Source organism: Leptodactylus fuscus, chromosome 7 (assembly GCF_031893055.1).
Source record: "Leptodactylus fuscus isolate aLepFus1 chromosome 7, aLepFus1.hap2, whole genome shotgun sequence".
In the NCBI taxonomy this organism is placed as follows: Eukaryota; Metazoa; Chordata; class Amphibia; order Anura; family Leptodactylidae; genus Leptodactylus; species Leptodactylus fuscus.
Window position 1 is genome coordinate 133,390,478 of NC_134271.1, and position 144,179 is coordinate 133,534,656.

Below are 144,179 nucleotides of genomic sequence, written 5' to 3' on the forward strand. Positions count from 1 at the left end.
TGGTTTGGAAAGAACTGGTTTCTTCTGAAACCAAAATGTTTTCAATTCCTATTGGAAGGATTTGCCATATAAAAGGTCAGCAGTCATGTGGAATGTAAATGTAAAAAATAGTGGGGAAAGCCACATGGTCTGGGTGATGTAGGTGGGCTTCTGGCATCACCTAACAGCCTCTCAGCCAACCGGGTTACAGTTCTGAGGTTATATCAGAATATAGTATACTACAGTGCCTTGCAAAAGTATTCACACTTTTTGCACATCAAATGTGCAAAACAAAATACAGACAAAAACAAAAACATGCAAAAAGAAAAAAACCCTGCTCGTCTGAGCAAATAACAGAACATAACTGATAAGCTAGCTCTACATGTGGCTTACTTCCAGCCTCACGAACAAAACCAGCGCACTATTGTCTCACCGGACTCAGGATCACAAGACAGAACCATGTACAGTACCTGCTTTCACTCCATGTAACTGCGCACAAGGCAGGATCTGCAGCCTTTTTCTGGCCCAGTAGTGAGCCAAGGACCTGGGCTGAGGCCTACTCCAGATCCGCCTTCCCCGTAGATATATTTGTAACAGAAAACTTTGCGAACTTTCTGTTGAAAGTGCTGCAGGAAGAACCGCGATGCGTTCCTGCCGCGTTTTTTCCCGCCGCACTTTATAGCTGTGGGTCGTCCCGTGGGGCCTTAGCCTTAGTGACCAAACTTTAGTATAGAACAGAATAGTACAACTATTAACTATAGTACTAAAATACTAACACATTTGGTTAAATTCTGACCGCTGTGGGTATCATGATTCAATTTCAGTAGATGGTTCCAATTGAAGAACCTTCCATGCAAGTCCATGCTGAAAATCTTGTAAGACAGAGTGTTATGAAATGAACAGTTCTCTACAATTTCATCTCCAGTATATATTACCTTCAAGTATCTCATCACTTCTATCTTCAGATGTATAATATTCCAATTTCTCTTCAATCTTGACTATAGAAAACAATTTACAAGCTCTTCAGATATTATATACTGTAAGACTATCAGTAATGTTAGAAACTATCTCAAAACATATTTTAGGCAAAGATTCCATCTGTAACCATTGGTAAAATTTGCGTAGTTTATGGCGAATGCTGCATTTTAGCTATGGATATTTTGTGGAGATTTGTGTCACATTTTGAATTGTAAACTTGAAATTTACCACAAGCCGTAAAATACATGAAGATTTGTGATTTCCCATTGTTCTGTACAGGACAACCTCACAATCACATCACCAAAAATCATTATAGTTATATGTCGCAGGGAAACGATGAAACTGGGGATTTGATCAAATCACGGAAGATGTTAAAATAACAACTCTGTGGGGTCATTTCCCTAAAGAAAGTCAGTGAGTAGATCAAATCCCTAAATTGTTTTAGCGAAAAGATGAAATAATATTGCTTTAGATATGAGAGGTTGGAGTATCCTCATAACTGAGGTGCACCTCCCACCAGTCACAACTTTATTAAGACTAGTGTGGTAGACGCCAGTCGTAAAGAGGTTGTCCAGGCTTTCATTTTATTTCTTAATTAGGCCATAGGAGGTAAAAAACAAAACAAAAAAAAAACAAACACATACTCATCTGTCCCCAATGTTCTGGTGTCCTCTCAGCGTGGTCTGGTCTTAGTGCTTGGCCGTCTTCTTCTATTGGAATTCCTCACCGGCTATGACATCCCATATCCCTTACTCTGAAGCCACTAATTGGCCTCGATGGTCATGTGCAGTGATGAAAACCATGGAAAAAGAGGAGCAGAACATGCTGGGAGACACCGGAACAGACGAGGATGGGGTTTTTTAAGTTTTTTAAGTTTTTTTTTTTATCACCTCCCCCGGCCTAACTAAAAAATACAATTTTAGCCTGAACAACCTCTTTAATAAATTCCCCCTATTTCTAATTTTAAAATTTTTCTACTAATGAATAAGTGAACTCTTGTTCCATATAGAGAACTTAAAGATCCTTAAAGGGGTTTTCCCATCTCAGTGTTTCAGTAGCTTTGCTTGCAGTCTGTTCTTCTCACTTCCTGTATTTCTCACCCCCTCCTCCCACTTGCTTAACAGGACACAGAACACTTATGCATACCAGATAATATGTAGATGCTTGTACAGAACGGATTCAGTGTTATCTGTGTGTTTACATAGAGAGATCACAGACTAAGCTTTATGCTTTATACTGCAATTAGCTGAATGATTGTCCTGCCGGTAAGAGCAGCATGTAAGTGACATCATTTGTCCTATAGGTCCGTGGTTATAGCAACACTATGTAAACAATGGGAGGAATAAGGTCACATAGCAGGCAAACAAAGCAGAATTTCTAAAGCAATATATTTAGGAAAAGTCTTCAATTTACATAAGTTACCAGTATAAATAGGATCCTTGAGATGGGACAACCCCTTTAAGTTGTGATATCCCTTCTTTATCTTTTCATTTGCACCTACTGTCACTGTAATGCCTCTACCGTGTAGCTTTTTGTACTCGTATTGTTCCACTTATAGCTACTTGTAAATCTATGGATCATAGATAAATCTATAGGAATGTATAATATATTTATAGTTATAATAGGAATCTGTATATCACACAGTGAGGCCTCACTATATATCACCCCAACAAGTAATAATAATTCTAGATACACATCCAGTGTTACATTTACTCAGTAACATACAGTAGGAGCCTGGATTTATCTTATAGATATTACTACATAGAATAATTACAATTTACTTACCAGATCTCTGGGACAAGCTCTGTCTCTTTACCATAATTCTTAATTCCACATCTTCATAGATCGGGTCATGGGATGGAGCTGAAGTGACGTTTCTGAGGACTGAGCAAAGAATTTATATGAAGAAATCTGCAGATCTCCATAAATAATGAAACATCTCACATCAGACACAATGTCCTCCAGTATTCCCATTCATCTTTATGCAGTATATGAGAAGGATTTATTGGACATATGTATAGGAACTAATGCTTGTACTTCTATATACTGTAAGTCATATATACAGAATAGATCAGACAGAATATACAGTCTGAAGAAAGAACACATCAAGAAAATAAAACATGACAAAGAGACGTCACTTTACCCTCCATGTACAATGAGATCATACATGGAAAGCAGGAACTTACTGAATAAAACTTAAAAAAGCTTATTAATAGAGATGAGCGAGTAGTGTTCGATCGAGTAGGTGTTCGATCAAATACTACGGTATTCGAAATACTCATACTCGATCCAACACTATTCGCTGTTCGAAGTTTAAGGTTCGATGCAGAACCAGCGTTGATTGGCAGAATGCTATACATTCTACCAATCAAAGCTGGTTCTTCTCTTACCTTTAGAAGTCTTCTCTGTGCAGCGTCCCCGCAGCGTCTTCCGGCTTCCGGCTGGAATTCACTCTGCCTAGGTATCCGGCCTAGGCAGAGCTGACTACGCATGCGCGGGCATGCCCTCGCATGCGCAGTCGGCTCTGCTCAGGCGTTGGGCCGGGCAGAGTCAACCGCGCATGCGCAGTCGGCTCTGCCTAGGCCCCGATCACTAGGCAGAGTGAATTCCAGCCGGAAGACACCACGGGGGCGCTGCATCGGGAGAAGGCTTCAAGGTGAATCCATCCCAACCGTCACTTGTGGACTTGGTAAGTATAATTGTATCGAATTTTGCGTACCCCTGAAACGAGCATTTCCCCCCATAGACTATAATGGGGTTCTAAATCCGTTCGAACAGTCGTACAGTGTGCAGCTATTCGAATCGGATTTCAAACCTCGGACATTTTAGTGTTCGCTCATCTCTACTTATTAACTTTTAACATAATAGCAGGAATATGTCACAATTTTTTAAAGTTTATTTATTAAAACCAGATATTGAAATATATCAATTTGTATAATCTGTTTCTATTTTCTGTACATTATCATTGGAGCAGGCATCTTGCTTGAGCGTCTCCTCTGCATTTAGTGATATGCTTGACAGCAGTCTCATGGCCATAGGCAGCAACAGACTGGAGTCCACTCATTGATGTCTATGAGAGAGCTTTCTAGACATTGTGCAGGGAGGGGGAGGATATAAGATGTGACATCATCTATTGTCATCTATATGATCATTATCATTATACTCACCTTTTTTATACCTCTTGAATTGTCTTATCAAATATATTATTATAATAACTGCAATACCAAGAAGGAGCAGGGACATAATTGAGACTGTAGGAAACACATCGGAAGTAGGGGGAGTTGTTTGCAGTAATGTATCTTGGGCTATAAGAAAATAGAAATACAATATTGACATCTATCCATTATGTATAGCAAAACATACAGTAGAAATATTATGAAACAACATATCAGCATATTATGTGTATTATTGTAGATCAGATGGATCATATCTATAGCAGATACCTGTGGTTACTGATATGTCCTCTCCTGTCCTTGTGGCTGAACATGCTCAGATACTGGAAGTGTCTCACAAGTTAAGCATCTTTTCTAAACACAACATGGTTTTGTGACAAGTTATCACAAAGTGATATGCTCACCAGTATTGAGAGATATTCCAAAGTTTGCAAGTTTTGATTCGGGAACCAGAAGTGCTATGATTATACTTGGGTCAAAGAGTATAAAAATAGGAGGCCCTTGATAGGGAGAGTAAAATAATAAACAGCTCATACTTTGATGCAAGCATCATGACATTGACAAGACCCACATGACCTCTGAGACCGAATCACAGGCCAAAGCAGTCCCCTGGGGGAGGCTAACGTCACCCAGGAGACCAGAAAAGTCCAGAAGACTCCAGCAAAGAAGACCTGAAGAGGTGAGGAAACATGAGTATGAGCTGTTCATTATTTTTCTGCACCTCCGTAGGGCCTCTGAAGAGTCCCCAGAATAGAATGTTATTTTGTGAATATCCTATCCTCCAAGTGGGAGGATGAATCGCAGCCTTTCAAGGCTTTTGTTAGCAATATCGATCTACCATATTGAATTGGATTCAGGACAAATTGGAATCTCTAACCTAATTGGAGATCAGGTAAGTGTGGAAGTAAGTCTGGTAATTCTGTGGTCTCTTCATATAAGATATCATGTTCTTTAGTATCAAGCATTTGTCTTATCATTTATGAAACAAGTATACAATTTCTATATTCTATAGTCAAGATAATACATTGAGAAGTATTATAGTATATGCTTTATAGAATGTATCAATAAGTGTCATTGCAATATTATAACCAGTTATTTCATTTCTATTGTAGAATGTTTCTGTGCCATTTCTTAGAGTCACACGGAGGAAAATGGTGAGGAAATTCATCACCATTTTTGTGTTTCGGAACGAAGTTCCTTCCTCAAGGCCTTGAGGAAGGAACTTCGTTCCGAAACGCATAGCGGGGGGTACACGCCCTGTCTGCACCATATTTCCCAGATAATATGGAGAGTGTTTTATAAAGAATTGAAGAATAAAGATTGAAGCTTTTATTTATCCATCACCTGGTGAATGCTGGATTTTCGCTTTTCTTTGATATAATTCATTTATATGTCCCTGATCAATCAATGGGTTGGCTACAGAGATGAGCAAATCAATTTGGCACAACTGAATTCGATCTGGATTACCCTAAATTTTTAGATTTAGGCGACTCCAAAGTTTTTGGGATTCGTTTCAGACTAATCATTCAAAATGGCAGTATTACTATAGCAGACTGAAAATGGGTCATTGTCCTAATTTTAATGACCTATGGTGATAGTTGTAAGAGGAGTGCAGCTGTCATTGGATGGTTTAGACCGTTTCGTCCACGAGATGGGGGAGAGCGATCGAGATCGGAAAAGATCGGATTTCGATCGGCGATCGAGTAAATTTCACGATCGCGATCGGAATTCCGATCCTGATCATTTCCAGCAGGATCGACATCGGAATTATATCAAGATCGGCTCAACCTTAAAAGTGACTTTTCCCATAGAAAAGCATTGATTAGGGTTGAGGATCAGGATCGGAAAAGATCGGATTCCAATCGGCGATCGAGCAAATTTCACGATCGCGATCAGGATCGAGATCGGCTGGAAAATGATCGGAAATCGGATTTTAAAATTCATCTTGAAATCCCAAGATCGGCTCAACCCTATCCACGAGGTTACTCTTAGTTACTTAGATGGGGCTCATTGATCATATCACAGTTTCTTTTTTTTTTTTTTAACTGTAATTTTTTATAGAATTTTCCAATGAAGAAGGAATTGAACAATGTACAAGAACCACAACAAAAACGATAAAAAAATGAACAAAACAAACAGTAAAATAAAGCTACAATATCAGCAACAAACCGAAAAATCCCAGAGACAGACAAACACGAGTGGAAGAGCAGAGACAAAAGACAAGGAGGAGGGGGGAGATAGGAATGAGAAGGGATCAGAGGCCATGGATGGTATAATACATGTCCCATGGTGCCCAGATAGACCAAAACTTCACCGTATTATTCAAAGTAGCAGTGAGAAATTCAATACACCGCACATCTTTAACAGGAGCCAGATAGGAAGGGCCTGTAGGCAGCTGGGTATTCTTCCAGTGAAGGGCTATAAGAGACTTAGCCGCAGTGCAGAGATATAAAAATAACATAGAAGACTTTTTACCCAGGAGCCTAGAAGGGAGGTTGAAAAGATAGACAAGAGAGTCCAAGGGGACACGGTAAAAGTTGACATCACAGTTTCAGTGAGAGCTACCTCCTAGACCACATGATGTAATTTATCCCATAAGAGCAGTATTCATCTTGTAGCTGTCATTGACTGATGACAAATCTGTGAACTGGCCATTTACTTTTGGTCATCGGAGCTATGTCGATTTAGTTTCAATGGCCAAGAGTAATCTTTCAGACTACATGATCTAAACCAGTAGATGATGGGTGTAAGTGGATTACAGTTGTCTTCAGCAGGATTACACAGGTTACGCTAGGTTCACACCAGCGTCCAGTCTCCATTGTTAGGTTTCCGTCTTCGGCTGGCAGAAGAAGGAAACCTGTCAGACCGGGTCCGGCAGTGAGCGCCAGGGAGCAGTTTGTGCTCCCCGCGGCGAAACTGTTTTTTTTTTTTAAACCAGACACAAAGTCCTGCATGTCCGACTTTGTTTCCAGTTAAAAAAAAAAAAAAAAAATGGTTTCGCCACAGAGAGCGCAAAATGCTCACCAGTAGGGTTGAGTGATCGTGTTCGGAAAAAAATCGGATTCCGATCGGCGATCGAGAAAATTTCACGATTGCGATCGGAATTCCGAACACGATCTTTTTAGGTGGGATCGGGATTGGTAGTATTTCCCACAATGCCTTTACACTGAGTATATAGTGTATACTCAGTGTGAAGGCTCCGCTGCGGTTCCATAGGAATGAATGGAAGCAGCCGACACACAGCCTTAACCCCCTGCGCGCCGGCTGCCTCCATTCATTCTAATGGGAGACTAAACTAACATGTATCATAGCTACTTACCTCCAGAGATGGCTGCTCCGCTGCTGTTCGCCTTGCTGCCGCTCCAGCTGCAGTCTTCTTCGCCTCGCGGCCCCCTCCCTGCCAGGTTAGGAGAGTGTGGGCGGGTTAGAATGTGGGCGGTTACAGGGCGGGGAGATGTCACGTCTCCCCTCCCAGTACCTGCCCACACTCTCCTAACCCGCACACACTCTCCTAACCTGGCAGGGATGGGGAAGCAAAGGGAGAAGAAGACTGAAGCTAGAGCGGCAGCAAGGCAAAGAACAGCGGAGCAGCGGAGCAGCCATCTCTGGAGGTTAGTGGACACCAGTGGGGACTAAGTAGCCAGAGGATTAAAAAAAAATCCTCTGGCTACTTAGTGATTCACTACACAGCGTGGATTCTAACAATTCTTAGATTCCACGCTGTATAGTGAATAGGATTGCTTTTAAAATCCGATCTCCGATTAATAAAAAAAATCCCATTGACTTGCATTGGGATTGGAATTGGGATCAAGATCGGGTTTGAATGAAAAATGATCGGAAATCGGATTTTAAAATCGATCCTGAAAAGTCAGGATCGGCTCAACCCTACTCATCGGCGATCACGGCCGGACACTTTTCAAACCCATTCATTTGAATAGGTTTGAAAAATTCCTGCAGGTTTCCGTTTCCTGCCCAGTTTTGGGCAGGAAATGTAACCCTCTATATACGGAGACCGGGTGCAGATGTGAACGAGCCCTTACTCTAATCAATGAAACAAAGGCAATGATGGAGAGTTTCTGTTGAACTTTTGAAAAAGAAAAAATTGATATAATGCTAATACCCAAAAAGTAAATCAAACATTTATTTTCAGGGCAATTTGGGTATATTTAATTCTCTTAATCCTGTGACCGAGGGGTCATGATGTGGCTGGAAACCCCTGGATCTATTATCAGCAATTCTCAGACCAGATAAGTCAGTCAATTTCAGCTCCCCAAACAGCCCCTTTATTTGTATTGTATATACATGATAATACACCTTATAAAGAATCCATACCGATACATATGACTCCGGCATCTTCCTTGTGGAGACAGCCACTTTGATTCCAGCGTTGAGACCAGCAATCCTGCAGAGCTTGCTCACATCCTTTACATTGCACCTCACTCAGCCATATAGGACCAGATCCTCTTCCAAACATGGCGGCCTCTGTAGTAGCATTCATAGCTGAGCCACATCCTATCTGTCTACAGACGACTTCTGCATCCTTGATATCCCAAGCATCATCACACACTGTTCCCCACTGTCCCTGGTAAAACACTTCCACTCGGCCTGAGCAGATGTTTTGTCCTCCGATGAGACGAATCCTGTCCTTATCTAGTATTATAGAGGGGGACAGAAAATAATAGAGATGTTATACAGATGACCCTGCTTTATATATAAGGAGTCACCTCCCCGTTGTATTCAGAGATAACCTAAAATAAATTATCTGATATCATCTATTAACTCTTGCCAGACTCCCAGATAGACTGAATCTGGGTATCCTTTTTGTAATTTCCCTGCATTTAGCTTACTTTTGCATTCAACACACAGTGGGTACGGAAAGTATTCAGACCCCTTAAAATTTTTCACGCTTTGTTTCATTGCAGCCACTTGCTAAAATTAATAAAGTTCATTTTAATTATCATTAATGTATACTCATCCCCCCATCTTGACAGAAAAAAAAACAGAAATGTAGATATTTTTGAAAATGTATTAAAAAAGAAAAACTGAAATATCCCATGGTCGTAAGTATTTAGACCCGACATTCATATTTAACTCACATGCTGCCCATTTCTTTCTGATCCTCCTTGAGATGGTTCTACTCCTTCACTCGAGTCCAGTTGTGTTTAATTAAACTGATTGGACTTGATTAGGATAGGCACAGACCTATCTATATAAGACCTCACAGCTCACAGTGCATTGCAGAGCAAATGAAAATCATGAGGTGAAAGGAACTGCCCAAGGATCTCAGAGACAGAATTGTGGCAACACACAGATCTGGGCAAGGTTACAAAAGAATTTCGGCAGCACTCAAGGTTCCTAAGAGCACTGTGGCCTCCATAATCCTTAAATGGAAGACATTTCTGAGGACCAGAACTCTTCCTAGACCTGGCCATCCAGCCAAACTGGGTAAAGAGCCTTCGTGAGAGAGGTTAAGAAGAACCCAAAGATTATTGTGGCTGAGCTCTAGATATGCAGTAGGGAGATGGGAGAGAGTTCCACAAAGTCAACTATCAATGCAGCCCTCCACCAGTTGAGACTTTATGGCAGAGTGGCCTGAAGGAAGCCTCTCCTCAGTGCAAGACATATGAAAGCCCGCATAGAGTTTTTGAAAAAAACACATAAAGGACTGCCCGACTATGAGAAATAAAATTCTCTGGTCTGATTAGATGAAGATAGAACTTTTTAGCATTAATTCTAAGCGGTATGTGTGGAGAAAACCAGGCACTGCTTATCACATGCCCAATACAATTCCAACAGTGAAAAATGGTGGTGGCAGCATCATACTATGGCAGGTGTCCTCAAACTTTTTAAACAGTGTGCCGGAGGCAGAGCAGGTCGCACAGACATCGGGAGCGGTGCCCTCCAATAGGTAAAGTGAAGTGTGCTCCATGGCCTGGCCCGAGCTCCCCAGGAGCTTCATTATAAATGCACGCCTGCCGGTGTTGTCGGTGGGGCCAGACAGAAGTGCTTGGCGGGACGCATGTGACCCGCGGGCCGCAGTTTGACGACCCCTGTACTATGGGGTTGTTATGTCAGCTGCAGGGACATGACGACTGGTTGCAATTGAAAGAAATATGATTGTGGCCAAGTACAGAGATATCCTGGAAGAAAAGTGCTATGGATCTCAGACTGGGCCAAATATTCACCTTCCAACAAGACAATGACCCTAAGCACACAGCTAAAATAACAAAGGAGTGGCTTTGGAACAACTGTGTGACTATTCTTGACTGACCAAGCTAGAGCCCTGACCTAAACCCAATTGAGCAGCTCTGGAGAGACCTGATAATGGCTGTCCACCAACATTCACCATCCAATCTGATGGAACTGCAGAGGATCTACAAGGAAGAATGGCAGAGGATCCCCAAATCCAGATGTGATAAACTTGTTGCATCATTCCCAAGAAGACTCCTGGCTGTACTAGCTCAAAAGGGGCAAATACTCAATACTGAGCAAAGGCTCTGAATACTTATGACCATGTGATATTTCAGTTTTTCTTCTTTAATAAATTTGCAAAAAGATGGGGTGCTGAGTGTACATTAATGAGAAATAAAATTAACTTTTTTGATTTTATCAAATGGCTACAATGAAACAAACAGTGACGAATTTAAAAGGGTTTGAATACTTCCTGTACCCACTGTAAAGTGGGGTGAATTTGTCAATCCCTCTATGCCAAAAACTGGCATAGAGGGACGATATTGTGGCACCCAGTACCTGTTGGGGCCTTTATTAAAGAGATTCTATCATTAAAAAAGCCCTTATCTAAAATAAAAGCATGTAGGCTTTATAAGGCTATTGATCTCTTATCTTTATTTTGCAGGTCTGTACAGCCATTTCATTTTTTTCTTCTTTTCTTCATGATGCTACTTGTGCTTAGAGAGCACAGGGGGCGTTGAGCACAACTTTGTCATTGCTTCCAGCGCCGCCTCTGTCTATTGTTCCTGACGCATCTCCTCCTCTTCGCTGTGTCAGCAGCCGCCAAGTGCCTTCTCGGGATCAAAATCAAACGCATACACAGTGGACTCTGCCACTTTGGGTTGGACAGACCCAACTGGCACTTTCCATTGGCCATTTTGCGGTGGTCTTTTATGCTCGTGTAAAAGACCACCGCAAAACGGCTGATGGAACATGGTCATTTGTGTATATCTAACCCGAAATGGCAGAGCCGACTACGCATGTACAGGATTTTGATCCCGAAGAGGCGCTCAGGAACTACTGATGCAGCGAAGACAGGAACAGAAGACAGAGGCGGCACTGGAAGCAATGACGAAGGTGTGCTCTGAGCTCATGGGAACGTCCCCTGTGCTCTCTTATTCCAATAAGTAATAAGGAGAAAAAAAGAAAAATTTGAAAACAGCTGCACGGACCTGCAAAATAATGAGAGGCTTTCTAGAGGCTATTCCTACCTACTTTTAGTTCATTTTTTTTATTTTTTTTTAAATGATAGAATCCCTTTAAAACTGATCTACAAAACATTAGTCTTAGTAAATTCTTCATAGTAAATCAACTTTACTGTCTAAAAGCAATACAGGCTGCACAGTAAAAATGACGGAAGCGAATATTCTCTGTTCTGAAATATTATTGCTTAACTTGTAAGGTTAATGATTAGTGATTAGGGTTGAGCTGATCTTGACTTTTCAGGATTGATTTTAAAATCCGATTTCCGATCATTTTTCATTCGAACCCGATCTCGATCCCAATTCCGATCCCAATGCAAGTCAATGGGATTTTTTTATTAATCGGAGATCGGATTTTAAAAGCAATCCTATTCACTATACAGCATGGAATCTAACAATTGTTAGAATCCACACTGTGTAGTGAATCACTAGAGTAGCCAGAGGATTTTTTTTTAATCCTCTGGCTACTTAGTCCCCCCTGGTGTCCACTTACCTCCAGAGATGGCTGGTCCTGTGCCCTGTGCCTTCATTCTTCGCCTCGCTGCTGCTCCACGCTGCTTTTCTTCCTTCGCTGCCCCCTCCCTGCCGAGTTAGGAGAGTGTGGGCGGGTACTGGGAGGGGAGAAGTCACGTCTCCCCGCCCTGTACCCGCCCACACTCTCCTAAGCCACAAGCCCCGCCTACCTAGCGCTTTAAACACTTAGCTGGGAGGCGGGGAAGCAAGGCAAGAAGAAGGAGGGTACTGGAGCAGCCATCTCTAGAGGTAAGTAGCTGCTAGAGATGTTTAGTTAGCCTTCCATTCGAATGAATGGAGGCAGCTGGCGCGCAGGGGGATAAGGCTGTGTGTCGGCTGCTTCCATTCATTCTTATGGAACTGCAGCGGAGCCTTCACACTGAATATACAGCGTATACTCAGTGTGAAGGCTAAGCAAAGCATTGTGGGAAAGATCACCGATCTCGATCCCACATAAAAAGATCATGTTCGGAATTCCGATGGCGATTGTGATATTTTCTCGATCGCCGATCGGAATCCGATCTTTTCCGAACACGATCGCTCAACCCTATTAGTGAGTGAAATCGGTACTAACCTGAACAAGACTGGGATTCAAAGCAGTTCTGAACAGTTTTTTCATTTCTTTGACCTAAATATCATAGACAGATGTAGAAGAATATATATATATTTTTATATAAGGAATTAAATTTGAAATCTACTGATATAATAAGAAATATACAACATCAAAAAAATAAATAAAAATTAAACCCTATGGTAAAAGTTGGAAAAAGATTAAAATGAAGGAGATCCATCATGGAATGTGAATAGTTTTCAAGCCTCCTATTGCCATGCTCAAAAAAAAAAAAAAAAAAAAAAAAAAATCTATGATCTTTGTAGACCAATCATCTCTTTTCAATTCCATATTCCAGTGTGGCTGTGACTATATTTTATGATTTTAAGATTGGTCCAACACCATGTACTTACAAGAAAGTTGCAATATGGAATCTAGGATCCTATAAAAGGGTAACACAATTCTGTGATAAAATTCCAAAACTAAAAAAAAAAAAAAAAATCAGTATTTAGCACTAAAAAGAATTCTGAGACAGAAGTCATAATATTCTCAAAATTAATTTCTAAATTTTGATATTTAATTTCTAAATTCTGATATTTCAGTATTCTGATCTTTTTTGGCAGAATTGTGTATATTTTTATTTTATTTTTGACATGCCACTAGTTTTTTTTTTTCTATAATCACAGAATTCTTCATTAAGAAATATAGCTTTAAGAGGCAACACGGTGGCACAGTGGTTAGCCTTGCAGCACTGGAGTCCTGGGTTCAAATCCTGCCAAGAACAACATCTATAAGGAGTTTGTATGTTCTCCCCGTGTTTGGAGTATGGGAGGAAATCCACGCAAAGACATACTGATAGAGGAAAAATCTAGATTGTGTGCCCTGTATAATAAATGTTGGGTAAAATGTGTTGCACAAAGATATATACTCACAAATTATATAAGCAAGATCTCTATCTCTGCAGGTGCCTGTATTCCACGGTGATGATGGACACTCCCATAACAGTTTACTATGCTTGGTACAGTTAATACCGTCCACCCAGGAGGATCTTTTTCTAACATCATATAATCTTACATCCAGTTCTCCTTTTGATCCACAGTTCAGATGTTTGCAGATAACAGAGAGAGATAGCTGTGGCATAACATTATTACACACTGATCCCCAGCCGCCATTATAATAAACTTCTAGCCAACCTTCACATACATGTGGTCCACCAGCCAAGCGGAGATCCAAAAATTCTGGAAGAAAATATATGTTTACATACTTGATGATATGTTGATGATATAGATTTATCTTAATCTATATGGGACATAGAATTTTTTTTTAAATTTTTTTTTATTTTTTGTTTGATACTCTCTGCATTCCAAAAGCCATACATTCTTCATTTTTCTACATAGTCATATGAGAGTGTGTTTTTTGTGAGACAAATTGAACTTCAAAATTGAACCTTTCAATATTCTATACAATGTACTGTGAAGCTAGAAAAAAAAAATGGGGTGGAATTTCAGGTTTTGTTTTTACAGCTTCCACTGTGTTATAAAAATGACATGTTAACTTTATTCTCGGGGTCAGTATAATCAGTAATACCAGAGTTATATTTTTTCAGGTTTCAAAGCAAAATTTTTTAATTTTGACAAAAAATAATTTTCTTTGAGTCAATATATTCTGCATTAAGTGTATTTTTTTGAAGGAAAATATGTAGCTTTATTGATGCTACTTTGGGGAACACATGATGTTTTTATCACTGTTTGTTACATTATGTTTGAAAGCCAAAGCGTAAAAAAATGGCAATTCAACCATTTTATTTTTCAGCATTTATTGTATGGATCCTATCCTATCCTATCCTATCCTTCCTACTAATATTATAAATGTGAAAGTTTGGATGTTTGTTCCTCGAACACGCAAAAACAACTAAACGGATTTGGATGAAATTTGGCACATCAATAGTTTGTAACCTTGATTAACACATAGGTTACTTTTTATCTCGGTAAATGACATGACTGTTATGAATTTATGTTCACATACTATATTACACTGCTCTTGGCAGCAGGCTGTTAAAGCCAGGTTTGTTATCTTTCTAGGTAAACACACAGCTAACTGAGCCAACTGCACATGCCCACGGCAATTTTCCTGTGTAAGAAGCCATTTTCGTGCGGCTGCTTAGACAGTAAGCTGGGGTAAGCGGCTATAAGAAAATGGCCGTGGGCATGCGCAGTCGGCTCTGCCATCGGCATAGCCAACTGCGCATGCCTAGAAGTTTGAAGCCAGCGCTGGAAGAAGATGCAAGAAGAGATATCGCTGGAGATTTCTCTCGTAGCATTGGGGACGCCCTCAGTGCAGCGAGAGAACTCATTTGCATACAGAAGAAAACCGGTATTTCTACCGAACGGCGGCGTAGAGAAGACATCTAAAGGTAGGAGAAGAATAGCCTTTCTTAAGGCTATTTTGACGTGTTATCGAGAGAAAAATGTCATTTTAATGATAGAATCCCTTTAAGTGAACTATATTTGAAAAGTGTATACCTATAATATTTGTCTCTCAATATTGATTTGTAATTGGTAATCCCTTTAAAGTATAGCTATAAGACATTTGTCTCCGACAAAGAATACAGGAACATTGTATGATCAGTCAATTGACAGAAACCCAGTCATGATTTCCTGGCTGGGTTTCTGAATAGTTCCAAACCATAGAAAGTTCTAGATTCATGGCTGTATCCATTAGCAACTGATCAATACACAAGACTGTCTCAACTAAGATGATTAGAGAAAATCTTTGAAACTCTGCAATTTTTTTAAATACTAAGTTTAAAAAAATGTTTCAGTTTTAATTGTCTAAACATTAGAGATGAGTGAACACTAAAATGTCCGAGGTTCGAAATCTGATTCGAACGGCCGCACACTGTTTGACTGTTCGAACGGATTTCGAACCCCATTATAGTCTATGGGGGGAAATGCTCGTTTCAGGGGTACGCAAAATTCGATAAAATCATACTTACCAAGTCCACGAGTGACGGTCGGGCTGGATTCTGCTTGAAGTCTTCTCCCGGCGCAGGGTCCCCGCGTCTTCTTCTGGGTGGAATTCACTCTGCCTAGGCATCCGGCCTAGGCAAAGCCGACTGCGCATGCGCGGGCATACACGCACATGCGCAGTCGGCTCTGCCCAGGCCCGACGCCTGAGCAGAGCCGACTGCGCATGCGCGGGCTTACTCGCGCATGCGCAGTCGGTTCTGCCTAGGCTGGATGCCTAGGCAGAGTGAATTCCACCCGGAAGAAGACATGGGGACGCAGCACGGAGAAGACTTCGGAAAGGTAAGAGAAGAACCAGCGTTGATTGGCAATGTATAGCATTCTGCCCATCAACGCTGGTTCTGCATCGAACCTTAAACTTCGAACAGCTAGTAGTGTTCGATCGAGTACGAGTATTTCGAATACCGTAGTATTCGATCGAACACTACTCGCTCATCTCTACTAAACATACAGTATATAAATGGTTATGTTCATGATAAAATCCCTATTCCTGTAAACGTTACTATATTTGCTTTAGGAATCTGTTTTTAGAATATTACTTGTACTATCATTAGAGTCTCTCATGTGGAATACTAACCATCAAGCTTTTTCACATTTATCATAACATCATTGTGTTCCTCATCTTTTTTTTTTTTTTTTTTTTTTTGGCGCCGCCCCCCTGAGGGGCTTGGCTGCCTTGATGCAGTGCTCCAAGCTGGGAGCAAACTTTTCTTTCCTTTTTCATTCTTTTTTCTCTGTATCTTCAAGAATCCGGTAACCAAGCAATCTAGCACTATGAATTAGCAACTATAAATCGAATGGAAGACCCTGTGGAGTATTTTGTTCCTTTGTTTTTCCATTGTAAAGCATGGACAATGACAAGCTAGTTTCCACATGTGCCTGTTACCATCCCCCCAGCTAGGACAGCATGGCTCACCATGCGGCATGGAGGAAAACCTACATGGAAGTGTGGACTTCTTCTTCAAGGAGATGATTTTTGGCGTCAATTGCTGATGCGTGAAAATGCTACAGCTGACTGGTATTTCTTTCTTTTTATTACTGTGGACACGTGGGACTCTGCTACAGCCTGGGAACCATCACCCACCTACCCCAGGAGTTATGGAAGCTTGGCAAGAGAACAGCACCATGTATACCTGGATGGCTTCAGACTTCTTTGGGGCAGTAGAACACAGTGGTAAGGAGGAGGAGGGCTTGTGATGAAGGACATTTGGGGCATTTTTTTTTTGTGGTTAAAAGGACAATAGTGCTGATACAAGATACCGAACTATCAGCTGTGAGCAGGAGATCTCACTACCTACCAAGAACTACTACATGTTATCATAATAGCTGACTATGTCCCCCACCTCTGCAAAAAGTTCTGCTTGTTATATCCACATGCTGTGACCCCCCCCCCTCCTCGTGTCCTACAACCAAGTCGGCTGTATTATTATTATTATTATTATTATTATTATTATTAACATCACTCCGCACAGAGAACTAAATGATCCTGCAGTGTGTCTGTGTTTCTTTCTTTTTTAGTTGCTATGATTCCTAGGATTTCTCTATCTGCCATGAGCTTGTATGTGTTTCTCTCCTGTTATATACTACTGTACCATCTATGAAACTGTATCACTGAAATTTCCCCATTGTGTCTATCTATCTATCTTTCTATCATATTCTCAAGTTGTCAAACTGATAGTAAGTCATATTTACACTATTGTTATGGGCTGTGGATATTTGTCCTGGGAAGGAGTAGTTCTTTATAGTGGCTCATAGAGATTGTGTAGTGAGCTTTATTTATGATGTCCATCTGGTCTAATAGGACATGTATAATTTAACGGGAGACAAGTCATTTAAAGAGTAGAGAGACTCACCTGAGCACGTTATCCCGGCATCTTCTTTATGACCACAGTTATGGTCACCATACTGCTTTTTAGGACAGTCCCAGATGTGCGTCTCATTCCCTACACATTGTACATCATCCAGCCAGATGTCTCCAGTTCCTCTCCCATAATAGGCTTCAGTTGTAGCATTGACAGCATAACCACAACCCAGCTGCTTACACACCACATCTGCATCTGCTTTATCCCAGAAGTCATCACAGATGGTCCCCCATCTTCCTTCATGATAAATCTCCACTCTGCCGGCACATCGGCCACGGCCATTTACCAGTCTCAGCTGTTTACTTTCTGTATTAGAAGAAACATGTATCATTATTGTCAGATGCATGAGAGTACTAGAGTATCCTGTGGTGGGCCCAAACTCTATTACAGTAGTGATCCAGTAGAAGACCTCCAAATATGAAAGATAATAAAGTTTTTGTCATAGGGGTTTTTAGAGGGTGGGTCCCTTGAATAATTTTATCTGGTGATCTCAAGGAAGCTCATTCGGAAAACTGAATATCATAATAGCTTTAAAATACTGTGGAAAAGTTTTTGCCCCTTACACAATTTATTCTATTTTTGCTATCTTGTTGTATTTACTGTAAATGTTTCAAATCAACCTAAATGCTAATATAACAATTATCTTGTTTCGTATGATAGCTAAAAATCTCAGCTTTTATGACACTAGAATGGTTTTAAGTTTTATAACACCAAACGGTAGATTTGTACTAGTTCTGGTTGAGCCAATCTTGAGATTTCAGGATCGGTTTTAAAATCCGATTTCCGATCATTTTCCATTTGAACTCCATCCTGATCCCAATTCTGATCCTAATGCAAGTCAATGGGATTTTTAAAATAATTGTAGATCGGATTTTAAAAACGATACTATTCACTACACAGCATGGAGTCCAAAAATTGAACGCTTTAATTTTTAGACTCCATGCTGTGTAGTGATTAAAAAAAATCCTCTGGCTACTTAGTCTCCCCTGATGTCCACTTACCTACACAGATCACTGCTGCTGCCACTCCACGTTCTTCTCGCTCCTCTTCTCTCTCATTTATATGCCTTCAGAGCACCGTGCGCGCCCTAGCCTCCCTAGGATAGTGTTAGAGATGCTGGGAGTAGGCGGGGCATGTTGTAGCTTAGGAGAGTGTGGGTGGGTACAGGGAGGGGAGACGTTAGTGAAGCACTCACGTCTCCCCTCCCAGTACCCGCCCACACTCTCCTAAGCCACAAGCACCACCTTCTTCCTAGGTCTGTAACACTAATCTGGAAGGCAGGGGCGCGCACAGCGCTCTGAAGACCTGTAAATGAGAGAGAACCGGACCGAGAAGAATGGGAGCGACAGCAGCAGTGGATCTGTGCAGGTAAGTTGAGCGATCAGGATCAGAATTCCGTTCCCGATCTATTTTAGGCAGGATCTGAATCAGATCGCGAATTTTACTCGATCGCCGATTGGGATCCAATCTTTTCCAATCCCGATCGCTCAACACTAGTACTAGTGCTTCCTCTACATTGTTCAGGTCCATCATGGGACCCAAAGGGTAAGTTCACATGGAGTTTTTTGGCCAGGATTTTGAGGCGAATCAATGGGAGCCACTCAGGAGTTTTTTCCGGGAGCCGACTTCCGGAAAAAGAAGCGAGGTGCTCTTTCTTCAGGCCATTTCGCCTCATGATTCATCCTGAAGACACACCCTCCTCCGGATTAGGCCCATTCATTGGCTTAATCTGGAGTGGGGTGCGTGGCTGGATGCCGATGCAGTGCATCGGCTTTCAATCACGGCTACCTGGCTTTTGGATCAGGACCTGAGGTGGCCTCCGCCTCACGTTCCAATCCAAAAAAAATTGTATCTGAACTTACCTAAACTATGGGTTTAGCAGTAACACACCCAACTGAATACAATTGACTGTCATTTTTAAACTTAATCTGATAGAAGAAAAAGTCCTCCATTCAATAATTTTTCCTCTGGCAATTTTCAGATTCTGGAGATGTTTTTGAGGTGCAGATGACATGATTATACAAGTGATTAGATATAGGGGGTAAAGAAAAGGTCAATGGCAGTGGGCATGCTGCCTCAGTATTACGGTAAGACCACAGTACAGAAACATCAGGGTTAGGTCAGTGGTTCAGTCTTTGAAAGATTTAGTTTCAGATAGAGGGAGATATTAGAGATGGCAGAGAGACAGTAACTGATGTTCTGTAGCAATGCAGGGTTAGTCATTGGGGGAGATATATAGTTGGTTGTCATCAGCATAAAGATGATATTGTTATCTGGATGGTTTGTCCAATATGGGCTATGTAAAGTGAAAATAGAAGGGAACCTAGGATCAAGTCAACAGCAAGGGGAAGAGGGAAGTGATAGAACCTGCAAATGATACTCTGAAAGTGCTTCTGAGAGAAAGCAGAAGATGTGCCTCGTGCTTTTACCATTTATTATACCGTTCAATGTACTGAGAAGCTGGAAAAAATGGAATTGGAGAAAAGGTGCGTTTGTTCGACTTTCTTACGTGCTTTGTTTTTTTTTTATGGCGTTCACTATAAAGCCAAAATGACATGTCACCTGTATTTTATGTTGCGGTAGTATTCCAGGAATAACAAAATTATATGGTATTATTTAGATTTTAACCCCTTAACAAAAATCTAAAACTTTGCAAAATTTTTTGTGTTTACTTCGGTTATTCTTGCCTAATATTTGATGGTATAAAACATTTAAGTCTGATAAATATGCACAAAAAGAAGAAAGTACGAAGCGGTGATTTATTTTTGACAGCATTTTATAGATCTACTAGAGGGAGGACCCGGCTTCGCACGGGTATATTACATTTTATGTTTGTGTAGTGGCCCCATAAGAAATGTCCAATTTTGCACTGGTGTATTTTGTATGTGGTTTGCATGTATGTCCATAAGCGTCATGTGATTATGTGTATCTCATTTTGGATATCAGTGAAAAACCTGTGATCAGTTGTTATGGATACCTGGAGTAAAGCTGTATCTAATCCTTCCCCGTGTAGTACTGTGTTTATACGCAAGTACCTAATCCTTGTTGGTGTGGTACTGTGTGCAGATGCACATATCTAATCCTCCGGCGTGTGGTACTGTGTGCAGATGTGTGTATCTAATCCTCCCCCGTATGGCATTGTGTGAATAGGCATGTATCTAATCCTCTGGTAAGTGAAACTGTGTGCAGACGTGCATATCTAATCTTACGGCATGTGGTACTATGTGCAGACATGCGTATCTAATCCTATGGCGTGTGGTACTGTGTGCAGACAGGTGTATCTAATCCTCTGGCATGAGGTACTGTGTGCAGATGCACGTATCTAATCCTCCCCCGTGTGGTACTGTGTGCTGAGACACGTATCTAATTATCTGGCATGTGGTACTGTGTGCAGGCGTGCGTATCTAATCCTCTGGAGTGTGGAACTGTGTGTAGACGCCTGTATCTAATCCTTCGGTATGTGGAACCGTGTGCAGATGCACGTATCAAATCCTTCAGTGTGTGGAACTGTGTGCAGAAGTGCGTATTTAATCCTCTGGTGTGTGGGACTGTGTGCAGACCCGTGTATCTAATCCTCTGGTGTGTGATACTGTGTGCTGATCTGTGTATCTAATCCTCTGATGCGTGTATCTCAGTTTGGATATCAGTGTTGTATTGTGCATGTGGAGTGACCATGTGTATTGCAGTTGGAATATGAGTGAAAGTCTTGCAGGTTTGTATTGGCTAAGGGGGGGGGGGGGCACTGTGTTTGGAATGCTGTATCTCAGCAACGGTACGTCCGAGCGAGTTGGAGTCTCATCTTAAACCTTCCCGGATATCTGAAGTATCTCTGTACCAAATTTGGTGAAGATCGGTCCAGTCGTTTGGTTCGCATTAGAGAACAGACAGACAGACAGGCGGACAGACAGACAGACAGACGGACAGACGGACAGACGGACAGACAGACAGAAATTCATTTTTCTCCCTATCTCCCTATCTTATAAAAATGAATTCTTGTCTGTCTGTCTGTCTGTCTGTCCGTCTGTCTGTCTGTCTGTACTCTAATGCGAACCAAACGACTGGACCGATCTTCACCAAATTTGGTACAGAGATACTTCAGGTATCCGGGAAGGTTTAAGACGAGACTCCAACTCGCTCGGACATACCGTTGCTGAGATACAGCATTCCAAACACAGTGCCCCCCCCCCCCCTTAGCCAATACAAACCTGCAAGTCTTTCACTCATATTCCAACTGCAATACACACGGTCACTCCACATGCACAATACAACACTGATATCCAAACTGAGATACACGCATCAGAGGATTAGATACACAGATCAGCACACAGTATCACACGCCAGAGGATTAGATACACGGGTCTGCACACAGTCCCACACACCAGAGGATTAAATACGCATTTCTGCACACAGTTCCACACACTGAAGGATTTGATACGTGCATCTGCACACGGTTTCACATGCCGAAGGATTAGATACAGGCGTCTACACACAGTTCCACACTCCAGAGGATTAGATACGTGCGTCTGCACACATTTGTACACGCCATAGGATTAGATACACACGTCTGCACACAGTTCCACATTCCAGAGGATTAGATATGCGCGTCTACACATAGTTCCACACGCCAAAGGATTAGATATGCGCCTCTTCACACAATACCACACAAGGGAGGATTAGATACGTGTGTGTGCACACAGTACCACACTTTGGAGGATTAGATACATGCCTCTGCACACAGTACCACAAGGCAGAGAATTAGATACGCGTCTCAGCACACAGTATCACACGGGGGAGGATTAGATATGCACGTCTGCACACAGTACCACACGGGGGAGGATTAGATATGCGCGTCTACACACAGTACCACATGCCATAGGATTAGATATGCGCATCTGCACACAGTACCACATGCCGGGGGATTGGATACACGCGTCTACACACAGTTCCACACGCCGTAGGATTAGATACGCGCCTCTTCACACAATACCACACAGGGGAGGATTAGATACACGTGTCTTCACACAGTTGTACATGCCATAGGATTAGATACACGCGTCTACACACAGTACCACATGCCATAGGATTAGATGCATGCGTCTGCACACAGTTCCACATTCAAGAGGATTAGATATGCGCATCTGCACACAGTTCCACATTCCAGAGGATTAGATACGCACGTCTGCACACAGTTGTACATGCCATAGGATTAGATACACGCGTCTGCACACAGTACCACATGCAGTAGGATTAGATACGCGCGTCTACACATAGTTCCACACGCCAAAGGATTAGATACGTGCCTCTTCACACAATACCACACAGGGGAGGATTAGATACATGTGTGTGCACACAGTACCACACTTTGGAGGATTAGATACATGCCTCTGCACACAGTACCACAAGCCAGAGAATTAGATACGCGTCTCAGCACACAGTATCACACGGGGGAGGATTAGATACGCGTGTTTGCACACAGTACCACACGGGGGAGGATTAGCTACGCGTGTCTACACACAGTACCACATGCCATAGGATTAGATATGCGCATCTGCACACAGTACCACATGCCGGGGGATTGGATACACGCGTCTACACACAGTTCCACACGCCGTAGGTTTAGATATGCGCCTCTTCACACAATACCACACAGGGGAGGATTAGATACACGTGTCTTCACACAGTTGTACACGCCATAGGATTAGATACACGCGTCTGCACACAGTACCACATGCCGTAGGATTAGATACACGCGTCTGCACACATTACCACATGCCGTAGGATTAGATACGCGCGTCTACACACAGTACCACATGCCGTAGGATTAGATACACGTGTCTGCACACCATAGCACATGCCGTAGGATTAGATACGTGCCTCTTCACACAATACCACACAGGGGAGGATTAAATACGTGCGTCTGCAAACAGTACCACACGCCAGAGGATTAGATAAGCGTGTCTGCACACAGTACCAAATTCCGTAGGATTAGATACGCACGTCTGCACACAGTACCACATGCCGTAGGATTAGATACCCACGTCTACACACAGTTCCACATGCCGTAGGATTAGATACGCACCTCTTCACACAATACCGCACAGGGGAGGATTAGATACGTGCAACTGCACACAGTACCACACGCCAGAGTATTAGATACGCGCATCTGCACACAGTACCGCAAGCCAGAGTCATTAGATATGCGCGTCTGCACACAGTTTCACTTACTGGAGGATTAGATACGCGCCTCTTCACACAATACCACACGGGGAGGATTAGATATGTGCATCTGCACAAAGTACCACACCAACAAGGATTGGATACTTGCATCTAAACACAGTACTACACGGGGAAGGATTAGATACAGCTTTACTCCAGGTATCCATAACAACTGATCACAGGTTTTTCACTGACATCCAAAATGAGATACACATAATCACATGACGCTTATGGACACACACACAAACAACATACAAAATACATCAGTGCAAAACTGGACAATTCTTATGGGGCCACTACACAAACATAAAATGTAATATACCCGTGCGAAGCCGGGTCCTCCCTCTAGTATTATAAAAATGAATTTCTGTCTGTCTGTCTGTCTGTCTGTCTGTTCTCTAATGCGAACCAAACGACTGGACCGATCTTCACCAAATTTGGTACAGAGATACTTCAGGTATCCGGGAAGGTTTAAGACGAGACTCCAACTTGCTCGGACGCACCGTTGCTGAGATACAGCATTCCAAACACAGTGCCCCCCCTTAGCCAATACAAACCTGCAAGACTTTCACTCATATTCCAACTGCAATACACACGGTCACTCCACATGCACAATACAACACTGATATCCAAACTGAGATACACGCATCAGAGGATTAGATACACAGATCAGCACACAGTATCACACGCCAGAGGATTAGATACACACGTCTGCACACAGTCCCACACACCAGAGGATTAAATACGCACTTCTGCACACAGTTCCACACACTGAAGGATTTGATGCGTGCATCTGCACACGGTTCCACATGCCGAAGGATTAGATACAGGCGTCTACACACAGTTCCACACTCCAGAGGATTAGATACGCGCATCTGCACACATTTGTACACACCATAGGATTAGATACACGCGTCTGCACAGATTACCACATGCCGTAGGATTAGATACACGCGTCTACACATAGTTCCACACACCGAAGGATTAGATACGCGCCTCTTCACACAATACCACACAAGGGAGGATTCGATACGTGTGTGTGCACACAGTACCACACTTTGGAGGATTAGATACATGCCTCTGCACACAGTACCACAAGCCAGAGAATTAGATACGCGTCTCCGCACACAGTATCACACGGGGGAGGATTAGATACACGCGTCTGCACACAGTACCACACGGGGGAGGATTAGATACGCGCATCTGCACACAGTACCACACGGTGGAGGATTAGATACACGCGTCTACACACAGTACCACATGCCATAGGATTAGATACGCGCGTCTGCACACAGTACCACATGCCGGGGGATTGGATACGCGCGTCTACACACAGTTCCACATGCCATAGGATTAGATACGCGCCTCTTCACACAATACCACACAGGGGAGGATTAGATACACGTGTCTTCACACAGTTGTACACGCCATAGGATTAGATACATGCGTCTGCACACAGTAACACATGCCGTAGGATTAGATACGCGCATCTACACACAGTACCAGATGTAGCATTAGATACGCGTGTCTGCACAAGTACCACTTGCCGTAGGATTAGATACGCGCATCTACACACAGTTCCACACTCCAGAGGATTAGATACGCGCGTCTGCACACAGTTGTACACGCCATAGGATTAGATACATGCGTCTGCACACAGTACCACATGCAGTAGGATTAGATACGCGCGTCTACACATAGTTCCACAAGCGGAAGGATTAGATACGCGCCTCTTCACACAATACCACACAGGGGAGGATTAGATACGTGTGTGTGAACACAGTACCACAGTTTGGAGGATTAGATGCATGCCTCTGCACACAGTACCACAAGCCAGAGAATTAGATACGCGTCTCAGCACAGAGTATCACACGGGGGAGGATTAGATACGCGCATCTACACACAGTACCACATGCCATAGGATTAGATACACGTGTCTACACATAGTTCCACACACCGAAGGATTAGATATGCGCCTCTTCACACAATACCACACAAGGGAGGATTAGATACGTGTGTGTGCACACAGTACCACACTTTGGAAGATTAGATACATGCCTCTGGACACAGTACCACAAGCCAGAGAATTAAATACGCGTTTCCGCACACAGTACCACACGGGGGAGGATTAGATACGCACGTCTACACACAGTACCACATGCCGGGGGATTGGATACGCGCGTCTACACACAGTACCACATGCCATAGGATTAGATACGCGTGTCTGCACACAGTACCACATGCCGGGGGATTGGATACGCGCGTCTACACACTGTTCCACACGCCATAGGATTAGATACGCACCTCTTCACACAATACCACACAGGGGAGGATTAGATACATGTGTATTCACACAGTTGTACACGCCATAGAATTAGATACACACGTCTGCACAGAGTACCACATGCCGTAGGATTAGATACACGCATCTACATACAGTTCCACACTCCAGAGGATTAGATACGCACGTCTGCACACAGTTATACACGCCATAAGATTAGATACACACATCTGCACACAGTACCACATGCTGTAGGATTAGATACGCGCGTCTACACACAGTTCCACACGCCAAAGGATTATATACGCTCCTCTTCACACAATACCACACAGGGGAGGATTAGATACATGCATCTGAACACAGTACCACACTTTGGAGGATTAGGTACATGCATCTGCACACAGTACCACATGCCAGATAATTAGATACGCATCTCACCACACAGTACCACACGGGGGAGGATTAGATATGCGCATCTGCACACAGTACCTCACACCAGGGATTAGATACACCTGTCTGCACACAGTACCACACGCCAGAGAATTAGATACACGCGTCTGCACATAGTACCACATGCTGTAAGATTAGATATGCACGTCTGCACACAGTTTCATTTACCGGAGGATTAGATACGTGCCTCTTCACACAATGCCACACGGGGGAGGATTAGATACACACATCTGTACACAGTACCACACCAACAAGGATTGGATACTTGCGTCTAAACACAGTACTGCATGGGGAAGGATTAGATACAGCTTTACTCCAGGTATCCATAACAACTGATCACAGGTTTTTCACTGATATCCAAAATGAGATACATAATCACATGACGCTTATGGACACACACACAAACCACATACAAAATACACCAGAGCAAAACTGGACAATTCTTATGAGGCCACTACACAAACATAACATGTAATATACCCGTGCGAAGCCGGGTCCTCCCTCTAGTATAATATAGAGAGTAGAGATGAGCGAACACTAAAATGTTCGAGGTTCGAAATTCGATTCGAACAGCCGCTCACTGTTCGTGTGTTCAAACGGGTTTCGAACCCCATTATAGTCTATGGGGAACATATACTCGTTAAGGGGGAAACCCAAATCCGTGTCTGGAGGGTCACCAAGTCCACTATGACACCACAGGAAATGATGCCAACACCTCTGGAATGACACTGGGACAGCAGGGGAAGCATGTCTGGGGGCATCTAACACACCAAAGACCCTCTATTACCCCAACATCACAGCCTAACAACTACACACTTTACACACTCAATACCACCTCTCTGACAGTAGGAAAACACCTTGAAACATGTGTATTTGGCACTTGCAGTGAGGAGAGCTTGTCACCAGCAGTGAATTTGGCCCTTGTAGTAAGTTGAGGTTGGCACCAACATTTGTTTTGAAAATCAGGGTGGATTGAGCCTCTAACCAGCAGAGTTTGGGCAAATTCATGGTGGAGGGAGCCTCTAAAAACCCCAGTTTGGACCAATTCATGGTGGAGGGAGCCTCTAACCAGCCCAGTGTGGGCAAATTCATGGTGGAGGGAGCCTCTAAAAAACCCAGTTTGGACCAATTCATGGTGGAGGGAGCCTCTAACCAGCCCAGTTTGGGCAAATTCATGGTGGAGGGAGCCTCTAAACAGCCAAGTTTTGGGAAATTCATGGTGGAGGGAGCCTCTAAAAACCCCAGTTTGGACCAATTCATGGTGAAGGGAGCCTCTAAACAGCCCAGTTTGGACCAATTCATGGTGGAGGGAGCCTCTAAACAGCCAAGCTATGGGAAGTTCATGGTGGAGGGAGCCTCTAACCAGCCCAGTTTGGACCAATTCATGGTGGAAGGAGCCTCTAAAAACCCCAGTTTGGACCAATTCATGGTGGAGGGAGCCTCTAAACAGCCAAGTTTTGGGAAATTCATGGTGGAGGGAGCCTCTAAACAGCCAAGTTTTGGGAAATTCATGGTGGAGGGAGCCTCTAAACAGCCAAGTTTTGGGAAATTCATGGTGGAGGGAGCCTCTAAACAGCCAAGTTTTGGGAAATTCATGGTGGAGGGAGCCTCTAAAAACCCCAGTTTGGACCAATTCATGGTGAAGGGAGCCTCTAAACAGCCCAGTTTGGACCAATTCATGGTGGAGGGAGCCTCTAAACAGCCAAGCTATGGGAAGTTCATGGTGGAGGGAGCCTCTAAAAACCTCAGTTTGGACCAATTCATGGTGGAGGGAGCCTCTAAACAGCCAAGTTTTGGGAAATTCATGGTGGAGGGAGCCTCTAAAAACCCCAGTTTGGACCAATTCATGGTGGAGGGAGCCTCTAAACAGCCAAGCTATGGGAAGTTCATGGTGGAGGGAGCCTCTAACCAGCAGAGTTGTGGGAAATCAGGGTGGAGGGAGCCTCTAACCAGCAGAGTTGTGGGAAATCAGGGTGGAGGGAGCCTCTAACCAGCAGAGTTGGGGGAAATCAGGGTGGAGGGAGCCTCTAACCAGCAGAGTTGGGGGAAATCAGGGTGGAGGGAGCCTAGTATTAGCAGAATTGTGCAATGCTTATGGTGGATGAGTATGAGGATGCGGAGGAATTGGAGAGGTTGAGCACCGACATGGAGTTTCATGTTGGGGTGCTTTACACAGGTGGGCACGAAAATGAAGGCTCTATCCAGTGGTGGTTCATTTTTATCAAAGTGAGCCGGTCGGCACTCTCAGCTGACAGACGGGTGCGCTTAAAATCACAACAATAAACCAATTGAGTAAAACCCAAAAAAATATAGATAACTGCGCTGAACCAATGTTCAAAAACACGATTTTTTATTGAAGACACCTATTAAAAAACACACAACGCTGATATGCCAGCGTTTCGGGGGTAACCACCCCCTTTCTCAAGTGATACAAGGTATGGAGCAAAGTTGAACCTGTGGTCCAATGATAGGCAGGCCTGCAGTGCTCGATCCTGTGTCTGTCAATACACAAATTTTACTCAATTGGTTTATTGTTGTGATTTTGGCTGCTCCCCCCTACCAAGGGGGCGGTGATAGAACTGCTGCTCATAGGAACCTTTTTATTTGTATATATATTTTTTTGCTTTATTGTGGTATAGCCACTTTTATTGTAGATCAGCTCAATGCAAAAAAAGTTTTATATTTATATAAGACGGGTGCACTTGTCAGTGATGATGCCACCAGCTGCACTGAACACCCTCTCAGATAGGACGTTGGCGGCAGGACAGGACAGCACCTCCAAGGCATATAGGGCAAGTTCAAGCCACAGGTCCAACTTCGACACCCAATACGTGTAGGGCGCAGAGGGGTCGGAGAGGACAGGGCTGTGATCGGAAAGGTATTCCCGCAACATGTGCCTATACTTCTCACGCATGGTGACACTAGGACCCTCCGTGGTGGCACTTTGGCGAGGGGGTGCCATCAAGGTGTCCCAGACCTTAGACAGTGTGCCCCTCGTTTGTGTGGACCGGTGAGAACTTGGTCGCCTACTGGAGGAACTGCCCTCCCTGCCACCAACGTCACATGCTGGAAACATCTCCATCATATTCTGCACCAATTGCTTGTGGCAAGCATTGATGCGATTGGCCCTCCCCTCTACTGGAATAAAAGAGGAGATGTTGTTTTTATACCGGGGGTCAAGGATAGCAAAGATCCAGTACTGGTTGTCCTCCATGATTTTGACAATACGCTTGTCGGTTGTAAAGCACCCCAACATGAACTCAGCCATGTCTGCCACAGTGTTAGTTGGCATGACTCCTCTGGCCCCACCGGAAAGTTCAATCTCCATTTCCTCCTCATCGTCCATGTCTACCCATCCGCGCTGCAACAATGGGACGATTCGAAGTTGCCCGGAAGTCTCCTGTATCACCATCACATCATCGGACAACACTTCTTCCTCCTCCTCCTCCTCCTCCATTAAACGCGATGAAGCGGACAGATGTGTGGACCTACTCTCCAGCTGTGACGGATCGTATGCTATCCCTGACTCCTCTGTCAATCAGGGATTCTCTCAGAACACACAAGAGAGGGATTGTAAGGCTCACCATCGCATCCTCAGAGCTCACCCTCCTGGTGGACTCCTCAAACACTCGTAGGATGTCACAAAGGTCTCTCATCCATGGCCACTCATGGATGAGAAACTGAGGCAGCTGACTTTGTGGCACCCTAGGGTTTTGTAGCTGGTATTCCATCAAAGGTCTCTGCTGCTCAACCACTCTATTCAACATCTGAAACGTTGAGTTCCAGCGTGTGGGGACGTCGCACAAAAGCCGGTGTTGTGGCACATGCAGGCGTTGCTGGAGAGATTTTAAGCTAGCAGCGGCTACTGTCGACTTGCGAAAGTGGGCGCACATGCGCCGCACTTTCACCAGTAGCTCTGGAACATTGGGGTAGCTCTTTAGGAAACGTTGCACCACTAGGTTGAAGACGTGGGCCAGGCATGGAACATGTTGGAGTCCGGCAAGCTCCAGAGCTGCTACCAGGTTCCGGTCGTTATCACAAACGACCATGCCTGGGCCCAGGTGCAGCGGCTCAAACCATATTGCCGTCTCATCGAGAAGGGCATCCCTCACCTCGGAGGCAGTGTGCTGTCTGTCCCCCAAGCTGATCAGCTTCAGCACGGCCTGCTGACGTCTACCAACGCCAGTGCTGCAACGTTTCCAACTCGTAGCTGGGGTCAATCTAACAGCGGAGGAGGAGGCGGTGGCGGAGGAGGAGGCGGTGGAGGAGGAGGAGGGGGGTGTTCTTCTCGTGTCCCTGCCAGGAATGTTAGGCGGGGAGATGAGGTACACCGGGCCAGTTTGGGAAGCTGTCCCAGCCTCAACTACATTCACCCAGTGTGCTGTCAATGAAATGTAGCGTCCCTGTCCACATGCACTTGTCCACGCGTCGGTGGTCAAGTGGACCTTTGTGCAAAGCGCGGAACTAAGGGCCCGCCTGATGTTGAGTGACACGTGCTGGTGCACGGCGGGGACGGCACACCGGGAGAAGTAGTGACGGCTAGGGACGGCATAGCGAGGTGCCGCAGTTGCCATCAGGTCCAGGAAGGCGGGAGTTTCAACAAGCCGGAACGCCAACATCTCCTGGGCCAGCAGTTTAGCGATGCTGGCGTTCAAGGCTTGCGCGTGTGGGTGGTTAGCGGTGTATTTCTGCCGCCGCTCCAATGTCTGAGAGATGGTGGGTTGTTGTAAAGAAGCGCCTGATGGTGCCTTTGATGGTGCAGGAGAAGGAGATAAGACAGGAACAGGGGAGAATGAGGAAGAAGTCAACAAAGTGGCAGAGGCAGATGAAGTGGTGTCCTGGCTCGTCCTCTGGAGTGCATCGCCAGCAAAGTGAGCAGTGGCAGTGGCAGAGGCAGAGGCAGTGGCGTGAACGGCAGGCGGCCTTTGTCCTGCCGTTGCTGCCTGCCACTGATTCCAGTGCTTGGATTCCAAATGACGGTGCATTGAAGTGGTGGACAGGTTGCTCTTCTCAGAGCCCCTAATCAATTTCGAGAGGCAAATTGTGCAGACAACACTATATCTGTCCTCGGCGCATTCCTTGAAAAAACTCCACACCTTCGAGAAACGTGCCCTCGAGGTGGGAGTTTTTCGGGGCTGGGTACGAACTGGAACATCTTGGGAGATTCCGGGTGTGGCCTGGCTTCGCCTAAGCTGCTGACCTCTGCCTCTGCCTCTAGCTACCCTTTTTGGTGCTGCACCTGCCTCAACATCCACACTACTTTCCCCACTTGACATCCCCCCTGTCCAGGTCGGGTCAGTGTCCTCATCATCCACCACTTCCTCTTCCAACTCCTGTCTCATCTCCTCCTCCCGCACAATGCGCAGGTCAACTGGATGCCCTGACGGCAACTGCGTCACATCGTTGTCGATGAGGGTGGGTTGCTGGTCATCCACCACCAAATCGAACGGAGATGGAGGAGACTCTAGTGTTTGAGCATCTGGGCACAGATGCTCCTCTGTTAGGTTCGTGGAATCGCGACATGGAGGGGCAGGTTGAGGGACAATGAAAGGAGCGGAGAACAGCTCTGGGGAGCAGGGACAGTTGGGGTTATTGTTCTGTGAAGCTTGGGAATGTTGGGAGGAAGGAGGACAAGACTGTTGGGTAATAGGAGGAGAGGAGGCAGAGCCTGACTGGCTGCTGGACAATGTGCTGTAAGCGTTATCCGACAGCCATTGCAAGACCTGTTCCTGGTTCTCGGGCCTACTAAGGTTTGTACCCTGCAGTTTAGTTAATGTGGCAAGCAACCCTGGCACTGTGGAGTGGCGCAATGCTTGCTGCCCCACAGGAGTAGGCACGGGATGCCCTGTGGCTTCACTGCTACCTTGCTCCCCAGAACCATTCCCCCGACCTCGCCCACGGCCTCGTCCACGTCCCTTTCCGGGAGCCTTGCGCATTTTGAATTCCCAGTCAGGAACTGGCACTATATGGCAGTAGCAAGAAATGAGGGTATTTGTAACCCCAATATATTCTTTGAATTCCCAGTCAGACAATGGCACTATATGGCAGTAGCAAGAAATGAGGGTATTTGTAACCCCAATATATTCTTGGAATTCCCAGTCAGACAATGGCACTATATGGCAGTAGCAAGAAATGAGGGTATTTGTAACCCCAATATATTCTTTGAATTCCCAGTCAGAAACCGGCACTATATGTCAGTGGCAGGACTTGAAGGTATTTGTAACCCCAATATATTCTTGGAATTCCCAGTCAGACAATGGCACTATATACCAGTAGCAAGAAATGAGGGTATTTGTAACCCCAATATATTCTTGGAATTCCCAGTCAGACAATGGCACTATATGGCAGTAGCAAGAAATGAGGGTATTTGTAACCCCAATATATTCTTTGAATTCCCAGTCAGACAATGGCACTATATGGCAGTAGCAAAAATAGTGGGTGTATATATCCCCAATTTTATTGCTAGGGGACTTGAAGAGTATTTCTGGGGTGAAGGTGGGGGGGCACACCGTTGGAACGGGGATCGGGGGTGTATATATAGGGTATACGGGAATACACTGTCAGTGTATTCCATTCAGGATCCGCGGAAAGCTGGGTTGCGGCGATTGAGCCTGTCAGTGCCACGTTACACTGACAAGCTTCTCCCTGGAATTTAGCTCTTATAAGAGCTGTTGTGGTTGTCTTCTCCTTCCTATTCTAGCCTGTCCCTGCCTACCCAGAATCTGATCCCTAGCTAAGTGGACTGAAGCCTTCGTTCTCGGTGAATTGCAAGCTCAGAATGACGCGAACCTGGGCGTCGCTGTTCTTTTAAATTAGAGGTCACATGTTTTCGGCAGCCAATGGGTTTTTCCTACTTTTTTCAATGTCACCGGTGTCGTAGTTCCTGTCCCACCTACCCTGCGCTGTTATTGGAGCAAAAAAGGCGCAAGGGAAGGTGGGAGGGGAATCGAGTAATGGCGCACTTTACCACGCGGTGTTCGATTCGATTCGAACATGCCGAACAGCCTAATATCCGATCGAACATGAGTTCGATAGAACACCGTTCGCTCATCTCTATTAGAGAGATATCACAATATCTCATTTCACTATTATTTTGGAGCTACTATACCTGAGCAGATGACTTCTAAATCCTCCTCCTGGCCGCTCCATGATTCAGTAACAGAACAATCTGTCAGTCGGGTCTCATTCCCCTGACAATTCCCTCTGAGATACACATGGCCATTGCTTGTTGTCAGGGCTGTGATAATAAATGTACCAACTACATGACCACAATGTAATTCTCTGCACACAACCTGAACCCCATTCCTGCTCCATTGGTCAGTGACAGCTCTGCTCCATGTATTATTATGTGTGAGAATCTCCAGTCTTCCTGCACAGTGATCCTCTCCACCCATCAGCCTCATTTTCTCCTCTATTCCTGTAGATATATAATATAGATATAACATAACATATGCCATTATAGGTGTCTAATAGAATCAGTTCCAGAGAGTTCAGACATATCCTCAATTTCTGGTCCGAAATTTACTATGGAGTTTACAGTTTTGAGGAGGGAAGGGGTTAGCATAAACTGTGCTATTAAAATGCTGAAAGTGATGACATATAACATTTTTGTGTTAAAATCTGTGACTTTATTTATATGTAGCCCACATTTATTATGTGAAATATTATAAAATATCACATCATGAGTCACAAATAGACTTCTGATGACTGGTGTTTTTTCTGAGTCCCAACCATATAGCAGAAAAATATGCACAGCAAATTGCTTCAATTTCCAAAACCGTTGCGATTAGAGATGAGCGAGTAGTTAAATATTCGATATTCGTTTCGAGTAGCCCCTCAATATTCGACTACTCAAATCGAATATTGAATTCGATTATACTCTATGGGGGAAAAATGCTCGTTTCAGGGGTAGGCAACGTTCAATCAAGTTGAACTTACCAAGTCCACGAGTGAGGGTCGGGCTGGATTCTCCAAGAAGTCTTCTCCGTGCAGCGTCCCCGCGGCGTCTTCCGGCTCTTCATTCACTCTGCCAGGCATCGGGCCTGGGCAGAGCCGACTGCGCATGCCCGTACTACAAGAAAATGGCTGATTACAGTCAAAGCGGCCATTTTCTTGTAGCGCGGGGATGCACAGTCAGCTCTGCCCAGGCCCGATGCCTGGCAGAGTGAATTCAGAGCCGGAAGATGCCGCGGGGACGCTGCACGGAGAAGACTTCTAAAGGTAGGAGAAGAACCAGCGTTGAGTGGCCGACTGTATAGCATTCAGCCAATCAATGCTGGTTCTGCATCTAATTTTTCCATTCAAACAGCAAGTAGTATTCAATCGAGTACGAGTATTTCAAATACCGTAGTATTTGATCGAATACCTACTCGATCGAATACTACTCGCTCATCTCTAGTTGTGATGTATTTCTGCTGCGGTGGGGCCTTAGCCTTAGTATTTTCTGACTAACTAAAAGTAGAGAAACCAGAGGTCAAGAAAGGTGTATAAAAATACACTTATATTCACTCACCTCTTGTTGGTTCTGAGTCATCTTCCCAGGGCATCCTATGTGTGTTGCAGCTCTGTCCCTAATGTCATTGGCCCTAGGTCACTACTCAACACTGCGACTAGGCTTGAGTGGTCATGTAGGTGATGTAGACTTCTTGATGCTTTAATGATACAGTATTTGTCATAGTTGCAAAGCGTCATGATGTCACTATCCCACATGTGAACCCTGAAGCCTAATCACAGGCTGAAAGCCACAGCGGAGCCCAGAAAAGGTGACTATATGTGCAGTGACCAGATGGAAGGTGACGCTACAGTTGGGTTTGCGGAGTGCAGACAGTACAGACATATCACGGTCTCTGGGCACCAGAACACAGCGCTGGTGCTGTCCCACGTTACCACCACTGGTATCTGTGATGAGGGGGATGCACAAATGTTGGTGGTGATTGTTCCCATGGGCGCTTCCCCTATACTGTGCTGACTGGTGGTGTTCGGGGTGCCTTGATGTTGTTAATGCAGTGTCACACATAGAAACCGTTGTGACGTTGAAACAGAGTTGAACTTTTACTTAAAACTCTTCCATGGGTGCGGAGGCACAAATGCTTAAACAGCTTCTTCAGTACACAATAACAGGGGACACCTGGTGACACAGCAAAGTCCTGGGGTGCAGGATAGATTTGATGAAAGGTGTTCCTAGCATTTTAAACTTCAAGTGTTACAGCCTTAAGGTGCATCTGGGTTTCTATTTGGCTTATAGGAGGATGCCCACCACACATACTAGCACACAATATTCTCACGCATGTTATGTGGTCCTGATAGCTCAGAGTTTCGGGGTACACTAATCAGGGTGGTGGATGTTCCACAGGTCTGGCCTTGGCTCTTGCATCCTGTGGTACTTGCTATGGAGCTCATGTTCCAGAATGTTCTCTCCACAGGCTCATGCTTACAAGGTGATGCCTGACCTCCTTCAGGGCGATGTCTAGGCAGACAGGGGACAGGAGCTTGGGAATAGTTGGAGTATGTCTGCTCTCTGACCTTACTGGTCTGTCTAGAACTTCAGATCCCTGCACTAAGCTTTCTGTTTATTTCACAGGACTTCACAACGCCACCATCTTCTCCCTAACACCACAATCTCCTCACTAACACACAGGAAGTTCCCTGCATTACAACAAGAACTTCAATGACTGTCTCTCTGCTGTAGCTAAAATAATGTCTTCTGAAATGTTCAAAGATCAGACTACTGCTATTTCCATCAATTACTAACTGACCTAACCCAGATAGGTTTGGTAGGGTGGATTTCAGCATGTCAGGGCTTTTATTAGCATATTGTGATAGTGTGTTGGGGATTATTAACTAAATTGGAGATGGAGTATAGACACTGTATATCATCTTGTGCCACACAATTCTAGATATGTCCAGCCAACCAGAAAGGTAAGGGAGGATGCACCTGTATATGAATAATGGAAGACACATCTGTATATGTATAAGGGAGGATATGTATAATAAAGACCAATATTCAATGCCTCTTACCTGTACATATAACACCACCAGTATCTGATGATGGACATTTCCTATTTCCGAGTGCAGTTATATTACAGTCTCCCAGGTGGTCTTCTGTACCTGTACAATGGAATCTATATGTGGTGATGACATTATAGCTCCCAAAATGTCCTCCACCTGGTACAGAGACAGCAACTCCACATTTCATTTGCCTGCAGAGTACATTAGCCTCTTGTAGAGTCCAATGAGAGCTGCACACGGCCATCCATCGTCCTTCATATAAGACCTCCACTCTCCCAGAACACTTCTGACCACCATTCACAAGTCTGTAGCTATTAAATAAACCTAAAAAAACATCAAAAGCATAAAACATAATGTGACAAACAAAAATCAAGTAAACAAAGTATAGTAAATATGTCTATGCTCTATTCACAAAAACTAACTACGATCTAAACATATCACTGCACTGGCTTCCTAATTACATCATGGAAGTCAGATTTGCATATTCTTCCCATGTTCCTTTGCAGTGGAGCGCTCATGGCTTAATAAGACTCCACACACCTAAATGGTGGTTCTTTCCCTATGGAGTAAGGATATCCCCTCAACCCGGTCTAAGCTTCTCACCTCTGCCAGATCAGTCCTCTCTGCACCAAGCTTATGAGATGCAAGATCATCGAAACATCTGTCCTTGGCTGAGAGACGGTACTTGGTAAAATCCCAACATCATTGCAAACAAAGGCCTCTGAGAAGGTTGTCATGATGTTAAAGGGAGCGCCCTCTATTGGTTTGCTTGACTGAGACTCTGTCTTCTTAATTACATCATGGAAGATAGACTTGCACATTCTCAGTGAGCGCCCTCTATTGGTGTGCATTCTTGAGGCACTGGCTTCCTAATTACATCGTGGAAGTCAGCTTTGCATATTCTTAAAATGTTATAGGCATTCTAACTGTACATTGGATGAGAGGTGAAGGCTAAGGTCCTTAGTTACAAAACATTGGGTGGGTGACCATAGATGGTCATATACAGTCCTATGAAAAAGTTTGGGCACCCCTATTAATCTTAATCATTTTTAGTTCTAAATATTTTGGTGTTTGCAACAGCCATTTCAGTTTGATATATCTAATAACTGATGGACACAGTAATATTTCAGGATTGAAATGAGGTTTATTGTACTAACAGAAAATGTGCAATATGCATTAAACCAAAATTTGACCGGTGCAAAAGTATGCGCACCTCAACAGAAAAGTGGCATTAATATTTAGTAGATCCTCCTTTTGCAAAGATAACAGCCTCTAGTCGCTTCCTGTAGCTTCTAATCAGTTCCTGGATCCTGGACCATTCCTCTTTACAAAACAATTCAAGTTCAGTTAAGTTTGATGGTCGCCGAGCATGGACAGCCCGCTCTCAAATGATCCCACAGATGTTCAATGATATTCAGGTCTGGGGACTGGGATGGCCATTCCAGAACATTGTCATTGTTCCTCTGCATGAATGCCTGAGGATTTGGAGCGGTGTTTTGGATCATTGTCTTGCTGAAATATCCATCCCTGGCGTAACTTCAACTTCGTCACTGATTCTTGAACATTATTCTCAAGAATCTGCTGATACTGAGTGGAATCCATGCGACCCTCAACTTTAACAAGATTCCTGGTGCCGGCATTGGCCACACAGCCCCAAAGCATGATGGAACCTCCACCAAATTTTACAGTGGGTAGCAAGTGTTTTTCGTGTAATGCTGTTTTTTTTGGATGCCATGCATAACGCCTTTTTGTATGACCAAACAACTCAATCTTTGTTTCATCAGTCCACAGGACCTTCTTCCAAAATGAAGCTGGCTTGTCCAAATGTGCTTTTGCATACCTCAGGTGACTCTGTTTGTGGCGTACGTGCAGAAACGGCTTCTTTCTCATCACTCTCCCATACAGCTTCTATTTGTGCAAAGTGCGCTGTATAGTTGACCGATGCACAGTGACACCATCTGCAGCAAGATGATGCTACAGCTCTTTGGAGGTGGTCTGTGGATTGTCCTTGACTGTTCTCTCCATTCTTCTTCTCTGACTTTCTGATATTTTTCTTGGCCTGCCACTTCTGGGCTTAACAAGAACTGTCCCTGTGGTCTTCCATTTCCTTACTATGTTCCTCACAGTTGAAACTGACAGGTTAAATCTCTGAGACAACTTTTTGTATCCTTCCCCTGAACAACTATGTTGAACAATCTTTGTTTTCAGATCATTTGAGAGTTGTTTTGAGTAGCCCATGATGCCACTCTTCAGAGGAGATTCAAATAGGAGAACAACTTTCAATTGGCCACCTTAAATATCTTTTCTCGTGATTGGATACACCTGGTTATGAAGTTCAAAGCTCAGTGAGGTTACAAAACCAATTTTGTGCTTCAGTAAGTCAGTAAAAAGTAGTTAGGAGTATTCAAATCAATAAAATGATAAGGGTGCCCATACTTTTGCACTAGTCAAATTTTGGTTTAATGCATATTGCACATTTTCTGTTAGTACAATAAACCTCATTTCAATCCTGAAATATCACTGTGTCCATCAGTTATTAGATATATCAAACTGAAATGGCTGTTGCAAACACCAAAATTTTTAGAACTAAAAATGATTAAGATTAATAGGGGTGCCCAAACTTTTTCATAGGACTGTACTTTGTCCCCAACCAGACAGATTTACATCCTCGAGAAACTGTATTCATTCAATGTTATGTTCAATTGTGAATGATATCTGGATATACTGTGTAACTGTTGGTGATGCAAAGTGCTTAATTTTATATGGCCTATCCTCAGCATAGGTCAGAAATACCTGACAGGCAGGGGGCCTACAGCCCCAGCACCCTGTTTTCTTTTCTATTATAACAAGGGGAGTCTAGGGGGATGGGGTGGGGCGTAGAAGAAAGGAATTAAATCCAGGGAAGGTTTGGAACATATCCCATAACTGACAAACCACTTGAGAGTGAGTATAGTGTGAGTGTAGTTCCGACATCATGTTCTCCATATGTAGTATGTGTAGGATTTCTCGAATCTGGTCTCCGACTGTCAGAGTTAGGGGACTCTTCCATAGAGCGATCACAGTGTGAGCTGCAAGTAGCATGACGCCACCAAAGACCAAAAAGGTTTCTTAATTTTGTGAGAAGACAGAGATATTAGGTGGGTGGCTGGGGAGTCCTTTAGCATCACACCAATTACTTTCTGTATTATGGTGAAAAAAACAGGGGCATGACCATAATAGAACTCAGTTCCTTAAAAACTATGGGGGTAATCCATCCAGGAGACCTAAGAGTATAATAATAGCACCTGCTCTAGGGGGTCTCTTGGTAGCATATACCACTGTGTGTGGCCACTGTTGAGCATATAACACTGTGTGGAGGCCACTGTGGGCATATAATACTGTTTAAGTCCACTGTAGGGAACATATTATACTGTGTGTGGCCACTGTTGAGCATATAACACTGTGTGGAGGCCACTGTGGGCATATAATACTGTTTAAGTCCACTGTAGGGAACATATTATACTGTGTGGGGTCACTGTGGAGCATATTATACTGTTTGGGGTCCTTTCACTATTCACATCACATGCCATCCGTTTTATTGCAGTTGTGCACCATTGCTACAGACTGTAATAACATCACATGGTCATTATAAAACAGATAATGAGCAATGTAAATAGTGAAGGGGACCAGTGTTTGCAAAAGCACCACATGATCTTCAAAGAGTTAATCAGCAGGGGCTCAGGGTGTTAGATCCCCACTGATCTCTTACATCTCTTAGAATGCTAGGACCCTGAAAATCAGCTGCTGTAGTATTGTTTACATGCTGAGCACTGCACTGCTCACTCACCATATTCTTTAGAACTACAAATGTGGGTAAAAATGCTGTATCTGTTTCAAGTATCTAAGATACCACTGTAGTACCCGTAACTGTCACTATCAAGAATTCACTGTAGGTAGGGACACCGGACAAAAGTTTGCAGCGGGGCCCACAAGACTTTATTTCCGCCATTGCCTAGAGGTTGCGCAGTGCTGCTGGTAGGATTGCAGCATCTAAAAGGATGAGACTGTCCACATGTAGCATGGAAAAATTGCTTTTATCAAAGTGAATTGGACATGGATCTGTGAGGATTTTCAATCGCCTCCGGCTGATGCTTCCGAATAATTGTGTCAATCTATCATCATCTTCAATTTACTGTACTACTGTGGATGCTAGCTGTTCCTAAACAGCTAACACCACATATTATACCCCTTTGCACTCCCACAAATGTAGCAACAGGTACCCCTACTACCTCCGCTCTGACATGTCCAATAGCCTGGAACATCATATTATGCCCTGCTTCATAGCCACAAATGTTGCCACAGCTTCTACCACAGCAACTACTCAGCCAGACATGTCCTGAGACCTGATCCTTCATATCATGGCCTACCACTACCACACACATTACCACTGCTGTATTGTGCCAACCACTACTGCCCTCACTGAGACAGATATGTCCTGCATCCTGATCCATCATATTACACTATTATGCTGCAATACCACGTTGCTTTTTGCAATATAACTTCCATTTGTGCCTAAAAAACCTTGGGTAAGCACCTTTGTTCCAAAAAATGGGTAATTTTTGTAGTGTATTAAATGTTAAATGCATAAAAGAGTGTATGCATAAAAGCAGCGTATGGTTAAAGTTGGAGTTTTTATCCACTTTTTTTTTCATAGACATGCGTTACATTCACTTTGACACAACTTTGGCTGTATTTCCTTAGAGAGATAGAGATTGGATAGATAGATAGATAGATAGATAGATAGATAGATAGATAGATAGATAGATAGATAGATAGGTTCCTAAGAGCCCTAAGAGTGTTCTAGACCATTTTTAAGCCAATTTACATTGTGGTTTATACCGAATTTCTTCGACCCATAACAAATCTTGGTCCTGAACTACCCGAACCCGATACTAAACAAATTTTGAGAGGTTGTCCCATCTCTAGTATAATATTACAGACCTTTGCACTGGATAGATGGAGGACTTTCTTTGGTGCAAGCTCCTTCTCCAGTTATTTTTAAGCAGTCATTCAACTTGGACTCATTACCAACACAATGGATCTTCTCTGTCCATATTGGTCCAGGTCCTCTTGTATAGGTCAGTAATGATGGCACTGCTTCTCCACATTGAAGTTCCTTACATAGTACATTGGCCGCTCTAAGATCTGAGTCAATCTCGCAGACAGATCCCCAAGTGTTACCAACATGTGCCTCTAAATGTCCTGAGCAAGCACTTGGACCATCGACTAGTCTGTATTCTCTGTGACCTGAGGATAAATCACAATTTACTGAGCACATCACTGTACTGGATACTTTATACATTAGACCTAATGAATATAAAAATCTAAGAATATTACCTTAATAATCATTTGTCCCTTCGATCATCTCAATATCAGTATAAAATATGAGCCATTGGTTGTACATACTGTGTTAGTGATGCAAGTCATTTTCTTTTAGGATTAGAGAGGGGGGCGAATAGCATGAGATTCATTTTGATGAATATTTAATGAAAATGGACCACTGTATAAGTAATGCTACCGCTTGTGTCACCCCCCCCCCCCCTCTACCCCATAGATCGTAAACTCTTGCGAGCAGGGCCCTCAGTCATGTTGAGTGAATTGACTATTTCTCTTTAATGTATCTCTTTGTCTTTACTTGAACCCTACATTTTGTAAACTGCTGTAGAATATGTTGCCGCTATAAAAATAAACTGTATTATTATTATTATTATTATTATTATTATTATTATTAGAGATGAGCGAGTAGTATTCGATCGAGTAGGTGTTCGATTGAATACTACGGTATTCGAAATACTCGTACTCGATCGAACACTACTAGCTGTTCGAAGTTTAAGGTTCGATGCAGAACCAGCATTGATTGGCAGAATGCTATACATTCTGCCAATCAACGCTGGTTCTTCTCTTACCTTTAGAAGTCTTCTCCGCACTGCGTCCCCGCGGCGTCTTCCGGCTGGAATTCACTCTGCCTAGGCATCCAGCCTAGGCAGAGCCGACTGCGCATGTGGGGGCATGCCCTCGCATGAGCAGTCGGCTCTGCTCAGGCGTCGGGCCGGGCAGAGCCGACTGCGCATGTCCGCGCATGACCACGCATGCGCAGTCGGCTCTGCCTAGGCCCCGATGCCTAGGCAGAGTGAATTCCAGCCGGAAGAAGCCCCGGGGGCGCTGCGGCGGGAGAAGACTTCAAGGAGAATCCAGCCCCCCCATAGACTATAATGGGGTTCAAAATCTGTTCGAACAGCTGAACAGTGTGCAGCTATTCGAATCGGATTTCGAACCTCGGACATTTTAGTGTTCGCTCATCTCTGATTATTATTATTATTATTATTATTATTATTATTATTATCATCATCATTATTCTTGAGGTTTGGACATACAGTTTATCTCAAACGTTTATTACTATTATTATATTCTGGGTTGTTCTCAAACCCCAGAGTACAAAAGGTGGAGGCGTAATGTATTTGAGTAAAAATAGAAGTTATACTCACACTGCCCCTCCTCTCCTGGTGAGATTCATGATATTAGTGTGCCCGATGCGACTGCTGAGGACCAGCCTCTGCAGTGATCCAGGGGCATACAACATCAACCAGTGGCCAGAAGAGGCTTGAATAGGACATTGGCATATTTTTTTTAATACTTCGCTTGAACCTACATCTATTATACTATAGGGTATGAAAAAACCCTAGAGTATGATAATGTCACTTCTGGTTCTATTCAAACAAGTTCAAATCAAACCGAAGCGGAGCATCACTTCGTCCGAACACCAGGCAAAACAACTCTTCAGAGGTTCACCTTAATAGTGAGGATCCATTCTTCAATAACAAGTGGGAAAAGGCTTTGTCTAAGTGGTCCTGAACACGTAAGGAATTGTTAATATAAGCAGAGATTTTTTTTCAGATTAGCACAGGTTAAAAATGTTTTGCCGTTATAATGTCAGCAGTTTGCATGTATATTGGGTAACCAATAAAAACCCCTTAAGAAATGGAGATTTTTCAGATTAGCAGAGGCAGAATCAATGTTTTGCAGTTAGAATGGCAGTTGGTATGTATTTAATGAAAAAAAAAAAAAAAAACGTTGCTAAAGATTTTTCACAGGATTGGCTTTGTCAGTAAAAACAATGTATGACTGTCTGTGGACAGTCACAGAACAATAGAACACTGTTCTATTACAAAAACAGACTTAGGGAAAATTAGATTATTGACAATAAAAGGAATAACTGTTTAGTTTGTATCACAATAGTCACAGGCTCATACAGTGCAGAAATTCTCCCTCCCTCACTCCTATGATTTATTTCACTGTTTTCTTGTAATTGATTAAATATGACTAAACTTTGTTCTACTTCTCCTACTCCTCTGATTTTGTAGTTTATTGCAAGTTTTACTGCTGTATCCTGATAGAAAATGTAATAATTTTCTTGGATAGTGCATTAATGAATAGCATGTCTATCCCCTAGCTTATCTGTGACTAAATTGTCTCTTCTTTATCCCAACAACATCTTATTTTCTGTATGTGACATTAACATTGTAAGGAGTCCACCTATGAATGATTATTGGCTGAGAGGTTCAGAAGTTGCCAGGACCCCACACACATGTATCTCCTTTGTTTTTTCACTGGGCAATGCATGTTCTGGTGGCCATTTTAGTTCATCCAAGACAAATCACAAAGTATTCTTTTTTTTTTTTTAACTGAACAATTTGGAATATTTGTGTCAAATACATCTCTTAATAAATCGGTTCATCCATCTCTACTCATCACAGTAGAGATGAGTGCCCCATTGATATGTTGCTTTATGATTGTTAGCTACTGCTCTCCAGCTTGGTTGGACCCACCTCCACCCCTTGGCCCCTGTGTAGATGAACAGATAGCATTGACAATATGGAATGAGATGGCTCCTGTACCAATGTGTCTTTGCACATGTGATATTTAGTGTCAGTCTGTGACTAGTTGGAGGTGCAGTTATTGGACATGTTGTCAGGTATAATGCTGGATCCAGTCCAGTGTGTGACGTGCGGAGAGGAAGAACACAGCACAGAGACATTTCTCTTACCTGAACATATCAGTCCAAACATAGTTGTAGAATGTTGTAAATACATTTTTGCATTATAGTCACATTGAGACAAGGACGTTTCTTCTCCTGTGCAACTTACAGACATTAATCTTCTGACAACATATGCAAACCTTTCTCCTGTGTCTACATAATGTTGTACATTTGTGGTGTTACATCCCAGCTCTCTACAAACTATAGCAGCAATGCTTTCAAAAGAATGAAAATCCACTCCTCTCCATTCTCCTTCCAATTTCACTTCCAATACTCCTTCACATTCAGTGACTCCACCAAAAAGTCTCACGGGTACTGTGGAAACAACCAGATAGTAATAAATACAGAAACCCCGGAATGTAAGAAAAAGAAGACTATTATTGTTTACCAGCATTGGATCTCTGATGGTTCTCCTGGTCTCTATTTACATGCAGATGACATGGGACTACTGCAGTCTATTAGAGGCCACAGTGGTCACATTCCATGATGCAGGTAATATGGTCCCTAATGTCCACAACCACTGACCGTCTGCAGTGGTTAAATCTTGTATGCTGAAGAGCCTGCTCTGGATCTCCAGGGGAATTAACAGCTGAGTAATCTTTTTTCTTTTGTCCTATTCATTATTTATTTTATTTATTTATGTATCATTATTATTTATTTATTTTTTATTTATTTATGTATTTTTTATTAAATGTAGATTGTGAGCCCCACAATGTACATTTTTCCCTTGGCAGGATTTGAACCTAGGACTCCAGTGCTGCAAGGCTGCAGTGCTCACCACCGATCCACCGTGTGGCCCCCATTATTATTTATTTTTTTACTACATGATAACTTTAAAGTATTGTACAGGCTGAGTTTTTATGAAATGACATGTAGGTTGATAGTTGGATGTGTCATTCCTTCTCTTACTCTAGTACGAGTCTTCCCCTAATTGGAGTTGAACCCAAGTGTATCTGCTGGGTTCATTACTAGGGAATAAATACAATCCTGAAAGGCTCAGTAAAGCCTCGTTCACATCAGCATTGGTATTCCATCTGGGGGAGTCTGCATGAGGACCCCCGAACAGAATACCGAACGCAACTGCAAGCGGTATGCCAGTGAAAGCACATGGACTCCATAGACCAGACCTGGGCTATGTACGGCCCGCGGGCCATATTCGGCCCTCTGACTGGTTCTGCCCGGCCCACATATCTTGTGGGATAAAAGTAGATGCTGAATGGGAAATCCGTTAAAGAACCTGTGATGATGTCATCACAGGTCCTTTAGCTCACTAGGATAGGCTAAGACTCGTTAGTGGGTGGAGTCACACAGGACAGTGTGGTTGCTGTTACACAGAAAGAGTAAGCTGCCGGGAATGGAGACTGATGGAAGATAAGGAGCGAAGAGACAGTATGTGTAAGTAAGAGGAGAGAACTGGGGGCAGAAGTAGAGGGACATTAAAATGGGGCATCTGGAGGAGCATATTAAACCGTGGGAGGTAGCTGGAGGGGGACATGTCTGCCTCAATTTGCCCCCAGTTTAATGCCCCCTCCAACTACCCCAACTGTTTAATGTCTCCCTCCAGCTGCCCCAGTTTAATTTCCCCTCTATAATGTGGGGGTGTATGATGTTAGGGTGACTGTAGGAAGATTATACTTTGTGGGGGCACATGGGAAAATGATTGAGAATGGGTGGAGTCAACATAGAAGTAGGTGGAGCTAAATTTGCCATGGCGCGCATAGCCTTCTAGACCAGTTTCAATTTCTCATACGGCCCCATGGAAAAATGAATTGCCCACCCCTGCCATAGACTATAATGAGGTCCGTGTGCTTGCCGCCAGATCTCCGCACAGAGCATGTGGACAGGAAAGTAGTTCACAATCTACTTTCTTGTCCGCATGATTCGTGCGGGCAGCGCACGGCAAGCACACAGACCCCATTACAGTCTATGGGGTCGATGTGCTTTTATTGCACAGTGCTTGCTGTTGCATTCCGTATTCCATTCGGGGGGTCCTCATACGGACTTCCCCAGACGGAATCCAAACGCAGATGTGAACGAAGGGTAATAAGTATCAGAGTTTGGAGACTGCATGGACTGTGTTGGCTGTGCAAAGCCTAATCTCCTAGTGTTTTGTGAAGCACCTAGATGTGGTAACCTCTCAGGGGTGAACCTGCCCCTTTCGCCGCCCGAGGCGAAGTGCAGAAAGCCGCCCCCCCCCCCCCCCCGCTGGGGGAGGGGGCAGAGTGGGGGCGTGGCTTAGTGGAGGGGGTGGGGCTTAGCGCCGTTCGCCGGCAGAGAGCAAGCCCGGAGACTGCCTGTGCTCTGCCTGAGCGTGCGGGGAGGCTGCTGGAGCAGCGCTGCTCCAGTGGCCTCCCCAAACCACCGCTCGGTTCTAAGCCAGTCCAGGACAGCTTGTCCTGGACTGGCTTAGATTAGCAAAAATGCCGCCCTCCCTGAGGCCCTGGCATAGCGCCGCCTGAAGCGCTCGCTTCAGGTCGCCTCATGGGAGGTGCGGCACTGTAACCTCTGTGTACTTAATGAATAGACAAACAAATATTTAGTTTTTTGTTCTTTGGCTATGGATTTTACAAGTAACTGTTAAAGTATCAGCACAGTAACATCCAATTTTAAGAGTAAACAGTTTTTGGACATATTAACTCCTGGTGCCAGAAGTGTAGCTAGGGGTGAATATGTCCATGTGGGGAAAGTGCCAGAACTTAACAGATTTAAAGAAGTCTCCAACTGGGATTCATGTATAAGAACTTCCTTCATCTGGCTCCTCTGGAGAAACTACATGGAGATTAACTGACTGGTGTCTCTATTATATGTATATTGTATCCCTTTATCCTCACGTTTACTGCTTCATTTACCCACTTTTTTCTCTTTGAAGATAACTTTTATTATGTACTAATATTGAACACAATGGAATAGATTTATTAAGACATCAGTCTACATATCCCTTGCACTGGTAGAAGGAGCATCTTATAAAACCAGCACCCCCCTCACTAGGCTGTACTCCTGCTTGTAACTGGCGTTGATTTCAGGGATCACTTATGCCAGTAATCTGGGGTAAATATTCATAAATCTGATGGAAGTGATGAACCTGATCATGCATGTGTAAAAACATGCAACTTTTTGTGCCTTATATGTCTCAGAAAACTGCCATGTAAGGCTAAGGCCGCATGTTGTGGAAACACAGCTTTCTTTTTTTGTGGTTTTTTAAGCCAAAGCCAAGAATGGCTTCAAAAGTAATAGGAAATATATAGGAAGTTCTTATACTGTACTTCTCCATTCTGCTCAATCCACTCCTGGCTTTGGCTCAAAAAACGCAACAAAATCTGCAACAAAAAAAGCCATGTTTCCGCAATGTGGGGCTTTAGCCTAAGGCATGATAAATCTCCCAATTTGAACTCTCTGTCTAGTCTCCAGACTATGCACGACTGGTCTTCCCCCTTTGCTGAAGCCATGTGATGTATTGCTATTCCATTATTCTGTTCTGTTTTACATGTATTTGTTTTTGAAAAAAAAAAAAAAATCTCAATAAAAATAAAACAAATAATTTTCTGATTTATACATTTCCTTCAAATAGTATTTCAACATGACTCACATTGACATCAGAACATGAAATATATTACACACCTGTGCACTGGATAGATGGAGGACTTAGTTTGGTGCAGTTTCCTTCTCCCCCAGGTGTTCTTATACAGTCATACAGCCTGGACTCATTACCAACACACTGGATCTTCTCTGTCCATATTGGTCCAGGTCTTCTTGTATAGGTCAGTAATGATGGCACTGCTTCTCCACATTGAAGTTCCTTACATAGTACATTGGCCGCTCTAAGATCTGAGTCAATCTCACAAACAGATCCCCAAATATCACCATGGCGTGCCTCTAAATGTCCTGAGCAAGCACTTCGACCATCGGCTAGTCTGTATTTCCTCTGACCTGAGGATAAATCACAATTCACATTACTGTACAGGAATCTTTACATATTAAACACAATTAATATAAAACCCTCAATCTCATTATTGTAAACACTTGTCCCAGCCTACATCTCAGCATCAGTATTAAACATGACCATAGTGTGGCAGTGATAGGAGTCATCTCTTATCAGGATTTATATATAATATTACATATTCTCTACGTAGGAACGGCAGAAGGATTTATCTTGCTGGTTCTTCCTTCTTGTGAGTTCCCATCACTTTATTATTTCTCTTCCTACTGATCATGAATGAGATTTAGTCACTAAGATTCATTGAAGGATATATATTATACAGTACACTTTGGTTAATTTTTTTTTTTCTTCAGGGGTTGCTATGCCTCTAGAAGGGTAGGGGGCTCCTGTAACCGGTGGGGACTCTATAGTTTACCTGTTGTCATGGTGGAATAGTAAGGAGCAGAATGGCGGAAACTATTACTAGTGAATAAAGATGGGCAAACCTCCAGAAGATTTGTTTTGATCTGTGTTTGGACGACAAACTGGTGGTTTGGTATGAACTTGTTCGGATACAACAGAATTATTATACTCTGGAATCTCTTCAGAACCCAGAGCAGACTAGCTGGAGGCCCAGGGGAGTTGTCAAAAATAAAAATAAAAACATTTATAATCATCTTGCATTACTTCTTTTGGGCCTCCTCATGGTGTTATGATGTCATGACTCTCAGCGTGCCCATGTCACAGTTGAGGCCCAATCACAGGCCACAGAGTGCATGACATCACAGAAGGGCACCAGATACCGCAAGGAAGCACAGGCAGAGCGCCAGACTCCTTGAGGAGTCCCAAAATACATTATGGAAGATGGCTATAACAGTTTTGTATATTTGATCACATCCCCAGGACACAGAACAGTTATGCAGAACAGATAATATGCAGATGCTTGTACAGAATGGACTCAGTGTTATCTGTGTGTTTACATAGAGAGATAACAGACCAGGCTTTATCAGTAAACTGCAATTAGCTGAAGGATTGTCCTGCCGGCAACAGCAGTTTAATATAAGTAGGATACATAAATTGATTACAGTCGTGAAGCCATGTCATTTACCGGGATAAAAGCCTATGTGTTAATCCAGGTTACAATCTATCTATATGCCAAATTTCATTCAAATGCGTTCAACTCTTTTTGTGTGATTGAGTAACAAACATCCAAACTCACAAACATCCAAACTTTCACATTTATACACTGCCTACCAATAAGTATTTGGGCACCTGTGGTAGAATAGAAAAAACATTTCTTCATATTTAATAGTTGGTAGAGCCCAGCAGATGCTTCCTTACAGATGGTAGTGAGCGACACAATACTCCCGGATGCCTGGTGATACTCCTGGTGTATGTGAGCCATCGGTTGGGTGCGGTTTCTCTGGCCAGCACTCATCAGTCTGTATCTCCCAGTTTCGGAGGTCTGCTGACTCAGGGCACATTCTGACATCCACCGTTCACCTTCCACTTTCTAATCACATAGGCCACTGTCGATTTTTGGTAATTCAGTTCACTTGCTATGTCCCTTAAGGATCAACCATTTCTGTGGGACTCCACAATTACTCCTTTCTCTAAATCGGACAAGTCTGCACTTTGTGGCATCTTGCATGTGACTAATGCCAATGCTGTTTCCTACCAGATATTTAACGGCAGAAGGCGTGAGTGTCCAAATACTTATTGGTAGACAGTGTAATATCAGTAGGATATTTTTTACTTTCATTTTTTATTATTAGTACTGTATTTATTAGATCCCCTAGGGGTCTTGAACCTCTGAGGAGCCTGTAATAGAAGTATATGCCAGACAAGCTCCCAGCATGCAAATGGATTGCTAACCCTGGATTTTGTTTCAGGTGCCAATAATCCTCTCCAAAATGGCTCCTGAAAAAGTCTCTGAGTAACAAAAGTATTAATTATGATATTTTTTTGTGTACATGCTAGTATGGGATGGCTCCTGTATGTGATATAAAGTGTCTTTGCACATGTGATATTTAGTGTCAGTCTGTGACTAGTTGGAGGTGCAGTTATGGGACATGTTGTCAGGTATAATGCTGGATCCAGTCCAGTGTGTGATGTGCGGAGAGGAAGAATACTGCACAGAGACATTTCTCTTACCTGAACATGTCACTCCTGTTATATATCTGGAATCAAATGTATCCTTGTCTAGAAAATATTGACATTGTGACATGGCTGGTTCTTCTCCTTTACATGTTACCACTAATAACGTTCTGACAACATTCACAGATCTCTCCTCTGTGGTCACATACCGTTGTGCATTTGTGGTGTTACATCCCAGCTGTCTACAAACCAAAGGGACAATGTTTATTGCATGAAAATAATAATAAACCACTTTTCTCCATTCTCCTTCATATTTCACTTCCAATATTCCTTCACATTCATTGTCTCCACCAGAAAGTCTCACGGGTACTGTGAAAAGAAACAGATAGTAATAAATACGGAAACCCTAAAATGTAAGAAAAAGAACAATATTTTTTTAATTGTTTTTGCTCTGTACCATAAGGGCTAGTTCACACATGTTAGGGCTAGTTCACACGGGGCATGGTATGACGTATTTTGGTCCTGATTGTGATGCGGGAAGCCGCGTCAGAATAGGGCTAAAATGCGCCTGCCGCAACTGTCGCGGCATCCAACAGTCACTGCTTCCCACTCCGGAGTAGACCCAAATGAATGATTGATGTCAGTGAATTGATCTGTTACTGTCCTTGTCTCTATATTATGTTCCATTTACTGTACGGCTAATGTTGTCTACTATTCCTAAACAGCTAGACATCATCTCCTGAGGTCCATCACAATATTCCATACTATTCTGTCTCTCATGCTGCACAACACCCACCATTGAGCTAGACGTTTCCTGCGAGCTGGTCCATCACTTTCTACTATTCCACACTGTTGGTGCCACAGTGTTCGCATGAAAATATATATATGTACTGTATATTAAAAAAGTACCTACCTCAAGAACTCACGAGGACTCACGAGGTTGACTCTCTTCCATGGAAAATATAAAAAAAAATGGCAATAGTCCGCACTGCTCCACAGGCTTCTTAAAATTTAACTTTTAATTTCTCATATTAAAAATACAGTTCACAATACAAAAAAAGAAAAAATAATCAAAAATTAGAACAACCGTGGTTGTTCTAAGCACTATGTATGTTTTTTCTAACTTTTTTCACTTTTTCTAATTCTTTTTTTTTTTTTTTTTGTATTGTGAACTGTATTTTTAATATGAGAAATTAAAAGTTAAATTTTAAGAAGCCTGCAGAGCAGTGCAGACTATTGCCATTTTTTATATATATATATATTTTGCATGGAAGAAAGTCAACCTCGTGAGTCCGGAGGTACGGAGTCGTGCACCCCATAGGACTTCGGGTCTTTATAATGGTGAGCCACAGTTTTCTTCACTATTATATTCTGTATATTTATTCTACCTCAAGAAAACCCATCCCATCCACAAACACCATTTTGTTGCATCTGCTCCCATAAAGGGACCATTATGGGAAGGGTTGACACCTTACTTGCAGAGTCCCTTCCACTTGGCAGTTAATTAACTTAATCAACAACCCACTTGTCTACAAATCATGAAACACCCAACTTTTCAGAGACTTTTCCAGGGTGAAATACACATTTTTCTGTAACTCCAGTGGCATGTTACTCCAGCAGTCACACTTCCACAAGAGCTTATACTTGGTGTGACAATTGGGGGTAATTTAGGGGTTACCCACAGTCATAACTTGGTTGCAATGATCTCCAATTGCAAGGAGCCCCTGAACTCAAAGGGCTACCCATGGTCATAACTTGACTAGGAGAAACCCCACCTTTATATCAGAAGGAGTCCCTGCACCAGAATGATCATAACCTGACCATGATTAACCCCTACTAGTACAGGGACTCTCTCTACTACAGAAGCAGTCACTGTACTCATGGATTTAACCTTAGCTATGATTTAACTGTGGGTAACCCCCAAAGTTGGGGCATCTTCTATAGAAGGAGTCCCTGCACTAAAAGAGGTTAATTGTTGTAATAACTTGACCATGATTAACTACTTCCAGTGTAGGAACTCCTTCTGCTAAAGAAGCAGTTTCCGCTCTCAAGGGGTTCTCCATAATCTAACAATTCCTGTCCTTACAGCAAAGTATCTTTTTCATTTATGACTTAACTTTAACCATAAAAATAGAAATTCCCCAAAAGAATAAATATTCAAATATAAAGTATAGTTAAATTCATAGCTAGTCTCTATAATACAATCCCAAAGATATAACATCAATAACTAGAGATGAGCGAATAGTTAAATACTCGATATTCGTTTCGAGTAGCCCCTCAATATTCAACTACTCGAATCGAATATCGAATCCTATTATACTCTATGGGGGAAAAATGCTCGTTTCAGGGGTAGGCAACATTCGATCAAATTGAACTTACCAAGTCCACGAGTGAGGGTCGGGCTGGATTCTCCAAGAAGTCTTCTCCGCGCAGCGTCCCCGCGGCGTCTTTTGGCTCTGAATTCGCTCTGCTAGGCATCGGGCCTGGGCAGAGCCGACTACGCATACCCGCACTACAAGAAAATGGCCGCTTACAGTCAAAGTGGCCATTTTCTTGTAGCGCAGGCATGCGCAGTCGGCTCTGCCCAGGCCTGATGCCTGGCAGAGTGAATTCAAAGCCGGATGATGCCGCGGGGACACTGCGCGGAGAAGACTTCTAAAGGTAGGAGAAGAACCAGCGTTGATTGGCCGACTGTATAGCATTCTGTCAATCAACTCTGGTTCTGCATCAAATTTTTCCATTCGAATAGCAAGTAGTATTCGATCGAGTATGAGTATTTCGAATACTGTAGTATTCGATCGAATACCTACTCGATCGAATACTACTCGCTCATCTCTATCAATAACCACAGGGAAAATGGGATCAAGACAAAACCACCAATCAATTAAAGCCCTGCATAACTTCAGCTCAGAGATTGTATAGGCCGATCATATTCTAGTCTAGTATCTTCAAAATTAGGAAGTGGTGAACCAAGCAGGTTTCCTTTGAACTAACTCCAAATTTTACAGACTTTCTAACAATGTATACATTCATCCAATCCAGTATATTAATGTATGTATAATTTATTAACAACAATGGTTCAACTTACATCAGCTATTCCATCTTCTATAATATATAAAGAGCTATATGAAATATGTAGTAGCTCAACATTCGGATAACCCTTAGTTACTAAATCCCTTTTACCAATATATTACACACCTTCACAATGGATAGCCAGAGGATTTTGCTTGGTGCAGTTTTCTTCTCCCCCAGGTGTTCTTATACAGTCATATAGCCTGGACTCATGACCAACACACTGGATCTTCTCTGTCCATGTTGGTCCAGGTCCTCTTGTATAGGTCAGTAATGATGGCACTGCTTCTCCACATTGAAGTTCCTTACATAGTACATTGGCCGCTCTAAGATCTGAGTCAATGTCACAAACAGTTCCCCAAGTACCACCATGGCGTGCTTCTAATTGTCCTGAGCAAGCACTTGGACCATCGGCTAATCTGTATTCTCTGTGGCCTGAGGATAAATCACAATTTACTGAGCACATCACTGTACTGGATTCTTCACATATCAACCCCTGCCTGCCAAAGCTGTTTTTTTTTTTTTTAATTCCTGCCTTCCAAAAACCATAACTTTGTTTCTATAACAGAGTTGTGTGAGGGCTTAATTTTTGTGGACCAAATTGTAGCTCTTAATAGTAGCATTTAATTTTCCATACAATATACTGGGAAGTTGGAAAAAAGAATGTGTTGGGTGAAATTAACCATTTCCCAATTTTTGACTTCCTGACGGAGCTTGGTTTTTCAAATCTGAAATTTGCCACTTCATGTGGTAATAACTCTGGAACACTTTAACTTGTCTTTTTGTGATACATTGTACTTTGCCTTAGTGGAAAAAAATTGACTCCTATTTTAGAAACTATTGCCCTCATGTAATGAATCAGCATTTTTACCTTTCGACGATTATTGCATTATTTTAATTACCAGAAATAAATTTACAATGAAAATTTAAAATGGCACTTTTTCCAGAGACACGCCATTTCAGTGTCTGATATGTTGCACTCAGATTGTGACGGAAGAGACACAGATTCATGTTACGTGGGATGTCCTTGGAACAATAGCTCGTCTGTGATGTTGTGCACTGAACTGACGTATTACTGAAAAAAAAAATCATTTTCACTTTACGTATCTGATGGTGCATTCATTTCTGGAAATAAATTAATGTAACCCTTGGCTGGTAAAAAATGCTCACTGTACCCCGGGATAAATTCCTTGATGGGTGTACAAAATGGGATGGCATGTCAGTAGATTCCACTTTGCTGACAATTCGTGAACTCTGCAAAAGCATCATGACATCCAAAAACCAAACCCAAATAGCACTGCTTCTCTTCGGCGCCCGGCTGCATGCCCCAACAGCGGTTTGTACCCACATATGATTTAAGTGTGGTATCCCAGGTACAAAAATGTCATATATGTGGACATGAATTGCTGTTTGGCCACACAACAGGGCGAAGAAGAGCACTATTTGGACTTATGAGAGCAAATATAGAAAGATTGTTTTTTGGATGCCATATCATGTTTTCAGACACTTGAAGGTGCCAGTAAAGTGGAATCTGCACAACTCAAAGAATTTATAACACTTTACTTTTGATAGAGTTGGAAGGAACCGCAAGGGCCATCGGGTCCAACCCCCTGTGAGTGCAGGTTTTCCTAAATGATCCCAGCTATATGTTTATCCAGATTCCGCTTGAAGATTTCCATTGATGGAGCGCCCACCACCTCCCGTAGCAGCCTATTCCACTCTCTCACTACCCTCACTGTCAGAAAGTTTTTCCTAATGTCTAATCTGTATCTCTTTCCCTTTAGTTTCATCCCATTGCTTCTTGTACTTCCTTGTGCTAATGAGAATAGGGTAGATCCCTCTGCACTGTGACTACCTTTCAGATATTTGTAGACTGCTATTAAATCTCCCCTCAGCCTTCTCTTCTGCAAACTAAACAATCCCAATTCTTTTAGCCGCTCCTCATAGGACATGGTTTGCAGACCTTCCACCATTTTGGTTGCTCTTCTCTGGACTTGCATTAGTTTCCCAGAAGGGATATGTAAATTATGAGGAGTACATTGGGAACACCAAATCCTACACTACCTCATATCACTGTCAAGACCTTGTTTTGTTTAATAAAAGTTGGTGTTTTCTGTTGGGGTTGGTCGGGGTTTTGAGTCTTACGGTGGTTTCCTTGCTATTAGGCCATCTGCTTGGGCATTTGGTGTAATTGTTGGAGACCAGTTCTAATATATTTTTCCCTCTTAAACTCTAAATCTGGGGTGTCCCCTGATATACGCTTGTACATTTCATTCTTTCTGCAGCCAGTTTTGTCCTAATGATTTGGAGGCTATTTCTCAAGCTATACTTTTTTTTTTTTTCTGGCCATATGAGGACTTCATTTCTTTTTTTCATGTAGATTGTGAGCCCCCTTATAGAAATCACAATGTACTTTTTCTTTTTTTTTCTCCTATCAGTATGTCTTTGTAGAATGGGAGGAAATCCACACAAACACAGGGAGAACATACAAATTCCTTGCAGATGTTGATCCTGGCGGGACTCAAACTCAGGACTCTAGCGCTGCAAGGCTGCAGTGCTAACCACTGAGCCACCGTGTTTCCCATTGAGGGCTTCATTTCTCTGGAATGAGATTTACTTTTTAATGACACCATTTTGGGGGCCTATAACTTACTGACTAAATTTTATTAATTTTTTCTGGTTGGGATGTAAAAAAACCTCCCATCAAATCTGGCATTGCTTTTCAGCAGTTAAATTGTTGCTGTGCAGCATACAGCATAGGTAAAATGATTCATTTTTTCTGTGGATCACTATGATTATGCAGATTCTCAAGTTATGATGTTTTTTATGTGTTACTAATTTTGCAGAATAAAATTCCATAGTGTGAAAAAAATCTTATTTTTGCATTGCCATGCTCTGAAAAGCATAACATATTTATTTTTCTGCTCACAGACTTGGTTGAGGACATAGGGCCCGTTCACAATGAGTAAACACGCGTGTATTTTGGCAAGATACATATGTAAAAAAATACACGTGTAAAAAATAAGACTCCCATTGACTTCAATGACATTTTACACGTGTATTTTGACGTGTTTTTTACTCATGTAAAAAAATGTCATTGAAGTCAATGGGAGTCTTATTTTTACAAGTGTATATATTTTACACATGTATTTTGCCAAACTACACGTGTGTTTACTCCGGGTGAACTGGCCCTTATTCTTTGCGGGCTGTGCTTTTTTATTGGTATCACTTTGGGGTTCACCTTGCTTTTCAATCCATTTTTAGAGGACTTGAACCAGTGATCTTCTAATCACTGGTTCAATTGGTATACACTGCAGTATACATGTATTGCTGGTTATAGGAGGCTGTGAGCTTGTGAAGATGCCCAGTAAGAACACCAGCACCCCCAAAACATTGTGGGGTAGCCATTCAGGGGCCCAATAGATAGTGAATCCCCTAAGACGCTGCGCTCATATTTGACTGCAACATCTCAGGGGTTAACGCCTGTGATCGGAGCTCAGTCATATCACACAAAATTCTCAATGTTTAACATTTACCATATGTCTATTTTATATGGTCATTGTTTCTTCAATGTCCTTTTACTTTTCTAGAATGTTAGAAGGCGTATAAATTCAAACAGAGGAAAATGGTGAGGAATTTGATGTGGAATTTTAGCGCTGAAAAAAAAAGCCTCCCATTGACTTCAATGGGTTCCTTTTTCTGCTATCATTTCTTTAAGCATGACTGTGCCATGTAATGCAAAAAAATAAGCCCTCATACAGTAAAATACATTGTTATGGCTTTTGAAAGGTTTCAGTGGGAAAGGGCTAATTAACAAATTCCATTAAAGGTTATATTGACGCAGTTCACTTTTTTTTTTTTTTTCTTAACTTCAATTTGGATAGGGGTTGCTCTGCTATGAGTTGTGGTGCTGCTGTGTATCTTGGGGAATATAGGGGCCCTATACCAGGGAGCTAAATTACCAGGACATAGTGCTGCATATTATCTGTCCACTTTGAACATTATTGAGCTCCTAGTTCCTAGTACCATCGGTTCCCATGCTCTGACAGTGTATTTTGCATTGGCCTGAAGAAGACGCCAGTAAGACGTTGAAACGTGTAGCTATTTCCCTGTCTTCTGGAACCAATAAAGGCTTTTAACTCATTCTTGAGTCCCTATCATGTATCAGTAGCGTTCCATCCTATATCCCATTTTTTTCATTTAGTCTTCTATGCATTTCCCACCACCTTCCAGATTGGTGTCCGGGTAGGAGCTGCCACTTTTGTACCATTATTATACCCACGGGCGCCAGGTTTTACGCATATCTTACCTGAACATATCACTCCGAGCTGATATGCAGAACTAAGAACCTGACCAGATGTAGTATATTCACATTGAGACAAGGAAGTTTCTTCTCCTGTACAATCTACAAAAAGAACAGTCCTGAATACATTCCCAAAATTGATTGCTAAGGTAACATTATGTTGTACATTGGTGGTGTTACATCCCAGCTCTCTACAAGCCACAGAAGCAACGTTTTCTAGGTTTTTAGAATTATAATTCACTCCTGCCCATTCTTCTCCGTATTTCACTTCTACTGCTCCTTCACATTTAGTGACTCCACCAGAAAGTCTCACTGGTCCTGTAAAAACAAACAGATAGCAATAAATACAGAAACCCAGGAATATGAGAAAGATACCGTATTTTTCGGACTATAAGACGCACTTTTTTCCCCCCAAATTTGGGGGGAAAAGAAGGGTGCGTCTTATAGGCCGAATGTGGCGCCTGGCATCCGCTGTAATAGAGAGGCGGAAGCCGGCAAGTGATAGACGCCATTACAGGTGCCGGGGCCTGCGACATCGCTGCGTTCCTCTGCCCTACATGAAGCCAGCAGCGGGAGCTGGCTTCATGCAGGGCAGGGCAGCGATGTCTCAGGCCCCGGCGTCTATCCCTCACCGGCATCTCTATGACCAGCCGTAATACTAATAGACAGAATGTCCCATAGACGGCAATACAGTTGTATTGCCGTCTATGGGACTTGCAATCAAGCGACTGCAGGTTCAAGCCCTGGGGGGGGGAATAAAATAGTAAAAAAAAAAAAAAAAAAAAGCTTTAAAAATATATAATAAAAATATGAAATAAATAAAAGTTCTAAATCACCTCCTGTCCCTAGAATATATATATATATAAAAGTAGAAGATCATATGTCATAAACCACCGGTTTTTTTTCAATAAAAGGTGATCTAAGCAATAGACATTCCCCAAAATGGTATAACTAAAAAGTACTTCTGGCCCCGCAAAAAAAAAACACTCTATGCGTCCCCGTACAGCTGCAGGGTCACCTGTCAATGTGGCCTTGCAGCTGTTGCAAAACTACAACTCCCATATATTAAATATTTTACCAGTTTTTGCTTCAAAATTTTTTTTCCCTATTTTCCTCCTCTAAAACCTAGGTGCGTCTTATAGTCCAGTGCGTCTTATAGTCCGAAAAATACGGTAATAATAATAATAATAATAATAATAATAATAATAATAACTAATAAGTAGAGATGAGCGAACACTAAAATGTCTGAGGTTCGAAATCCGATTCGAACAGCCGTACACTGTTCGACTGTTCGAACGGATTTCGAACCCCATTATAGTCTATGGGGGGAAATGCTTGTTTCAGGGGTAGGCAACATTCGATAAAATCATACTTACCAAGTCCACAAATAACGGTCGGGCTGGATTCTGCTTGAAGTCTTCTCCCGGCGCAGGGTCCCCGCGTCCTCTTCCAGGTGGAATTCACTCTGCCTAGGCATCTGGCCTAGGCAGAGCCGAGTGCGCATGCGCGTGTATGCGCGTGCATGTCCGCGCATGCGCAATCGGCTCTGCCTAGACTGGATGCCTAGGCAGAGTGAATTCCACCCGGAAGAGGATGCGGGGACGCAGTGCGGAGAAGACTTCGGAAAGGTAAGAGAAGAACCAGCGTTGATTGGCAGAATGTATAGCATTCTGCCAATCAACGCTGGTTCTGCATCGAACCTTAAACTTCGAACAGCTAGTAGTGTTCGATCGAGTGTGAGTATTTCAAATACCGTAGTATTCGGGGCCACACGGTGGCTCAGTGGATAGCACTGCAGCCTTGCAGCGCTGGAGTCCTGGTGTTCAAATCCCGCCATGGGCAAAAAACCATCTGCAAGGAGTTTGTATGTTCTCCCCGTGTTTGCATGGATTTCCATCCCATATTCCAAAAAAAAGACATACTGATAGGGAAAAATGTACATTGTGAGCTCTATGTGGGGCTCACAATCTACATAAAAAAAAAAAAAAAATACCGTAGTATTCGATCGAACACTACTCGCTCATCTCTACTAATAAGGACTTAATTCTTTTTTTTTTTTTTACAAAATTCCAGCATTTAATTCCATGGTGCAGTACGTTATTATATTAAAGGGATCTTATCGTTGGATACCCTTTTTTTCTGACTAACACGTAGGAATAGCCTTAAGAAAGGCTATTCTTGTTCTACACGCTGCCGTTCGGTAGAAATCCAGGTCCATAGATTATCCGGATCTCCATAGACTATAATGGGGTTCATGTGCTTGCCGCCAGATATCCTCAGGGTAAATGAGGAGAGGAAACTACTTCACAATCTACTTTCCTCTCCGTATGTTCGCTGCGGAGATCTCACAGCAAGCACACGGACCCAATTATAGTCTATGGGGTCCATGTGCTTTTACTGCACAGCACTTGCAAATGCGTTCAGTAGTCCATTCGGGGGTCCCCATGCTGACTCCCCGAACAGATTTCCAACTACAGATGTGGATGAGGGGTAACATAATATCTGTTGCAATCACTTCCTTACTGATCCTGATCACATGCCATTCATTGTGCACATGACTTCAGGTGTTAGCCACACTCACTAAGGGCTAGTTCACACGGGGACATGGACGCTGATTTTGACAGCTGATTTCGCGGCCAAATCAGCCTCCATAAAATGTAGCCCTATGTGAATTGCTAGCTTTTTTTTCTGCTAGCTTTTTTTATTGCTAGCTTTTTTTGCTAGCAGAAAAAGAAGCAACATGACCTTTCTTCAGGCGTTTAACGCCTGAAAAAATGAATAGGAGTCTATGGGGCACTGAAAAAACCACTAGCGGTTTTTGGTCACTTATTTTTGCAGCTGTTTTGGCAAAAACAGCGACTGAAACCGATAGCGTTTTTTTATCATGTACTTTTTTGTAATGCAAAAAAAAAAAAAGCTTCAAAAAAACAGTGACTGAAAAAGCGTCAAAAACAGTGTCAAAAACAGCGTCCAATGGAAAAAAAAGTGTCCAAAAAAAGCGACGCTGAAAAATCAGTGACAAAATCAGCTAGGCTTTTTTCACATGTGAACTAAGCCTAAGAGCATGATGTCATCACTGATGAAAACAGCTTTTGACTAAACTTTATTGGCAGCTAAAGCAGCCGGGAGATGTTGGAGGCTAGTCCTGATCACCAGACAAGCCAGGACCTGGTTATGATCACTGCAGTAATAGCATGTAAGGTACAAACACATTATTCTTACTTGATCAGATACATATTTTTCTGTCAGTGGTCGGAGAATTTTATGAACACTGACGGATTGGCAGCAGGATAGATGCAAAGGGAGACTAATGTCGAGGCCCCACTGACCGGAAATGCTGCGATTTTGCTGCGGCAGAAATGCCATGGTAAAAATTGTGGCATTTTACTGTACTTGCAAAGTGGATGGCATTCATGCGAATCCCATGCTCACTTTGCGGAAAATAAATCTCAGCGCAGACAAGCTGCGATCTCCAAAACCGTCACGGTTTTGAAAATCGCAGCATGTCAGTTATATCTACAGAAACGCGGCGGCTTTCCTATAGATATAATTGTAACAAAGTTCACAGAGGAAAACTTTGTGAACTTTCTGTTGAAAACACTGCAGGAGGAACCGCAGAACTACAATACAATAATATATAACAAATAAGTTGGTGGGGGGGACAAACAAAATACAAGACTCGAGACATGAAGGGGAGAAGGGGCAGGAACATAGTGAAGCAGGTCGAACCATCAGTTACAGTCATAAGAACATGGTGCAGAAATACCACACAGAGGTAATACATCATAATTAGAGATGAGCGAACACTAAAATGTTCGAGGTTCGAAATTCGATTCGAACAGCCGCTCAATGTTCGTGTGTTCGAATGGGTTTCGAACCCCATTATAGTCTATGGGGAACAGATACTCGTTAAGGGGGAAACCCAAATCCGTGTCTGGAGGGTCACCAAGTCCACTATGACACCACAGGAAATGATGCCAACACCTCTGGAATGACACTGGGACAGCAGGGGAAGCATGTCTGGGGGCATCTAACACACCAAAGACCCTCTATTACCCCAACATCACAGCCTAACAACTACACACTTTACACACTCAATACCACCTCTCTGACAGTAGGAAAACACCTTGAAACATGTGTATTTGGCACTTGCAGTGAGGAGAGCTTGTCACCAGCCGTGAATTTGGCCCTTGTAGTAAGTTGAGGTTGGCACCAACATTTGTTTTGAAAATCAGGGTGGATTGAGCCTCTAACCAGCAGAGTTTGGGCAAATTCATGGTGGAGGGAGCCTCTAAACACCCCAGTTTGGGCAAATTCATGGTGGAGGGAGCCTCTAAAAAACCCCAGTTTGGACCAATTCATGGTGGAGGGAGCCTCTAACCAGCCCAGTGTGGGCAAATTCATGGTGGAGGGAGCCTCTAAAAAACCCAGTTTGGACCAATTCATGGTGGAGGGAGCCTCTAACCAGCCCAGTTTGGGCAAATTCATGGTGGAGGGAGCCTCTAAAAAACCCAGTTTGGACCAAATCATGGTGGAGGGAGCCTCTAACCAGCCCAGTTTGGGCAAATTCATGGTGGAGGGAGCCTCTAAAAAACCCAGTTTGGACCAATTCATGGTGGAGGGAGCCTCTAACCAGCCCAGTTTGGGCAAATTCATGGTGGAGGGAGCCTCTAAACAGCCCAGTTTGGGCAAATTCATGGTGGAGGGAGCCTCTAAACAGCCCAGTTTGGGCAAATTCATGGTGGAGGGAGCCTCTAAAAAACCCAGTTTGGACCAATTCATGGTGGAGGGAGCCTCTAAACAGCCCAGTTTGGACAAATTCATGGTGAAGGGAGCCTCTAACCAGCCCAGTTTGGACCAATTCATGGTGGAGGGAGCCTCTAACCAGCCCAGTTTGGGCAAATTCATGGTGGAGGGAGCCTCTAAACAGCCCAGTTTGGACCAATTCATGGTGGAGGGAGCCTCTAAAAAACCCAGTTTGGACCAATTCATGGTGGAGGGAGCCTCTAAACAGCCCAGTTTGGGCAAATTCATGGTGGAGGGAGCCTCTAACCAGCCCAGTTTGGACCAATTCATGGTGGAGGGAGCCTCTAACCAGCCCAGTTTGGGCAAATTCATGGTGGAGGGAGCCTCTAAACAGCCCAGTTTGGACCAATTCATGGTGGAGGGAGCCTCTAAAAAACCCAGTTTGGACCAATTCATGGTGAAGGGAGCCTCTAAACAGCCAAGTTTTGGGAAATTCATGGTGGAGGGAGCCTCTAACCAGCCCAGTTTGGACCAATTCATGGTGGAGGGAGCCTCTAAACAGCCCAGTTTGGGCAAATTCATGGTGGAGGGAGCCTCTAAAAAACCCAGTTTGGACCAATTCATGGTGGAGGGAGCCTCTAACCAGCCCAGTTTGGACCAATTAATGGTGGAGGGAGCCTCTAAACAGCCAAGTTTGGACCAATTCATGGTGGAGGGAGCCTCTAAAAACCCCAGTTTGGACCAATTCATGGTGGAGGGAGCCTCTAACCAGCCCAGTTTGGGCAAATTCATGGTGGAGGGAGCCTCTAAACAGCCCAGTTTGGGCAAATTCATGGTGGAGGGAGCCTCTAACCAGCCCAGTTTGGACCAATTAATGGTGGAGGGAGCCGCTAAACAGCCCAGTTTGGACCAATTCATGGTGGAGGGAGCCTCTAAAAACCCCAGTTTGGACCAATTCATGGTGGAGGGAGCCTCTAAAAAACCCAGTTTGGACCAATTCATGGTGGAGGGAGCCTCTAACCAGCCCAGTTTGGACCAATTAATGGTGGAGGGAGCCTCTAAACAGCCAAGTTTGGACCAATTCATGGTGGAGGGAGCCTCTAAAAACCCCAGTTTGGACCAATTCATGGTGGAGGGAGCCTCTAACCAGCCCAGTTTGGGCAAATTCATGGTGGAGGGAGCCTCTAACCAGCCCAGTTTGGACCAATTCATGGTGGAGGGAGCCTCTAAAAACCCCAGTTTGGACCAATTAATGGTGGAGGGAGCCGCTAAACAGCCCAGTTTGGACCAATTCATGGTGGAGGGAGCCTCTAAAAACCCCAGTTTGGACCAATTCATGGTGGAGGGAGCCTCTAACCAGCCCAGTTTGGACCAATTAATGGTGGAGGGAGCCTCTAAACAGCCAAGTTTGGACCAATTCATGGTGGAGGGAGCCTCTAAAAACCCCAGTTTGGACCAATTCATGGTGGAGGGAGCCTCTAACCAGCCCAGTTTGGGCAAATTCATGGTGGAGGGAGCCTCTAAACAGCCCAGTTTGGGCAAATTCATGGTGGAGGGAGCCTCTAACCAGCCCAGTTTGGACCAATTAATGGTGGAGGGAGCCGCTAAACAGCCCAGTTTGGACCAATTCATGGTGGAGGGAGCCTCTAAAAACCCCAGTTTGGACCAATTCATGGTGGAGGGAGCCTCTAAAAAACCCAGTTTGGACCAATTCATGGTGGAGGGAGCCTCTAACCAGCCCAGTTTGGACCAATTAATGGTGGAGGGAGCCTCTAAACAGCCAAGTTTGGACCAATTCATGGTGGAGGGAGCCTCTAAAAACCCCAGTTTGGACCAATTCATGGTGGAGGGAGCCTCTAACCAGCCCAGTTTGGGCAAATTCATGGTGGAGGGAGCCTCTAACCAGCCCAGTTTGGACCAATTCATGGTGGAGGGAGCCTCTAAAAACCCCAGTTTGGACCAATTAATGGTGGAGGGAGCCGCTAAACAGCCCAGTTTGGACCAATTCATGGTGGAGGGAGCCTCTAAAAACCCCAGTTTGGACCAATTCATGGTGGAGGGAGCCTCTAAAAACCCCAGTTTGGACCAATTCATGGTGGAGGGAGCCTCTAAAAACCCCAGTTTGGACCAATTCATGGTGGAGGGAGCCTCTAAACAGCCCAGTTTGGGCAAATTCATGGTGGAGGGAGCCTCTAACCAGCCCAGTTTGGACCAATTAATGGTGGAGGGAGCCTCTAAACAGCCCAGTTTGGACCAATTCATGGTGGAGGGAGCCTCTAACCAGCCCAGTTTGGACCAATTAATGGTGGAGGGAGCCTCTAAACAGCCAAGTTTGGACCAATTCATGGTGGAGGGAGCCTCTAAAAACCCCAGTTTGGACCAATTCATGGTGGAGGGAGCCTCTAACCAGCCCAGTTTGGGCAAATTCATGGTGGAGGGAGCCTCTAAACAGCCCAGTTTGGGCAAATTCATGGTGGAGGGAGCCTCTAAAAAACCCAGTTTGGACCAATTAATGGTGGAGGGAGCCGCTAAACAGCCCAGTTTGGACCAATTCATGGTGGAAGGAGCCTCTAAAAACCCCAGTTTGGACCAATTCATGGTGGAGGGAGCCTCTAAAAAACCCAGTTTGGACCAATTCATGGTGGAGGGAGCCTCTAACCAGCCCAGTTTGGACCAATTAATGGTGGAGGGAGCCTCTAAACAGCCAAGTTTGGACCAATTCATGGTGGAGGGAGCCTCTAAAAACCCCAGTTTGGACCAATTCATGGTGGAGGGAGCCTCTAACCAGCCCAGTTTGGGCAAATTCATGGTGGAGGGAGCCTCTAACCAGCCCAGTTTGGACCAATTAATGGTGGAGGGAGCCGCTAAACAGCCCAGTTTGGACCAATTCATGGTGGAGGGAGCCTCTAAAAACCCCAGTTTGGACCAATTCATGGTGGAGGGAGCCTCTAAAAATCCCAGTTTGGACCAATTCATGGTGGAGGGAGCCTCTAACCAGCCCAGTTTGGACCAATTAATGGTGGAGGGAGCCTCTAAACAGCCAAGTTTGGACCAATTCATGGTGGAGGGAACCTCTAAAAACCCCAGTTTGGACCAATTCATGGTGGAGGGAGCCTCTAAAAACCCCAGTTTGGACCAATTCATGGTGGAGGGAGCCTCTAAAAACCCCAGTTTGGACCAATTCATGGTGGAGGGAGCCTCTAAACAGCCCAGTTTGGGCAAATTCATGGTGGAGGGAGCCTCTAACCAGCAGAGTTGGTGGAAATCAGGGTGGAGGGAGACTCTAACCAGCAGAGTTGGGGGAAATCAGGGTGGAAGGAGCCTAGTATTAGCAGAATTGTGCAACGCTTATGGTGGATGAGTATGAGGATGCGGAGGAATTGGAGAGGTTGAGTACAGACATGGAGTTTCATGTTGGGGTGCTTTACACAGGTGGGCACAAAAATGACGGCTCTACCCAGTGGTGGTTCATTTTTATCAAAGTGAGCCGGTCAGCACTCTCAGCTGACAGACGGGTGCGCTTGTCAGTGATGATGCCACCGGCTGCACTGAACACCCTCTCAGATAGGACGCTGGCGGCAGGACAGGACAGCACCTCCAAGGCATATAGGGCAAGTTCAAGCCACAGGTCCAACTTCGACACCCAATACGTGTAGGGCGCAGAGGGGTCGGAGAGGACAGGGCTGTGGTCGGAAAGGTATTCCCGCAACATGCGCCTATACTTCTCACGCCTGGTGACACTAGGACCCTCCGTGGCGGCACTTTGGCGAGGGGGTGCCATCAAGGTGTCCCAGACCTTAGACAGTGTGCCCCTCGTTTGTGTGGACCGGTGAGAACTTGGTTGCCTACTGGAGGAACTGCCCTCCCTGCCGCCAACGTCACATGCTGGAAACATCTCCATCATATTCTGCACCAATTGCCTGTGGCAAGCATTGATGCGATTGGCCCTCCCCTCTACCGGAATAAAAGACGAGATGTTGTTTTTATACCGGGGGTCAAGGATAGCAAAGATCCAATACTGGTTGTCCTCCATGATTTTGACAATACGCTTGTCGGTTGTAAAGCACCCCAACATGAACTCAGCCATGTCTGCCACAGTGTTAGTTGGCATGACTCCTCTGGCCCCACCGGAAAGTTCAATCTCCATTTCCTCCTCATCCTCCATGTCTACCCATCCGCGCTGCAACAATGGGATGATTCGAAGTTGCCCGGAAGCCTCCTGTATCACCATCACATCATCGGACAACTCTTCTTCCTCCTCCTCCTCCTCCTCCTCCTCCTCCATTAAACGCAGTGAAGCGGACAGATGTGTGGACCTACTCTCCAGCTGTGACGGATCGGATGCTATCCCTAACTCCTCTGTGTGATCTGAGTTATCCCTGATGTCAATCAGGGATTCTCTCAGAACACACAAGAGCGGGATTGTAAGGCTCACCATCGCATCCTCAGAGCTCACCCTCCTTGTGGACTCCTCAAACACCCGTAGGATGTCACAAAGGTCTCTCATCCATGGCCACTCATGGATGTGAAACTGAGGCAGCTGACTTTGTGGCACCCTAGGGTTTTGTAGCTGGTATTCCATCAAAGGTCTCTGCTGCTCAACCACTCTATTCAACATCTGAAACGTTGAGTTCCAGCGTGTGGGGACGTCGCACAAAAGCCGTTGTTGTGGCACATGCAGGCGTTGCTGGAGAGATTTTAAGCTAGCAGCGGCTACTGTCGACTTGCGAAAGTGGGCGCACATGCGCCGCACTTTCACCAGTAGCTCTGGAACATTGGGGTAGCTCTTTAGGAAACGTTGCACCACTAGGTTGAAGACGTGGGCCAGGCATGGAACATGTTGGAGTCCGGCAAGCTCCAGAGCTGCTACCAGGTTCCGGCCGTTATCACAAACGACCATGCCTGGGCCCAGGTGCAGCGGCTCAAACCATATTGCCGTCTCATCGAGGAGGGCATCCCTCACCTCGGAGGCAGTGTGCTGTCTGTCCCCCAAGCTGATCAGCTTCAGCACAGCCTGCTGACGTCTACCAACGCCAGTGCTGCAACGTTTCCAACTCGTAGCTGGGGTCAATCTAACAGCGGAGGAGGAGGCGGTGGCGGAGGAGGAGGCGGTGGCGGAGGAGGAGGCGGTAGAGGAGGAGGAGGAGGGGGGTGTTCTTCTCGTGTCCCTGCCAGGAATGTTAGGCGGGGAGACGAGGTACACCGGGCCAGTTTGGGAAGCAGTCCCAGCCTCAACTACATTCACCCAGTGTGCCGTCAGTGAAATGTAGCGTCCCTGTCCGCATGCACTTGTCCACGCGTCGGTGGTCAAGTGGACCTTTGTGCAAAGCGCGGAACTAAGGGCCCGCCTGATGTTGAGTGACACGTGCTGGTGCAAGGCGGGGACGGCACACCGGGAGAAGTAGTGACGGCTAGGGACGGCATAGCGAGGTGCCGCAGTTGCCATCAGGTCCAGGAAGGCGGGAGTTTCAACAAGCCGGAACGCCAACATCTCCTGGGCCAGCAGTTTAGCGATGTTGGCGTTCAAGGCTTGCGCGTGTGGGTGGTTAGCAGTGTATTTCTGCCGCCGCTCCAATGTCTGAGAGATGGTGGGTTGTTGTAAAGAAACGCCTGATGGTGCCTTTGATGGTGCAGGAGAAGGAGATAAGACAGGACCAGGGGAGGATGAGGTAGAAGTCAACAAAGTGGCGGAGGCAGATGAAGTGGTGTCCTGGCTCGTCCTCTGGAGTGCATCGCCAGCACAGTCAGCAGTGGCAGTGGCAGAGGCAGAGGCAGTGGCAGAGGCAGTGGCAGTGGCGTGAACGGCAGGCGGCCTTTGTCCTGCCGTTGCTGCCTGCCACTGATTCCAGTGCTTGGATTCCAAATGACGGCGCATTGAAGTGGTGGACAGGTTGCTCTTCTCAGAGCCCCTAATCAATTTCGAGAGGCAAATTGTGCAGACAACACTATATCTGTCCTCGGCGCATTCCTTGAAAAAACTCCACACCTTCGAGAAACGTGCCCTCGAGGTGGGAGTTTTTCGGGGCTGGGTACGAACTGGAACATCTTGGGAGATTCCGGGTGTGGCCTGGCTTCGCCTAAGCTGCTGACCTCTGCCTCTGCCTCTAGCTACCCTTTTTGGTGCTGCACCTGCCTCAACATCCACACTACTTTCCCCGCTTGACATCCCCCCTGTCCAGGTCGGGTCAGTGTCCTCATCATCCACCACTTCCTCTTCCAACTCCTGTCTCATCTCCTCCTCCCGCACAATGCGCCGGTCAACTGGATGCCCTGACGGCAACTGCGTCACATCATCGTCGATGAGGGTGGGTTGCTGGTCATCCACCACCAAATCGAACGGAGATGGAGGAGACTCTAGTGTTTGAGCATCTGGACACAGATGCTCCTCTGTTAGGTTCGTGGAATCGTGACGTGGAGAGGCAGGTTGAGGGACAATGAAAGGAGCGGAGAACAGCTCTGGGGAGCAGGGACAGTTTGGGTTATTGTTCTGTAAAGCTTCGGAATTTTGGGAGGAAGGAAGACAAGACTGTTGGGTAATAGGAGGAGAGGAGGCAGAGTCTGACTGGCTGCTGGACAATGTGCTGTAAGCGTTCTCTGACAGCCATTGCAAGACCTGTTCCTGGTTCTCGGGCCTACTAAGGTTTGTACCCTGCAGTTTAGTTAATGTGGCAAGCAACCCTGGCACTGTGGAGTGGCGCAATGCTTGCTGCCCCACAGGAGTAGGCACGGGACGCCCTGTGGCTTCACTGCTACCTTGCTCCCCAGAACCATTCCCCCGACCTCGCCCACGGCCTCGTCCACGTCCCTTTCCGGGAGCCTTGCGCATTTTGAATTCCTAGTTAGAAATTGGCACTGTATACCAGTAGTAAAAATTGTGGGTGCACATAACCCCAATATATTCTTTGAATTACCAGTCAGAAACTGGCACTATATGGCAGTAGCAAGAAATGAGGGTATTTGTATTCCCAATATACTCTTTGAATTCCCAGTCAGACAATGGCACTGTATACCAGTAGTAAAAATTGTGGGTGCATGTAACCCCAATATATTCTTTGAATTCCCAGTCAGACACTGGCACTATACGGCAGTAGCAAGAAATGAGGGTATTTGTATTCCCAATATATTCTTTGAATTCCCAGTCAGACAATGGCACTGTATACCAGTAGTAAAAATTGTGGGTGCACGTAACCACAATATATTCTTTGAATTACCAGTCAGAAACTGGCACTATATGGCAGTAGCAAGAAATGAGGGTATTTATAACCCCAATATATTCTTTGAATTCCCAGTCAGACAATGGCACTGTATACCAGTAGTAAAAATTGTGGGTGCACGTAACCCCAATATATTCTTTGAATTCCCAGTCAGACACTGGCACTATATGGCAGTAGCAAGAAATGAGGGTATTTGTATTCCCAATATATTCTTTGAATTCCCAGTCAGACAATGGCACTGTATACCAGTAGTAAAAATTGTGGGTGCACGTAACCCCAATATATTCTTTGAATTCCCAGTCAGACACTGGCACTATATGGCAGTAGCAAGAAATGAGGGTATTTGTATTCCCAATATATTCTTTGAATTCCCAGTCAGACAATGGCACTGTATACCAGTAGTAAAAATTGTGGGTGCACGTAACCCCAATATATTCTTTGAATTACCAGTCAGACACTGGCACTATATGGCAGTAGCAAGAAATGAGGGTATTTGTATTCCCAATATATTCTTTGAATTCCCAGTCAGACAATGGCACTGTATACCAGTAGTAAAAATTGTGGGTGCACGTAACCCCAATATATTCTTTGAATTACCAGTCAGAAACTGGCACTATATGGCAGTAGCAAGAAATGAGGGTATTTGTATTCCCAATATATTCTTTGAATTCCCAGTCAGACAATGGCACTGTATACCAGTAGTAAAAATTGTGGGTGCACGTAACCCCAATATATTCTTTGAATTACCAGTCAGAAACTGGCACTATATGGCAGTAGCAAGAAATGAGGGTATTTGTATTCCCAATATATTCTTTGAATTCCCAGTCAGACAATGGCACTGTATACCAGTAGTAAAAATTGTGGGTGCACGTAACCCCAATATATTCTTTGAATTACCAGTCAGAAACTGGCACTATATGGCAGTAGCAAGAAATGAGGGTATTTGTATTCCCAATATATTCTTTGAATTCCCAGTCAGACAATGGCACTATATGGCAGTAGTAAAAATTGTGGGTGTATATAGCCCCAATTCTATTGCTAGGGGACTTGCAGGGTATTTCTGGGGTGAAGGTGGGGGGGCACACCGTTGGAACGGGTATCGGGGTATATATCGGGTATACGGGAATACACTGACAGTGTATTCCATTCAGGATCCTGGGAAAGCTGGGTTGCGGCGATTGAGCCCGTCAGTGCCACGTTACACTGACAAGCTTCTCCCTGGAATTTAGCTCTTACAAGAGCTGTTGGTTGTCTTCTCCTTCCTATCCTAGCCTGTCCCTGCCTACCCAGAATCTAAGCCCTAGCTAGCTGGACTGAAACCTCCGTCCCTGGTGAATTGCAAGCTCAGAATGACGCGAACCTGGGCGGCGCTGTTCTTTTAAATTAGAGGTCACATGTTTTCGGCAGCCAATGGGTTTTGCCTACTTTTCTCAACGTCACCGGTGTCGTAGTTCCTGTCCCACCTACCCTGCGCTGTTATTGGAGCAAAAAAGGCGCCAGGGAAGGTGGGAGGGGAATCGAGTAATGGCGCACTTTACCACGCGGTGTTCGATTCGATTCGAACATGCCGAACAGCCTAATATCCGATCGAACATGAGTTCGATAGAACACTGTTCGCTCATCTCTAATCATAATAATTGGCAAAGTCAAGGATTCGACTGGTCTTCAATGACAAGAACAGTCCGTACTGGCTATCCAGGCATCCCATAAAAGCTTATACTTAAAGAAAGACATGTTGCCAAAGGCTATGATTCGATCATAGGAATGAATGGTATCAACAAGTAGTAACAACTCGCGTAGCGGGGGAGTAAGAGGTTGTTTCCAGTTTCTAGCAATAACTATCTTGGCCATTACCAGGATCTTACAGGCTAGTTTGCATTTGGCAGAGGGATCGAGCCCATTTCCAAATGGAACAACACTGTCTGAGGGGTCCGATGAACAGGACATCCCAGTAAGCGGTCCAAAAGATCAAAAACTCCCTTCCAGTATGGGACAGGCCTAGAAGGTGTGGAGCAAGGATCCCACTTCGCCGCACAGCCTCCAGCATGCAGGAGAAGAGTTAGGAAACATCTGGTCTATACGGGCTGGGGGGGGGGAAGTACCATCTAAGGGGGAGCTCACACTGAGATTTTTGGATCGGAACCTGAGGCGGCCTCTAACTCAGGTTCCGATCCATAAAACATGTCACGCAACTGAAAGCCGATGCATGGCACCGGCATCCAGCCACGCACCCTCCTCCGAATTAGGCTCAATGAATGGGCCTAATCCAGAGGAGGGATTTCTTCAGGCCGAATCGCAAGGTAATCTTTCAATTTACCATCATGGGAAAGTTGAGCTAAATTACGTAATCTATTCAAAAAAAGAAGACATGGCCCGCACATCCCAGTCTTATACATTGATCTAGTGCTTCTCAGCAAATTCTACAATACTGAACATGAGGTTCTTAGTATACATATTCATCAAGGTGCATAAGCCCACTAGCCACAACATGGCAACCTCTTTATAGTGGGTCCCTACTCTACTGGGTGCAGCACTGCACAGCGACCGCCACGACCGCAACACGGCTCCCGCAAGGCGAGCGAACACCCCTGCCACCAGACCAAGCCCCAAGGCTCTGGGCCACGCCGCCCCACAGGCACAGCACCACAGAAGAAGCATCCCCTAGTGACCCAGCTCTCCAGATTCAAGGACGCTACCAAGATAGAAAACATCCGAATGATAAACATCCGGTAGACCTGCAGTGAGAGACAAAAAGGAAAAAACAGGAGGGAAAAGGGAAGACATACGACAATAACAAAATACCACAAATACATAAAAGGTAGTACAAGTCCAACAGGGAAGAGGTGGTATTGCCCAATAGTGGAGCAGGGGGAAATAACAGTTAGTCTCAGAACCGAACGACAAGGGGTAACCATCAATGGAAGGTTATGACACCCAATACAACATTTGTAGAGAGAGGACACCTCAGCGGGTAATTTTTACCATGAGCCATCACAGTGTGCCAGAGTTCCTGGATATGGGAGGGAGTGGTTTTAGGAAGGTTTTCCACATCCAGGAGTCTCAAGTTCCAGCGTTTAGGGTGCATTCACACTACGTATACGGCAGCTTATTCTGAACGTAAAACATGTTCAGAATCAGCGGCGTATAAAGCAGTTCCATTCATTTCTGTGGGAGTTGGCATACGAGCGCTCCCCATAGATAAACATTCGATTCAAATTTGATTTCCATTTTTGAAATATCAAAATTTGTGCCATCGTTAAGAGTTTGCAAAAGAGGCGTTTATATGGTTTGATAGTAATAGGTATATGCAGTAGTAATATCCCTAAAGATGGAGTCGGAGTCAATCTGCAGTGGAACAGATCAGAAAGCAGTGTAAACACTGCATGCCAATATGGAATGATGAGTGGGCATTGCCAAATCATATGAAAAAAGGTCCCTACATCCCCACATGTTCTCCAGCATGACCCAGACGTTGAAGGGTACATTTTTTGTAAAGTCGATGGAGAGTAATACCAACGTAGGCGTACTTTAATTGCAGTTTCAATATGTGAGCTACACATTAGGGAAGAGTGTATCAAACGGAAAGATTGACACCAGTCCTCCGCAGAAAAAATCTTCTTAACCGGTTAAGGACCAGGCCTAAAAGTATGTTAAAGACCAGGCCTCTTTTTTCAAAACTGACATGTGTCACTTTAAATAGCAATAACTTTGAGACGCTTTAACTTACACAAATGAATTTGAGATTGTTTTCTCGTAACACATTATACTTCATGTTAGTGGTAAACACTAATCAATATTTTTGCATTTATTTATAAAAAAACTAGGAAATTTGATGGAAATTTGAAAAAAATTGCAATTTTCAAAATGTGAAATTCTCTGCTTTTCAGGCAGATAGTCATACCATCCAAATACATGAATAAATATTATCTCCCATATCTCTGCTTTATATTGGCATCATCTTTTGATTGTCTTTTAATTTATTTTGGACGTCACAAGGCTTACAAGTGTAACAGCAATTTTCCAGATTTACAAGAAAATTCTCCAAATCAATTTTTTAGGGACCACTTCAGTTCTGAAAGTAATTATAAAGGCCTGTATAATAGAAACCCCCATAAATTACCCAATTTTCAAAACTGCACCCCTCAAATTATTCAAAACAGCATTTGGGATGTTTGTTAACCCTTTAAGCATTTCATAAGAATAAAAATAATATGGCAGTGAAATTTAGACATTTCATTTTTTTTTCACTAATACAGTCATTTAGACCCAAAATTAACACATTCACAAAGGGTTAAAGGAGAAAATGCATCTGACAGTTTATTGTGCAATTTCTCCCGTGCACAGAAATACCCCACATGTGGGTGTAAACTGATTTTTGGGCACACGGCAGTGCATGGAAGGGAAGGAGCGACACTGGGTGTTTGAACAGCAGATTTTGCTGGAATAATTTTCAGCGCCATGCCTTATTTGCAGAGACCCTAGAGTACCAAAACAATGGAAACCCCCCAAAAGTGACCCCATTTTAGAATCCACACCCCTCACAGAATTCATCAAGGGGTATAGTCAGCATTTAGACCCTACAGTTGTTTCACAGATTTTACTAACATTGGGATGTGTAAATGAAAAATTACTAAAATGTCACTTTATCTCCAAAGTTTTCATTTTCACAAGGGGTTAAAGGAGTAAAAGCCCCCCACAGTTTGTTAAACAATTTCTCCTGAACACGGCAATACCCCATATGTGGCTATAATCTGCTGTATGGGAACATGGCGGGGCTCAGAATGGAAGGAGCGCTATTTTGCTTTTGGATGGCAGATTTTGCTGGAATTATTTTTAGGTGACATGTCGCATTAGCAGAGCCCCTAGAGTACCAATACAGTGGAAACCCCCTAAAAGTGACCCCATTTGGGAAACTACACCCCCCACAGAACATATTAAAGGGTAGAGTGAGCATTTTGACCCTACAGCTGTTTCACAGATTTTATTAACATTGGGCCATGAAAATGAAAAATTACTTTTTTTCCAACAAACTGTCAATTTAGCCCCAAATTTTTAATTTTCACAAGAGGATAAAGGAGAAAAAGCTCCATAAAGTTCGTTACACAAATTCTCCTGAACACAGAAATGCCCCATATGTGGTCATAATCTGCTGTATGGGAACATGGCGGGGCTCAGAATGGAAAGAGGGCTATTTGGCTTTTGGAGGGCAGATTTTGCTGGAATATTTTTCAGGTCCCATGTCGCATTTGCAGAGCCCCTAAAGTACCAATACAGTGGAAACCCCCTATAAGTGACCCCATTTTGGAAACTACACCCCTCATAGAATTTGTCTAGGGGTAGAGTGAGTATTTTGGCCTCACAGGTGTTTCACAGATTTTATTAACATTGGGACGTGAAAATGAAAAATTACTTTTTTTTCCCAATAAATCGTCCATTTAGCGCCATAGTTTTAATTTTGTAAATAGTTTAAGAATTAAAATCCCCACACAGTTTGTTACACAATTTCTTCTGAACACGGCAATACCCCATATGTGGCCATAATCTGCTGTATGGGTACATGGTGGGGCTCAGAATGGAAAGAACGCTATTTGGATTTTGGAGGGCAGATGTTGCTGGAATAGTTTTCAGGGGCCATGTCGCATTTGCAGAGCCCCTAAAGTATCAATACAATGGAAACCCCTCAAAAGTGACCCCATTTTAGAAACTACACCTGTCAAGGAATGTATCAAGGGGTATTATCATTTTGAGCCTAAAATGCTTCCCAAAAAGTAATGTACAAAATGAAAATTGAAATTTTAAAAATATGCCATTTCGGTGCCCAATACGTTGCACCCACTTTGTGTTGTCAGAGACCTGCACTCCTAAAACTATTAAGTGGGCCATCCCGAGGGGCAAAAAAATATATATGTGGGTGTAAACTGCTGCTTGGGCACACAGCAGGGCTCAGAAGGGAAGGACCACTGTGCGTTTTAGCTTTTGGGGTACAGATTTAGAGGGACCCTCTGGGCGCCATGATGTTTTTGCAGAGCCCTGGAGGTTCCAGTAAACTGGAATTCACCAAGAAGTGACCCCATTTTGTAGGGGCAATTTTAGGGTCTCTGCAAATGTGACATGGTGTCCAAAAACGAAGAATCTAAATCTGCACTCCAAAAGCACATATCGCTCCTTCACATCTGCACCCTGCTGGGTACCCAAATAGCAGTGTATGCCCACATGTATGACACTGGTGTACCCCGGATAACGGACTTAATACCATATGTGGGTAGAAATGGCTGTTTGGACACAGCCGGGGACAGAAGGGAAGGAGCGCTATTTTGGTTTTTGGAGCACAGTTTGGTTTTTGGACGTCATGCCACTTTTGCAAAGCCCCTGAATTGCCAATAAAGTGGAATCCGCAGACATGTCACCCCATTTTGGACACTACCCCACTGATGGGATTTATCAAGTGGTGTAGCGAGAATTTTTAACCCTCGAGTGTTGCATTTATTTAGTTTCCAGAAATGAAATCGCAACTGATAGAGAAGTTAAAAATGAAAATTTTACAGATTTGCCATTTCAGTGTGCAACATGTTGTGCCCGACTTATGTCAGCAGAGACACTCCAAAAACTGTTAAACGGGTATCCCAGGCACAACAGCTTTTAGAGCGTTCATCTCTGATACAAGTTGGGCACAACATATTACGCACTGAAAGGACGTATTCCTGGAAAAATGGTCATTTTCACCTCTCACAATCCGCTTCGTATTCATTTATGGATAATAAGTTATAGCAACACTTGGGGGTTAAAAATGCTCTCTGTACCCCTGGAGAAATCCTTCAGGGGTGTAGTTTCCAAAATAACGTCTCATATCAGGGGATTCCACTTTACTAGCGTTTCAGCTCTACAAAAGTGTCATGGCATCCAAAAACCAAACCGTCTGCGCTCCAAAAACCAAATGACCCTTCTTCCCTTCTGTGTCCGGCTGTGCCCTAATATCAGTTTATACCCACATATGACATTATGTCCGTTATCCGGGGTACACCAGTGTCATACATGTGTCATACATGTGGCATAAACTGCAGTTTGGGCACAGCAGGGCGCAGAAGGGAAGGAGCGCTATGCGGCTTTTGGAATACAGATTCAGATGTTTGGTATCTGGACGCCATGTCATGTTTGTAGAGCCTGTAAGGTACCAGAAAAGTGGATTCCATGGGGTACCAGGAGTGACCCCATTTTGAAAACTGCACCCCTCAAAGAATTTATCAGTGGGTGTAGTGAGTATTAGTATCCCAGACGTGACTGCACAGCGGATGGCGAAGAGGGAATGTATAAGCGGTGCGGAGGACATTGCAGACACCAAATTCCCTACTATGTCCCCGTAGCTCCTATGATTGGGGGAGTCACTCTGGGGGTCACTCTGGGGGTCACTTCTGGTGTCTGTTCCCTCATAAGCTGTAAATCTGGGGTGTCCCCTGACATTCGCTCACACAGCTTATATATTCCCTTCCTGACGCCGCCAGTTGTGTTCTAATAATTTGGCGATTTTTGAGGGTTTTTGTCTTCACATTGTGAGATGCTATATTTTCTTTATTTTTCTGGTGACATGGCCATATAAGGGCTTATTCTTTGCGGGATGAGATGCATTTCGTAATGACACCATTTTTGGGTGTCTACATCTTATTGAATACATTTTATTAACCCTTTTTTGCTGGATTTAAAAAAAAAAAATCAATCCTGGCATTGAATTTTACTTTTTTAATTTTACACCATGCAGCGTACAGTATAAGTAACATGTTCCCTTTATTCTGCGGGTCGGTACGGTTACGGCGATACCTCATTTATAGTATTTTTTTATGTGTTACTAGTTCTGCAGAGGAAAAACACATTTGGGGACATAAATCAATGTTTTTTGCATCGCATCTTCTAAGAGGCGTAACATTTTTATTTTTCGGTTGACAGAGTTGGTTGAGGGCTTATTTTTTGCGGGACAACCTGCGCTTTTTATTGGTACTGTTGTCGGATGCATATGACTTTTTGATCACTTTTTATAGCATATTTTGTATGGAGAGATGGCGAAAAATCATTACTTCCGGCGAGTTTTTTCCGGTTTTTTTTTCCGGCGTTCGCCGTGTACATTAAGTATTATTTGAGTTTTATTGTACAGATTGTTACGGACGCGACAATACCAAATATGCATTGTTTTTATTACTTTTTAGGTTTTTTTTTATATAATTCATTTTCTATTGAGAAAAAGGGATTTTTGGGCTTTATAACTTTATTAATTTTTTTCATACACTTCATTTTATTTTTTTTTTTCATTTTTTTTTACTTTTTCATGTGTCCATTTAGGACACTTCAATCAGCAATACTTTGCTGATATAGAATGCCATGTGAGACACAGCATGCAGGTGTCCCACATGGCATTCCGTAGCAGGATGTCAGGCTGTGTAGACGCACAGCCTGACATCAGAAGGTCCTGGCAGGATCACCAGGTATGTGGGGGCTTCGGGCAGTCTGGGGTCACTGGCCAGACCCCAGACTACCTTTTACTGCTATCGGCACCCTCCGATCTCGCCGCGGGGGGTGCCGATCTGATTCAATTGCTGGCGGATGCCTTTCGATCGCGCCGTGATGTTTCACGGCGCGATCGAAAGGGTTAAAACGTCCAGTCGGACTCAGTTCCGACTGGACGTTATTGAGGAAGGGATTAGGTGTTAGTAACACCTAACCCCTGTCCCCCCCGCACCCCTCCCCCCGTGAAATAGGTACCTAAAGACAGGACGTATTTTTACAATAGTCCGGTCTTTAGGTACCTGGACCGCAGGCCGTAAATTTACGTACGGCGGTCCTTAACCGGTTAAGGTCCCGTTCCCAATATCTAAAGGGAGGCGATTTATAAAACTCCAAGACCTCACCTAATAAATTATACAAGAAACGTAGGCCCTTCATTTTTTTTGAAACATAGGTTATTACTCTATTGCAATAAGGCACAGGTGGTACCGGAGTCTTAGTTAAGAAATGGGAAATTTGTATATATTTATAATAATGATGTGGAGGCAAACCAAACTTTCGTTGCAACGCTGGAAAGTGTAATAAGTTGTTACTTTCGTCATATAACTGAGAAAGATAAACGATCCCTAATTTTTCCCAGGAGGAGACCTCCAAATCAGTAATTAACCATGACAACGTTGACAGGGGGGTAGTAGATGGAAGCCAAAGAGCATGAGAGGAGGCCTCCATATGCATAAGAGACCAAGATTTGAGGGAGGCTATCATAGTAGGAGAAAGTGATTTCGGTGGTAATACATTCCAAAAAGGGAGCATAAGCAGATCTCTAAGTCTGCCGGGGTAAATATAAGCCCGTTCAATTTGAATCCAAGGAATAGCATTATCTGCATTCCACCACCCAGAACATTGGGCAGTTAGAGTAGCTAAATAATAATTACGGATATTAGGAACTCCCAGTCCCCCAGCCAGTTTATGTTTAAACAAAGGACCTCTACATATACGAGGCCTCCTCCCATTCCAAATATAACAGGAAATCACTCTCTGAATAGATTCAAAATACGACTGTGGAATCAATATCGGCAATGTGCGGAACAAATAAAGCAGCTTAGGCAAGAGAAGCATTTTAAACGCAGCCACTCGCCCAATCCAAGATATATCAACTCGAGAAATCTTATCACAACTATCTTTCAATGTTTTAAGCATAGGTAAGTAGTTGCAGTGGAAAAGTGAACCAGCAGAGGACGTTATTTGAATACCTAAGTATTGAAGAGATTCCTGCCGCCAATCAAAACCATATCGTGTATGCAGAGCCCGGAGGGGGGCAGGGGAGACATTAAAAGAAAGAGCTTGAGATTTAGAAAGATTAAGTTTGCAAAAGGACAGAGTCCCAAAGTGGTCAATCAGTTGCACGAGACGTGAAAGAGAGGTTTGAGGGTCTGTTAAAGTTAAAATAATATCATCCGCGTAAAGAGAGATCAAGTGAGATCGTCCCTTCACATCAATTCCCTTGATGCTAGGGTCTTCTCTAATAGCCTGAGCCAACGGTTCCATGGAAAGAACAAATATCAAAGGTGACAACGGACACCCTTGACGGGTTCCATTCGTTATATCAAACGGATCCGAAAAGGTGCCATTGGTAAATACTTTTGCCGATGGGGCCGAGTATAAAGCTCCAATGGCTCTCAATATATCTCCAGAGAAGCCCATCCTGCGCAACACCGAGAAGGAATAAGACCAACAGATGCGGTCGAACGCCTTCTCGGCATCCAGAGCCAACATGACCATTTCCAATTTCCTCATTTCAGTCTGATGAACCAAGTTTAAAACTCTACGGGTATTTTCATATGATTGCCTACCTTTCACAAAACCTATTTGATCATAAGCAATCTGATCAGGGAGGCAATTCGCGAGTCTAGTCGCTATCAGTTTAGCATAAATTTTTAAATCCACATTCAATAAAGATATAGGTCTGAAGTTCTGAGGAACAGAAGGATCCTTTCCCGGTTTGGGTAGGGTAACAATCAAAGCTTCTTGATTTTCTCTTGGGAAACTTGCAGAGGTTATAGCATGAGTCAAGAAGGCCCTCATAGGGGTGCTTAAAATAGAGGAGAACGACTTATAGTATTCATTTGTGAGTCCATCCGGACCTGGTGATTTATGTGAAGGCAAGGTCTTAAAAATCATAGCCAACTCAGTAGGGGTAATAGGAGCATTAAGAGTCTCCAGTTGTTCAGGTGACAGAACAGGTAACTTAATGCTATTGAGAAATGTATCAATTGCATCCTGTGTTGGGATGCAATGAGACGTATCATTTGCTAAGTTGTAAAGTTCGTCATAAAAATCTTTAAAACGATTAGCAATCCCTTTGGGATCATATATTTTATCAGAGGTAGTGTTAGAGAGTAGGAAGGGAATCCTAGATTTAGTATGTTTAGCTTTAAGTCTAGAGGCCAACAGTTTACCTGCTTTATTGGATTGCGAATAATACGTGGCTTTCATTTTGCGTAGATTTTTCTCATATTGATATGAGACATTCCCTTAGTTGTCTCCGAAGGGATATTAATTCAGACGCTGCTGTAGACGAAGGGGAGCGCTTATTAGCATCTTCACAATGTTTAATTTGTTGTGTCAGACGGTCTATTTCAGCTAGACGAGCCTTCTTCTCTATATGTCCTAAACATATTAAAGTGCCACGAATAAACGCCTTATGGGCATTCCAAACAATAGCAGGGTCAGAAACAGAATGGGCATTGATTCGAAAAAATTCCTCTAGGTCATTTATAATCAAGGCTTTAGTGCGTGGGTTAGATAGCAAATAGTCGCTACATCGCCAAATATAGTCTCTATTCCCCCCATACCGCTCCGCTATAGTTAGTGTAATAGCAGCATGATCTGACCATGTAATTTGAGAGATATCAGCCCTTCGTATCAAAGGAAGTGTATTTTGGTCAGTGAGAAATAAGTCTATACGGGAATAGCTATTGTGCACTGGGGAAAAGAAAGTATAATCCCTTTCTGTGGTATGTAATATACGCCATACATCATACAGGCCATAATGCCATAGGGACTGTGTAAAGTCAGGGTGGCGAGACCCTTTTTGAGAAGAAGTATCTACAATAGGGTCCGGAGCTAAATTAAAGTCTCCCATTAACAATACATGACCTTGTTTCCTTTTTTCAATAATTCTCATAAGTTTGTTAAAGAAAGCCCGTTGATGTTGATTGGGGGCATAAACAGACACCAGTGTATATGTAACATTATTGGCATACCACAATAATAAATCGTCCCCTAGGATCCGCATAGGTATTCAAAGAATGAAAAGCTACCGTGTCTCTAATACCAAGCAAGACTCCTCTACTTTTGGAAGAATGATGAGCATGAAAAATATGTGGATATAAGGGATTGTTGAGTCGTACAGCATCTTTTGCAAGTAAGTGAGTCTCCTGGATTGCCAGAATATCACAGTGTTGGGCTCGGACTTCTCTCCACAAATAAGCTCGTTTTTGGGGAGAGTTTAACCCTCTGACATTCATAGAAAAAACTTTAAGACCCATTAAACAATGAAATGAAAGCTATACCTGTCTCCGCACATAGTACCCTGATTAATAAAGGTGACCGAGACATCTCCTGCCATGTACCTTCATTATCATAAGCAGACCAGTACCTGAACATAGAACAAAAGCAACAGGAAAAAAGAAAAGGAAATAAACATATTACAACAATATAACCAGTAAGAGAATACCAGACAGTGCAAAGCAATGCCATATTGCTGATATCTAAAAGTAAGGCAAAGTACAGTGGACCAGCAGCTGTAGGACTCAAAAGGGGGAAATAGTCCAACAAAGGCCGCCAGTAGAAAGGACTCGCCATATTGTGAGAAAGCTTAGCCCTTATCCAATGGAATCCGCAGGTGATTTCCTTTGTGACCTGCGCACAACAGTCCATCCATCCGTGACTGGGTGAACTTGAGATTTCTCTGGAGGAATGACAATATTAATCTGCCAACGATTCAGAAGAGACTTCCCTTCCTCCAAAGATTTAATCACATGGGTGATGTTGTCCTTAACAATTACAAGGCGGACCGGAAATCCCCACTTGTATAAGATGTTGTGGTGGCGCAAAGTAAATGTGATCGGAAGAAACTGACGTCTCAATTGTAGGGTAGAGGCAGAGAGATCTGAAAAAAATGGATATAGCTCCAAAAGGATCAGGTAGAGAGTCCAAATTGCGAGTAGCTAAAAGAACTAATTCTTTAGTGCGGTAAAAATGAATCCTGGCCAGAACATCTCTAGGAACAGAGTCCGGTAGATGCGTTGGTCTGGGTATCCTATGCGCCCTGTCAATGGTAACATCCACAGAATCTGGACCCGGAATGAGTGTACACATCAATTTTTGCAGATAAGAAGTCAGTTCTTTAGGAGATACAGTTTCAGGAATGTCCCTGAATTTCAAATTGTTTCTGCGGGATCTGTCCTCCAAGTCTGCCACCTTAGCCTTAAGGAAAACCACCTCCTTCTCCAAACCATAGTGAGCGTCAATCAGCTCGTTGTGTTATGCAGCAAATTCAGCCATTTTGGATTCCACATGAGCAGTACGTTGTTTCATTTCACCCATATCTCGGTCTATTGGAGTAATCATCCGAGACATGTCTGCCTTCAGAGATGTATAAAATGTCGTAAGCATAGACTTCATAGAGGATTCAGTGAGTAAATTAGACGAAACTGGAAAATCAGCCAGTACCTCCTCATGTATATCAACACCAGGAATGTCCTCCTCAGAACCAGTAAGCTGAGAATCAGTAATTTTTGGACGTCTTTTAAGAGGGCTGGTGGAGGAAGAAGTCGCTGGGCCCACAGTGCAGGAAGACGGAGAGCCGCCATCTTGTGATATCCCCTGTTTCTCACTATCATTAGCATTGCAAAGTTGGTCATTCGACCCAGGTAGATCAAGCATAGGAGTTGATGGCAGCGAAGTGTCCGCTGCCGACAGGGTATGTTTAGCAGAGCGTATTGCTTCTAGCTGTTCGGGAGAACGGCTCGCTGGCGAGGAGGCCTTAGAGCCTGAGCTGGAGTGAGAAGCGGCGCCATCTTGACTCACCTCTCCGGTAGGTTTGAAATAAAAGTCCGTCAATTTGCGAGGTTTAGCCCCGGCAGTCTTCCTCTTTGGCATCTTGCTGTATTAGGAGGATATACCCTTCACTGTGAAAGCCAGTCAGCCCAGGGAAATTGCTGTGAAAGTCGCTTTAGTGGGCTAAGTCTGCAGAGCACAGAGCTCACACGTCCATTCCTCTCAGCCGCCAAGCTCCGCCCCCGATAACGCACATTTTTTGGAGCAAAAATTGAATAGTGTGAACACAGCCTTAATGGAGAGTGTTGTGTCATCTGAGCAGATTGTGTGATTGTACTTTAAAGACATTCCTAGTCTCCATATCTGACATTGCACATTTCTGACCTGGTGAACCCCATTATAGTCTATGCAGTCCATGGGTTTCCGAGGGTAACCACTTTTTAAGCAGATTAGGTTTTTGTTTGGGGATCCCCATGCGGACCACCCGAACAGAAACCTGAATGCAGGTGCAACATCCTTAGCTTTGTCTTTTTCAGTACAAAAGTATGTTTAAAGAGGACCTTTCATGGGTTTGGGCACAGGCAGTTCTATATACTGCTGGAAAGCCGACAGTGCGCTGAGTTCAGTCTGTCAGGAACGTCCTTCTATACAGCAGCGGCTATCGCGCTGTACAGTGTGAGCGGGGAGGAACGCCCCCCTCCCCTCCTGATAATACTTGTCTATGGACGAGCACTGTGAGCAGAGGGAGGGGGCGTTCCTCCCCGCTCACACTGTACAGCGCTATAGGCACTGCTGTGGAGAAGGACGTTCCTGACAGACTGTCAAGAACTCCCTTCTGACTGTAAAGAGCTACAGTAGCGGGACCAATAGCTCTTCACCCAGGGCACAGATCGGGAGAGCTGAATTCAGCGCGCTGTCGGCTTTCCAGCAGTATATAGAACTGCCTGTGCCCAAACCCATGAAAGGTCCTCTTTAAATAATGTGTATAGAGATGAAATAGCTTTTTTTGGCCAGCAGCCAATACTGTCAAACAATATTATTAGTGAGTGTCAATGAAAGCGTTAACTGTCTGCTGCAGACTCACTGAACCTCTCCAATGCCTATCTATGTCTGTCTATCCAATTCTACTCTAGTGCTACTAATCTGCCTGTGTATAATTATTACTTTATTCTCCTATGACTATTGTTCAGTTTTCTGAATTGCGCTGCCTATACCATACCTCCCAATTTTTAAAGGACAGAAAGAGGGACAAAATGTGGGTGGATCATGGTAAATTTAGCCCCACCCACTTTTAAATTGACTCTGCCCATTTCCATCCATTTCTCGTTGGGTACACCCTGCACCCTACATCCCCCCCCCCACAGTACACCCACGCACCCCACATCTCCCCCCACACAGTAGACAACACTGCACCTCACATCTCTCTCTCACACACACACACACACAGTTCACCCTGCACCTCACCTCCCCCCTTCCCCAGTACCTTACACTCCACATCTCTCCATCTTCCTGCACTGCATGGGATACAAAGACACACCTACTCAGTCACATGACTGTCTGATATCAGACAGATCCTTCTGAGTATATTAGTCAGCCTTTATCTAGGATAAGAGCGGGTGGTGACTGGGGGAAAGTATAACAAACAAAACACTTCACTTCATATAGTGGAACATGTGGTAAGGCGTCCAGGACCGCGGGAAAGTAGTCTGACATTGGGACTGTCCCAGGGAATCCTGAACAGTTGGGAGCTATGCCAATAGCCTAGCTCCTAGCTATGAGATGCAGTGAAATACATGTGTGTCCATGTGTAATGTCCCGGTACTTCTCGTCCCATTCCCTTTAATAGTCCTTGCAGACCTAGATGGTATGGACATTTGCATATAGCGTAAAGAAGTATCTCCCCATTCCTTCCTATATATTTAACATATATTTCTATTTTTCAAGAGCCAGCTCACATGGGGGTCTATTAATGCACCATCTTGTGGATGTTTTGTGAACTGCACCTGCCTATACTTTCCATTGTAATTTATGTCTGTGATTGCATCATCCTAGTGTGCTAATGTAAAGGAGTGTCCAGTATGATCAGGTGACCTTCAGAACCAATCAAGCTCCCTTGATTGGCCTGGAGGGGGAGTTGAGTTACGGCCTCTCTAGAGAGTGGGGGTTGGACACCCTGTGTCCTTTGTTCTGTGTGTGAAGAGATCTACACATGTGGAGTTGAAAATGGCAGCCAAGCAACAGGGCACTTCAACCAGAGATGTCTTTTCCTCTGTGCTCACGATTCTCCTCAGAGAGCGTTTTCCTCTGAAGCTCCAAGTCTGCAAGTACTAAAGTCTACTGACCTGTTATCCATACATCTGGGAACTCCCCATGTATCTCTATACAAGTAAGTCTTTGGGACAAATCTATATTTAAGGAGCCCATAGCTAGTCTGACAGAATTTGAGGGTCTCCTGCTGTCGACACCCCTATTTCCTCTCCTACATACATGTACCCAGTTTGTTGAGGACTAACCCCCTGGATACAGGCCATCTTTACAAGTATATCCAAGTTTAACTACCCAAGCAATTTCCTGCTCCAAGCTCCATCACCTGCTTAACTGGACACTGCCTGCAAGGATCACAGTATTGTATGTGAAGAATTCCTCCATCTGTACATTTGTGTTACCTTATCCTGCTAGTAAAAGAGCAACGACTACCCCCGAGACCTGGTTGTCTGTTGTCATTGTCAGGTACCACGTGGGGGCGGGTAGTCGGGGACATCAAAAAGAGGCTTTGTGCACATTTGGGATCCAGGGCCTCTCTACAAGCCAGCCACATCTGACATACTACCCGTGACATCAGTCCTGGCCCTGCTGAGTGTTACACATGTCTACCATTTCAGCAGCTAAAAGCTGATCATGAGAACATAAACATAGAGCATATGACCAGCACTGTAAGTTCCGCCTATCACTGTCTATTGCCTGAAAGGTTGTCAACCACGTGATGTGTGAGTTACTACACACGACAGTGTCTGCTCTGTATTTCCTGGTCTAACAGCCATTTTCTCATAGTTTAGCCATGTTTGTTCATCTGTAGCAAATCACTATTTGTTCGAGTTCTTTAAAAAACAAAACAAAAAAAAAAACTATTTATTACAAACCAATTCACCCATTTCTACATGTATTTGTCTAGGAAAAAAATCCCTCAATAAAAATTAATAAACTATGAAATTTTGCTGATTATACATTTCCATTAAATACTTTACAACATTATTCACAATGAAATCACAACAAGAAATATATTACACACCTGTGCACTCAATAGATGGAGGACTTAGTTTGGTGCAGTTTCCTTCTCCCCCAGGTGTTCTTATACAGTCATATAGCCTGGACTCATTACCAACACAATGGATCTTCTCTGTCCATATTGGTCCAGGTCCTCTTGTATAGGTCAGTAATGATGGCACTGCTTCTCCACATTGAAGTTCCTTACATAGTACATTGGCCGCTCTAAGATCTGAGTCAATCTCACAAACAGATCCCCAAGTATCATCATGAAGAGCTTCTAAATGTCCTGAGCAAGTACTTGGACCATCGGCTAGTCTGTATCTCCTCTGACCTGAGGATAAATCACAATTCACATTACTGTACAGGAATCTTTATATATTGCACATGAGTTATATAACTCTCTCAAAATATAAATTCAATAAGGACTTGTCCAATTGTCCTTGTCTCAGTGTCCATATTAAACTTGCATTAGAGTGCTGGACAGTGTGGCTAGGTATCATAATGGCTGGCTGATATTTTGGTTTCTGTTAAAATGTGTATTGATTGATAGGTGTATTTATGGACAAACATTGAATATACACAAATTTAACATTTATGGGCTGGGTATTTTTGCACAACAACTCATTGATCAGTTGCTATACTTTGAATAGTATCTTTTGCCAAGGTTAATATATATTTTTTAATGAATTGTGATATTTGTGAAGTGAAACTTTCCAGAAGACAGCCACTATAGTAGAAATGGGCATATTTCTTAATATTCTATTTGTGTTGGGGGTTGTACGAACAACAATTTATCTTAAAACATAGTGTAGAACACTGTCAGGACTCCTAGGAACCTATCTATAAAACATACAGTGTTGGTTAAAAGTATTGGCACCCCTGCAATTCTGTCAGATAATACTCATTTTCTTCCAGAAAACGATTGCAATCACAAATTCTTTGGTATTATTATCTTCATTTAATTTGTCTTCAATGGAAAACCACAAAAAGACAAATTGGATATACTTCCACAGCAAACATAAAAAAGGGGGTGGAAAAAAATATTGGCACTGTTTGAAAAATCACGTGATGCTTCTCTAATTTGTAAAAAACAAAAAAAAACTTTTCAAGTCTTCAGTAGGTAATACCTTTTTTAATGGCTAACTCATAATGATGACAGAATATGACGTTTCGAAGCTTCCTCTGAGCTTCTTCTTCAGATATAACTGATGTCATATCTGAAGAAGAAGTTCAGAGGAAGCTTCGAAACGTCATATTCTGTCATCATTATGAGTTAGCCATTAAAAAAGGTATCACCTACTGAAGACTTGAAAAGTTTTTTTTGTTTTTTATATTTTATAACCACAGGCTAACACGGTACCAAAACAAACATTTTCCTTTTCTCTAATTTGTGTAATTAACAGCACCTGTTACTTACCTGAGGCACCTAACAGGTGGTAGCAATAACTAAATCACACTTGCAGCCAGTTGAAATGGATTAAAGTTGACTCAACCTCTGTCCTGTGTCCTTGTGTGTACCACATTGAGTTTGGAGAAAATAAAGAAGACCAAAGAACTGTCTGAGGACTTGAGAAGCAAAATTGTGAGGAAGCATGAGCAATCTCAAGGCTACAAGTCCATCTCCAAAGACCTGAATGTTCCTGTGTCTACCGTGCGCAGTGTCATCAAGAAGTTTAAAGCCCATGGCAATGTGGCTAACCTCCCTAGATGTGGATGGAAAAGAAACATTGACGAGAGATTTCAACACAAGATTGTGTGAATGGTGGATAAAGAACCTCAACTAACATCCAAACAAGTTCAAGCTGCCCTGCAGTCCGAGGGTACAACAGTGTCACCCCCTACTATCCGTCGGCGTCTGAATGAAAAGAGACTGTATGGTAGGAGACCCAGGAAGACCCCACTTCTAACCCAGAGACATAAAAAAGCCAGGCTGGAGTTTGCCAAAACTTACCTGAGAAAGACAAAAATGTTTTGGAAGAACGTTCTCTGGTCAGATGAGACAAAAGTAGGAAAAGGCATCAACATAGAGTTTACAGGAAAAGAAAAAGAGGCCTTCAAAGAAAAGAACACGGTCCCTACAGTCAAACATGGCGGAGGTTCCCTGATGTTTTGGGGTTGCTTTGCTGCCTCTGGCACTGGACTGCTTGACCGTGTGCATGGCATTATGAAGTCTGAAGATGACCAACACATTGTGCAGCATAATGTAGGGCCCAGTGTGAGAAAGCTGGGTCTCCCTCAGAGGTCAGGGGTCTTCCAGCAGGACAATGACCCAAAACACACTTCAGGTCAGCACTAGAAAATGGTTTGAGAGAAAGCCCTGGAGACTTGTAAAGTGGCAGCAATGAGTCCAGCCTTGAATCCCATAGAACACCTGTGGGGGAGGGGGAGAGATCTCTTGGTGGCAGTTTGGAGAAGGCCCCCTTCACATCTCAGGGGGGACCTGGAGAAGTTTGCCAAAGAAGAATGGTCTAAAATTCCAGCAGAGCCTTGTAAGAAACTCATTGATGGTTACCGGGAGCGGTTGTGCGCAGTTATTTTTTCTAAAGGTTGTGCTACCAAGTATTAGGCTGAGGGGGCCAATACTTTTGTCCGGCCCATTTTTGCAGTTTTTTGTAAAATGATCAATGATTTGACTTTTTTTTCATTCTCTTTTGTGTTTTTTCATTGCAAGCAAAATACATGAAGATATTAGTACCAAAAAGTTTGTGCTTGCAATCGTTTTCTGGAAGAACACGGGGATTATCTGACAGAATTGCAGGGGCGCCAATACTTTTGGCCAACACTGTAGTGTAGAACACTGTCAGGACTCCTAGGGACCTATCTATAAAACATAGTGTAGAACACTATCAGGTCTCCTAGCAATCTAACTATAAAACATAAAGTATAATGCTGTCAGGGCTCCTAGGAACCTATCTATACAACATAGTGTAGAACACTCTTAAGATGAACCAATTCACCCATCTCCACCGTCCATCCTAGCATGTGAGGCGGGTGCAACTGTCAGCGTCAACTCCCTCCACTCACTCAATCTTGCACTTGCCCTTCACTCGGGCTGCAAATTGAGTATAAATCACACCACAACACAGTCCACGAATTCCAAATACATGCTGCAACCAATGCTAATTCCTCAACTCAACTGAAGTTGTGCTAACATATACAGGCGTCTCTCCAACAGTCAGACATAAACACCGCAAAAAGGTAATAAGTTCATAGAGAAACAAAAAGTAACCATAAATTTAACAATTTAATACCAAAAAGGTATTCCCTATCTATCTATCTATCTATCTATCTATCTATCTATCTATCTATCTTAAAAATTCTGCAAAGTTTTAAAGATTTTCTCTAACTTTCTTAGTGGTGACAGTCTGTTGTCAAGATCAGTTGCCAAGGATATGACCACTAATGCAGAAACTTTCTAAGGTCAGAAAATCAGCCATGATGTCCTTATTGTGGTCGGGATATCTTCTGATACATGTAGTGTCCCTGCCTGATAACCCAATTACAATAAGACAATCATAGCTGGGTTCCTGACAAGTCCCAGACCATAGACTTATAATGTCTTTTCACTGCTTCTTTTACCAACTCTTTTCCAAACCCACAATAAAATAAAAGTAAATAAATTATGTCATTTTCTTATTATACATTTCCATGAAATATTTTGAAGCATAATTCATAATCATATCAGAACATTTTTTGGAGCAAAAATTGAATAGTGTGAACACAGCCTTAATGGAGAGTGTTGTGTCATCTGAGCAGATTGTGTGATTGTACTTTAAAGACATTCCTAGTCTCCATATCTGACATTGCACATTTCTGACCTGGTGAACCCCATTATAGTCTATGCAGTCCATGGGTTTCCGAGGGTAACCACTTTTTAAGCAGATTAGGTTTTTGTTTGGGGATCCCCATGCGGACCACCCGAACAGAAACCTGAATGCAGGTGCAACATCCTTAGCTTTGTCTTTTTCAGTACAAAAGTATGTTTAAAGAGGACCTTTCATGGGTTTGGGCACAGGCAGTTCTATATACTGCTGGAAAGCCGACAGTGCGCTGAGTTCAGTCTGTCAGGAACGTCCTTCTATACAGCAGCGGCTATCGCGCTGTACAGTGTGAGCGGGGAGGAACGCCCCCCTCCCCTCCTGATAATACTTGTCTATGGACGAGCACTGTGAGCAGAGGGAGGGGGCGTTCCTCCCCGCTCACACTGTACAGCGCTATAGGCACTGCTGTGGAGAAGGACGTTCCTGACAGACTGTCAAGAACTCCCTTCTGACTGTAAAGAGCTACAGTAGCGGGACCAATAGCTCTTCACCCAGGGCACAGATCGGGAGAGCTGAATTCAGCGCGCTGTCGGCTTTCCAGCAGTATATAGAACTGCCTGTGCCCAAACCCATGAAAGGTCCTCTTTAAATAATGTGTATAGAGATGAAATAGCTTTTTTTGGCCAGCAGCCAATACTGTCAAACAATATTATTAGTGAGTGTCAATGAAAGCGTTAACTGTCTGCTGCAGACTCACTGAACCTCTCCAATGCCTATCTATGTCTGTCTATCCAATTCTACTCTAGTGCTACTAATCTGCCTGTGTATAATTATTACTTTATTCTCCTATGACTATTGTTCAGTTTTCTGAATTGCGCTGCCTATACCATACCTCCCAATTTTTAAAGGACAGAAAGAGGGACAAAATGTGGGTGGATCATGGTAAATTTAGCCCCACCCACTTTTAAATTGACTCTGCCCATTTCCATCCATTTCTCGTTGGGTACACCCTGCACCCTACATCCCCCCCCCCCACAGTACACCCACGCACCCCACATCTCCCCCCACACAGTAGACAACACTGCACCTCACATCTCTCTCTCACACACACACACACACAGTTCACCCTGCACCTCACCTCCCCCCTTCCCCAGTACCTTACACTCCACATCTCTCCATCTTCCTGCACTGCATGGGATACAAAGACACACCTACTCAGTCACATGACTGTCTGATATCAGACAGATCCTTCTGAGTATATTAGTCAGCCTTTATCTAGGATAAGAGCGGGTGGTGACTGGGGGAAAGTATAACAAACAAAACACTTCACTTCATATAGTGGAACATGTGGTAAGGCGTCCAGGACCGCGGGAAAGTAGTCTGACATTGGGACTGTCCCAGGGAATCCTGAACAGTTGGGAGCTATGCCAATAGCCTAGCTCCTAGCTATGAGATGCAGTGAAATACATGTGTGTCCATGTGTAATGTCCCGGTACTTCTCGTCCCATTCCCTTTAATAGTCCTTGCAGACCTAGATGGTATGGACATTTGCATATAGCGTAAAGAAGTATCTCCCCATTCCTTCCTATATATTTAACATATATTTCTATTTTTCAAGAGCCAGCTCACATGGGGGTCTATTAATGCACCATCTTGTGGATGTTTTGTGAACTGCACCTGCCTATACTTTCCATTGTAATTTATGTCTGTGATTGCATCATCCTAGTGTGCTAATGTAAAGGAGTGTCCAGTATGATCAGGTGACCTTCAGAACCAATCAAGCTCCCTTGATTGGCCTGGAGGGGGAGTTGAGTTACGGCCTCTCTAGAGAGTGGGGGTTGGACACCCTGTGTCCTTTGTTCTGTGTGTGAAGAGATCTACACATGTGGAGTTGAAAATGGCAGCCAAGCAACAGGGCACTTCAACCAGAGATGTCTTTTCCTCTGTGCTCACGATTCTCCTCAGAGAGCGTTTTCCTCTGAAGCTCCAAGTCTGCAAGTACTAAAGTCTACTGACCTGTTATCCATACATCTGGGAACTCCCCATGTATCTCTATACAAGTAAGTCTTTGGGACAAATCTATATTTAAGGAGCCCATAGCTAGTCTGACAGAATTTGAGGGTCTCCTGCTGTCGACACCCCTATTTCCTCTCCTACATACATGTACCCAGTTTGTTGAGGACTAACCCCCTGGATACAGGCCATCTTTACAAGTATATCCAAGTTTAACTACCCAAGCAATTTCCTGCTCCAAGCTCCATCACCTGCTTAACTGGACACTGCCTGCAAGGATCACAGTATTGTATGTGAAGAATTCCTCCATCTGTACATTTGTGTTACCTTATCCTGCTAGTAAAAGAGCAACGACTACCCCCGAGACCTGGTTGTCTGTTGTCATTGTCAGGTACCACGTGGGGGCGGGTAGTCGGGGACATCAAAAAGAGGCTTTGTGCACATTTGGGATCCAGGGCCTCTCTACAAGCCAGCCACATCTGACATACTACCCGTGACATCAGTCCTGGCCCTGCTGAGTGTTACACATGTCTACCATTTCAGCAGCTAAAAGCTGATCATGAGAACATAAACATAGAGCATATGACCAGCACTGTAAGTTCCGCCTATCACTGTCTATTGCCTGAAAGGTTGTCAACCACGTGATGTGTGAGTTACTACACACGACAGTGTCTGCTCTGTATTTCCTGGTCTAACAGCCATTTTCTCATAGTTTAGCCATGTTTGTTCATCTGTAGCAAATCACTATTTGTTCGAGTTCTTTAAAAAACAAAACAAAAAAAAAAACTATTTATTACAAACCAATTCACCCATTTCTACATGTATTTGTCTAGGAAAAAAATCCCTCAATAAAAATTAATAAACTATGAAATTTTGCTGATTATACATTTCCATTAAATACTTTACAACATTATTCACAATGAAATCACAACAAGAAATATATTACACACCTGTGCACTCAATAGATGGAGGACTTAGTTTGGTGCAGTTTCCTTCTCCCCCAGGTGTTCTTATACAGTCATATAGCCTGGACTCATTACCAACACAATGGATCTTCTCTGTCCATATTGGTCCAGGTCCTCTTGTATAGGTCAGTAATGATGGCACTGCTTCTCCACATTGAAGTTCCTTACATAGTACATTGGCCGCTCTAAGATCTGAGTCAATCTCACAAACAGATCCCCAAGTATCATCATGAAGAGCTTCTAAATGTCCTGAGCAAGTACTTGGACCATCGGCTAGTCTGTATCTCCTCTGACCTGAGGATAAATCACAATTCACATTACTGTACAGGAATCTTTATATATTGCACATGAGTTATATAACTCTCTCAAAATATAAATTCAATAAGGACTTGTCCAATTGTCCTTGTCTCAGTGTCCATATTAAACTTGCATTAGAGTGCTGGACAGTGTGGCTAGGTATCATAATGGCTGGCTGATATTTTGGTTTCTGTTAAAATGTGTATTGATTGATAGGTGTATTTATGGACAAACATTGAATATACACAAATTTAACATTTATGGGCTGGGTATTTTTGCACAACAACTCATTGATCAGTTGCTATACTTTGAATAGTATCTTTTGCCAAGGTTAATATATATTTTTTAATGAATTGTGATATTTGTGAAGTGAAACTTTCCAGAAGACAGCCACTATAGTAGAAATGGGCATATTTCTTAATATTCTATTTGTGTTGGGGGTTGTACGAACAACAATTTATCTTAAAACATAGTGTAGAACACTGTCAGGACTCCTAGGAACCTATCTATAAAACATACAGTGTTGGTTAAAAGTATTGGCACCCCTGCAATTCTGTCAGATAATACTCATTTTCTTCCAGAAAACGATTGCAATCACAAATTCTTTGGTATTATTATCTTCATTTAATTTGTCTTCAATGGAAAACCACAAAAAGACAAATTGGATATACTTCCACAGCAAACATAAAAAAGGGGGTGGAAAAAAATATTGGCACTGTTTGAAAAATCACGTGATGCTTCTCTAATTTGTAAAAAACAAAAAAAAACTTTTCAAGTCTTCAGTAGGTAATACCTTTTTTAATGGCTAACTCATAATGATGACAGAATATGACGTTTCGAAGCTTCCTCTGAGCTTCTTCTTCAGATATAACTGATGTCATATCTGAAGAAGAAGTTCAGAGGAAGCTTCGAAACGTCATATTCTGTCATCATTATGAGTTAGCCATTAAAAAAGGTATCACCTACTGAAGACTTGAAAAGTTTTTTTTGTTTTTTATATTTTATAACCACAGGCTAACACGGTACCAAAACAAACATTTTCCTTTTCTCTAATTTGTGTAATTAACAGCACCTGTTACTTACCTGAGGCACCTAACAGGTGGTAGCAATAACTAAATCACACTTGCAGCCAGTTGAAATGGATTAAAGTTGACTCAACCTCTGTCCTGTGTCCTTGTGTGTACCACATTGAGTTTGGAGAAAATAAAGAAGACCAAAGAACTGTCTGAGGACTTGAGAAGCAAAATTGTGAGGAAGCATGAGCAATCTCAAGGCTACAAGTCCATCTCCAAAGACCTGAATGTTCCTGTGTCTACCGTGCGCAGTGTCATCAAGAAGTTTAAAGCCCATGGCAATGTGGCTAACCTCCCTAGATGTGGATGGAAAAGAAACATTGACGAGAGATTTCAACACAAGATTGTGTGAATGGTGGATAAAGAACCTCAACTAACATCCAAACAAGTTCAAGCTGCCCTGCAGTCCGAGGGTACAACAGTGTCACCCCCTACTATCCGTCGGCGTCTGAATGAAAAGAGACTGTATGGTAGGAGACCCAGGAAGACCCCACTTCTAACCCAGAGACATAAAAAAGCCAGGCTGGAGTTTGCCAAAACTTACCTGAGAAAGACAAAAATGTTTTGGAAGAACGTTCTCTGGTCAGATGAGACAAAAGTAGGAAAAGGCATCAACATAGAGTTTACAGGAAAAGAAAAAGAGGCCTTCAAAGAAAAGAACACGGTCCCTACAGTCAAACATGGCGGAGGTTCCCTGATGTTTTGGGGTTGCTTTGCTGCCTCTGGCACTGGACTGCTTGACCGTGTGCATGGCATTATGAAGTCTGAAGATGACCAACACATTGTGCAGCATAATGTAGGGCCCAGTGTGAGAAAGCTGGGTCTCCCTCAGAGGTCAGGGGTCTTCCAGCAGGACAATGACCCAAAACACACTTCAGGTCAGCACTAGAAAATGGTTTGAGAGAAAGCCCTGGAGACTTGTAAAGTGGCAGCAATGAGTCCAGCCTTGAATCCCATAGAACACCTGTGGGGGAGGGGGAGAGATCTCTTGGTGGCAGTTTGGAGAAGGCCCCCTTCACATCTCAGGGGGGACCTGGAGAAGTTTGCCAAAGAAGAATGGTCTAAAATTCCAGCAGAGCCTTGTAAGAAACTCATTGATGGTTACCGGGAGCGGTTGTGCGCAGTTATTTTTTCTAAAGGTTGTGCTACCAAGTATTAGGCTGAGGGGGCCAATACTTTTGTCCGGCCCATTTTTGCAGTTTTTTGTAAAATGATCAATGATTTGACTTTTTTTTCATTCTCTTTTGTGTTTTTTCATTGCAAGCAAAATACATGAAGATATTAGTACCAAAAAGTTTGTGCTTGCAATCGTTTTCTGGAAGAACACGGGGATTATCTGACAGAATTGCAGGGGCGCCAATACTTTTGGCCAACACTGTAGTGTAGAACACTGTCAGGACTCCTAGGGACCTATCTATAAAACATAGTGTAGAACACTATCAGGTCTCCTAGCAATCTAACTATAAAACATAAAGTATAATGCTGTCAGGGCTCCTAGGAACCTATCTATACAACATAGTGTAGAACACTCTTAAGATGAACCAATTCACCCATCTCCACCGTCCATCCTAGCATGTGAGGCGGGTGCAACTGTCAGCGTCAACTCCCTCCACTCACTCAATCTTGCACTTGCCCTTCACTCGGGCTGCAAATTGAGTATAAATCACACCACAACACAGTCCACGAATTCCAAATACATGCTGCAACCAATGCTAATTCCTCAACTCAACTGAAGTTGTGCTAACATATACAGGCGTCTCTCCAACAGTCAGACATAAACACCGCAAAAAGGTAATAAGTTCATAGAGAAACAAAAAGTAACCATAAATTTAACAATTTAATACCAAAAAGGTATTCCCTATCTATCTATCTATCTATCTATCTATCTATCTATCTATCTATCTATCTATCTATCTTAAAAATTCTGCAAAGTTTTAAAGATTTTCTCTAACTTTCTTAGTGGTGACAGTCTGTTGTCAAGATCAGTTGCCAAGGATATGACCACTAATGCAGAAACTTTCTAAGGTCAGAAAATCAGCCATGATGTCCTTATTGTGGTCGGGATATCTTCTGATACATGTAGTGTCCCTGCCTGATAACCCAATTACAATAAGACAATCATAGCTGGGTTCCTGACAAGTCCCAGACCATAGACTTATAATGTCTTTTCACTGCTTCTTTTACCAACTCTTTTCCAAACCCACAATAAAATAAAAGTAAATAAATTATGTCATTTTCTTATTATACATTTCCATGAAATATTTTGAAGCATAATTCATAATCATATCAGAACATGACATGTATTACACACCTTTGCAGTGGATAGATGGAGGACTTAGTTTGGTGCAGTTTCCTTCTCCTCCAGGTGTTCTTATACAGTCATATAGTCTGGACTCATTACCAACACACTGGATCTTCTCTGTCCATATAGGTCCAGGTCTTCTTGTATAGGTCAGTAATGATGGCACTGCTTCTCCACATCGAAGTTCCTTACATAGTACATTGGCCGCTCTAAGATCTGAGTCAATCTCACAAACAGATCCCCAAGTATCACCATGAAGAGCTTCTAAATGTCCTGAGCAAGCATTTGGACCTTCAGCTAGCCTGTATTCTCTGTGACCTGATTATAAATCACAATTCACATTATTGTACCGGATTCTTTAAAATATCAATTTAATAAACACTTATCTTAACTCTTAACTCTTTGTCTCAATGTCCATATTAAACTTGATTTTTGTGTTTTGACTCCCCTCCTTCGAAATGCCATAACTGTCTTATTTTTCCGCTCTCGGAGCTATATAAGGGCTTAAAGTTTGCAGGACAAATTGTTCTTCATGATACTACCATTTATTATTTTCTGCAAAGTAGTGGAAGCTGGAAAAAAAATCTGAATGGGGTGGATTTGAGGAAGTGAATTTGTGTGACTGTTACGGGCTTCGTTTTTACGGGGTTCACTTTGCAGTCAAAATTACATGTCACCTTTATTCTATGTTTCAGTACAATACCAGGGATAGCAAATGGATATGGTGTTATTTACATTTTACACAGTTTAACCCCTTAACAAAAATATAAAACTGTGTGGCCACAAGTATGGATAAGCTGCAGTACTAAGCATGGCCACTAGTATGGATAAGCTGCAGTACTAAGCACGGCCACTAAGATAAAATCCAATATTGCAGTAATCTCATCTCATGAAATGTACCTCATAAACTATTATAATAATGCCAATAATGTGAATAAACTTAACAGCTTAAAAAAAGTGTCACCGAAGCCTGATCTAGATTATTAGGCTGAGTTCACACAGAATTTTTTGGTCAGTAATCCGCCACAAAATCAGCCTCCAAAAATAGCTTCCTAATAGAACTCTATTGGGAGGCTTTTGGTTAAATTTTTACTCCACAAATATTGGAGCAGTTTCATATAAAAGTTATACAGTGTAAACTTTGACTAGACAATCTAAAACGAATCAAGCCTCATTCACTAAATCTCTTGTACTTCTAAGACTGTCTACTCTATCTTTACACCATCTATTTTTTTTTTGCTAAAGAAAGCGCCAAAAATTTGAATCTGTCTTGTTTTTTTTTTTACTTTTTGGTTTTTTAAATTTATTTTTAAAAAACAGAAAATTATAAGAATAATAAACAGATATTTTATTTATATAGCGCCAACGTATTCCACAGCATTTTACAATTTGCAGGGTTCAAGTACAGACAAAAAGATACTTCACACAATGGCATCGGAGATAGCATTGTTGATACAATGGTCAGACAATTTTGTAATAGAGGTTACTGTCATTACACAAACATAAAACTGTATGAGCCGTCACCAGTCATGTCCTTTAACATGTGGATGGTGCCTGGACCTATAAAGTTAGCCTGAAATGGCATCATATCATGTGGGGTAATGTGGGAGCGGGGACAGAGGAGGGTTCATTTTTGGGATGAATTAATTTTAATTACGGTACGGAAGGGTTTACATTAGGAATTGTGATAGGCCTGTCTGATAAGATGTCTTTACTTTGTGCTTGAAACTGTAGAAATTGTGAGTTAATCTGATTGTCCAGGATAGAGCATTCCAGAGAAGTGGTGCAACTCGGGAGAAGTCTTGTATATGAGCGTGGGAGGTTCTGATAATAGAGGATGTAAGTGTTAGGTCATTGAGTGAATGGAGTGCACGGGTTGGATGATAGAGATGAGGAAGAAAATGTAGGGAGGTGCAGAATTATGAAGAGACTTGTGGATGAGGGGGATAACTTTATATTGCATTTTATAATGAATAGGCAGCCAAAGTAGTGACCAGAGGCATCGCTGTAACTTCTAAACTAATAGTGGGTGGCCAGATTGGGACAGGAGATTGAGGAGATGGGGACAGAGAAGATGTAGAGTATCTGAGGGGTGCTGGGTGTTAATAGCATGCAAATTGCTATATGTGTGATGGGTAGGTGTATCTTGTGAAGGGGAGAGAGCACTGATGGTGAGAGACAGAAGGTTATGATCAGAGAGCGGCAGAGAAGAATTAGTAAATTTAGAAACTGTGAGGAGTTAATGGAAGACAAGATCAATCGTTTTGCCATCTACATGTGTGGTGGAAGAAGAAAGTTGTGAAAGACCAAAAGAAGTAGTTAATGAGAGAAACTGTGAGACAGCTGGGGAGACAGGGGAGTCAATTGGGATCTTAAAGTCACCCATGGTGAGGGTAGGAATTTTGCTGGATAAAAAGTGGGGAAGCCAAGAAGCGAAGTGGTCCTGGAATTGGTAGGGTGAGCCAGGTGAACGGTAGATCACGGCTACACATAAGGAGAGTGGACGGAAAAGTCTGATAGCATGGACTTCAAATGAGGGGAATGTGAGTGAGGGTACTGGTGGAATGGCCTGAAAAATGCACTATGGTGACAGAAGTAAGCCTACCCTACCACCCTGCCTATTGTCAGGCCTAGAGGTATGTGAGAATTATAGGCCACCATGAGACAGAGCAGCCGGGGAGGCCGTACCTGCCTGCTGGATCCAAGTTTCAGTAAAGGCAAACATGTTGAAAGATTTCCTATGGAATAAATTATTAATATATTCTAGTTTTTTACATAGTGAGCAGCATTCCAGAGATAACAGTTAAAAGAGACAGGGGAGAGGTGAAAGGAAGGAACACAGTGAATATTTATTTATTTATTTATTTATTATGCTTACTTATATAGCGCCATCATATTCCGCAGTGCTTTACAGACATTGCCAGTCACTGTCCCATATAGGGCTCACAATCTAAATTCCCTATTAGTATGTCTTTGATGTGTGGGAGGAAACCGGAGTACCCGGAGGAAACCCACGCAAACACGGGGAGAACATACAAACTCCTTGCAGATGTTGTCCTGGACGGGATTTGAACCCAGGACTCCAGCGCTGCGTAGAGATGAGCGAACACCAAAATGTTCAAGGTTCGAAATCTGATTCAAACAGTCGCTTACTGTTCAACTGTTCGAACGGGTTTCGAACCCCATTATAGTCTATGGGGAACATATACTCGTTAAGGGGGAATCCCAAATCCGTCTCAGGAGGGTCACCAAGTCCACTATGACACCCCAGAAAATGATGCCAACACCCTGGAATGACACTGGGACAGCAGGGGAAGCATGTCTGGGGGCATATAAATCACTTTATTACATGGAAATCCCTGTCAGCTTGCGATTGTCACAAGCTAACTTTTTCCCATAGGAATGCATTGGCCAGCACTGATTGGCCAAATTCTGTACTCTTGCCAATCAGTGCTGGCTCTGCTGGAGGAGGCGGAGTCTAAGATCACCACACCAGTCTCCATTCTGGTCTGACCTTAGACTCCGCCTCCTCCAGCAAAGTCAGCGCTGATTGGCCGAATTCCGTACTCTGGCCAATCAGCGCTGGCCAATGCATTCTATTGGCATGATGAAGCAGTGCTGAATGTGTGTGCTTAGCTCAACTACGCCGGTAGAGTAGTTGAGCTAAGCACACACATTCAGCACTGCTTCAATCAGCACTGGCCAATGCATTCTATTAGTGTGATGAAGGAGAGTGTGCACAAGGGTTCAAGCGCACACTCGACTCTGATGTAGCAGAGCCGAGTGTGCACAAGGATTCAAGCGCACCCTCGGCTCTGATGTAGCAGAGCCGAGTGTGCACAAGGGTTCAAGCGCACACTCGGCTCTGATGTAGCAGAGCCGAGTGTGCACAAGGATTCAAGCGCACCCTCGGCTCTGATGTAGCAGAGCCGAGTGTGCACAAGGGTTCAAGCGGACCCTCGGTTCTGATGTAGCAGAACCGAGGGTGCACAAGGGTTCAAGCGCACCCTCGGCTCTGATGTAGCAGAACCGAGGGTGCACAAGGGTTCAAGCGCACCCTCGGCTCTGATGTAGCAGAGCCGAGGGTGCACAAGGGTTCAAGCGCATCCTCGGCTCTGATGTAGCAGAGCCAAGAGTGCACTTGAACCCTTGTGCACCCTCGGCTCCGCTACATCAGAGCCAATGGTGCGCTTGAACAGGTATGAGGAGTAAAATGGACAGAGACAGAAGGTGGTTCAGTGATTTATGTGGGCACTTATTAGGGATTAGAGTGTTAAAGAGAGTGAAAAGTGTGTGAGAGCTGTACATGGGAGAAGGAAGAAGAGAGGGACTGACATGGATTGTGTGCACTTGTGGTAAAGATGGAGGGGAGGTCTGCAGGAAGACAATTGCTAAGATAGTAAGTGACAGTGCAGCTCTATAATACCATGTGTCAAAGCTTGTTGTTTTAGGTTAAAGTTTACCTGGTGTTTTGCCATGGCTTTCCTGTTTTGTGCCTTGTTTCAGTGCTATGTGTAAGTGCACTTTGGTTAATCTGCATTTCGGTTAAGATGGATGCTGCATAAGGAAATGCCTCCCTGCTTTGGAAATGTTTCCCCCATAAGCTGTGTCTACTTATATAGGGAAGCAGAGCTTCAAAACTAGCACTAATTTAAGTCGTTAACTAATTACTAGTTTATTTTTATTATTCAGGTTTATTTGTTACTGTCATGTCAAGCATGAAAATTCTGTGAGTGCCCAAAGGATTAATTGTAAACTTCTCTGTCTACATGCTAGTATGGGATGGCTCCTGTATGTGATATAAAGTGTCTTTGCACATGTGATATTTAGTGTCAGTCTGTGACTATTTGGAGGTGCAATTATTGGACATGTTGTCAGGTATAATGCTGGATTAGAGATGGGCGATCTCCCAAGATTTGTGATTGGGCCTTAGTGTTGACATGGGCCTGCCAAACTCAAGATGTCACCAGAAGAGCATTGGAAGAGGCCCAAAAGAAGTGAGGGTATGCGACTATAATTTTTTTTTTTTTTTTTTTTTACACCTCCCCTGGGCCTCCACCTATTATACTCTGGGGTCTGGAGGAACCCAGAATATAATACCTTACTGCAAAACATGTTATGGTGATTTTAGTTTGTAATACAATACAAAGTCATTTCTCTTACCTAAACATCTCACTCCCAGTATATGTGTGGTATCAAAGTAATTATCGATGTTTATAAGATATCGACATTGTGACATAGATGATTTTTCTCCTGTACAATCTACGAACAAAGCAAGATTTGAAACATTCACAAATCCCTCTCCTGTAGTCTTATAATATTGGATATTTGCGGTGTTACATCCCAGCTGTCTACAAACCACTGTAGCAGTATTTCTTGAGTCAAAAAAAAAATTAAAATAAGACACTCTTCTCCATTCTCCTTCATAGTTCACTTCCAATATTCCTTCACATTCATTGTCTCCACCAGAAAGTCTCACTGGTACTGTGAAAACAACCAGATATTAATAAATACAAACATAATAATAATAATAATATTAATAATAATAATAATAATAATAATAATAATAATAATAATAATAATAATAATAATAAATGATACAATTTATTTATACTGTCAAACAATATTATTAGTGAGTGTCAATGAAAGCGTTAACTATCTGCTGCAGACTCACTGAACCTCTCCAATGCCTATCTATGTCTGTCTATCCAATTCTACTCTAGTGCTACTAACCTGCCTGTGTATAATTATTACTTTATTCTCCTATAACTATTGTTCAGTTTTCTGAATTGCGCTGCCTATACTATACCTCCCAATTTTCGCCATCGCCATATTCTGACAGCCGTAACTTTTTTATACGTAAGTGTACGGGGATGCATAGGGCGTCTTTTTTTGCGGGACCGGGTGTAATTTTTCGTTCCACCATTTTCGGGAAATGTTATTGCTTTGATCACATTTTATTCAAATTTTTATCAGAATCAAAACAGTGAAAAAACGGTGGTTTGGCACTTTTGACTATTTTTCCTGCTACGGCATTTACCGAACAGGAAAAATATTTTTATAGATTTGTAGAGCGGGCGATTTCGGACGCGGTGATACATAACTTGTATATGTTTCACAGTTTTTAACTACTTTTATATGTGTTCTAGGGAAAGGGGGGTGATTTGAACTTTTAATACTTTTTATATTTTTTTATATTTTTTTTACTTTTTTTTTTAATTTTTTTTTTTTTTTTTTTGCATTTATTAGACCCCCTAGGGGTGTTGAACCCTAGGGGGTCTGATCACTAATGCAATGCATTACAATGCTAATGCATTGTAATGCATTGAAAAAAATCATCCTCTCTTTTGCAGGCTGCATAGACCAGCCTGCAAAAGAGACAATTTGCAGACAAGCCTGGGAGCCTTGTACAGGCTCCCGGCTGTCATGGCAACATGACGTCAGCCCTGGAGCATGCTCCAGGAGCCGGCGATCACCGCCATTGACCGTGGTGCCGGAGGTGTTAATGCCTCCGATCGGTCCGGGGACTGATCGGAGGCATTAGAGATGGTTGTCTACTGCTTAAAGCAGTAGACACCTGGCGGCTATGGCGGCCGCCCGGCTCCCGGGCGGTCGCCATAGTTACAGACCCGACATTTACTATTACGGCGCATGTCGGGAAGGGGTTAAAGGACAGAAAGAGGGACAAAATGTGGGTCGACCATGGTAAATATAGCCCCACCCACTTTTAAATTGACTCTTCCCATTTCCATCCATTTCTCCTTGGGTACACCCTGCACCCCCACATTCCCCCCCCCACAGTACACCCATGCACCTCACATCTCTCTCCAATGTCCACCCTGCACCCCACAACTCTCCCCCACCCACAGTCAACCTTGCATCCCATATCCCCCCACAGTCCACCTTGCAGTCCACCCTGAACCCCCCATCTCTCCCTCACACACAGTTCACCCTGCACCCCACATCTTTCACCACCACAGTGCCTTACACCCCACATCTTTCCCCACACACAGGCCACCCTGCACCCCACATCTATTCCACACAACAGTTCACCCTGCACCCCACATCTCTCTCTCACACACATACACACACACGCAGTTCACCCTGCACCTCACCTCCCCCCTTCCCCAGTACCTTACACTCCACATCTCTTCATCTTCCTACACTGCATAGGATACAAAAAAACACCTACTCAGTCATGTGACTGTCTGATATCAGACAGATCCTTCTGAGTATATTAGTCAGCCTTTATCTAGGATAAGAGTGGGTGGTGATTGGGGGAAAGTTTAACAAACAAAACACTTCACTTCATATAGTGGAACATGTGGTAAGGCGTCCAGGACCATGGGAAAGCAGTCTGAAATCGGGACTGTTCAGGGAATCCTGGACAGTTGAGAGCTATGCCTATAGCCTAGCTACTAGCTATGAGATGCAGTGAAATACATGTGTGTGCATCTGTAATGTCCCTGTACTGCTTGTCCCATTCCCTTTAATAGTCCTTGCAGACCGAGATGGTATGGACATATGCATATAAGGTAAAGAGGTATCTCCCCATTCCTTCCTATATATTTAACATATATTTCTATTTCACAAGAGCCAGCACACATGGGGGTCTATTAATGCACCATCTTATGGATGTTTTGTGAACTGCACCTGCCTACACTTTCCATTGTAATTTATGTCTGTGATTGCATCATCCTAGTGTGCTAATGTAAAGGAGTGTCCAGTATGATCAGGTGACCTTGATTGGCCTGGAGGGGGAGTTGAGTTACGGCCTCTCTAGAGAGTGGGGGTTGGAGACCCTGTGTCCTTTGTTTTGTGTGTGAAGAGATCTACACATGTGGAGTTGAAAATGGCAGCCAAGCAACAGGGCACTTCAACCAGAGATGTCTTTTCCTCTGTGCTCACGATTCTCCTCAGAGAGCGTTTTCCTCTGAAGCTCCAAGTCTGCAAGTACTAAAGTCTACTGACCTGTTATCCATACATCTGGGAACTCCCCATGTATCTCTATACAAGTAAGTCTTTGGGACAAATCTATATTTAAGGAGCCCATAGCTAGTCTGACAGAATTTGAGGGTCTCCCGCTGTCGACACCCCTATTTCCTCTTCTACATACATGTACCCAGTTTGTTGAGGACTAACCCCCTGGATACAGGCCATATTTACAAGTATATCCAAGTTTAACTACCCAAGCAATTTCCTGCTCCAAGCTCCATCACCTGCTTAACTGGACACTGCCTGCAAGGATCACAGTATTGTATGTGAAGAATTCCTCCATCTGTACATTTGTGTTACCTTATCCTGCTAGTAAAAGAGCAACGACTACCCCCGAGACCTGGTTGTCTGTTGTCATTGTCAGGTACCACGTGGGGGCGGGTAGTCGGGGACATCAAAAAGAGGCTTTGTGCACATTTGGGATCCAGGGCCTCTCTACAAGCCGGCCAAATCTGACATACTACCCGTGACATCAGTCCTGGCCCTGCTGAGTGTTACATATGTCTACCATTTCAGCAACTAAAAGCTGATCATGAGAACATAAACATAGAGCATATGACCAGCACTGTAAGTTCCGCCTATCACTGTCTATTGCCTGAAAGGTTGTCAACCACATGATATGTGGGTCACTACAAACGATAGTGTCTGCTCTGTATTTCTTGGTCTAACAGCCATTTTTTCACAGTTTAGCCATGTTTGTTCATCCATAGCAAATCACTATTTGTTCGGGTTCTTTAAAAAACAAAACAAAACAAAAACTATTTATTACAAACCAATTCGCCCATTTCTACATGTATTTGTCTAGGAAAAAAATCCCTCAATAAAAATTAATAAACTATGAAATTTTGCTGATTATACATTTCCATTAAATACTTTACAACATTATTCACAATGAAATCACAACAAGAAATATATTACACACCTGTGCACTCAATAGATGGAGGACTTAGTTTGGTGCAGTTTCCTTCTCCCCCAGGTGTTCTTATACAGTCATATAGTCTGGACTCATCACCAACACACTGGATCTTCTCTGTCCATATTGGTCCAGTTCCTCTTGTATAGGTCAGTAATGATGGCACTGCATCTCCACATTGAAGTTCCTTACATAGTACATTGGCCGCTCTAAGATCTGAGTCAATCTCACAGACAGATCCCCAAGTATCACCATGAAGAGCTTCTAAATGTCCTGAGCAAGTACTTGGACCATCGGCTAGTCTGTATCTCCTCTGACCTGAGGATAAATCACAATTCACATTACTGTACAGGAATCTTTATATATTGCACATGAGTTATATAACTCTCTCAAAATATCAATTCAATAAGAACTTGTCCAATTGTCCTTGTCTCAGTGTCCATATTAAACTTGCATTAGAGTGCTGGACAGTGTGGCTAGGTATCATAATGGCTGGCTGATATTTTGGTTTCTGTTAAAATGTGTATTGATTGATAGGGGTATTTATGGACAAACATTGAATATACACAAATTTAACATTTATGGGCCGGGTATTTTTGCACAACAACTCATTGATCAGTTGCTATACTTTGAATGGTATCTTTTGCCAAGGTTAATATATATTTTTTAATGAATTGTGATATTTGTGAAGTGAAACTTTCCAGAAGACAGCCACTATAGTAGAAATGGGCATATTTCTTAATATTCTATTTGTGTTGGGGGTTGTACGAACCACAATTTAGCTTAAAACATAGTGTAGAACACTGTCAGGACTCCTAGGAACCTATCTATAAAACATACAGTGTTGGCTAAAAGTATTGGCACCCCTGCAATTCTGTCAGATAATACTCATTTTCTTCCAGAAAACGATTGCAATCACAAATTCTTTGGTATTATTATCTTCATTTAATTTGCCTTCAATGGAAAACCACAAAAAGACAAATTGGATATACTTCCACAGCAAACATAAAAAAGGGGGTGGAAATAAATATTGTCACTGTTTGAAAAATCATGTGATGCTTCTCTAATTTGTGTAATTAACAGCACCTGTTACTTACCTGAGACACCTAACAGGTGGTGGCAATAACTAAATCACACTTGCAGCCAGTTGAAATGGATTAAAGTTGACTCAACCTCTGTCCTGTGTCCTTGTGTGTACCACATTGAGCATGGAGAAAAGAAAGAAGACCAAAGAACTGTCTGAGGACTTGAAAAGCAAAATTGTGAGGAAGCATGAGCAATCTCAAGGCTACAAGTCCATTTCCAAAGACCTGAATGTTCCTGTGTCTACCGTGCGTAGTTTCATCAAGAAGTTTAAAGCCTATGGCAATGTGCTTAACCTCCCTAGATGTGGACGGAAAAGAAAAATTGACGAGAGATTGCAACGCAAGATTGTGCGGATGGTGGATAAAGAACCTCGACTAACATCCAAACAAGTTCAAGCTGTCCTGCAGTCCGAGGGTACAACAGTGTCACCCCCTACTATCCGTCAGCGTCTGAATGAAAAGGGACTGTATGGTAGGAGACCCAGGAAGACCCCACTTCTTACCCAGAGACATAAAGTCAGGCTGGAGTTTGCCAAAACTTACCTGAGAAAGACAAAAACATTTTGGAAGAATGTTCTCTGGTCAGATGAGATAAAAGTAGGAAAAGGCATCAACATAGAGTTTACAGGGAAAAAAAAGAGGCCTTCAAAGAAAAGAACACGGTCCCTACAGTCAGACATGGCGGAGGTTCCCTGATGATTTGGGGTTGCTTTGCTGCCTCTGGCACTGGACTGCTTGACCGTGTGCATGGCATTATGAAGTCTGAAGACTACCAACACATTGTGCAGCATAATGTAGGGCCCAGTGTGAGAAAGCTGGGTCTCCCTCAGAGGTCATGGGTCTTCCAGCAGGACAATGTCCCAAAACACACTTCAAAAAGCACTAGAAAATGGTTTGAGAGGAAGCCCTGGAGACTTGTAAAGTGGCAGCAATGAGTCCAGCCCTGAATCCCATAGAACACCTGTGGGGGAGGAGAGATCTCTTGATGGCAGTTTGGAGAAGGCCCCCTTCACATCTCAGGGGGGACCTGGAGCAGTTTGCCAAAGAAGAATGGTCTAAAATTCCAGCAGAGCCTTGTAAGAAACTCATTGATGGTTACCGGAAGTGGTTGTGCGCAGTTATTGTGTCTAAAGGTTGTGCTACCAAGTATTAGGCTGAGGGGGCCAATACTTTTGTCCGGCCCATTTTTGGAGTTTTGTGTAAAAGTTTCTGCATTAGTGGTCGTATCCATGGCAACCGATCAAGATAACAGACTGTCACCACTAGAAAGTTAAAGAAAATCTTTAAAACTTTGCAGAATTTTTAATTACTTATATTTGCAAAAATGTTTAACTTTTAATTATCTACAAATATAGATATGATTATGTACATGAGAATACCCTTCAAGGTTGCTATGCCACCATATGAAACTTTTGCAGTTTTCATAGCGGTTATGCAGTTTCAATCAGCATCTGAAGAGGGTTATATTAGATTAGGGTTATATTAATACTCTTCCTGACCACCCAGGTGCCTGCTATTTGTTTGTACTTTAGATTGTTCTATTGTGTGTACATTGTACCCCCTTATAATGTCTTTTCGCTGCTTCTTTTGCCAACTCTTTTCCAAACCCACAATAAAATAAAAGTAAATAAATTATGTCATTTTCTTATTATACATTTCCATGAAATATTTTGAAGCATAATTCATAATCATATCAGAACATGACATGTATTACAGACCTTTGCAGTGGATAGATGGAGGACTTAGTTTGGTGCAGTTTCCTTCTCCTCCAGGTGTTCTTATACAGTCATATAGTCTGGACTCATTACCAACACAATGGATCTTCTCTGTCCATATTGGTCCAGGTCTTCTTGTATAGGTCAGTAATGATGGCACTGCTTCTCCACAGTGAAGTTCCTTACATAGTACATTGGCCGCTCTAAGATCTGAGTCAATCTCACAAACAGATCCCCAAGTATCACCATGAAGAGCTTCTAAATGTCCTGAGCAAGCATTTGGACCTTCAGCTAGCCTGTATTCTCTGTGACCTGATGATAAATCACAATTCACATTATTGTACCAGATTCTTTAAAATATCAATTTAATAAACACTTATCTTAACTCTTAACTCTTTGTCTCAATGTCCATATTAAACTTGATTTTTGTGTTTTGACTCCCCTCCTTCGAAATGCCATAACTGTCTTATTTTTCCGCTCTCGGAGCCATATAAGGGCTTAAAGTTTGCAGGACAAATTGTTCTTCATGATGCTACCATTTATTATTTTCTGCAATGTAGTAGAAGCTGGGAAAAAAAATCTGAATGGGGTGGATTTGAGGAAGTGAATTTGTGTGACTGTTACGGGCTTCATTTTTACGGGGTTCACTTTGCAGTCAAAATTACATGTCACCTTTATTCTATGTTTCAGTACAATACCAGGGATAGCAAATGGATATGGTGTTATTTACATTTTACACAGTTTAACCACTTAACAAAAATATAAAACTGTGTGGCCACAAGTATGGATAAGCTGCAGTACTAAGCACGGCCACTAGTATGGATAAGCTGCAGTACTAAGCACGGCCACTAAGATAAAATCCAATATTGCAGTAATCTCATCTCATGAAATGTACCTCATAAACTATTATAATAATGCCAATAATGTGAATAAACTTAACAGCTTAAAAAAGTGTCACCGAAGCCTGATCTAGATTATTAGGCTGAGTTCACACTGAGTTTTTTTGGTCAGGAATCCGTCAAAAAATCAGCCTCCAAAAATAGCCTCCCAATAGAACTCTATTGGGAGGCTTTTGGTTAAATTTTTACTCCACAAATATTGGAGCAGTTTCATATAAAAGTTATACAGTGTAAACTTTGACTAGACAATCTAAAACTAATCAAGCCTCATTCACTAAATCTCGTGTACTTCTAAGGGTCCATTCACACGGAGTAACGCGAGGCGTTTTTTGTGCTTATTTTTACGGCCGTAAAAAGACGTTTGCATTGAGTTCTATAGTAAAATATGCCTGTATTTATACGTCTGTAATTTTACGTCCGTTATTTTATGGACGTAAAATTACGGACGTAAAAATACAGGCGTATTTTACCATAGAACTCAATGGAAACGTCTTTTTACGGCCATAAAAATAAGCACAAAAAACGCCTGGCGTTACTCCGTGTGAATGGACCCTAAGACTGTCTACTCTATCTTTACACCATCTATTTTTTTTTTTTTGCTAAAGAAAGCGCCAAAAATTTGAATCTGCCTTGTTTCTGTTTTTTTTTACTTTTTGTTTTTTTTAATTTATTTTTAAAAAACAGAAAATTATAAGAATAATAAACAGATATTTTATTTATATAGCGCCAACGTATTCCACAGCATTTTACAATTTGCAGGGTTCAAGTACAGACAAAAAGATACTTCACACAATGGCATCGGAGGTAGCATTGTTGATACAATGGTCAGACGATTTTGTAATAGAGGTGACTGTCATTACACAAACATAAAACTGTATGAGCCGTTACCAGTCGTGTCCTATAACATGTGGATGGTGCCTGGACCTATAAAGTTAGCCTGAAATGGCATCATATCATGTGGGGTAATGTGGGAGCGGGGACAGAGGAGGGTTCATTTTTGGAATTAATTTATTCAAATTACGGTACGGAAGGGTTTACATTAGGAATTGTGATCGGCTTGTCTGAAAAGGTGTGTCTTTAGTTTGTGCTTGAAGCTGTAGAAATTGTGAGTTAATCTGATTATCCAGGATAGAGCATTCCAGAGAAGTGGTGCAGCTCGGGAGAAGTCTTGTATACGAGCGTGGGAGGTTCTGATAATAGAGGATGTAAGTGTTAGGTCATTGAGTGAACAGAGAACACGGGTTGGATGATAGAGATGAGGGAGGAAATGTAGGGAGGTGCAGAATTATGAAGAGCCTTGTGAATGAGGGGGATAACTTTATATTTTATTCTATAATGAATAGGCAGCCAAAGTAGTGACTGGCACAGACCAGAGGCATCGCTGTAGCGTCTAGCCTGATAGATGAGCCTGGCCGCTGCATTCAGAATAGATTGTAGAGGGGAAGGTTTAGTAAGAGGAAGACCGATTAGTAAGGAGTTACAGTAGTCAAGGCGAGAATGAATCAGAGAGACAATAAGTGTCTTTAATGTATCTCTGGTAAGGAAAGAGCATATTCTGTTTTTCTGTTGCATGTTTTTGAGATGGAGATGACATGAGCGTATGAGTGATTGAATATGAGGGGTTAAAGAAAGATCTTAATCAAATAGAACCCTGAGTCAGAGGGCATGCTGCCTAGGGGTTATAGTAAGGCCTGAGACTGCAATGGATATATCAGGGATAGATCTATTAGATTGTGAAAACATTTGTAGTTCAGTCTTAGAGACATGATATTTGAGACAGCAGAAAGACAGTCACTGGTGCTCTGTATTAGTGCAGGGGTGATGTCACAGGAAGATGTGTATAATTGGGTGTCATCAGCATTAAGATGGTATTGGAAGCCAAATCTGGCAATGGTTTGTCCAATGGTGGCTGTGTAGAAAGAGAAGAGCAGGGGGCCTCGGACCGAGCCCTGAGGAACCCTAACAGCAAGGTGAAGAGGGGAAGAAACAGAGCCCGCAAATGATACACTGAAAGTGCGGTCTGAGAGATAAGAGGAGAACCAGGAGAGCACAGTGTCGTTGAGGCCGACTGAGCGGAGCATAGTGAGGAGGAGTTGATGTCAACAGTGTCAAATGCTGCAGAGAGGTCCAGAAGAATAAGAAGAAAGAAGTCACCATTGGATTTAGCCATCAAGAGATCATTGGAGACTTTTGTGAACACTGTATTAGTAAAGTGCAGAGCGCGGAAGCCAGATTGTAAGGGGTCAAGAAGAGAGTTAGCAGAGAGATAGCAAATTAAAAGAGAATAGACCAAGTGTTCCAAGAGTTTAGAGATGAAGGGGAGGGTAGAGACGGGTCGATAGTTAGCACCACAGGACCGGTCCAGGGAGGGTTTTTTCAATAGCGGGGTTATAACAGAATGTTTGAAATAGGATGATAAAATTGCAGAAGAAACAGAGAGGGGGTTAAATATTTTAGTAAGGTAAGTCGTGACAGCAGGCGACAGAGATTGGAGACGGTGTGAGGGGAAGAGGTCACTACTACAGGTCATAGGGCGAGAAGAAGAAAAAGGCTAAGAGACTCCCTCATCTGTAACAGGTTCAAAAGATGAGAATGGACAGTCTGAAGTGCAGTTGGTGAGGGGATCATTACTATAGTAGGTGTGGGAATCAATGACCCCTGTGGATTAGGCAGTTGTTTCTTGATGGATCTTATCAATTTTATCATGGAAATAAGTGGAAATGTCATCAGCACTAAGGTCTGTGAATGACGTCTGCACCTTGGGTGTGAGTAAGGAGTGAAAAGTTTCAAAAATCCTTTTAGGGTAACAGGAGAGAGAAGAGATGAGGGCGGTGAAATAGTCTTGTTTGGCAAGGTGAACGGCAGAACTATATGTTTTAAGCATAAATTTGAAGTGGAGGAAATCTGCAGGTGAACGTGATTTTCTCCAGAGACGTTCAGCACACCTAGAGCACCGCTGAAGAAATTGTGTCTGTGGCATGTGCCAGGGCTGCTGCCTCCTACATGGGACTTTACGAGTTGAGGGGGGAGCCACCTCATCCAATGCATTTTTAAGGGTTTCATTATAGTGACTGGTGGCCAGATTGGGACAGGAGATTGAGGAGATGGGGACAGAGAAGATGTAGAGTATCTGAGGGGTGCTGGGTGTTAATAGCATGTAAATTCCTATATGTGTGATGGGTAGGTGTATCTTGTGAAGGGGAGAGAGCACTGATAGTGAGAGACAGAAGGTTATGATCAGAGAGCGGCAGAGAAGAATTAGTAAATTTAGAAACTGTGAGGAGTTGATGGAAGACAAGATCAATCGTTTTGTCATCTACATGTGTGGTGGAAGAAGAAAGTTGTGAAAGACCAAAAGAAGTAGTTAATGAGAGAAACTGTTAGACAGCTGGGGAGACAGGGGAGTCAATTGGGATCTTAAAGTCACCCATGGTGAGGGTAGGAATTTTGCTGGATAAAAAGTGGGGAAGCCAAGAAGCGAAGTGGTCCTGGAATTGATAGAGTGAGCCAGGTGAACGGTAGACCACGGCTACACATAAGGAGAGTGGACGGAAAATTCTGATAGCATGGACTTCAAATGAGGGGAATGTGAGTGAGGGTACCGGTGGAATGGCCTGAAAAATGCTCTGTGGTGACAGAAGTAAGCCTACCCCACTACCCTGCCTGTTGTCAGGCCTAGAGGTATGTGAGAATTGTAGGCCACCATGAGACAGAGCATCCGGGGAGGCCGTATCTGCCTGCTGGATCCAAGTTTCAGTAAAGGCAAACATGTTGAAAGATTTCCTATGGAATAAGTTATTAATTGATTCTAGTTTGTTAAACAGTGAGCGGCATTCCAGAGATAACAGTTAAAAGAGACAGGGGAGAGATGAGGGGAAGGAACATGGTGAATATTGATGAGGTTTCTATGTGTGCAAGAAGAAGAAAAGTTAGTGGAAGAAGGAGGGCTGGGGTTTGGAGAGATGTCCCCAGCAGGTATGAGGAGCAAAATGGAAAGAGACAGAAGGTGGTTCAGTGATTTATGTGGGCGCTTATTAGGGATTAGGGTGGTTAAAGAGAGTGAAAAGTGTGTGAGAGCTGTACATGGGAGAAGGAAGAAGAGAGGGACTGACATGGATTGTGTGCACTTGTGGTAAAGATGGAGGGGAGGTCTGCAGGAAGACAATTGCTAAGATAGTAAGTGACAGTGCAGCTCTATAATACCATGTGTCAAAGCTTGTTGTTTTAGGTTAAAGTTTACCTGGTGTTTTGCCATGGCTTGCCTGTTTTGTGCCTTGTTTCAGTGCCATGTGTAAGTGCACTTTGGTTAATCTGCATTTCGGTTAAGATGGATGCTGCATAAGGAAATGCCTCCCTGCTTTGGAAATGTTTCCCCCATAAGCTGTGTCTACTTATATAGGGAAGCAGAGCTTCAAAACTAGCACTAATTTAAGTCGTTAACTAATTACTAGTTTATTTTTATTATTCAGGTTTATTTGTTACTGTCATGTCAAGCATGAAAATTCTGTGAGTGCCCAAAGGATTAATTGTAAACTTCTCTGTCTACATGCTAGTATGGGATGGCTCCTGTATGTGATATAAAGTATCTTTGCACATGTGATATTTAGTGTCAGTCTGTGACTATTTGGAGGTGCAGTTATTGGACATGTTGTCAGGTATAATGCTGGATTAGAGATGGGCGATCTCCCAAGATTTGTGATTGGGCCTCAGTGTTGACATGGGCCTGCCAAACTCAAGACGTCACCAGAAGAGCATTGGAAGAGGCCCAAAAGAAGTGAGGGTATGCGACTATAATTTTTTTTTTTTTTTTTTTTTTTTTTTTTTTTTTACACCTCCCCTGGGCCTCCACCTATTATACTCTGGGGTCTGGAGGAACCCAGAATATAATACCTTACTGCAAAACATGTTATGGTGATTTTAATTTGTAATACAATACAAAGTCATTTCTCTTACCTAAACATCTCACTCCCAGTATATGTGTGGTATCAAAGTAATTATCGATGTTTATAAGATATCGACATTGTGACATAGATGATTTTTCTCCTGTACAATCTACGAACAAAGCAAGATTTGAAACATTCACAAATCCCTCTCCTGTAGTCTTATAATATTGGATATTTGCGGTGTTACATCCCAGCTGTCTACAAACCACTGTAGCAGTATTTCTTGAGTCAAAAAAAAAATTAAAATAAGACACTCTTCTCCATTCTCCTTCATAGTTCACTTCCAATATTCCTTCACATTCATTGTCTCCACCAGAAAGTCTCACTGGTACTGTGAAAACAACCAGATATTAATAAATACAAACATAATAATAATAATAATAATAATAATAATAATAATAATAATAATAATAATAATAATAATAATTGATACAATTTATTTATACAGCACCAACATATTCCACAGCACTTATCAATTTTAATGCAGAATGAACACCGGAAATATAAAATGCAATAAAATTGTAGAAATGTTTTTTTTTTTTTTTTTTTTTATATGGACCCACAAAAAAATGTTAATAAAAGCTAATCAAAAATGGTGCAAAATGGTACAGATCGTCACACAAAGAATAAGCTATCATTTAGCTATGTCAAAAGAGAAGTAAAAAAAACAAGTTATGAATTTTGAAAGGTGGAGAGTGAAAATATGAAAAAAGTCATCGAGCATTGACGTACAAAATCCTCTGTGCCCTTAAAGAGGATCTTTCATCAGATTGGGCACAGGCAGTTCTATATACTGCTGGAAAGCTGACAGTGCGCTGAATTCAGTGCACTGTCGGCTTTCCCGATCTGTGCCCCGGGTAAAGAGCTATTGGTCCCAGTACCGTAGCGCTTTACAGTCAGAAGGGCGTTTCTGACAGTTAGCCAGGGACGCCCTTCTGCCCAGCAGCGCCTATCGCGCTGTAGAGTGTGAGCGGGAAGGAACGCCCCCTCCCCTCCTGATAGTGCTCGTCTATGGACAAGGAATATATAATCTACTGAAAAAATTTAAAGGGATTCTATCATTAGAATCCCAAATTTTATTACTAACACGTAGGAATAGCCTTCAGAAAGGTTATTCTTCTCTTTCCTTTAGATGTCTTCTCTGCGCCGCCGTTCGATAGATATTCCCAGTTTTCGCCGTTATGCAAGTGAATTTTCTCGCAGCATTGGGGGCGTCCACTGTGCTGCTTGAAAACTGTGACGCCTATGTCTTCTTCTCCAGACCACCTCTTCTCTCACGCTTCCATCATGTCTTATTTTAAAAGCGCCGACTGCGTATGTCCATCAGCCATTTTCCTGTGGCCTCTCCCGTTCGGGGACAGGAAAATGGCCGATGGACATTCGCAGTCAGTGTTTTTGGAAGAAGACATGATGGGAGCGTGAGAGAAGAGGTGGTCTGGAGAAGAAGACAGAGGCATCACTGGAGAGTTTTCAAGCAGCACAGGGGACGCCCCCAATGCTGTGAGAAAACTCATTTACATAAGGAAGAAAGAAGAAAATTTTCAGGAACGGCAGCACGGATAAGAATAATAAAGGTAAGAGAAGAATAGAATCCCTTTAATCAATTTATTATTTTGTAAGAAAATAGCAATTCCCACATTGTTTTGGGGGTTTCTTTTTTGTGGTATTCACTGTGTAGTAGGAATGACATGATAACTTTATTGTGAGGGTCAATACCATGACTGCAATATCATTGAAAAGTTCTGCAAGCAGGACTTTTCTCTCCACATTTTTCGGGTAGAAACCAGGTGGAGACCCCTTTATAGTCTATGGGGTATATGGATTTCCGCAGGTAACCACTTTTTATGAACAGAAATCCAAATGCTAGTGTGAACCTAGCGTTAGCGAGTCTATGAAAAATACTTGCCATTCACCTTAAGGCCGGGTTCACATGGAGTATTTAGGCTCGTAATGTGGTACGTAGACGCCGCGGGAGCTTTTGCGGGCCGTATACGCTCCCATTGTTTTCAATGGGAGCCAGTACCGTATACGCAGTGCTATTTTGCGATCGCCGCAAAATAGCGCCGCATATACGGTACCGGCTCCCATTGAAAACAATGGGAGCGTATATGGCCTGCAAAAGCGGCGTCTACGTACCACATTACGAGCCAAAATACTCTGTGTGAACCCGGCCTGAGAGTTACAATGAGAGTAGTTCACACAGGGTTTTTTAGTCCGGAAGCTGAGGCGGAGGCCGTCTCAGGTTCTGGACCAAAAATACGGGTAGCTGCAACAGTTGCGCACTCTGCTCTGGATTAGGCCCAAATGAATGTGCCTAGTCAGGCAGGAGTGTCTTCAGGTGGAGGTTGCGAGACTAATCCGCCTGAAAGGATGAGCATATTGCTTCTTGAGAACAAACGGCTCCCAGAAAAAAGAATTGACCATCCGTCTTTTTAGTCAGGATTTTGAGGAGGATACAGCCTCAAAATCCTGACCAAAAAAACCCTGTGTGAACTTACCCTAAGGCTTTTACATGCCATCACCTTCAAGATACTAGTGCAATGTGAGAGCTGCTGCCTCAAGACAGACTGCAAACTTTGCTCAAGATACAAAGCATCTATGCCCACCATCAGGGAATAAGGAACCACAGTTTTTACTGCACTCCACACTCTGGAGCTATTTCTCATAGATAGGCAGTCTCCTGAGAAACCTACTATGCTATCAAATAGAGGAAATGCATCGCGGTAGCTTGTAAGGCATGTAAGAGCCTTATTGTGCCCCTGAAGTGCATTATTAGGGGGCATTCACACGGAGTAACGCCGGGCGTGTATCACAGCCGTACACGCCGGCGCTACAGCAGACTGCCGAACACTTCCCATTCACTTCAATGGGAGCGCTCGTAACAGCGGTGTTTATGAGCGCTCCCATTGAAGTGAATGGGAAGTGTTCAGCAGTCTGCCGTAACGCCGACGTGTACGGCTGTGATACACGTTACTCCGTGTGAATGCCCCCTTAGAGAGTGTGAAAGGTCCTGTATATCAGGGTCAGTGTAGGAATGACAATTTATCTCATGTCCCTGTTGTATTCTGGCTATCCGCCTACAATGGTATTAATATGGAGGATTTGTATCTGCAAATCAATAATCCCCATTCACAGACATTGGATTTAATGCTGCGTATGCCGTCACATGGCCTTTATTCATATAGCTTAAGACATCATACACACAACACTGACATCTTTGATGAATCTAATGTCCATTAAAAATATACACCAATGTCAGTTTTTTTACATTTTTGACATTTTGCATCACTTTTACATTCGTTCCGTTCCATTTTTCACTGTTGTGTGCAAGAGACCTAAGATTTGCAGCGTCTGTCACACGTCTGCTTTGAGATCACAAAAAAACTAACGTGCTCTATCTTTGCCCATTTTGACAGGTAACGCTAGGTTCACACTAGCGTTCGGGTCTCCATTCTCAGCTTTCCGTCTTCTGCATGCAAGAAAAAAAAGTTAAAAAAATAGACCAATGAAGGGTTCGTCATATGTCGGTTTTTGGGAACACATTGAATTCAATGTGTCTATCCACATGTCCATTTTTTTGATGTTACGTTTTTACATATATTCAAAACGTGATGGAAAATAAATCTAAAATATAACTTTTAATGATAATGCAGATAGAAATGCAAAACTGAACAATGGTTCACCACCAAAATTAAGCCCCATACTGGGACTCACCTATAACCTACATAAATTACCCCACAATTATGCCCAAGAAGACAAAAGCAAGGCACGGCGACCACAATCTCTCTATATTCTAAAAATGAATTGTCTGTCTGTTCTCTAATACAAACCAAACGACTGGACCGATCTTCACCAAATTTGGTACAGAGATACTTCAGGTATCCGGGAAGGTTTAAGATGAGACTCCAACTCACTCGGACGTACCATTGCTGAGATACAGCATTCAAAATACAGTGCCCCCCCCCCTTAGCCAATACAAACCTGCAAGTCTTTCACTCATATTCCAACTGCAATACACACGGTCACTCCACATACACAATACAACACTGATATCCAAACTGAGATACACGCATCAGAGGATTAGACACACAGATCAGCACACAGTATCACATGCCAGGGGATTAGATACTCGCTTCTCCACACACCACAGGATTAAATACATGCGTCTGCACACAGTCCAGCCACACTGAAGGATTAGATACATGTGTCTGCACACGGTTCCACATGCCGAAAGATTAGGTACACGCGTCTGCACACAGTACCACACGCTGGGGGATTGAATACATGCGTCTGCACACAGTACCACATGCCAAAGGATAGAATACACGCATCTCCACACAGTTCCACACACCAGAGCATGAGATATGCACGTCTGCACACAGTACCACATGCTGTAGGATTAGATACGCGTGTCTACATACAGTTCCACACGCCGTAGGATTAGATACGTGCCCCTTCACACAATACTACACAGGGGAGGATTAGATACATGCCTCTGCACACAGTATCACAAGCCAGAGAATTAGATACGCGTCTCAGCACACAGTACCACACGGGGGAGGATTAGATACATGCGTCTGCACACAGTACCACACGCCAGAGGATTAGATATGCGCATCTGCATACAGTACCACATGCCGTAGGATTAGATACGCACATCTACACACAGTTCCACATGCTGTAAGATTAGATACGCACCTCTTCACACAATACCACACAGGGGAGGATTAAATATGCGCGTCTGCACACAGTTCCATACGCTGAAGGATTAGATAAGTGTGTCTGCACAAAGTACCACACGGGGGAGGATTAGATACGCACCTCTTCACACAATACCACACAGGGGAGGATTAGATACGCACATCTGCACACAGTTCAACACGCTGGAGGATTAGATTAGCAAGGTATATACCAAGTAGTGTGCCAGCTGGCTAACCTAGGGGTGTAGTTTTTTTTTTTTTAAATGAGGTCACTTTTTGGGACTTCCACTGTAATGGTATTTTAGTGCCTCCAAAAGCCAATGGCTCCTTCCCTTCTGAGCCTTGCCATGAGCCTAAACAGTAGTTTACACCCACCTACGGGATACTGCTGTACTCAGAATAAAATGTGTAACACATGCTGCTTCTCTGCCTATTAACTTGTGAAAATGAAAAATTTGTGTCTAAGGCCGGGGCCCCACGGGCCAGAAACGCAGCGATTTGCCTGAGGCGGAAACACTGCAAGAAAACTCACAACGTTTTACAGTATCTGCAAAGTGGATGGGATTTATGTGAATCCCATTCCCACTTTGCATTTCAAACCCCAGTGTGGACACGCTGCAATTTCCAAAACCGACGCGGTTTTGGAAATCGCAGCATGTCAATTATATCTATAGAATGGCCGGCGGCTTTCCCGTAAATATAATGGTAACAAAGTCCATGGAGGAAAACTCTGCAAACTTTCTGTTCAAAGTGCTGCACGAAGAACCGCAATGTGTTACCGCCACGTTTTTTCTTGTAGTGTTTTGGTGCTTTGGATCGTCCCGCGAGGCCTTAGCCACAAGGAACATTTTATTGAAGCAGCTATGAAACACCACAAACAAATGTTCATAACTTCTAAACAATATCTTATTTATCAACGTGGTTACCATACCCATAGATTAATTGGCTTTACTTTGGTGCCCAAAGACCTCTATAAACCTGACATAGTACCTGAAAAACATCCAAGTAAAATCAAGGTCCGTAATTGAGGACTATATTTGAGTTATGGGACACAACTGAGTAAGGGTTGGTTCACACTAGTGTATGTATTCCGTCTGGTTAGAGTCCGCATGGAGACCTCCCAGACAGAATACAATTGCAATTGCGAGCGCTGTGCTGTAAAAGCACACGGACCCCATAGACTATAATGGGGTCCGTGTGCTTGACGCACACTGCCCGAGCGGCACACTGAAAATGTTAACTTAGTTACAATATGCTATCTTAAATAACTTAACAGGCGTGGTTTCTACATTGCATTGTTACTCAAAAGTCATTTTAGAGCTGAAAAAAGAAAATTTTCTTGAAAATTTCAAAAATTTCCCCCAAAAATTATAAGGCTTCTTAAATCCTAAAAAAAAATGACATTGACAAATTGATGTCAACCTTAAAGCATATGGTAAATGTTAATTGCTATTTTTGTGGAATGGCTAATTGTTTAAAAGCAGAAACTCTCAAATTTTGAAAATTGGTAATTTCACCAACATTTCTGTAAACTTTGCGTTTTTTTTTTTTTTAATAAACCTACAGATAGGCAAAAATTTATCAATAATATAAAGTACAGAGTGTCATGAAAAAAGTGTATAATTATATACTTTTATCTATAAGCTGTGTCTGCAGTGCTACTCTATACTATACACAGTACTATATATAATATAGACTGAAGTGTTGTGTGCTCTATACTGTATACAGTACTATATATAATATATAGGGTAATAGACTGAAGTGTTGTGTACTCTATACTGTATACACTACTATATATAATATATAGGGTAATAGACTGAAGTGTTGTGTACTGTATACTATATACAGTACTATATATAATATATAGGGTAATAGACTGAAGTGTTGTGTGCTCTATACTGTATACAGTACTATATATAATACATAGGCTAATAGACTGAAGTGTTGTGTGCGCTATACTGTATACAGTACTATATATAATATATAGGGTAATAGACTGAAGTGTTGTGTACTCTATACTGTATACATTACTATATATAATATACTAGAGGGAGGACCCGGCTTCGCACGGGTATATTACATTTTATGTTTGTGTAGTGGCCCCGTAAGAATTGTCCAATTTTGCACTGGTGTATTTTGTATGCTGTTTGTGTGTATGTCCATAAGCGTCATGTGATTATGTGTATCTCATTTTGGATGTCAGTGAAAAACCTGTGATCAGTTGTTATGGATACCTGGAGTAAAGCTGTATCTAATCCTTCCCCGTGTAGTACTGTGTTTAGATGCAAGTATCCAATCCTTGTTGGTGTGGTACTGTGTGCAGATGCACATATCTAATCCTCCCCGTGTGGTATTGTGTGAAGAGGCGCATATCTAATCCTCCAGTAAGTGAAACTGTGTGCAGACGCGCATATCTAATGACTCTGGCATGCGGTACCGTGTGCAGATGCGCGTATCTAATACTCTGGCATGTGGTACTGTGTGCAGATGCACGTATCTAATCCTCCCCTGTGTGGTATTGTGTGAAAAGGCGCGTATCTAATCCTACGGCATGTGGAACTGTCTGTAGACGTGGGTATCTAATCCTACGGCATGTGGTACTGTGTGCAGACGTGCGTATCTAATCCTACGGAATTTGGTACTGTGTGCAGACGCGCTTATCTTATCCTCTGGCGTGTGGTACTGTGTGCAGACGCTCGTATTTAATCCTCCCCGTGTGGTACTGTGTGAAGAGGCACGTATCTAATCCTACGGCATGTGGAATTGTGTGAAGAGGCGCATATCTAATCCTACGGCGTGTGGAACTGTGTGTAGACACGTGTATCTAATCCTACGGCATGTGGTACTGTGTGTAGACGCGCGTATCTAATCCTACGGCATGTGGTACTGTGTGTAGAAGCGTGTATCTAATCCTAAGGCATGTGGTACTGTGTGTAGACGCACGTATCTAATCCTACGGCATGTGGTACTGTGTGCAGACGCGTGTATCTAATCCTATGGCGTGTACAACTGTGTGAAGACGCGTGTATCTAATTCTCCCCTGTGTGGTATTGTGTGAAGAGGCACGTATCTAATCCTACGGCGTGTGGAACTGTGTGTAGAGGCGTGTATCCAATCCCCTGGCATGTGGTACTGTGTGCAGATGCGCATATCTAATCCTATGGCATGTGAACTGTGTGTAGAGGTGCGTATCTAATCCTCCCCCGTGTGGTACTGTGTGTAAACACGCGTATCTAATCCTCCCCTGTGTGATACTGTGTGCTGAGACGCGTATCTAATTCTCTGGCTTGTGGTACTGTGTGCAGAGACACGTATCTAATCCTCCAAAGTGTGGTATTGTGTGAAGAGGCACGTATCTAATCCTCTGGAATGTGGAACTGTGTGTAGACGCGTGTATCTAATCCTACGGCATGTGGTACTCTGTGCAGACGCGTGTATCTAATCCTATGGCGTGTACAAATGTGTGCAGACGCACGTATCTAATGCTCTGGAGTGTGGAACTGTGTGTAGACGCCTGTATCTAATCCTTCGGCATGTGGAACCGTGTGCAGACGCGTGTATCAAATCCTTCAGTGTGTGGAACTGTGTGCAGAAATGCGTATTTAATCCTCTGGTGTGTGGGACTGTGTGGAGACCCGTGTATCTAATCCTCTGGCGTGTGATACTGTGTGCTGATCTGTGTATCTAATCCTCTGGAGTGTGGAACTGTGTGTAGACGCCTGTATCTAATGCTTCGGCATGTGGAACCGTGTGCAGGCGCACATATCTAAATCTATGGCATGTGGTACTGTGTGCAGAAGTGCGTATTTAATCCTCTGGTGTGTGGGACTGTGTACAGACCCGTGTATCTAATCCTATGGCGTGTACAACTATGTGAAGACACGTGTATCTAATCCTCCCCTGTATGGTATTGTGTGAAGAGGTGCGTATCTAATCCTACGGCGTGTGGAACTGTGTGTAGACGCGCGTATCCAATCCCCCGGCATGTGGTACTGTGTGCAGATGCGCGTATCTAATCCTATGGCATGTGGTACTGTGTGTAGACGCGCGTATCTAATCCTCCCCCGTGTGGTACTGTGTGCAGACGTGCATATCTAATCCTTTGGCGTGTGGAGCTATGTGTAGACGCGCGTATCTAATCCTACTGCATGTGGTACTGTGTGCAGACGCGTGTATCTAATCCTATGGCATGTACAACTGTGTGCAGATGCGCGTATCTAATCCTCTGGAATGTGGAACTGTGTGCAGACGCGCATATCTAATCCTCTGGAATGTGGAACTGTGTGCAGACGCGTGTATCTAATCCTATGGCATATACAAATGTGTGCAGACGCACGTATCTAATCCTCTGGAGTGTGGAACTGTGTGTAGACGCATGTATCTAATCCTTCGGCATGTGGAACTGTGTGCAAATGCACGTATCAAATCCTTCAGTGTGTGGAACTGTGTGCAGAAATGCGTATTTAATCCTCTGGTGTGTGGGACTGTGTGCAGACCCGTGTATCTAATCCTCTGGCATGTGATACTGTGTGCTGATCTGTGTATCTAATCCTCTGATGCGTGTATCTCAGTTTGGATATCAGTGTTGTATTGTGCATGTGGAGTGACCGTGTGTATTGCAGTTGGAATATGAGTGAAAGACTTGCAGGTTTGTATTGGCTAAGGGGGGGGGGGGCACTGTATTTGGAATGCTGTATCTCAGCAACGGTACGTCCGAGCAAGTTGGGGTCTCGTCTTAAACCTTCCCGGATACCTGAAGTATCTCTGTACCAAATTTGGTGAAGATCGGTCCAGTCGTTTGGTTCGCATTAGAGCACAGACAGACAGACAGACAGACGGACAGACAGACAGACAGACAAGAATTCATTTTTATAAGATAGGGAGATAGGGTAATAGACTGAAGTGTTGTGTGCTCTATACTGTATACAGTACTATATATAATATACATAGGGTAATAGACTGAAGTGTTGTGTGCTCTATACTGTATACAGTACTATATATAATATACATAGGGTAATAGACTGAAGTGTTGTGTGCTCTATACTGTATACAGTACTATATATAATATACATAGGGTAATAGACTGAAGTGTTGTGTGCTCTATACTATATACACTACTATATATAATGCATAGGCTAATAGACTGAAGTGTTGTGTGCTCTATACTGTATACATTACTATATATAATACATAGGGTAATAGACTGAAGTGTTGTGTGCTCTATACTGTATACATTACTATATATAATATATAGGCTAATAGACTGAAGTGTTGTGTGCACTTTACTGTATACAGTACTATATATAATATATAGGGTAATAGACTGAAGTGTTGTGTGCTCTATACTGTATACAGTACTATATATAATATACATAGGGTAATAGACTGAAGTGTTGTGTGCTCTATACTGTATACAGTACTATATATAATACATAGGCTAATAGACTGAAGTGTTGTGTGCTCTTTACTGTATACAGTACTATATATAATATATAGGGTAATAGACTGAAGTGTTGTGTGCTCTATACTGTATACAGTACTATATATAATACATAGGCTAATAGACTGAAGTGTTGTGTGCTCTTTACTGTATACAGTACTATATATAATACATAGGCTAATAGACTGAAGTGTTGTGTGCTCTATACTGTATACAGTACTATATATAATATACATAGGGTAATAGACTGAAGTGTTGTGTGCTCTATACTATATACATTACTATATATAATATATAGGGTAATAGACTGAAGTGTTGTGTGCTCTATACTATATACATTACTATATATAATATATAGGGTAATAGACTGAAGTGTTGTGTGCTCTATACTATATACATTACTATATATAATATATAGGGTAATAGACTGAAGTGTTGTGTGCTCTATACTGTATAGATTAGTAAATATAATATACATAGGTATTAGAATGAAGTGTTGTGTGCTCTATACTGTATACAGTACTATATATAATATACATAGGGTAATAGACTGAAGTGTTGTGTGCTCTATACTGTATACCGTACTATATATAATACATAAGGTAATAGACTGAAGTGTTGTGTGCTCTATACTGTATACATTACTATATATAATATACATAGAGTAATAGACTGAAGTGTTGTGTGCTCTATACTGTATACAGTACTATATATAATATATAGGGTAATAGACTGAAGTGTTGTGTGCTCTATACTGTATACAGTACTATATATAATACATAGGCTAATAGACTGAAGTGTTGTGTGCTCTTTACTGTATACAGTACTATATATAATATATAGGGTAATAGACTGAAGTGTTGTGTGCTCTATACTGTATACAGTACTATATATAATATATAGGGTAATAGACTGAAGTGTTGTGTGCTCTATACTGTATACAGTACTATATATAATACATAGGCTAATAGACTGAAGTGTTGTGTGCTCTTTACTGTATACAGTACTATATATAATACATAGGCTAATAGACTGAAGTGTTGTGTGCTCTATACTGTATACAGTACTATATATAATATACATAGGGTAATAGACTGAAGTGTTGTGTGCTCTATACTATATACATTACTATATATAATATATAGGGTAATAGACTGAAGTGTTGTGTGCTCTATACTATATACATTACTATATATAATATATAGGGTAATAGACTGAAGTGTTGTGTGCTCTATACTGTATAGATTAGTAAATATAATATACATAGGTATTAGAATGAAGTGTTGTGTGCTCTATACTGTATACAGTACTATATATAATATACATAGGGTAATAGACTGAAGTGTTGTGTGCTCTATACTGTATACCGTACTATATATAATACATAAGGTAATAGACTGAAGTGTTGTGTGCTCTATACTGTATACATTACTATATATAATATATAGGGTAATAGACTGAAGTGTTGTGTACTCTATACTGTATACATTACTATATATAATATATAGGGTAATAGACTGAAGTGTTGTGTGCTCTATACTGTATAGATTAGTAAATATAATATACATAGGTATTAGAATGAAGTGTTGTGTGCTTGTTATTCTGATGAGTCTGCTCATGTATTATTATTGAGAGTATAATTCGATACATTTATCTATACGCTGTCTCTGCAGAGATACTCTATACATATACATAGTTGATGAGGTTGTATAAAGACATTAGTCCATCAAGTCCAACCTATAACCCTACAATGCCCTACATCTATACTGTATACACCTTCATGAGAGGATCCTAGTCTACACGTAGGACCACACAGCCCAGCCGAACTCTGTTGAAGCAACACTTAAAGTGTATCTTCCAAAGAAGAAATTATTTTGGCCTTATAGACCACTGGGATGACAAGGTTCCCTCCAAGAACCCATCTTATATACTTTATTCCCTCTTTACTTGAAGTGCTATGCTGTGTAACCAAGATGGGTTCCATTAGATACTTATTCTCTAATAAACAGACACCGCTCTCCATTATTCTCAGCCACTGACAACCTCCATTCTGCCGCTCTACATCCTCCTCACACTGTCACGTACAAGACGTCTATCATGTCTCCCTTCACATCTGCCTTGAGCGATGACCTTTGTGAATACTAATATTGATTGCACAATATTTCCCAATGATAACCCAGATATACTGCAATTGAATGTTTACACATGGTGGATATGCTTTGGATATTTCATGTAGATTCTACACCAAAATCTATTACAGTACAATCAAAGAGAATAGGGATTCAAAACAGTCAAGAAAAGAATAAAAAGGTGTTAAAAGTTTTCATCCTTGCACTAAGATCTCCATATCTGTGACAATTTTACCAGTCTATGTTTGCTCATATCCAGTCAATAGCCTGCTGTATAGAGAAAATGTGGGTGCATATATGCAGCATATACAGTAATAATATGGCGCTGCAAAACTGTGGGTGCAGGAGCTATATCTGTGGTATTACTTCCAGCACTTGCCTTTGTTGCATAGCCTATGCCGGAGTGAAGAGATACTCTGGCGAATTAACACCTCGAATGTTGTGATCCACAGGGAAGATCGCCTGTCCGTCCCCCACCGCCACCACCACCACCACAAACAACAACTCGCCTGTCCGTCCCCCACCACCACCACCAACAACAACAACAACTCGCCTGTCCGTCCCCCACCGCCACCACCACCAACAACAACAACAACCCTTGGTTCCCCCACAATCTTATCTGACGGTTTACCATGACAGCCAGAAGCAACGGCCTCCTGACTACCTATACCCATTACACATAGTGATCCAATATATTGCGGCTCTGTGAATCAGACAGCCCAGGTTTGAAACCCCTTGTGGGGCAAGTAAAAAAAAAAAAAAAAGTTAAAAATAAATAAAAATTAAAAAACTTAACTTTACATTTAATAAACACATAATGTGAACAAAAAATAAAATAATCAAACATGTTAGGTATTCTCATATCCAAAAATAGCATTATTTAGCCCGTATGGTGAACGTCATGAAGAAAAATATACGTCAAATGAATGTATTTTGTTCACTTTGCTTTCCCCAAAAAATAACAATAAAAAGTTACAAAGAGCCCTTACTTATGTCCATCAACAAAACACTAAAAAAGTTATAGGCATTAGAATACGGCGACCCCAGGAAAATATCTCATTTTCAAAAAGCGGTAAAACCTAATAAAACCAATATAAATATATTCTCACCGTCATCGTAATGACCCGACGGACAAAGCCGCCATGTCGTAATGCAGGAGGGATGTGTAAAATCAGAATGCCAAAAATTATAGAATTGTGGGTTGTTTTAAACTGACCACCCAAACATGTTAATAAAACATTACGTGTACCCCAAAATGATGTGAAATAAAAGTACAATGCATCACTCAAAGAATAAGCCTTCAGAAAAGAGAAAAAGGACGGGGAAGAAAAATAGGACGAAAGTTGCCGAGCGTTAACGTACAAACTACCCGGTGTCCTTAATGGGACATTTCTTTATAATACTGTAAACTCCACAACAATAAAACCGACACATAGTAAAATATCACACCATACGGTGACCTATGTAGATCAATGTAACATGTAAAAGAAAGACAGATCTCACAAATTTAGGATAGTGATGCATATGTTAATAACCAGGATATAATAAGAGTGAGCCTTACCTTCATCCTCCGATTTTGCAGTTATTTGAGAATCAGATTTATGGAGGAAAAGTTGTAAACCAACAAATATTAGCAATATTCTCCATTCCATGTCTTCATGTGTAATCCTCTGACTGGTGTATAATAAGAGGTGATGATGAAGATGAAGAGCTGTACCATACACCACTGCTTCTAGCTGGTATATGTATCAGTGGGATGTGTGATATACAGGAGGTCTCTACCAGCAGTGTTACCCTATGTAGATAATGTGGGGGACGCTTATCACTAGTGATCACATAGAAAGCTGCGCAGTTACATTTCTGCTTCTTTCTGACTCCTCCCATTTGCCACATGTCACATCTTCTAGACAACCACAGTTCATCTACTTATTTATGGAGGTGAACAGAAGAGCGGGTAAAGTATAACCTCAAAATCTGATATAGTTGCACAGGCGTTCAGCTTTTTTCCAAGTATAGCTTATATGTCTCCGGTGTAAATCTATTGCAGATATCTGCCCTAACATATGTGAGGTTCACTATCAGGATCACCATTATCTAAGGTTAAAGGAAAAAACATCTATTGCAAGTCAAAGGTTATGAGGATTTATCTGACATGGTTTGTAAAAAGTTACAAAGCAAACAAAACTAATGTAACAGCAAATAAATCCTCCCCTGTCTGACACTATCTACACTGTACATCAGATGTCTGATAGCTGGAGAGCTTTTTTTTTGTAGCTTACCCAAACTTTCGTACTTTTAAGTAACCTTTATCTCCCCATCTACTCTGTTCAGCTTTTACAGTTTACCTTCTTGTTTTTAACCACAGATCTTCTGACTGCTTTATATTCTACTTTAGGGATTACATTCATAGTGCTTGGCTACATCTGAAAGTGTACTAGTGGATTCGGGGTCCAGCTGTCTCTCCCCACTTCTCGTACCAGACCAGTGACCCCCAACAGGATTTCCTTAAAAACCAGGGGGCTGCAAGACTCTGGTTGGAATGATGACCACAGGCACTTATTCTACATTGTCTGCTTCCTTAAGACATTACTGTCTTTGGGTTAAAATTTTAGTAGGGGTACCCCAGATTTTCTCCCTCTGTCAGAAGGGCACTCCTGACAGTCTAGCTGAGCTGTGAGGAATGCACTCCCCCCCAGACAGTACTCGTCCATAGCCCTGTACTGCCAGAGGGGGCATTCCTTACTGCCCAACAATGATGCTGAGCAATGAGAAATCCGACCCCAGTACAAGTCTATAGATAAGTACTGTGAAACTTGTACGGTTTGTCACATTATAAGTAGAGATGAATGAGTAGGTGTTCGCTCGAATACTACGGTATTCGAAATACTCGTACTCAATTGAACACTACTAGCTGTTCGAAGTTTAAGGTTCGATGCAGAACCAGCGTTGATTGGCAGAATGCTATACATTGGCAATCAACGCTGGTTCTTCTCTTACCTTTAGAAGTCTTCTCCATGCAGCGTCCCCTGTTGCGTCTTCCAGCTGGAATTCACTCTGCCTAGGCATCCGGCCTAGGCAGAACCGACTGCGCATGCGCGGGCATGCCCTCGCATGCGCAGTTAGCTCTGCCTAGGCAGAGTGAATTCCAGCCAGAAGAAGACACTGGGATGCTCGTGGACTTGGTAAGTATAATTTTATCGAATTTTGTGTACCCCTGAAACGAGCATTTCCCCCCCATAGACTATAATGGGGTTTGAACAGTTGAACAGTGTGCGGCTGTTCGAATCGGACTGTTTGCACCAGAGCAATTGGTGTTTGTCAAGGTTATTTTGGTGGGGAGGTGCCTTTTTATGACGTGCCCGGACTCCGCCACATTATCATCCTGTAGAAGCACAGTGTGTGCAAAATGACCCATCGCTTTCAGGTACTGGTAATGCCTCTTACTTTTACCCACTTTAAGGGTAAGTTCACATGGCGATTTTTGGTCAGGATTTTCAGGCTGTATCCGCCTCAAAATCCTGACCAAAAAGACAGCTCCCACTGAAATCAATGGGAGCTGCCCAGGATTTTTTTCCAGGAGCAGTTTCTTCCGGCTCTCAGAAAAAAAAAGAAGCAACATGCTCATTCTTCAGCGATTCAGCCTGAAGACACTCCCTCCTTTGGACTAGGCCCATTCATTGGGCCTAATCCGGAGCAGAGTGCGCAGCTGGATGCCGATGCAGTGCACTGGCTTTCAAGCACGGCAACCCGACTTGTGGTCCGGAACCTGAGGCAGCCTCTGCCTCAGGTTCCGGACCAAGAACCACTGTGTGAGCTTACCCTAATAAAGTCTGGTTGTGGATCAGTCCGCCTCTGCCCTTCTTTCTTCTAGACACTCACTTACAGATATTTTGACAAATAAAATAAAAAGCAAATCATCGCTAAACCATTTACTAATTTTATTCATTTAGGAAATCATTTATTAATATCTACATTACATTTGATAGAATTACTAATTTCAACAAATTATTATTAAAGTAAGATTCAGTATATAAGTAAAGCATTGCTTCCATTAATATACCAATATATATACGTAGAAATGTCTTCATTTTCTGAGCCATCAGTGTTCCACCATATACAGTATATAAAAGCTCGCAAAAAAAATCTGTTAAAAAATCGCAAAAAATAAAAAATAAAAAATCCTAAAATGGTATAGAAATTATATCAGTGAGTTATAGGTTATTTAGCTAATTTAAAGGAAATATATAAAAAAAAGATATGGCTGTCTGCATGGGGCATTGGAAAAATGCTGCACCCCGAAAGCCAGAATGGGCCAAACAGTACACTTAGGTGGTTAAACAAGATATATACAGTAAAGTATATATACAAGTTGACAACATTGATCCACTGGTATTGGTCATGCAGACATGGAATCATCATAATCCTGGTCCACAGAGAGAAGAACCTTGTCCTGGTTGTTGTCTATGGAAACCTTCTGCTCATCACTCAGGGGAATGGAGTCTAAGAACAGGAAAGACACAAGAGATAGAAATCTTTACACATGACATGGACAGCTCACGTGTAAGCTTTATCTTATATAGTATATGTACAAACCTTCCCCAGATGGTCCCAGCTCTTTATGGTCATGTATATCGGCTTCTCCATCATTGTATAAAGGCTGAGACAAGTCATCGGTATCCACATCATCATATCCAGGGTCTTCTGGTGATAATACAAGAACATGTTATTATATAGTCATTATGTTTTAGGCTTTTCATTGATCAGTCGTGACATTTACCTACTGTACGACCCTATAGACTGATACCGTATGTAACTACTGTGCTGTTGTTCATTAGACAACCACATGTTGTTATCTATGATGACTCCTGCACTGATACAGAACTGGTCACACTACTCAGTAACAGCAGAAATTATTACATAGTAATAATAAGCATTACATGTACATGAAGGTTCAGGTTTTTATTGAAGTGCATGAATATACTGTTGTATACAGATTTGAACTGGACCACAGGTGAACAAGAGAACACACCTGGTGGGACCTTCAGCCGAGTTAGACCTCCAACTCATCCTGGTATAGCACAGTCATTGTACAGCTCAGCCAAGCTACATGTCAGTATAATATAGGGGGTATTAAAAAAACAAAAACTGCCCCATTTATCTTTATATACCATCAGTATCCCTCTCATCTTTTGAATTACATTGCAAGGGCCCCAATCACTAGTCTCTTCACAGCATCTATCTATCTATCTATCTATCTATCTATCTATCTATCTATCTATCTATCTATCTATCTAATATATGAGACATGAATAATATAAGAAGACTGTAAGTTTATTTCATATTTTTCCTATAAACAGTATTTTATGTATTAAACTAAAGACACATCTTGGTAAATCTTTACCATTTCTCTCACCTATAGCGGTTGATCTATCATTGTTCTCATAAGATAATCCAGTGTCATCGTAGTCATATTCTGAAGTCTTCTCCAAAGGGAAACCTAAAATATTACAATAATTGTATATTACTATGTATGATTGTTGGGTAATAATATTGTAATATATATATATATATATATATATATATATATATATATATATATATATATCTGAATCAAGTCAGAAACAATGCATACAACTACATAATTCTGCAGTGATAGCAGTAACAGAGATAGATATAATACATGACACATACTAAGATAGGGGTCGGCAACAGCATATGCTGTGAAACTACAACTCCCAGCATGCTCCATTCACTTCCATTGGAGTTCCAAAAACAGCAGAGCAAGTATGCATGCTGGGAGTTGTAGTTTTACAACAGCTGAAGAGCCGAAGGTTGCCTACCCCTGCACTAACACATTATGTAATATAAAATTAGATAATCTAATGGAAACGTAATTCCATATGAACACACAAGGGCCTTCTATGTGTCACAGGCTACTGTCTCTTCATAGACACTGAGTTACATGTTACTGTATTCAGTGGTTTCTGTAGCTTACCTGGGTTTATGGGTTAGTGGGTAATAGACATTATTCAATGTGTAACTCCCAAATTATTGTGTTGGTCAGTTGTGTAATAAGTGCAATTTTTGCTTTAACTTTTCTATGGACATTCAGGTAGTTTCAGCACCACAATATGTTCCTGATCTGGTTTGTGCTTAGTTATAAAAAGAGTGAATACTAGGGACTATGTCTGATAGTAGAAGGATCCAGCGTCACCAGGTAAGTAAAATATAACTTTTATTTTTCCATTTAAAAGTTTACAGCATTCCAATTAGATGGCAAACATATACGAATGGAGAAACACTGCTACGCGTTTCGGGACCTTCCTCGTCCCTTCGTCATGGCATACTGATTTTTAGTCAACCTGAGGCTTTTATACACTAATTAAAAACACCCCACACCCATAAAAACTTTTAACCCCATACGGTAAATATGTTTGCACATCTATAACCTTCAACAAAATACATATAAACAAAGTCCCTTTATCCATTAAGTTTTGTACTCATATTAGCCACATTATTTATACAACATTACTTTTATAGTCATAACATATAAACATCTCCTTTTATATTGAATCTATCATATTATATCATACTCTCAATAAGATGTCGATCTCTACCAAAAGATCCCTCCGTCTCAATTCAAATTGTATCTACATAGGCTCCTATCATATTCTTAATTATATAACCCAAGGCTATCTGTATATAAATGCCTACCTTTAGACTGCAGTCAGTATGAATACACATCGACTTCCTAACTTCCACGGTTTGTTGCTATGTTGTCCGATCACGTGACTAATACTACCCCTCCTCCTGTCACATGATCGGACAGACTGAAGTCATATACAATGTTATAAATCTCATATGCTGACTACAAGAATGCATCCACTTCTAAACTATACTCCTCCTACAGAGGTAAAAAAATTGTTTTGAACTCAACCATTTTTCAAGAATTATATATTGTACTGGTTAAATCATCGCCTATGATTTTAATAGATGTACGCTAAGTCAGAGCGAATATTTAACCCGTAAGGATGTCGTGTATTAAGCGTCATGATCCAATATGCTTCTCGGGTTAAAAGTTTTTTTCGCCAATTCCCTCCTCTAATCGGCTTCCCTACTTGTTCTATTGCGTAGTATACCAAAGATGAGGTATCTCCCCCATGTATTTCAGAAAAGTGACGGGACACACCTGACATATTTTCTTTGTTTTTACTACTGTCATAAATGTGTTCTGATACTCGTATTTTCACATTGCGAATAGAACAACCTACATATAACAACTGACATTTGGTACATTCAACAATGTATATTATATGATGGCTCATACAATTTAAAAAATGTTTGATCTGATAAGTTTTTTTATTTTTTGAATCTGAAAAAACATGCGTTTTTTTAACATAATGACACATGTTACACCGTGGCATACCACATTTGAAAAAACCTTTAATTTTAAGCCAAGTTTCTGATGGATTATGTTCTTCATTTACAAATAGACTTGGAGACAACATGTCACCCAATTAATATCCTCGTCTCGCTACACATTGTACTCCTGTGTTTAACAATTTATACGTGATAGGATCCTGATACAAAATAGGGATATTTTGTTTAAAAATTTGTTTAATTTTATTGTATTGTCTGCTAAATGAAGTTGAAAAAACCAATTTACCATTAAAGTTTTGTTTTGTTTGTTTGTTTACAAGTGGAACAAAATTAAAGGAAGCGGAATAATAACTCTGCAACAATACTACAACAAGCTATGGATATTTATAACCCACAATAAAGAGAAGAAACTCCACAGACTGAGACTTGCTTCAGGACTCTATATGAATACACACAAGGCTAAACCCCAACCTGACATCCTGGACCGTCACTCACACTCAGGCCTTGAAACATCAAACTGTGTCATCAATCTCTCTGCTTATGAACCCACCAAAGCAGAACTTGGGGTACTCTCTAGAGGACTTTCTTGTTACCCCTATAAAGCCCTGGATAAAATAGAACTGTGCAGTGACATGGAGGAATACTTCAGAAGATTGTGACTGAGGGAATACATTTACACTGTCCTGGTGTGGGATGTTGGAGTACAAGGATTCTACATCCATGGTGGCCAGGATGGTTCCCTCTGGAAGGGGACTTATGGTAGATAGTTTATTCATTAGGTCTGTTGTATCCTGAAGGTTGCTGGCTGTATCCTTCACTAAGGGTTTAAGAATACCCATCCAGAAATTTGTTCAGTGAGAATGCCAACACATGAAATAATCAGTCTCCCTGGATCCACAGGTTTGTGCAATTTTGAAAGCATAGGCTTTTGGCTCCATCAGATAGGCCGGAGATGATCTTTTTTAGTTCTCTGGAGTATTCTTATGTGGGGTCTGAATCCAATTTGGAGTAATAGTGCATATCAATCAGCTGTCTATGTGCTTCCTTACGTAGTCTGACGTATACATCATGAATATTGCACCACCTTTGTCCGCTGGTTTAATGATGATGTCTTTGTTACTTCTCAGGGATTGTATGGCCCTTCTTTCCTGGGCACTGATGTTAGACGGCAGTCTTTTGTCTGTGTCTAGGATAGCGGATTTGATCATGTGTCTAAAAAAGTCTATGTAATTATCCAGATCGGTATTGTGTCCAGTTGGTGGTGTCCAATCAGATGTCTCCTTTTTTGCCAACATTAGACTCTCTGCAGGAGTAGATTGTGTTTCCTCTGTGTTGTGAAAGTATTCCCTCAAGTGCAATCTTCTGAAGTATTCCTCCATGTCACTGCAGTTCTATTTTTTCCAGGGTTTTAGAAGGACAAAATGTAAGTCCTCTAGAGACTACCCCAAGTTCTGCTTTGGTGGGTTCATAAGCAGAGAGATTGATGACAAAGTTTGGTGTTTCCAAATCTGCGTGTGAGTGATGGTCCAGGTTGTCAGGTTTAAGCTTAGCTTTGTGTGTATACATATCGCGTCCTGGAGCAAATCTCAGTCTGTGGAGTTTCTTCTCTTTATTGTGGATTATAATTATCCGCAGCTTGTTGTAGTTGTGCTTTCTTTAATTTTGTTCTACTTTCTTTCAATTTCCACTTGGACTTTATTTTTGATCCTGTAGAAGTCATGTAAGAAGTGGTTACTCAGTCTCTCAGAAGTTCTGTAACACAAGTTTTGTGCATAGCGAGTGTTTTAGGTGTGTAATATTGGATTTGTGAGCCAGAATCCTTTGAGAATTATTCTCTTTCTTACATTTGGATAGGAAGAAAATGTCGCTATCCAGTTGTGCCCATTTCTTCAGAAGTGTCTTTAGTTCCATAAAAAAGCGGCAGATTCTGGTGTCTTCCTGTTAGGACCCGGTCTTCACTATTTCGGCCTGTTAGGTTTAGATGTGAAGTGTCGGAACGGCATTCTGCACGTGAATCGTCCGATGCGCAGTAGGGGAGTGTTCACACTGGGCATGCGATATAAGCAGTTGCACTATGGCATGGATTGTGCTATGAGCTGCACTGCTGACTAGAGATGAGCGAACACTAAAGTGTCCGAGGTTCGAAATTCGATTCGAACAGCCGCACACTGCTCAACTGTTTGAACGGATTTCGAACCCCATTATAGTCTATGGGGGGAAATGCTCGTTTCAGTGGAAGGCAACATTCGATACAATCATACTTACCAAGTCCACGAGTGAGGGTCGGGCTGGATTCTGCTTGAAGTCTTCTCCCAGCGCAGTGTCCCCGCGTCCTCTTCCGGGTGGAATTCACTCTGCCAAGGCATCCTGCCTAGGCAGAGCTGACTGCGCATGCGCGTGCGGCTCTGCCCAGGCCCGACACCTGAGCATAGCCGACTGCGCATGCGCGTGCATGCCCGCACATGCGCAGTCGGCTCTGCTTAGGCCGGATGCCTAGGCAGAGTGAATTCCACCCGGAAGAAGATGGGGGGATGCAGCGCGGAGAAGACTTCGGAAAGGTAAGAGAAGAACCAGCGTTGATTGACAGAATGTATAGCATCAACGCTGGTTCTGCATCGAACATTTAACTTCGAACAGCTAGTAGTGTTCGATCGAGTACGAGTATCTCGAATACCGTAGTATTCGATTGAATACCTACTTGATCGAACACTACTCGCTCACCTCTACTGCTGACCATTTCTGGTGTGTCTTGGCCTCGGAAGGGGTTAAGTTTCTCTGCTGTGCTAGGACTCTATTCAGGTGGTTCTGATATCCAATTGGCCTTCTCTATACTCCTGCTTTGCTTTTGGCTATTTATACTCTGCCTTGCATTCTGTCAGTTGCCGGTCTTAAGCTTCAGTGCCTGTGTCCCAGACATGGTCGGTCTGTCTGTCTGTCTGTCTGTCTGTCTGTCTGTCTGAAGCCTGCAATTCCATCTGCAACTGAGTCCTGGCCCATTCAGCTTCCATAGCTGCCTGTTCACACTCTGGATCTTTTTGTTAAGTATTGAGCTCCTTTATCCAAATATAGTGTTCCAGGCACAGTGAGCCCTAGCTTATTTTCTGTTTGGAGGTTTTAATTTTTTGTAGTTTTTTTGTGTGTGATACTAAGTTCTGTTTTTCCTATCCCTTTGCATAGTGTCAGTATTTCTGTGTTTCACATTTATTTTTTATTCTATACTTTGTGTTCCTCATATTCACCATTAGTCCAGTCTGGACACCTCTGTGGGGGGCTTTTCTGTATCTCCCTCTCCTCATAAATGTGAAACTAGTCAGGGGTTTCTGTTTCACTAGTAGGTGAGTTATTTCTCCGGCTGTGTCCGCGCCCACTCAGGCTAGTTAGTTGGGCCCATGGCTTCTAGTGGCTTCTACTTCTAGTGTGCAAGGCAGGGTATAGGAGTATCACACACTAGTTATTCCAAACTGCTCATTACTTTTGTTTTTTTCTTATGTTTTCTATTTTACCTGACTGAGAAGTTATCAGTCAGGGGCCAATCCATGGTTAGGGATCCCCAGACCATAACACTTCCATTTTGTATAAGGAAAAATATATCTTTGTACTGTATTAGTGAGTGGATATGAAATATAAAGATTGAGTCTTCAGTAGTTGATACCCCCTCCTTTCATCAGCTCCTGGTTTCAGTTGCCCCGTTCATTATGTTCCCCCTTAATTTGCCCTCAAGTTTTAACATTAAAAAAACACTGATAGTCCCCTCTCCTCGCTCCCCTGATGCTCTGTGTACAGTCTCAGTCGCAGAGCTGAAGGCACAATGTGAGTGACATCATCACACCGAGCCTAAAGCTCCAGGGTTCAGAGCACAGTGATGAAGCAGAAGTTGTCTGCAACAGCTCCTGCTTACTTCAGCAGTGTGTTCAACTCCTCCAGACTCAGATGAGTTGAAACCGGGACATAGCTCCCGTCGACCAGGACTGCAGGACACAACCCGGAATCCAAGAATGTCCTGCAGAATCTGGGACAGTTGGTTAGTATGATGTTACACACAAGTGCACAGTATAGTTACACACACAGCTCTGCTACATGTACTTGTTTCTACTATTTTGGCTCCTCCCACAGACCTCCCCATCATGCAGGTTCTTACACCTCACAAAACACAGTAGTAAGACAAGATGGAAGGGCCTTACATGATGTCATGTGATCAGTTATGGCCAGTATATCATGGAAGGTTCTAGAGCTGATTAGGTCCAGCCCCATAGAGAATAATATGAGCAGCAGAGCCGTGTACCTATCAATATGGGATAATGTTATATCTTGGTTAACATTCCTCACAATGTGCCAACTATCTGCTTATATAAAATATGTGTAATGTCCCGGTACTGCTCGTCCCATTCCCTTTAATAGTCCTTGCAGACTGAGATGGTATGGACATTTGCATATAAGGTAAAGAGGTATCTCCCCATTTCTTCCTATATATTTAACAGTATTTCTATTTCACCAGAGCAAGCACACATGGGGGTCTATTAATGCACCATTTTGTGGATGTTTTGTGAACTGCACCTGCCTATACTTTCCATTGTAATTTATGTTGCTAATGTAAAGTAGTGTCCAGTATGATCAGGTGACCTTCAGGACCAATCAAGCACCCTTGACTGGCCTGGAGGAGGAGGAGTTACACCCCACTCTAGAGGGGGTTGGGAACCTTTTGTGTTCTTTTGTGTGAAGAGATCTACACATGTGGAAATGAAAATGGCAGCCAAGCACTTCAACCAGAGATGTTTTTTCCTCTGTGCTCAAGATTCTCCTCAGAGTGTTTTCCTCTGAAGCTCCAAGTCTGCAAGTACTAAAGTATACGGACCTGTTATCCATACATCTGGGACCTCTGCACGCATCTCTATTCAAGTAAGTCTTTGGGACAAATCTATATTTAAGGAGCCCATAGCTAGTCTGACAGAATTTGAGGGTCTCCAGCTGTCAACACCCCTATTTCCTCTTCTACATATGTGTACCCAGTCTGTTGAGGTTTAACCCCCTAGATACAGGCCATATTTACAAGTATATACAAGTTTAACTACCCAAGCAACTACTAATTAAGCTATCCAAAGTATTCCTGCTCCAAGCTCCATCACCTGCTTAACTGGACACTGCCTGCAGGGATCACTGTATTGTATGTGAAGAATTACTCCATCATCTGTATATTTGTATTACCTCGTCATGCTAGTAAAAGAGCAACGACTACCCCCGAGACCTGGTTGTCTGTTGTCATTGTCAGATATCACGTGGGGGTGGGTAGTCGGGGACATCAAAAAGGAGGCTTTGTGCACATTTGGGGTCCAGGGCCTCTCTACAAGCTGGCCATATCTGACATATTACCTGTGATATCAGTCCTGGCCCTCCTGAGTGTTACATATGGAGATGAGGGGATATTAGGATTTTGTTATTTGCTTGTCATGTCATGTGTAAAAATGGTGTCAGTAGAGAAAGGCTTAATCCTTCCCTATATAAATGCTAGTATGGGATGGCTCCTGTATGTGATATAAAGTGTCTTTGCACATGTGATATTTAGTGTCAGTCTGTGACTAGTTGGAGGTGCAGTTATGGGACATGTTGTCAGGTATAATGCTGGATCCAGACCAGTGTGTGATGTGTGGAGAGGAAGAATACAGCACAGAGACATTTCTCTTACCTGAACATGTCACTCCGAGGAGATAGTTGGATTCATCTGATGTATTGGATGCAGTATATCCACATTGTGACAAGGACGTTTCTTCTCCTGTACATCTGTAAAGCAACATCTTTCTTCTTACATTCGCATATCTCGCTCCTCTGCTCACATAACCTTGTACATCTGTGGTGTCACATCCCAGCACTCTACAAACCACAGCGGCGATTTCTCTCATATTATAATAATAGACTCCTCTCCATTCTCCTTCATAGTTCACTTCCACTAGTCCTTCACATTCAGTGACTCCATATGAAAGTCTCACTAGTCCTGTGGAAACAACCAGATAGTAATAAATACAGAAACCCAGGAATGTAAGAAACAACAACATTAATATTAAGGACACGTCTTGTGACACACTGGGGAGATTTACTAATAACGTATAAGATTTACACGAGACTTGAAGTCTTACACTGCGCCAGATTTATTACAGTGTGAGATGTTTGATATATCTGACATATTATTACACTGTCCAGTCTAACATTACACCACTTAAGATGAGACTAGAAATGTTGCCACATTTCTGATACATGTCAGCAGATCCTAAACTATACCCCTTCTCAAATAAGTTCCAAGCCTTTTTTTTATACAAATGTCTAAAAGCCTTGAAAATGGGGCACACGGCGTGTTGGGGAGCGTTCACATATATACAGCTCCAGTGGCGTAACTACCAAGGTAGCAGGGGTAGCGGCTGCCACAGGGCCCGGAACATTAGGGGTCCGGCGACAGCCGCTACCGCTGCAGTTTTTTTCTTTTCTTAATAGGCCGTTACCGTCTGGAGTTACTCCAGCCAGTAACAGGCTGTATTTACTTATCGATCCTGGTAGTGGCTGGGATCGGTAAGTGACGCCATGGGCCCCACAAACATCATTATTATACTCGGGGGGGGGGGTCTTTTCAGATTCAGAAATCCCCCTGCCGCCCAGGTGCCACAGACAGAGTCCTGCAAGGGACCTTCCAGAGGAATCTGGCTCTGCAGCCTGGGCAGGTGGCACCCAGGGGGTCCTGATGCTAGTCCCCCTCCCCCAGGTGACAAGATCATGGCTTCCGTGGTATGGTCACTTCCCCCGCTGATGCTCCAAGTGGGGTGGTGGGCCCAAAGATCACGAAGATCTGGCAGTCCGGAGCCTCCATCCTCCTTCCACTCGGTGTCTCTGTTGGAGCGCGGGGCTCCAGGTGACCTGGAAGTTGTCGTGGCTGCGCTGGAAGCCCCTGGTCAGTCGCCATCTTGGGACTCCCGGCTGATGGTTGGCGGCCTTGGAGATCATGGCTTCGCCCCCGGATCTGGAAGTGACGGTGATGCCAGTTCTTGTGACAGCGAAGGGGTGGAGCCTCTGTCCCCGCATCTCCAGGTCTCTGCACGGTGCCGACGAATGCTCAGGGTGTGGGCAGGTTGCAGGAGCAGCTCTACTGCCAGGCCTTCTGCTGTGGGCAGCGCTGGCACAGGACATGGTTCCCATTGGATTTCCCCCACTACCTGGAGACAGTGGCAACACTGAAGGGACGGCTGCTGGGGCGCATTCCCTGAGAGATGGTGAGTTAGATGTCACCCCTTCTGTTGTTGGGGGCGGGGACGCCTGTGCAGTTTTTGGATAATTTACAGGGCTTGCTTAGGGGCATGCAGTAGTTTCTTGGTGGTAGTGGGGGTTCACCGGCGGGGATATGGGGGCCTTGGGACTGGGGTTGGCTGCGGCTGGGGAGCAGGTGGTAATGCCCGAGGTTAGCGGGAGTGCAGCAGCTGGTGTGTCTGGGGTGGTGACGGCAGCTCCGGAATAATTCATGGATGATATCTGTATGGCGGACTGAGCCAAGGGGGAGGTATACGTGTGTTTTGAGGGCCCTTTGGGGGCCCCTCTGAAGCCGGAGGTCAGGTAAAAAATCTGGAAAGGGGAACACGTGGAGATTTTTTAAGGGGAACATGTGGAGATTTTTTTTTCTCTTACCCCTGGAGAAGTTCAACTTGGACCAGGTTAAACTGGATGAGTGTAAAAAGGAAGAGGAGCGTTGCCGCTATCGGTTGATTCCTCAGATCTTCTCCAACTGGCTTCAGGCCTCTGCTATTTTGGCTAGCATGGTTGGGAAAAAAGCGCCGGAGAACTGTTTGGCACTGTTTTGCTATTTAGACTCCATCGATGAGGCATATCAGATGTATGGGGGGAATGAGTGGCTACAGTACGACGAGCATTTCTGACAGAGGAAGGTGGTGCGTCCCTCCCTGCGGTGGAATCATAAGGACATTAACTCATGGATGAAGCTAATGGCCGTCCCTAAACCTCGGTGGGGCAGTCCTTTCGTGAGGGCACCGGCAGTTCGGGTTCATGGTCTGGGCAGTCAGCTTCCGGTGGACGAGGTTGTTGCTGGCAATTTAATGAGGGGCGATGTAAGTTCGGCAATGACTGTAGATTTAAGCGTGAGTGCTGCGGTTGCAGTGGGGTGCATGCCCTCACTCGATGTTTCAGGAAGGGTGGGGGAAAGCGCGTGGACGCTGGGCAGAAGAGTTGTTGGGGAACCAGTTTGGTGAACAAGTCCTGTGGTCAGGGTATCCAGGACAGATTTGAGGAGGGGAGGAGATTCCTGTGTTCATGTTGGCTGGGATTGGAGAGTTATGAAAAAAGGTAGTTTAATGGGAATGTAAATGATATGTAAATGTTATTATTTTCATATGTTATGTATATTAATTATCGGATATGGTAATTTATGGTAATTTAAAGTGTGATTTAATAAAATGCCGCTGTGGCCTTTTCTTCCAACCTCTGGTCTCTGTGTCTTTAATGGGGAAGTTAGAGGTAAGGTTGGTTGGGGGATTAGCCACACGGTTCTACTAGGCCATTTACATAGTCATGTCCTTGCTAAGATGTTTGTTCTGAAAAGGATTGAGTTAAAGGGGTTCTCCGGGGAGTTTATTTTAACTTACATCAACCAGGGATTTACTGAAGCTGGACCTGGTGGTTGTGAAAAACTACATGCAGGTTATGAGTATTATGTCAGTACCAGTGGCGTAACTAGGAATGGCGGGGCCCCGTGGCGAACTTTTGACATGGGGCCCCCCCCGACACCGAAGATCTCGACCGAGTCCCTCCTACTCATTCCTGCACGCTCTATTATGTTCCATAGTGGCCCCTGCACACAGTATTATGTCCCATAGTGGCCCCTGCACACAGTATTATGTCCCATAGTGGCCCCTGCACACAGTATTATGTCCCATAGTGGCCCCTGCACACAGTATTATGTCCCATAGTGGCCCCTGCACACAGTATTATGTCCCATAGTGGCCCCTGCACACAGTATTATGTCCCATAGTGGCCCCTGCACACAGTATTATACCCAATAGTGGCCACTGTACACAGTATTATGTCCCATAGTGGCCCCTGCACACAGTATTATCTCCCATAGTGTCCCCTGCACACAGTATTATCCCCCATAGTGGCCTCTGCACACAGTATTATCCCCCATAGTGGCCCCTGCACACAGTATTATGTCCCATAGTGGCCCCTGCACACAGTATTATGTCCCATAGTGCCCCTGCACACAGTATTATGCCCCATAGTGGCCCCTACAGGACTAAATACTGTCACGTCACCGCTGACCGCTATACCAGGACAAATTGTGGATAAAAAAATCTGGTCATGTGCATTACAATTTAGTAACTCCATGTGCCTCATATTAATAGCAGTTAACCCCATCATCTCCCTCACATTAACCCCTGTAAGCCTCACCATAAGAGTTACTGATATGTGAGAGACATGGAGGTAATAATAAAGTATCTTCATTATTATTACCCTCATATCTCTCACATATCAGTAACTCTTATGGTGAGGCACACAGGGGTTAATGTGAGGGAGATGATGGGGTTAACTGCTATTAATATGAGGCACATGAAGTTACTAAAACACAAGTAATCCCCCCATATGCCTGACATTAATAAGTAACCCCAATACGTACCTGTGTAGCTTTAGTTTCACTTTCCTTCTTCCTTTCTTCCTCCAGTGCAGGACGGCAGGAGCTCGGCAGGGATAAGCCCCGCCTCCTCCTCTCATTGGTGGGCAGAGGACAGCAGAGAAAGGGAGGGGGGGGAGAGGGGGAACGTCCTGCAGCGCTGACAGGAGCCAGAGCTGCAGCTCCTGTGTGTCAGCCATTGCTG

The 144,179-nt window shown here is 42.9% G+C and overlaps 1 protein-coding gene across 1 annotated transcript; it reads right to left on the bottom strand.

The window, feature by feature from the left end:
- Positions 1–8,445: 8,445 nt before the first annotated feature.
- Positions 8,446–80,877, bottom strand: LOC142214522 (scavenger receptor cysteine-rich type 1 protein M130-like). Its single transcript, XM_075283471.1, has 9 exons — positions 79,635–80,877; positions 58,112–58,249; positions 57,938–58,033; positions 41,450–41,815; positions 36,479–36,793; positions 33,570–33,878; positions 17,506–17,820; positions 13,559–13,864; positions 8,446–8,780 (listed from the first exon to the last, which is right to left on the bottom strand). Exons 1-9 carry the CDS (start codon positions 80,875–80,877, stop codon positions 8,446–8,448), a joined length of 3,423 nt encoding a protein of 1,140 aa, XP_075139572.1.
- Positions 80,878–144,179: the final 63,302 nt, after the last annotated feature.

Bases quoted from the DNA above. Each gene is read 5' to 3' on its own strand.
- LOC142214522 (XM_075283471.1), bottom strand. From the start codon at position 80,877: ATGAAAGCCACGTATTATTCGCAATCCAATAAAGCAGGTAAACTGTTG. The intron at 33,879-36,478 runs GTAAGAGGCATT...ATATATCTACAG, and splicing joins TGGTGGTGTTATATGTACAG to GAATAGAGGAGAAAATGAGG. The intron at 8,781-13,558 runs GTGAGTATATAT...CTATAATACTAG, and splicing joins AGATCTTGCTTATATAATTT to ATAAGGACAGGATTCGTCTC.